Source organism: Adelges cooleyi, unplaced genomic scaffold (assembly GCF_023614345.1).
Source record: "Adelges cooleyi isolate 19-005CV unplaced genomic scaffold, UGA_ACOO_1.1 ACOO_flye_CR_arks_rails_tigmint_CR_PRNA_249, whole genome shotgun sequence".
NCBI lineage: Eukaryota > Metazoa > Arthropoda > Insecta > Hemiptera > Adelgidae > Adelges > Adelges cooleyi.
This window is the reverse complement of record NW_026095914.1, coordinates 182,606-310,679: the sequence shown is the minus strand read 5'-3', so window position 1 is coordinate 310,679 and position 128,074 is coordinate 182,606. Positions and strand designations below refer to the sequence as shown.

General features: G+C 37.3%; 1 protein-coding gene across 2 annotated transcripts; it reads left to right on the top strand.

Annotated features, from left to right (window-relative positions):
* The first annotated feature begins 19,694 nt into the window (after positions 1-19,694).
* LOC126837445 (homeobox protein Meis1) lies at positions 19,695-106,699 on the top strand. Of its 2 annotated transcripts, XM_050571347.1 has the most exons (13): positions 19,695-20,547; positions 25,465-25,736; positions 27,670-27,826; positions 32,276-32,326; positions 38,014-38,064; positions 39,352-39,591; positions 50,118-50,235; positions 62,744-62,800; positions 69,421-69,609; positions 76,146-76,309; positions 85,898-85,974; positions 100,868-100,926; positions 105,874-106,699. In XM_050571347.1, exons 1-13 carry the CDS (start codon positions 20,515-20,517, stop codon positions 106,032-106,034), a joined length of 1,629 nt encoding a protein of 542 aa, XP_050427304.1. In that variant the 5' UTR covers positions 19,695-20,514; the 3' UTR covers positions 106,035-106,699. The 2 variants fall into 2 exon arrangements, with proteins under 2 accessions (XP_050427304.1, XP_050427305.1); XM_050571348.1 differs by lacking the exon at positions 62,744-62,800.
* Positions 106,700-128,074: the final 21,375 nt, after the last annotated feature.

Genomic DNA, 128,074 nt, shown 5'->3' with positions numbered 1-128,074 from the left:
TAACTGGATAAAGGTAATATTGTAATTATTTTTTATACCTAGTTTCCAGTCCCACACACGTTGGAGGAATAACGGCGAGAATGCTATTCTTAATAACTGTCGCCATTTTATTATATTAGAATATTTGAATATTTTAATTGAGCCACTTAAATTACAACAGCTGCGAGTCGCCGGGGAAATCCCGAATTTCCTCAAAATTTCTATCATACATTCTTTACAGGTCCTTAATAACAAAAATATTTTTAAACAATTTTTTTTTTAATTTTTTTTTGCACCTAGGTGGATCAATTTTTTAAAAAAATTATCCAAAAAACACCTCATGTACCCGACTCTGTGTAATTTAACAGCCGATAGTGGTATAGACACGAAACCTGCACAATTAAAATTCTATTTAAGTGTACTTTGACCAAATTGTAAGAAAATATTTATTTTTTTTTTAACCCTAGAAATTTTTTATTTTGAATTATTGAATTTTTCAAAAACTTTTTTTGAGGTCAAAAAAAAAAAAATTAAAAACAAATATTTTGTTTATATCAAATTTAAGTTATGTTCTTACGATCCCTATATCATCCTTGAACCAATTAAGTTCTGTTTTGCTATTTATTTACGGTTTAAAACAAGGGTAGTTTTTGCTGAAAACTGCCTAATTTAATGACCCACAGCACAAATGTGACCGAACGAAAATTTTCCAAATTCATGCAATACTTACTTATAAGTGAGTAGAACATCTGGTAAAAGTTTGGCGATGGAGAAATTATTCAGTGGTGAGCGTTCAAATTTTACGATTTACACTTATTGGAAATATACACAATTTACATTTACATTTTGAACCTTTTGAAAAATATATTTTAAGTACACTTAATTAGAATTTTAACTGTGCAGGTGTCTACCACTATAGGCGGTTAAATTACAGAGTCGGGAACATGAGGTGTTTTTGGGTAATTTTTTTTAAAAATTGATCTACCTAGGTCCAAAAAAAAAATTTTTAATTTTTTTTAAAATATTTTTCTTATTAAGGACCTACGAAGAATGTATGATAGAAATTTGAAACATTTTTGAATCAATAGTCGCACACCCATGACTTACTGAATAAACATATAGCGAAGGTATATTAGCCGGCACTGAGAATAATAAAACAATTACCCGAGTGAGATTTCGACAGCGTAACCAAGTGGTGGAAGTGGGAAACCTGGGAAGAAGTGAATTGATGGGAATTGTGTACACACGTGGTGAGGTTGTGTCGAGTGAATAAAACATGATTTGGAAACGAAGGGAAATAAGAAATTGCCATTATTAATAACTGTTCGGGGCGGTATTGTATACTTTGTTTCCGTTGTATAAATCAATATCAAATGTACATTGTAATAAAGTTTATAGAAGAAATATCAGAAATTGCGATTGCTGTCTAGTGTGGTTTTTTTCATGAATTAGCATAGGTTTTAGCATAAGCAGCTTCGAGCTGTTAGGTCTGTTGGAAAATGTAAAACTTATACAAACATACAAACAAATTAAAACTAAAAATTGACGAAAATTCGAATTTTCAGAAATTTTAAACCGATATTTACTTTGGAGAACGCCGCGGGACTCGTTTTCTGATGACTCGTCATGAAGAATAATTAAAAATTGATTTTAATTGAAAAAGCCGTCGGAAAAGCTTTTCTCGGAAAACCTTTTTGTCTAAATATCAGAATAAATTATATTACTGTACAAAACCAAGTGTTACCCTCCATTATTTTTCAACCGACAAACGCGCTGTGTTCCGGCCGAATTAAAATTAAAACTACAACGTTTATAAAATAAAATAAAATCCCCTAACAACCTCCAAATGGCGCCTTGTCTACATTGAATTCGATTCCTCTACACTAGGGAATAGCCACAAGCCTTAAGTACACCATCAGTACCTAAGTAAATCTTAAGCTGGCAAATAATAATTCACTTGCGCCTTACAGTTCTGATAATCAGCAACATGTTAAGGTAAATTTGATTTTTTTTTATTTTCAAACCATATCGAGTGACCATACTTTGTGTAACATTTGAAAAACATTCGTTTAAATAGTAATGTGAAACAGCTGTTGTTTTCATTCGACAATGCCTTTAATGCATACTGTATCATAGGCGATACATATTAGTGTGTGCTTGTTGCATACCTACAGTATCACAGATGATACTTAAGAAAAATAGATAAAATGATGGATTAATTATTAAAAAAAAAAAAATTTCCTTCTGTTCTATTTATTACAAAATTGAATAATAAAGTTGTTGTTGGACAATATGTTTTTCCCATAATAATTTTACACTGATGTCATTATCGCTTCGATTATTTGATATTATATTTTAATAAAAAAATATTTGCTATATAAAAAAAACCGCCAAAAGGTTATTGTTGTATAAACGGCAGTCATTTACTTGATTTAGTATGGTGATACTTAAAAATACTTTAAAATACAAAATCTGTAATGATTCATTTTTTTTTTTTTTTCGTTATATAACATTTTTATACTTGGCCGTCTACATGTTATTGCATGTTAGTTTTTTTTATTCGTATGCTAAAAAATGAAAAGAAAAAACATGTTATATAGTGAAAAAAACCCAAAACTGGTTATCGACCTGTCAATATTTTGAGCATATTATTCCTTATAATCGTGAATAAAAAAAAAAGTGACAAAAAATTTGTTCAAAAAGTAATAAATTAATAGATGAATAAATAATAAAAAAATTTTTTTAAAAAACATGCTTTTCTAAAAAAAAAAAATAGTAAAAAAGTGAAAAGTCATCTAAAAAGTAAAAACTAATTTCACTACAAGAATAGTTTACCAATCAATTGTAGCACATTTTTTTTTTTTAATGTCAATTACTTTGAAAACAACCGGAAATTAACTTCAATTTTACATAATGTTAAGCATGTTTAATTTTTTACTATAAAGAAAAGCGCGGGCCCTAAATCAACAAAGTCCCTAATAAATTTATCTGATATTGTTTTATTTGTAAGTTTTTTTGTGATTTGGTTCAATTTGGTTCAATATATGTGTGTGACGCATATATTTCATAATACTTAACTCCAAGAATTCAGACTTAGTTGAATTGGGACCATGCATTTCTTTTTAGTCAAAAACTAAAGATATTGTTTAAAATTGTAGTTAATTTTCGGTTGCTTCCCAAGTAATTGGCATTAAAAAAAAAATGGGCTGCAATTGATTGGTAAACTGTGCTTGTAGTGAAAAATATTTTTTTTACTTTTCAGTAGAAACACCCTTTACACGGTTTAGTCTCATTGTCGTCAAGTAATATTGCACATTGTACATTATTATTCTACATTTCGCGTAATAAACTCTGGGTTGCCTTTTAGGAACATAAAGTAGTCGTTCAAATACTTCATTGGATAATTATTCACATCTGGCAGGGGACCGTAGAGAACCAGCAAATAGAAAAAAACAATTTCAACAGAAGCGGACAATGTATCTTAATTTCATACGCTAGGCAGAGGAAAGTTTACACACAAAGGCAAACTTACAAAGTTTACAATATACAGAAAACCTAGTCTGAGTGTATTATTATTATTATTATTATTATTCTAAGGTTTGGTTCCACTCGGAGCGATCAAGTGTTTAACCTCCAACAACGTTGTTTGGCGTGAATAGAGATTAATCCGATCAAAGCAATGTAACCCTCTTCATTCAGTGTTTGTAGATTTAAATTGTGTTCAATCAGCCGTGCACGCAACTGACAACCGTGTATTATACTGTGATATTACAATTATAATTATTACTATACTAAAACGGGGCCGGATAATTATTCATGTTCCTCTAAAAATCCTATGTACACAAACATTGTCGCCAAAGGCTCTCCCACCCGTTTCCCGGACAACGGAGAGTAGGTAGGTACAGAATTTTGTTAATTCGATTTTTTTTAAAAATCTGATCAAAAATTGTTTTGTTGATTTTAAAACGGAAGAGATCGCATTTTCGGTCCAAAAAATTACCACACGGGCGCGGTTTCTGAAATCGGTTCAATGGCTTAAAGACACTGACCCCCCCCCCCAAAAAAAAAAAATAAACGTAATTGTAAAAACAATACCATCTCGGCTACGCGTTTAAGATAAAATACGAAAAAAAAATACTAGTTTAATTAAGATTGTCCGATTATGTATAATTTGACTTTTATATTGTATTTAATTAAAACCAATGTATACATGATTATCATTGCGATTTGGTTGGTTTTAATTAGGCTATTCAACTTTAAACGAAAAATTAAATAACCAGAAATTTACTACTTTGTAGCCGCAATAGGTATCTGTATTTCATTGTGTTTCAAATTTGAATTTTGAATTTTTTAATGTGCAAAACGACTGGCATGATTGAGATTGTCCGATTACAATTTTGACTTTTATGTTGTATTATTTAATTAAAATGAATGTATACATGACTGTTATTGTAATTTGATTTATTTTAATTGGGCTATTCAATATGTTAGACAATTTTGACTATTTTTTAACGAAGTAAATAAAAATAAAAATAATTATGTACAAAATACTAGTTTTTGTTTTTTTTCAATTTGATATTATATTTGTAGCGCTAAAGGTAGATGTTTAAAATTTGAATTCCGAATTTCATAACGTGCCACTAATTATTAAATTATAATACCATAGACCGTGGTGGCAACGGGTGAACCAAACGGGTTCAGTGATATTTTTCGTTTTGAAATTTTAAAACTAGTTGTTATACATAATAATTCAGTATAGTAAAATAGTGTTGTAACAACAACAATACCTTCACAGAAAACAAAATGCATACAATGATCCAACTGAAAGTATGGTACACAATAAATTTCTAGTTGGAATGACTAAATAAATAGTTGGGGCCAACTCAACGATTAGTTAAAGTGCAACAACTCATTTTACTTCAAACTGAACTCACCTAAAAGTACTTTACATTAAATATAGATATATTATGTAATATATTGCGTTTAAGTAATTATTATTATACTAAAATGGGGCAGGATAATGTTTTTATTTTAAATCCTATGTACAAACATTGTCGCTATAGGCTCTTGCCCGTCCTGAACAATGGAAAGTGGGTACAGCATTTTGTTTATTCAAGTTTTTTTTTCAAATCTGGCGATAAATCTGATTTAATTAATTACCGTCCTATCAATTCTGCATTGTGTGTATTATCAAAGTTAATAATAGAAATACTTATACTGTCACCGATTGAGTGTCAAATTATATTCAAATGTTCTTATGAAATATTGTTTGTTATGTTTGCTGACGACCTTAAAGCCGTTTAGGCCTATTACGTCACACAATGGTTGGATTAAATTAAAATCCGATTAAAATAAATTGATCGAATGCCGAATGGTGTAATGTATTGGACGGTTTGGACATAAATGTTAACAAATATTTCCAAATTACTTACACACGCTCTAAGCACTTACCTACTCATCAATTTGTTATAAATCATGTGGGTACAGCTGTTTTTTTTATGTAAATCTGGGTGTTTGGTTATCCGGCGGTTTGACTTTCTCAGAACATAATACACCTAAGTCACTACTGCAAAATAGCTTCTCGCGTTCTTGACATTTTAAACAGTAAATGTAAAAATATTAACACTACAAAATGCATAGTCAAAATATTTTACTTAACCAAGGCTCTAACCTTTTTTTAAAGGGCCTCTACAGCAGCGCAATTTTTGTTCGAAAACAACTAATTTTACTTCAAACAGAACTTACCTAAAAATTCTCAGATTTAAGTTTTGAAAAAAATATTTGAATCAATAACATTGATAACATTTCATACACATTTTCAAGGCACCCCGATGGTGGCATAATTTAAAAATTATATTTTGTTAATTAATGATTTTAGTCTAAAAAATAGTAAAAATCGCAGTTTTTGACATTGAACTAATTAATTAACTAAAAAGATTTTTAAAATTGTGCCACTATCGATGCCTTGAGAATGTTACGAAGAATTTAAATTTATATTTCAAACCATAAATCAAATAACAATTAAATAGGTAAGTTCTGTTTGAAGTAGTGTTTGTACAAAAATAGATCCTATATGCGTTTTAAAATTAAAAAAAAGGAAGTATAAAAATAGATCCTTCTTTCCTATGGCAATATGGACGTTTAACAATTTTAACTTGATTAATTTTAAGTTTAAGGGGGAAATTGCCTATACAATGCGCCTTAATAAATACTAGTTTAGTGGCCCCTTAAAGAAACCGCTTATATTTAGCTCGGCCAACTAAATGCTTAGTTGGGTCAACAATTTTTTTTTTTAGTTAATCCAATTACACATTTATTGTGTTTCTATATTGACCATAATTTTAGTAGGACCAACTGTACTTTTGTCCGTGTTTTCAGTTCAAAAATGTTTTTTAATTATTATCTCATCGAGTTAAAAATAAAAATACTAGATCTTATTGCCTCATCTAGATTAATCAAACGGTTATCCGAGGCTATTTATCTGGATAGAAATTGATATTATAATATAATATTGTACGAATCGTTGATTATGAAAACTTACTACACCTGTGGATATATATTTCTATGTGACAAGTGTGGTTTTTACAATCACCGTCTCTACAAAAATAATTGTTGATTTAACACAAATTTTATATGTTGTCTATTATATATTTTGAGCTGTGTGAGAATTTTTATGTTTTCTATAAATGTTGTGTTATGTAAGAGTTACTATAAGTGATCAAGAAACATCTTCGTTTATTTATCAGAGGTACTAAATGTTTTAAATGTATTACAATTGTCATTTGGCGTTATTATATTATAATATTTTTTAGTTTTCCTTTTATGTTATTTGTTTACAGAGCTTTATGTCAATTTTATTAGTTGTTAGTATTTTTCAATTAGTACTTATAAAAAAACTTATATAAAAGGAATATATTTTTATATAATAATATATTTGATATAGGTAAAAATGTAGTTTATCTAGATCAATTTTTCAATGAAAATCTTATATCTTGTCTAGGTGATTTTGTATTGAGTTATCCGTTATCTCGTCTATACAATCGTTTATTCATATTTTCCCAACAGTGGTTCTCGCCTAGTTTAAGGGGGGAAATTGCCTATACAATGCGCCTTAATAAAATATACTAGTGTAAAGGTCCCCCAAAAGATACGGGTGCTTTGACTTATTAACTTAGTCAGGTCGGTAACGGATTTTTGCATTTTTTATTCCAAAAAAAAAAAATTGGTTTTTAATATTTTTATACATTTTAATTTATTCAATTACGAAAAAACCGAATTTTTTTTCAATGAAAATCGGTATGCTACATACCTAACCTAGTAAATTTGAGAAAGAACTCTAATCTCTTTACAGGTTTGAAATTGGACCGTCCTAAGTGGAAGAAATTTTGCCAAATCTTTTCGGTCGATTGACACTGATGAAGACGTTTGTGAAAACCGCTTTTTTTTCTTCTTAAATATTGCTCGTACATAAAACCTATGCTTCCGATCAGCCTCTTAACGAGTCACTCTATAGGCGTGCGCATGGACCTTCGGTTCTGTGTCGTGAACAACATGAAAAACATTTTTTTGAAATGACAACTATTTTTTTTCCTCCAAAAATATAATCTCACCATATAACCTAACCGTGCTGGCGGTAGCGCGTTTGCACGTCAAACTAGGAACTGGCAACACACAAAAAAAAATAAAAAATTAACAAAACAAACCTATACCTCATGAGCTCAGTCTCAGTCCACACGGACGTTATGTGTATAGATTATAATTAATAAGCAACACGATTTGTGTACCGTTCACCACGCGATTAATAGGCGTTTCTTTGAATTTCAAATGGCGTGTAATGGCGGTTGTAATTAGGTGTATGTATGTATGTATGTATGTATTATGCGGCATACACGGGTGGGTACAGGTGTATAATATTTAAAACCGGAAACGTGCCGGTTGAAAAATACAATTAATTTCAAAACGCTTCGTGCTTGGCCGCAATGATTTTTTTGATTTTTTTTTTTTTTCCCCACTAATTTTTGGCCATTGATATTCGCCGCCGCCGCCGCCGCCGCCACAAGTCGAGTCAAGTCGGTTTATGTATATTATATGTGTATAAAAAAAAAAAAATACAAGAATTAGTGTTTCAAATCGTCTTTGCATAACATCATCGAGATAAGAAGCATAAAAAAAAAAAAAAAACAATATTTCATTTGCTTCGAGTCTTGTACAAGTCTCTTCGACACGTCTTATGCGCTGCACCTGCCGCCTCTATTAGTTATGGCCGAACAAACGCACATCATATTCTCAATACGGTGGCAACGTTTACAATAATATCGCAGTGTAGTACAAGATGGATTAGTGTAAAAAATAAAAAAAATAAAAAAAACATTGAGGGGTAATAGCAGGGTCCAAGAGCCTATGGCAAATGGGGGGGGGGGGGGCGAAAAAAATAACGTATTGATAATTTTTAAACTCTTACAGATTCTGGGAATACAAGTGAGTGTAAATTTTATACCGAATAATATATATTAAAAAAACATTTGCCCGTGTGAATAATATGTACTACCAACGTTAATACCGACAATAATGATAATTTATCTTACATAAATTATAGCGTAGACGAACCGAGGAAAATTACATTTAAAGCCGTGTTTGGCCAACGAAAAACTGACATCTCTTTCAAATTTAAATATTGAAAAAATATTTCCCAGAAGTTTGCTTAGCCGAAATTATTTTGAGAGTTCTGAACTGAGATTGTACAATTTGTATCCAATCAATCGTGTCTTAAGATGAGTTAGGTAAATTGATATCAAACGTTCTGCACAACGAAGTTCCAACAAAAGTACTTATTCAATAGCGCTTTTCTGACCAAAGACAGTGTTAAACTTGATTGAATTCGAATTGGATAAATGTTTAGATCTAGCATTGTGTTCATGCTGTATGACCGTATGACGGTATCTAACGGTTGATGTCCATTTTCAAAATGTATTTTTTTAAATAAAGTGCATTTATATTGAGAACGCCAAAATCATTGGACAGCAGCGCAACGTCTATCTTTATTAAGTACAATAATCTTTCTTAAAGGGTTTGCCAAAATATACCATTTTCAGAGTATTGATATTGAAAACACATTTTAATGATTTTAGTTTGTGACGAAATGTTTATTCCGTTTAGGATGTTCATCAATAATTACACTTAAATATTTTGGACAAGATTTTGTATTTAACTACACACTACTGTTTTATGGTTATTTGCAGGGTCATAACATTCACTCAACGGGATCATGTTTGTCTTTTCAATATTTTTAATTTTATTTACACTTAAGAAAATAGGCCTAGACTTTGCAAGTTAAGCATTAAACCAGAGTTGGCTAATCATAGTTTAGCCTTTTAGTACTTATAATAATGAATTGTGTTGAAATCACTTTGTAACACTTTGTTTTCCAACAATTTAGTCTGATTTTTAAATGAATGAAGTTTTTCCAAAAAAAAATATTTTTGAACGGCTAATTCAGTTGAGATAAATTTATGAATGTTGACGTTCATTTATTTATAGATCAGTACACGAAGGCAAATCAACCAGTCGTCAGAAAATATGTAGGTACAGTTTTCTAAAGTAAGTATGGTTTTTAAATTATTGTTCAAACTTACTGTTTTCAACAACAGTTTCTAGTTTTAATTATTTGTATGTTATAAGTGGGTAAGGTAAGTGTTAAAGAAACATGTTTTCAAGTCCTTTTAAATGCTATTAAATTTCTACTAATAGCTCCCATAATAAAAACATCAAATACCACCGAACAAAGTAAAACCAATTTATCTTAACAATAATTGACCCGCAAGTATAACCGAGGAAGGTATAACGATAACTTAGCTGGTAAGTAAATAGTAATACCTACTTGAGTGAAATTATACAAATTTATACTTACTTAATTTTATATTTACCGCATCACTCTGTCAGTCTGACCTTTGTGAATACTACCTTTATTATGCTTACTGCATTGCTCATTGTAAGAGATTGCATAAATAAAAAAAATAAATCATTAAACGTTTTCTACTCAATATGGTATATTATGTTTACATAACAGTGTAAAGTCCAATATTTTATGAGTATACACATTTAACGCCTGATATTTATTGAAATAAAATATACCAACCGAGTTTTGTTAAAACAATTAAACACAATAACATATCATGCCCAATATCTCTAGACATTTGATGAGTGAGAACCTTTATTAGTGTATTATATTATTTCGAATAGGACATATTTTTTTTCCTGCAATAAAATATAATAAAGAGGAATATGTTTTTTTTTTTGGGTGGGGGGGTCTACAATTTCTAAATTTACTGTGTATGAATGTGTTTGATTTCGGTTGAGATTGGCAAGACGATCAAATTGTTCATACTTAAGATCTATAATTTTATATACCAATATTAAACAATTAGCACATGCAAATTTAGTCGGTGCACTTTTTTTGTATATTTATTAAACTTTAAGAAGTTAACAAATTAAAAAAAAAAAACAAAATCTGTTTCGGTAAACTTCATAAAACGTTATTTTTTCTGCAAACTTATCGACATAAATTCTGAATATTGATTTTTTCGAGGGTTTTTTTTTTTCCAACTTTTACCAAAATCATAGACTCGAGTTTTTGTCGAGTCACGTTGCCGCACATTTACCTATTGTGTTACTATAAAACATTTAATACTGCCACGTATCATGTTATTATTTATAAGGTCGGTACTACTTGCTGGAATTTTCGATACACTTCAAATTTTAAAAAATTTTCGGCCTTAGAATTCCATTCACATAAAGACCAGCCAGTACCTAAGCCGCACAGTGGTCTGAAACGCAATTTTAGGTGGAAAAAACTTATATTGATCAAATTTTCCTCAGATTTTGTCCAAAAAATTATAAAAAAGTGGTACTTAATGTTTTTGGGGTCAAAGAGTTCAAAATTTATATCAATTTTTAAATTCACGTATAATTGTAAGATGCAAATAAACATAATATTTTGTTTTTAAATTGAAATTTAACATTCGTAAACTTCTTCATATGTTTCATAACTTAAATTTAATAATGATTTTACGTCATTGTCCAATTCTTTTTTTTTTTTTTGGTATTTTGCAAATTGAGGAAATATATGGATCTGAAGTGACAAGTAATAAGTGTAGAACGTCTTCATTTTGAGCTACTCTACTAATTTTTCGCGAGTGATGTTCGCGATAATTTTTATAGTCTTTATTTCGAGCTTCCTGTGCTTCCTCGGAAAGTTGTCCTCAAAAATGTTCATATTACATTAGTTAATTATAATAAAGTTTATAATGGCTTTTACGCCAAAGTCTTTGTAAAACCAAAGTAAACTTTAAAATTGAATGGTTGACTAACTTAATGCGTATTGCGGTTCCCATTTTACATTTTCATACCGTGCCCTCAAAATTTTAAATAAATAGTTTCTCGATTTTAAAAAATGGGGATTTAGTGGACCTCTATTTTTTAATAGCTGATAAAAATCATTATAAGAATAATACCGAGAATCAGTGTTATTCCAATCCAAATTGTCGTCAATTTCAGAATCATTTATTCCAACACTGCCGCTAGAGCTACCTACAAAAAAAAATTATTAAAAATACAGATGCAAATGGATGCAAACCAAATTTTGGGATCTGGTACTGAAGAACAAGTACTATATTGTATATATATTGAATAACGATTATTATGGGTTATTTTTTAGTTATACGCTTTGAAATATCAATATTAACATTTTTTTACTACTTTTTTAACTTTGTTTTAATAGTAAAATAATAAATACTTATAATATTAATATGAAACACTTACCTAAGTTTTCGAATTCATTACTTATATGAAACTAATTAAAAAAAAAAGTTTACCTGTGTATAATATACTAAAAAAATGTAATGTACAATCGGTGAACGATTCGACGTTTGTGAGCGCGTTATTATGTTTTACTTATCGCTTGCGCCGCTTGATAATGTTAATACTATCTGAAATTCGATTTTTTTGTTATATAGAACTTATATATAATGGGTTAATAACATAAAATACCTATTTTTATGAATTTTAATAATTGACTTTATTCCACCTAAATTAGCTTTTAGACCACTGTGTGCCGTCCGGTCGACTAGGAAAATTTGAATTTTTCCAATAAATAAACAAACGTAGGCAAAAGCGAGTAAATCGCGTGCGGATAAAACGTGGACGTAATTCAATATTATATTTTTTTTTTTTTTTATTATTATGTTCGGCGGTGGAAGAAGAGCAAAACGATGACGATGATGATGTTATATAAATGACAGCTTTTGCCCGTCTGACGGCACTCTGAAGTCTGAACACGTACACGCCGAACACCACCACCGCCGTGTGTGTCAATCATAATCATTTGATAATAACAATTTTCGAACAGCGTCTCGCCGAGGGTGCAGTTTTCCCTGTAGGTTATTTAACGGGCATTATCGAGTTAAGCACACAAGTCGTTAGCCGTACAGTGGATAAGGGTGTCCAAATTTAATCTAACAACGCCGCCGTTCGGGTCCGAGCAACGCTAAAACGTGTCGTTGTCACACGAAAATAGTAATATAATGTATTGTGTAATGGGTTTTTGTAGCCACTGCGTTGGGAAAATATGAATACAAAATTATCCAGACGAGATATGAGATTATCGTTGAAAAAAATTGATCTAGATAAATTTTACATTTTTATCTAAGCATACAAAATTGATAAATTACATATTTTTTACCTTTATCAAATAGTTGTTACATACAAAAATTTAATTTTTTATTTTATAAATACTAACTGAAAAAAATACCCAAATTAAAAACAACTTATAGAACTGACATAAAGCTCTATAAAAAAAAAAAAAAATATCATAAAAGAAACACTTACAAACATTAAAATATAATAACGCCAAATGACAATTGTAATATATTTAGAACATTTATAAGTACCTCTGATAAATACCCGATAAATACTCTGACGAACCACTGTTGGGAAAATATGAATAAACGATTGTATAGACGAGATAACGGATAATTCAATACAAAATTATCTAGACAAGATATAAGATTTTCATTGAAAAATTGATCTAGATGAATTACATTTTTACCTATATCAAATATATTATTATATAAAAAAATACACTTTTTATATAAGTTTTTTTATAAGTACAAATTGAAAAATACTAACAACTAATAAAATTGACATAAACAAATAACATAAAAGGAAAACTAAAAAATATTATAATATAATAACGCCAAATGACAATTGTAATACATTTAAAACATTTATAAGTACCTCTGTTAAATAAACGAAGATGTTTCTTGATCACTTATAGTAACTCTTACATTACACAACATTTATAGAAAACATAAAAATTCTCACACAGCTCAAAATATATAATAGACAACATATAAAATTTGTGTTAAATCAACAATTATTTTTGTAGAGACGGTGATTGTAAAAACCACACTTGTCACATAGAAATATATATCCACAGGTGTAGTAAGTTTTCATAATCAACGATTCGTACAACATTATATTGTAATATCAATTTCCATCCAGATAAATAGCCTCGGATAACCGTTTGATTTATCTAGATGCGGCAATAAGATCTAGTATTTTTATATTTAACTCGATGAGATAATAATAAAAAAACATTTTTTAACTGAAAACTCGGACAAAAGTACAGTTGGTCCTACTAAAATTATGGTCAATATAGAAACCACAATAAATGTGTAATTGGATTAACTAAAAAAAAATTGTTGACCCAACTAAGCATTTAGTTGGCCGAGCTAAATATAAGCGGTTTCTTTAAGGGGCCACTAAACTAGTATTTATTAAGGCGCATTGTATAGGCAATTTCCCCCTTAAACTTAAAATTAATCAAGTTAAAATTATTAAACGTCCATATTGCCATAGGAAAGAAGGATCTATTTTTATACTTCCTTTTTTTTAATTTTAAAACGCATATAGGATCTATTTTTGTACAAACACTACTTCAAACGGAACTTACCTATTTAATTGTTATTTGATTTATGGTTTGAAATATAAATTTAAATTCTTCGTAACATTCTCAAGGCATCGATAGTGGCACAATTTTAAAAATCTTTTTAGTTAATTAATTAGTTCAATGTCAAAAACAGCGATTTTTAATATTTTTTAGACTAAAATCATTAATTAACAAAATATAATTTTTTAGTTATGTCACCATCGTGCTTGAAAATGATGTGCCTTGAAAATGTTATGAAATGTTATCAATGTTATTGATTCAAATATTTTTTCAAAACATAAATCTGAGTATTTTTAGGTAAGTTCTGTTTGAAGTAAAATTAGTTGTTTTCGAACAAAAATTGCGCTGGTGTAGAGGCCTTTAAAAAAAGTTAGAGCCTGATTAGGTTAAATATTTTGACTATGCATTTTTTAGTGTTAATATTTTTACATTTACTTTATAAAAGGCCAAGAATGCGATAAGCTATATTGCAGATGTGTGTTAGGTGTATTATGTTCTGAGAAAGTCAAGTCACCGGATAACCAAACATCCAGATTTACATAAAAAACAGCTGTAACCAACATTATTTATAACAAATTGATGAGTAAGTAAGTGCTTAGAGCGTGTATAGATAATTAGGAAACATTTGCTAGCATTTATATCTAAACCGTTCACACATTACACCGTTCGGCATTCAATAAAATATTTATTTTAATCAGAGTTTTATTTAATCCAACCATTGTGTGACGTAATAGGCCTAAACAGCTTAAGGTCGTCAGCAAACATAACAAACAATATTTCATAAGAACATTTGAATATAATTTGACACTCAATCGGTGACAATATAAGTATTTCTATTGCTAGCTTTGATAATACACTCAATGCAGAATTAATAGGACGATAATTAATTAAATCAGATTTATCGCCAGATTTAAATAACAAATTGAATAAACAAAATTTTGTACGGTCCACTTTCCAATGTTCAGGACGGGCAAGAGCCTATATCGACAATGTTTGTACATAGGATTTTTAGATGAACATTATCCGGCCAACATTTTTATTATACTGAATTATTAGGTATAATAACTAGTTTTGAAAATTGCAAAACGAAAATATAACTGAACCCGTTTGGTTTACCCGTTGCGACCACCGTCTATGATATTATAATTTAATATCTAATTAATGGCCCGTTATAAAATTGGAAATTCAAATTTCAAACACCTACCTATAGCGCTGTAAGTATAATATTTAATTGAAAAAACAAAAACTAGTATTTTATAGTTTTTTAATTTTTTTTTACTCGGTTGAAAATCAAAAAATTACCGATTGAATAACAAAATAGTCTAACATATTTTATAGCCTAATTAAAATTATCGAATTGCAATAATTGTCATGTATACATTCATTTAAATTCAAAATAACATAAAAATCAAATTATAATCGGACAATCTTAATCATACTAGTTTTTGTGCACATTAAAAAATTCCAAATTCAAATTTGAAACGCTTAGAAATAGGGATACGTAATATGTATAAATTATATACTGCTATAAAAATAATATTAAATTAAAACAAACAAAAACTAGAATTTTATAGTTATTTTATTTTTCGTCAAAAATTTAATAGCCTAATTAAAATTAATCAAATTGCAATACTAATCATGAACACATTCGTTTTAGTTTAATACAACATAAAAGTCAAATTATTATCGGACAAGCTTAATTATACTATTATTTTTTTTGTATTTTATCTTTAATGCGTAGCTAAGGTGATTTTACAATGATGTTTTTTTCAGAAATCAGAAATCGTACCTGTATGGTATTTTATTGAGCCGAAAATGTCATCCTTTCCGCTCCAAAATGGTGAACCCCCCCCCCCCCCAATAAAAAAAGTGTAGCCAACATATTTTTCAACTTACTCAAATTGCGGCTCACTCGTTTACATAATCCAAATTTGCAAAGAATATTGTACTTAAGACATAGTGCTACTGGTCAAACGTCGACAACCCAAACAAATAGGTATCAAAAACCCTTTTCCCCAAAAGGGGTGGTTACTTATTATTTATTTTGCTTGAAGGTCTGAAAATTAGACCGGTTACAATGTATAGTTTTTTGGAAAATGTAGCCAACCAAAAAGTAGAGAAAAAATACAGGTACCTAATGAAACTACCTTTATTATATTGTTAATTATGCGATATAAGGAAAGGTAACTATGGCAACATATTGTTGTAGACAAACGATCAACCGCAATCGTATCCGCCCTAAAACTGAAAATTAATTTTTAAGCTCATAATCTTCACTAGGTACAATGTTTTCTATGTTTGTACATATTTGTCTATAGTTTTAGCTACAACGGTTGCCCAAATTAATTTTTTTTTACACTTGTTAAGGTACACAGAAAATGAGAAATTTCAGTGTACCTAATCCTTATAACTTATAGTTTTTCCTTTACGTGTCAAAAGTGACCAAAAATAGTGTGTTGTTTGCGTGTGGCTTGTGGTTTTAATATACGGCCAATTTCCGTCTAGTGCGAAGGGCAGAAAGTAAAGAAACGATTAAGACGTTTATTAGAACAAATGCCCAATTAGACTTTTCTTGCAAAATGCGTTTTTTCTTATAAAGTATATTCGTTTTTTTTTTTTTTTACTTGATATTGTGGTAAAATATTGGCTTAGTATGCATACTAGGAACATGCTGTGATAAGAAAATATATAATTTTATTTTACTAGAAAATAAACTTATTAGAAAAAGAGCCTAACAAGACACAAGTGTTTTTTTTTATAAACCAAAGTACAACTGTGATTAAAAAAGTCTTCAAAGTAAACTATTGTGACAACTACTTTCAAATGTCGTACCTAATATTGTCAAAGTTAATATTGTTTTCTATGTGACGCTTTTATTTTTGTTTTATAAAAGCATTTTAATATAATAATATTGCGCATGATGTTACACAGAACAAGTGTTTTTTTTGTTTTTATTAAATAAGAAAAAAACCAAAATTCGAAATTGGGCACTTGTAGTATACTAATAGACCATAGTGTACTGTTAAGTGTATACATATTACATAATCATTTACTTTATGGACCTTAAAACCAATAATCTAAAAAATGTGCCCAAGGCGTTTTCTCTGTAGTCTGTGGAAACTAGAATTTTTTTTTACACATCTAAATACCGTTGTTAATTTCTGAAAATTAAATATCTAATTAAATAAACGACCGAAATAAAAAAAAAAAACTATCAGCCGAAATCGGTAATTATTTAGTAAAAATATTTAATATATTTACAATTTCTGCATAATTAATTATGTAGGTACCTACTTATTTTACTGAAATAAATTTGTGTAAAACTTTTTAAGGGAAACGGAAAGCGCCAATTTTTTTACAATTAGTGTCTACCGAACCGATTTCAACAATTTGTTTTATATAGTTTTACATATATAAGGGAGGGGAGGGGGTCAAAAGGCCGATTTTTTTATTTTTTTCAATCATTTATATTTTTACTTTTTTATAGTTTTTTCTCTAATTAATCATACAAAAATTACACTTCACATAAAAAAAAAATGAAACACTCGTAGTAAAATAACTTTAACAAACCGATTTCACCGACATTTTTTAAGGATTTATCTTATTGATAATTATATTAAAAAATTAGTTGGCGAAAATTGGGTTTCGTCGAGCTTTGTCAGACGAAATGAGCTTTTGAAAAAAATTGATTGACATGTTGAAATTACATATTATATCGAAATATACATTACTTACTAATCGAGTTTTGTTTTTGTACAATTTTTAACATTATCGCTTATCAGTTATCACATTTCGTGATAACCAACGAGAACGTTGGAATCGCGGTAACCGCTTTGTGGTAACCCGGGTGACATTTTGTTAACTTGACAAAATATAGAATTTAATAATAATAATGGTACGGTGAAACTTAACTTTCATTCAACCAGATGTTAAATTTAAATGAATTGTCAGCTAAAATTGTGTTAAGAGCGTGTTTAACAATAGTCGGTGTGAAAACCGGCTGTTAAAGTATTATAATAATTATTGGGAAAATATCGCCTATCCGTTGCCAAACAATGCTTTTAATACGTTTAATGTATAATTTTTTTAAATTGTATTTATATCTAAACCGTCCAATACATTACACCGTTCGGCATTCAATAGAATATTAATTTTAATCAGATTTTTATTTAATCCAACCATGGTGTGCCGTAATAGGCCTGAACAGCTTAAGGTCGTCAGCAAACATAACAAACAATATTACAAAAAAAAAAACATTTGAATATAATTTGACACTCAATCGGTGACAATAAAAGTATTTCTATTACTAGCTTTGATAATACACTCAATGCAGAATTAATAGGACGATAATTAATTATATCAGATTTATCGCCAGATTTAAAAAACAAATTGAATAAACAAAATTTTGTACCCACTTTCCAATGTTCAGGACGGGCAAGAGCCTATAGCGACAATGTTTGTACATAGGATTTGAAATAAAAACATTATCCTGCCCCATTTTAGTATAATAATAATTACTTAAACGCAATATATTACATAATATATCTATATTTAATGTAAAGTACTTTTAGGTAACTTATCGTTGAGTTGGTTCAACTATTTATTTAGTCATTCCAACTAGATATTTATTGTGTACCATACTTTCAGTTGGATCATTGTATGCATTTTGTTTTCTGTGAAGGTATTGTTGTTGTTACAAACACTTTTATTATACAGAATTATTATAGTTTTGAAAATTTCAAAAAGAAAATATAACCGAACCCGTTTGGTTTACCCGTTGCGACCACCGTCTGTGATATTAAAATATAGCCTAATTAAAATTAATCAAATTGCAATAATTGTCATGTATACGTTCATTTAAATTTAAAATAACATAAAAATCAAATTATAATCGGGCAATTTTAATCATACTAGTTTTTGTGCACATTAAAAAATGTCGAAATTGAAACGCTAAGAAATAGGGATACGTAATATATACTGCTACGAAAATAATGTTAAATTAAAACCAACAAAAACTAGAATTTTATAGTTTTTTTATTTTTTGTTACAATTTTAATAGCCTATTTAAAATTAATCAAATTGCAACAATAATCACGTGCACGTTGGTTTTAGTTTAATGTACCATAAAAAACAAATTTTAATCGGCCAATCTTAATCATACTAGCATTTTATCTTTAAGCTGAGGTGTTTTTACAATGACGTTTTAGTTTTTTGGGTCTGCGCATCTAACCAACTATGAATTTTTTCCGTGAAGGTATCGTTGTCACAACACTTTTTTTACTATACTGAATTGTACTGGTTTAAAGGATGTTTTTTAATACGTTTACCAATTGTACCCGCTAAAAAATTCGGTTTTAAACGGAAAAAAAACCGTTTGGCGGTCTCGGGCAACGGCGCGCGCTCTGGCCACGGCACGGCACGGCGGTCGGCGACACGACAGCGGCGGCCGGAGCGCGGCGCGCCGGGCGCAAGGGGCGTCGGCGCGTGGCGGCACGGCGGATTGCGCGCGTCCGCCCGGGGCGTGTCCGGGTCCCGGCGGTGCCGCCCGTCGCTCCGCGGCGGCCGCCGCCTAGGCGTCGCCCACGGCCCGAGCGGCCGCCCGTGCCCGACGCGCGGCGCGGCGGCGGCGGCCGACAGGTGGCGCCCCGGTCGCCGTGGGCGGCCTCGGCCATGGTCGCCCGGACTCGCCGCCAGTTTGTGAGCGCCGTTCGCCGTCCGCCGTAGCACACCGGGTGCGTCTCTTATCCGTGTGTGTGTGTGTGTGTCCGTACGTTGTTTTTTTTTTTTTTCCCACGTCTCCCGATCCGCCGACGAACATATCACATTTCGTACGATACTTTAAATAATAATATATCTAGTCGTCGTGTGTATATTTTTTTTTTTTTCGGTTCGAAAAAAATTCCCCGTCGCCGGCGGTATACGAAGAGAGCGGCGATTTTTTTTTTTATTTATAAAAAATCGTCGGCGTCACGAAACGCGCGCGCCAACGTGTAATATATTAATATATATATATACATATACATAATACGTTTATTGTATAAAATGTCGCACTATCGTGGGCCGCGCCTTTGCCTCACCGTGGACAATCGACGGACGGCCGTTATCGCCTAGGACACTGCGCACGCGAGCCGTCGACGTCCACTCGCCAAAAAAAAAAAAAAAAACCACACACATTCATACATACATATTGTTATATATACATATATATATATATATACACAGCCGACGACCGGCACGCGGTTTTCAATTTTTGTTTATTGGTATTAATTTTTTTTTTGTCATTTGGGTTTTATCTCGATCCGCGTTTGTTATCGTTTGTGTGGTACGTAATACACAAATTATTATTACCTATTGCCGCTAATTATATTAGTCCGCCGACGGATTCGACAACAATAATAATAATTGTAATTTTACATACACACATACCGTCTTGAATTGTTGAAAATTACATTGAGAAAATAATAATAATAATAACCAACACTCGAGACGCGACGCCGTTCGAAATACTCGAATACCGGAAACGTCCACAAATGGCTGCCCATCAGCCCGCCACTACGCAAAGGGTGAGTACACACGTTGAATTTATTGTCTATTATTATCTATTATAATTATACGCGAATCGTGCCGTGGCAGTAGTGCCGTCGTTTAACCTCGTCTAATCAAACCTAACTGAACCCGACCTAACCGAAATTAATCAAATCGAACGAAACCTAACAGAACCCAACCAAACCTAACCGAATCGCCCGCTAAACCTAACCTAATCGAACTCAACCAAACCAAATATAACCAAACCTAACCTAACCAAACCTAATCAAATCCAACCAAACCCAACAGAACCCATCAAACCTAACCTAACCTAACCGAATCGCTCGCTAAACCTAATCGAACCCAACCAAACCTAACTTAAGCGAACCCAATCAAGTCGAACCAAACCTAACAGAACCCATCAAACCTAACCTAACCTAACCGAATCGCCCGCTAAACCTAACCAAACCTAACCGAATCGAACCGAACTCCTCTCCCAAACGATTACAACTCGAATATGTAGAAACGAGACGCTTGGCAAAAATTCCCTCAAAATTACTCTGAAAACATTTTAATATTAAAAATACACTATGATAGGTATAGTGGGAAACCTCAACCCGGTAGGCAGGTAGGTACATCCGTCCGACGGTCACAATAATACATACCTATTTTATTAATATTAATACACCTACTTACCCACATAATTATATATTATTATCATCGTTTTTTTTTTATATTATTATTATCAAACGTTATCAGCCGTGACGAAACCAACCGACACACGGCCGGATTGGATTTTTGTCTTCATTATTATTATTATTATTAATAATCCGACTCGATACCGAGTACGTTTTACGGTTATACACACTGCATATATTGTAGAGCAATGATAATCGAAAGCACGATATTGCGGTGCAAATAATTTGTAAAATGGGTATTCGAGAAAATCAAAAAAATCAAAAAAATACATAATATATATTACCTATAAAGCGCCTTATAAACCTTTTACAGCGCCCCCTTACAAAAAAAAAAAAAATAGCCGTTCCTAGTGTTTTATATTGGTAAAAAAAAAACCGCTCTTGCACGTTATTTAGATAATAAGAATATCGAGTATTAATATACAATCGTATGAATTTTTAAACTGTTATATTATGTTATTTTATCTCCTCTCTCTTAACCTGCAGTCGCTTGTCGGGTGTTGGTTATCTATAAAATATGTTTTTAATACAAAGCCGGTCACGTTGATCATATACTAACACAGCTATCCATCCGTCTTATCTATTTAAGTTTCTCGATGATGATAATAATAATAATAATAATAATAGGACCACTCGCTGTCGTACAGCAGGTACACATAATATTATTGTGAAGTTATAAAATGTATAGCAATTGAATTTTCAAAAAAAAACGCGCACAAGTTTTTTTTTCACACTCTCTTCACAAAACCCCGCCGTGTGTGTGTATCGATTTCGGTTTGTCACTCTTTTTGACATATTATTATTTTTGTCTACTCGGTAAGTACACACAAACACTTTTCCGGTAGTTGAGTTTTTTAATTTTTTTTTTTTTTTTGTAAATAACGATATTGTACACCCGTGTCGTCGCGGTCAAACGGTTTTAAGATAGTTTTTTTTTTCCATTCAAGTTAAAAAAAAATCAATATGGTATAACATCATGTATGATTGACGGTTTTTGTGTACTTTCAAACTAACTGTAGTTTGGTTGGTTACTTGTTGCAATTATCCTGTTTTCTTCTTCAATTTCGATTTGCCAATGTTGCAGTGTGTCTGAAGTGGACTTTTTGTTTTAAAAATTATACTTGTGACACCAGCAGAGTGTGGTGCACGGACGTCTCAAGGGGACTTGTGCTTTGCGTATTCCAAGTAATGCGTTTAAATAAGAATAAAATAATATCTTCCGTGTACAGTACAAAATATGTGTCTATCGTTTAACATAGAGCGTTTAACGACCTCTTGGAATTTTTTTTTATTTTCACCCAAGGTAATAAATCTTTTCAAAACTAAGTACACACACACACACACACACACACTTTGTACTGTATGATGTGTTATAATTTATGCACATCATCAAAGCGTTTCCGGAAAACCGCACGCTGACTGGCCGCCGCCGTTTTGCTCTAAATCTAAAATATATAAAAAAAAAAAAATATATATATATGTTTTATAAGTATATATTTTTTCTTCCAATAACGTTATATTGTGTAATACGTTACGACAAACGTTTTCAAAATAATATAGTTGCACCTATTTTTTTTTTTTTTTTCAAATTTTTTTCTGACGTCCAACGTTTGTGTGTGTGTGTGTGTGTTTTTTTATGTTTAACAAAATTCGGTAAATTATTTTGCAAATCGTTATATCATAATAATATTTCACGCGGTTTTGTTTTTTTTGTGCTCTCATAACAGCCTTTTTTTTTTTTTTGTATTTCACATTTCACCAGTGCGGTTGTAGTATTGGCCGGGTTATAATAATAATAATAATAATTTATTATTATCTAAATCGACGGTGATGATGATAATAATAATAATAATAATACAAATATTAGGTAGATTGAGATTGTTGTGCGCTTTAAGATATCAGCTCTCTCGAGTGGTGGACTGATATGATTATTTGAGTTGTTCTTTTTAGAACACTAGCCGTCGTTTCTATAGGTTTGGTCTATAGAGATTTTTTTCTGCTAAAACGTTTGTCGTTTTTTCCAAACAAAAATCCTACCGATTAAATTCAAGTCTGTGTGTAGTGAGCACTTTATAAACGGGTGTATAATATCACATGTACCGGTATCCTTCTTAATGCGCTCGACCTACGCTTGACCCGTTACAGCCGTGTGCTATGAGTGCAAAACGGTTTTGGATCAATTAAAAACGAATAAATCTTTTCTAAAAAAAAAAAAAAAAAAACCTCTATAGTATATAACAGTAGCTGTCCATTACCACACCGCCACCGTAGGCTTTATCTCGGTTTTTGTTGAATAATAATTATATACATTATGAGTAATTTATATCCATCGTTTGTCTCTCGGAGCTGTTGTGTGTGTAAAATATGTGAATAGTTGTTGCTGTTGATTTTTTTTTTACTTTTAATTTAATTTTTTTTTTTTTTTAAGCCACTCCGGCACGCGCTGCTGTCCATAATATATCTGTTATGAAAATATCGCGTTATTTGTACAAGATGATTCATAATCGGATCCGTAGATTACCAAATGTATAAATTATCTGTTTTACATGTAATTAATTATTCGCACTCAATAATCGTTTATCGCGTTCGGCCAATCGTTTAAGATATTCATCAAAGTCGTTGGCGGTGGTAATAATAATAATAATAATGCACCTATTTCATTAGCAGCGGCAAACAGCTCAGCCGGTTTATTTTTTACCAAACACAATGGACGTGGGACGCTTAAAAAAAAAAAAAAAACCCCATTTTTGACCGAGTTCACGATATTATGCTATATTATTCTCACACAATGTGTCTAATCGAAGAAATAATAGGAATAATAATAAAAAAAAAACTGTTACCCGAAAACGCATAGCAAACTCAATATAATAATTATTGTTTTCGGTTTAGAAAATTCCAAAAAAAAAAACAACTTACACAAATAACAAAATACTAGCAAATTTTTTTGGGTTTTGACCGCACCCCCTCCCCTCCTGGCCGCCCTCTCGGGGTCGTTTAAATAATCATCCGGACGACACGTTATAATATCCGAGTAAAAAATTATTCGAATAATTGCAATTTTTGAGAAAAAAAACCTATTCCAATAATTTATTGTTCGAATAACTGCAAACATAATTTTATTAATTCGATGGACGTTTTATTCGAATCAATTGTGAAATAATTATATCCCACTAGGAATTTTCACAACTCTGCCTGTTGTATGCATTTTTCTAATTGCAATTGCAATTGGTTCATCATTGCTGATAGACAAGAAGATCAACAAAATTGTAATTATGCATCACGTTATGCCCAAATATCAAACATGATTGTTGTTTTGGTCAAAAGACTATTCGATTATTTTGCAAACTTGATACTTTTTGCAATAACTTTTCACAATTTAATTGATAGAATTTGCAAGTGCGGTTTTGTGCAAGTCATTTTTGTCGAAACCACAACGTCGCGCGTTCATATAATACTTTTGTAATACTTGTAAAATGAAAACGTATACATTGTTCTTGGAATAATTTGTGAAAACGTTTTTATTCGATAATAACTTTTCCAAAAAGACCAATCCAATAAGGCTTTTATTCGAATAATTCTGCGGCGTTTGGGCGGCAAAAGCGGATTAGTTTAAACTCCTTATTTGCGTGTAAACCTTTTTGTTTTTCATTTGTCGTTCACCGTTGCGATTTTCGGTAATAGAATAAAGCGCGGTTTATAGTCCTCTCATTGTTATCGTATTATAGACGGGAAAATAAACAAAAAAAGTATTTTTATAAAAAAAAATAAAAATGGCATTACAACGGCCGTGGTGTGTTGGATGGCGTTTTTTCAATTTAATAACAGATTTATATATATATATATTGTAACTATATTGCTAATCTTACACCGCCATCTTTTTGGGGCAATTACAACCCTATCACCTTATCACAATTATTACAAGTCGAGTTGATAACACAGAATCACAGATATTAAAAATGGCGGATTCTTGTTGCTTGTCGGCCATTGTTGTATGGTCATATATGTATATATATACATACATCTGTGGATTTAATGTATTTTTCCAAGCAAAATACTAATTTTTATCTATCAAATAAAAACATGTTGTTGTTGTTGTATTTCCGCCACGACGGGCGGTCAGGCCTAATCATAAAAACAACTTGACCGGATTTTTTTAAGGATGATGTTATATTATTTTTAATTAAATTTAATAAGCTGTGTGTGTGTGTGTGTGCGTGTGTGTCTAATCGTCGGCCGTTGTTGTTTATCTGATTGCAGTACGACGAGCAGCCGACCGGCTATCCCGGAATGGACGGCAGCAACGGCATCGGCGGCCTGCCGCCGCCCGGCCTGTACGCGCACAGCCAGGCGTCCCTGCACGGCATGCACCCCGGCATGTTCGGCGGCCACGCGTCCGTGCCCCAGGCCAACCACGGTCCGGCCACGCCGACGCCGGGCCTGCCGCAAAACCACCAGGCCCCGGCCTCGGCCATCCCGCCGTCGTCGGTGGGCGACGCGGCCAGCAAACGGGACAAGGACTCGATATACGGGTAAGTGCGGTTTTTTTTAAGTACAATTTTGAAAAATCAAGAGAAATGTCTCTCAAGCAAACCCCGAAAACTAGATAAACTAGAGCTTTTCAAAATACCACCTACTTGTATTGTTTATTTATTCATTCTTTGGTCGGAGATCTTTGTCGAAACGAAAACAAAACGTGTAGAGCTTATTTGGAGTTTTTAGGTTTTTTTTTTTTTTTTTGAGAAACCCAAGCCCTCCCTTTCCCTCCTAAAAGATAAGTAGTGTTTGAAAATTGTGTAAAGTATAATATTTTGAAAACTGTTCAGATCGAGTGAAATATATATTTCGATTTTCCTATCTTGTAAAATACTAAAATAATTAAACATTTCAGCGACGTCCTACTTTTTTTTTTTTTTATCTCATTTTCAATTTTTATAATATCATTTTTAACTTATATCAACGTTTTTGTGTTGAAAACATTTCTTACAGCATTGATTTTTAACTAGGCACGTTTGACAATTTAATGTATGATTTGTTTCAACATTTTTTTACTTTAAATTCCGGTTGCAATAATCGCACAATTTCTTAACTACAGTTTTATTTCATTTTTTGTCTCTTCTAAATTCCAAAACACTTTTTATGAATTTGGGCACTGTGTTTGTCCGTTATGAATTTTACTATTGAGAAAAAAATAATAATACTGCTATCTGATTGAGAGAGGCCAAATAGAGAGAACGTTAAAAAAAAATACAAAATTTCACAATAAGGTGAAATATAATATTTCAATTTTAACAATTAGTTCATTTTAAATTAGGACAATTCGCATGTATTTGTATCTTCTTAGTCGCCTTTTTTATCAGTACCGTATTTTTAGCTCAAATTAAAATTTAAAAAAATAAGTCCTAAGCACACTGTTTTTCCATGGTAACCGATGTAGCCAAATAACTGGAATATCTTTACACAATTGAACCGGGACCATCTTAATAATGATAAATCATTTTTATGCAAATATCTTCCAAACGGGGCAAACCAGAGCCGCCAACAATCCAATGGGAATAATGTAGTTGTCTTAAATCGCGGGCCCCTTGTGTTAGTAAATAATGAAATTAATTCTCCAGACCGAAAACTATATAATGTTATTATTATTGTTTGGTCTTTCTTCTCTCGCTGTTCAAACTCTTTAAAGTTATATTATATATTTGTCTCGTGCAAGATCCATTTTAGATTATTGTTCTGTTATTATTGCAACCTCATCTTCGGGGTCATAAAATTAACACTAGAAGGTATTCATAATACAAATGTTTACGACCCACTCTATGCTCTCCATAATATCTTCATTCCACATGTCCAGTCGTTGCACACCACCACAAGAAAGAAGCTCGATCCAAACGTTATGTATACATATATATATATATATATATATTAGTTCTAGATCCGCCATAACGTGACCAAACATTAGGCATTACCACTGTGAATACTTTATACATAAAAAACGAGCGCTCCGTTAATTGGTTTAACGCACATTCTATTATACTGACAAAGAATTTGGACACTGATTGGATTTTTTATACTTCTCAATGTTGTCAGAGTTTAAAACGTTCTATCTGGTAATAATAATCCAGATAACACATTATCCATGTATAAAAGTTATTCGAACAATTGCAATTTTGAAGAAAACATTTATTCCAATAATTTATCATTCGAATAATTCCAAACATAATTTATTATTCGATGGACGTTTTGTTGGAATAAATTGAAAACAAATCGACCGAATGGGTAATTTCTTAATCGAATATAATTATCCGAATTGAGATTTTTCACATTTTCGCATATTGTGTATAATATTATGACATATTTCACCATCACGCGCGACCGCCGCCGTTGTCATTGAGGCTTTGGCGGGAAACCTGATTTTTCAACTTGGTGTTTTTTTTTTTTTAAAAAAATTGTTTTCTATTCCCACAGGCACCCGTTGTTTCCCCTGTTGGCTTTGGTGTTCGAAAAGTGTGAACTCGCTACATGCACGCCCAGACAAACGGACGGGTCAATGGGACCCGGAGGCGATCACAGCATATGCTCTTCGGAGTCGTTCAACGAAGACATAGCCGTGTTTTCCAAACAGGTAAGAGCGCCGTTTTCACAATAAAACAAATTACAATATACCTATATATATATATATACATGTTTTCGAATTAAGCCATCGATAATGATACCGTCGACTACTAGGTTTTCCAACCGGAACCGATCGGCGGTACAGTTAACGAACCGGAACCCAAAGCAGAGAACCGTTTAGGTCTTGGTCTCTGACATTCGAAATTGGCAAAAAAAAAAAAAAAAAGATTACCCCGAACCTCGATTTTTGCACTGTTTTCTCGAACGGGGTTTCGAAGTTGCCGTCTTGTCTGCTGCAATATTTTCGCGTGTGCTCGTTTTTCAAGACCAAAGTATTGTAAAAAAAAAAAAAAAAAAACATCACACCCGCCACCACCTCTAAGTAGGAAGGAACGCCTCCGCCCTGTTATTATGTAATAACACAGCAAATGAAAATCAATTACTACCATATAACCGTGTGGCGTACACCACCCCCGCGCGCAAACTGTTATTATCTAAAAACAATTACTATCATTATTGTTTAATACTACCCTTCTTCTAAACGTATAGAAGCGTTTTTTTTTTTTTTTTTTTTTTTGTGTCGATAACCGGCGCTGCTACTTCCTTATCCGCCCACCGTTTACGGTATTAAATCTATCGGGGGTTTTTTTTTTCCTCTTAAATCATAATATGCGACATGAACGCCGCGCGCCGGCAGGAGAAAACTATTGATGTACATAAACACGACAATAACGCGTGCAAATATAATAATAATAATAATATTAAACGCTAAAAAATGATAATATATAAAAAAAATATATATATATATATATTACATTATTATAACCCGTACCAGGAATGCTGTCCAATGTCGTCTATACCGTGTGTGTATGTGTACATTGTGTATATTATGTACCTGTATGTGTCTGTCTTTATAATAAGCGGTGACATTTCTATACGGGACGAGTGTGTTGTATATAAACCTGTCCAGTTAGTCCGAGTCCAGTTCCATATTTTTTTATTACATTCCTTACGTCTGTATCTCTCATAATATTCTCGGTTTGCAATTTTTTTTTTTTTTTTTGCCATTACATTTATTATATTTATATATTATAACAGCGGCGCTGATGATGTCTATATAATATTATTATTATCTTCTTGCTCGTCGCAGGGGGGAAAAAAAAAAATCAAATACCGATATAATAGTTTTTCCATCACTCTTTTGTGTGTGTGTGTGTGTGAGATTTCTAAAACGATAATTATTATCATGTAGATATACATGTAAAAGTTATTCGAATAATTAAAACAAAAAAAGTTTCCGATAATTTGTATTATTCGAATAATTTCGTCTGGCGAACGTATAATTATTATTCGAATGGAAAATTATCCGAATAATATAATAAATATATTTTCTATACACGACAAACGAGGCGCGGTGTGCAGTTTCTTCTTAAGTGGAAACGGCGGTGTGTAGATGTGGCTACAATATGGCAACACCCGAGTGTATTATTTTTAGACTCGTCTCGCCACTAAACTAAACTAAACTAAACTAAAAAAAATCATATTGGAATATTCCTCCTCTCTGGCTGTGCGTGCCGACCATCTCCGATCATCCGACCGAATCTCGCCGCTTAAGTACTTAAACCCCCCCCCCTCCCCTCTCAAAACGTTGTCACCTTAGTAGGACGTGTCTCGTCCACGTTTGTTGTTTTAACAGCTTTCGAAAAGTCCACGTCAACACCGTTAATTGAAGATTTTCTCGAGAAACGGATAGATTCACTTTATTTTAGAACTGCTGCGTCTTGTCGCCTCAAAAGAAAAGTGGTCGGGTAGGTTGGATAGAAACAAGATTGTTGTGTTCGAATTCGATTTTCGGTCTCCGACTTAAGTTGTGTCAACGGCCGCTAGGTGTTGTTACCCTTTGCCGACACTCGCAAGCCCAAAATTGGGGTCTCCCCGCCCGGACGGAGGACAGACTAGGGAAGATTTCACTCCGGGGGAGACCCCGGCCGGTGGTGTGTGTGTGTTGTATACTATTATTATTATTATGTAGATATCATCGTGCATTGTGCACTACTGCGAGGAGGGTACACTGCACTCCATTGTGTGTGATATAATAATATTATAACGTGTGTGTGTGTGTGTTATTTCGGTGATCGCCCTGTATACACCTCGGCGGCGGCGGCGGCGGCAGACGGCGGAAAAGGGTTACCCTGTAGTAATAAATCACCGGCTAAACCATGGTGTGTACAAGGCGTATGACGACAACCGACGCGTTATATCTTCCCGACTAAATATAAATCTCCCTAAAATAATCGTGATGCGTTCCCCGCGACTCGTCCTCCTCTGGCCTGGCCCTTGCTCTATTTATATACATAATATAGAATAGTATCCACGTTGCCACGCTCTCTCTCTTCTCCCAGCCATTACCGCACACACAAGCTATACACTACACCGCCACCGCCACCGCCAGTTTCCAAAATAATAATAATAATACAATATATTCAACACTTACACGTGCAAAGCGTTACGCGGTGTGTGTGTGTATGAAACGTTTTCCGGTTTTCGGCGAGGGCGCAAAAAAAAAAAAGAAAGGCCCATCGAATGTGTTTTAATTTAAGACATATTTCGAGTGCAAAGGCGCGGGTGTCTTTGTACGGTGTACATCTGCTGCTGCTGTGTGCTGTGTGTAACGAGACACTCTTAACAAACTGACCGATATCCTGTGTAACACGGACAGAGCTGTTTAATATGTGTGCACGCACTCTCGGAGCTAATTTGGAACTTAAAAAATAACCGTAACCGAAATCTAGAATAATTACGTTGTATCTATTATGGGACAAACTCAAATTCGGGCAAAAAAATATAATTCCGTTTTTTTTTTTTAATTTAACACCAACACCGTCATAGTATGGCAAAGGCAAAGGCGCGAGGTACCCAATAAGGTATCTCGATATAAACGCAAAGATGATGTACACACAAGCCGGGAATAATGACACATCCGTACAATGTGCGCAATCTTTTGTTTTATTATTATATATAAAATAAATATTTTAGGACTTAAACCCGTCGTAAATGGAGTTAATTTCGCTGCGTTTTATAGAGGTTAGGTTAGGTGTAGGTAGGTATATATAATGTACACGGTGAAAATCCTATTTAGTTTTTGTTGCCCCATATATATATATATATATATGCAATTTGCGACGGCTCTTTCGAACAATGTACCATATATTGGCCGGTAAAGTTTTTTTTTATTTTTTTACGATCTCGTTCAAAGAGAGACGGGAGAGGTTCGGATAGTATAATTTTCCTCGGGTAACCTCTAAAAAAAAATATAAATATATATATATATATATATTATAATATACAATACTAGTATATTGCTATATTTTTTGGTCTTGGCTAGTGTGTGTGCTTGCTGGCTGTGCACACCGATGCTAACGGTACAATTAATTATTTTACACGTTTTTTTTTCTTTTTTTTTTTTCGCCTTCTTCCATTATACATACATTGTTTATGTGTATGTGTAAATATAATAATTTGTTGTGCATTGTCCCGACGTTCTCACCAGAACGTGTGTCGCAGACGTGCGTGTACAATGTTGTAAAAAAAAAAAATGTTTTTAAAAAAAATCAATTACCATTACTTGCAATATATTTTATTATATAAAGTTAAACGCGCCCGTAAGAAACGCCTATATATGTTTTATTGTTATAAGTAATAGGTGTATAGGCGTTTGTGTGTGGTGTAATGAATAAAAATAATATCATGATTTGCGTTTCGCCGTCCATATACGATTAGTATTTAATTTAAAAAAAAAAAAAGTAAAAAATAATAGAATAAAACGATGGCAAAACTTGTTAAAGTCCCATCTTTTTATAATTTGATACCAATAGATAGAAAATCCAACGCTCTTTAAGTCTCAAATTTATATATTTTGTTGCCATATTTACAATTAAAAATTGTTTGGCTTAGACCTAAAAGCCAGACAAAATGTCGTCGACTACTTAGGAATGGTCCCAGTTATTTGGCAACTTGACTGGGTCATGTAAGAATTGGATTTTTTCTCTTTTTATGTAAAAAAAAATTGCAAATTTAATTGATGTAATTGACAAGTAACTGAAACTTTTTAAAACTAAAATCGGCCACAACATAGTAAAGTAGACAAAAAACTAGGAATCTCTTTAGAGAATTGAAATTGGACTCCACTGTAAGTAGAAACGTTGTCTATTTTTTTTTAATCTAAAATTGGCCAAAATTACTTTTACCGGGAAAAAACGATATAAATATAAAAATAACACCTCGAAACTTGTACCGGCTAACCGGAAAATTTATGTTAAAACCACTTTTGACGTGCAACGTGCTCTCCTAATATTTTCAATGTTGTTACCTATTTGCGTATTGTTTACCTGTATGTGTATAATATGTTTATACCACTATGTGTATTTTTTATATAATTTTTTTTTTTTTTTGTACACAGATAAGACAAGAGCGGGGTCAGTACTGTGCGGATCCCGAAACCGATTCTTTGGTGAGTACGACAATTTTTTTACGTTACATTAGTATCGACGCTTTGCGTGTCCGATATCGACGGCGGCGGCGGCAGGAAGTAAACGATTTTCCCCAAAAAAAACCTATTTTTATCAGTTAACCATCATCTTAATTTAATGATTGCCCGGATATTCGGTGTGATCGACCGTGTGTCGATGGCGGTGGGGGCAGAGAGAGAGAGAGATAGACAGACAGACAAACAACAGAGAGACACACACACACACAGACCTGTGGCGTCAATGAGGCATGACCTAGGAGACGAGGTGCTGCACACACCGGACATTAAACATTAGCCCGGTATAAAAAAAAAAAGTGGAAACCCATTATCATTAATGTGTCACAGACGAACACCTACGTCTTACTAATAAATATAAGGTCAAACGAGACTGTTGTATATTATGTAAAAAAAAACAAAAAAAAAACCCCGGCCGAGTCCGATTGACCGCCGCAAACATATATAATGTAATATAATGTAATATAATACAATATCCGATATCGTTTTGATACACCTCGTTAAAAAAAAAAAAAAAAAAAAATATGCAACGGTGCGATCATCCATAAAAACCGACTACGACGACGACGACGACGACGCCTAGGACTATTTATACAATGCACATATATTAATAACAATATTATAGGCAGGCTTGTGTGTGTGTGTGTGTGTGCATGCGGTACATATGGGGCCCCGCGTGTATAATATATGCATTATCATAACGATGATGCGGTTACGTTATTATCATTACGATTATTATTACTCTTATATATATATCGTATACACCTGAGAGAGCGGCCAGAGAGTCGGCTCGGGGGCCTGAAAAAATATTATTTAGTATATACTTGCAGAGGAGAGACCTCTGATATTATAATATGTATTCGTAGGGAGAGTAGTAGTAGTATTAGTAGTTAGTAGAGAAGTAGAAGAAGAAGAAGAAGAAGCGGCAGCAGCAACGGCATGGCATGGCATGGCACGGCACGAGGAGATGATAAACACAACCACATGTGTTTTGTATATATTTTTTTATTTCTTAAAAAATATTCGACTCGACCGCGTGCGTATGACGTACAAAAAAATACATATATACACACAACACACACACACACACATTCCATTCGATATACGAATATTCCGAACACGTAGTCTGTGTTATTATTATAGATATATATATATCGTATTATACACATGTCGATAATGATAATGATAATAATATCATCATCATCAGCTATAGTCCCATATATATATTATAATAGACCTATCTCCTGTGAGTAGTTAGTCCTCTCCTGTGAAACGGGAGCGCCCATAAGACAGGACATACCATATTTTATAATAGGTGTGTGTGTGTGTGCAATTTTAAGGTCCTAACCCTCCCCGGTGGGAGGCGCCGGGTGTGTGCTGGGATCCTTCCCGGAAGGTTTTTGGTGTTTTTTTTTCGGTTCATCGTTGGGAAATACATATATATATATATGTGTATGTATAACACATTTTTCAGATTATTTCAAAATTAACGTTTAACAACACTTGTTAACAATCTCCGTACCGTGTGTATGATTAGTGAATTCGAGTTAAGACTGAAAGTGACGGGGCATCTAGTAAAACCACCTGTACGCATAAGTGTTTAACTTAAGTGACATTGAGTAGGTCTCTAGATTTCTGTAAAGGTTTTGGATATTTTGCGCTTAATTCTATGTAATAAAATAGTAATTTTGTTTATATATGAGATACACTCAAGAGAGGCTGTTTTGAAAGTTATCACTTAGGATTTAATTACCCAAAGAAAACACTGTGATCGACCGTTGTAATTAACATGTGATTCTTTAACTTAAAACATTATGTTGTGTTATTGTTAAAAATATCTTTGATATTTAGAGAAATTGTTTTCAACTATATTACAATTAAACATTTTTTATTAGTACCTATATTTTATGTTTCAGGAATAAAATGCTTTCCGATTTTAATTTATTATACATCTCTCAAAGAAATGATATGCAATTATTATAAAATATTTTCTTTGTCGAAATTGTGTATTATTTGTGTTTAATTCAAATTCGAACAGTGCGTTGAACGTTTGATATATATATATATATATATTTTTTTTTTGTTACATAAAGAGTTGAATAATATTTTGGTTTTCACAAATACATTGGCAGCTCTGCTTAGGTGAAAAATGTGGAAAACTATTGTTTTTTTTTTTATATAACAGACCACGGTCGAGAAATTGGAGATTATTTTCGCATATCGTATGATACTTTAAACCTTTTTTTTAAAATCTAAAAATCCGCTCTCTCTAAATTTTTAATAATCGTTAAATATTATCCTTATTATGTAGGTACCCAAATGTGTATAGACATATGTATGTATAGAGCAAATGGATAAAGTAAGTGTATGCGTGTGTGTATCTCTCTCTCTCTCTCTCTTTCTCTCTCTAATGCATAATAATGTGCGTGAGTGTGTGTGTGCTTATACGTTTAGAGTACTACGGCTATATAATGTATGTGTTATAATAATATTATATTATTATATATATATATGTATACATGCGGTAGATATGTATGTATATATATATAAATTTTTTCCATTCGCCGCAGAGAGCTCTCTGGAAGTGCTGAGGAGGAGGAGTAGTAGTAGGAATAATATTTTCTACGGTATGGTGTGCGGTGGAAACCGGTTTACAGACGGCCCCGACCGTCTGGCCCGACCAGTATTCAACACAACAGTATAATGTATATATTGTGTAGAGAACTATTATATGTATTATATTATACATACATATATTTTCTATATATATATATATTGTAATGTACAACGCGACGTTGAAAACGTCGCTGTATTATATTCTATCTCTCTATCTCTCTCTCTTCTCTCTCTCTCTCTCTCTCTCTGTGTATGTAATAGTGTGTGTGTGTGTGTGTAATCCCGTGGAATTTTCTGACTGCAACCGTCGCGTCGTCAATGGAGAGAAGAGATGGCAAAGACAAAAAAAAAAAAACGGTCAGAAAAGTTACCGGTTTAAAAAAAAAAAAAAAATGCATAATATACTTAAATCCCGTACGCGCCTTTTGCTTTGGCATTCGGTCACGGGTTTCCAAATGTGTGCCCACTATATCGGGTAATGTGATATGTTTTTGCCAAGACCGATTTGGTGAACTTTAGGTTACGCTTGTTGTTTTTAGATAGTAAGGTAAGGTCAAGATTAGGGTTCGTTTAGACAGAGGATAGGTCAAGGTTAGATTTGCGTCACATTAGTAGTAGTCGGGCTCTGAGTATCGATCAACAAGGCCCGTTTAATTGATTCTGGTCCTGGACTAAATAAAATCGCGGATAACACATAGTTGGGGCACAATACAGTTCTCTGTTTGAATAACTACATAAACAGTCCACCCGGGTAAATTGATCACAGCAAAAGCATATTTTTCCCGACCAACCTAACCGACCACAAAGGGCGGACTGGCAATTCGGTTACCTATACTATGAGATAGAGGAAACCTATGTTGTGACTGAAGACTGCTTCGGGGAAACCCACGACACCTTGCCCGCCCTCCTCTGCCCGCCTACTGGCGGTGCCCCCATCGAGTCGGGTTAGGTTAGGTTAGGTCTGTCTGTGTGCTGTGTATGATGTGTGTATGATGTGTATCTCTCTGTCTCAAACTGCACGTCGATCTTTGATAATAATAAATCAATTAATCGTTCATTAATTGATTTCCGTCACGTCTACACAATTACTCCACGTCCGTCCGCGGTGCGCGTGTTTGTTTTTTATTTTTTTTTTTACAAGCTATATAATTATAACGTAACAACATATCATTATTTGTACTGATTACCGCGTACAGGGTGACCGCTTTTTCCCAGACCTCTGTCGACTTTTCCGACTCTCAAAACGATATCGGGTACAGGTTTTTTTTTTTAAAAAAAGTCGTCCGCAGACCCCTCTACAATCGTGTAGGTATAATAGGTTAGGATATTACACGACACATTTGATTGACCTTACGGTGATTAAAAAAAATATATATATATATGTACGTGCAGTTGTATTTAAATGACGCAAGTCTACGGATAAAACCGACCGTTATGATAATTTATTTGTTCCATTATATTAATAAAAAAAAAAAATCCAGTCGGCAACCAAAAAAAAAAAACAAGACAAGAGGGTCCGAGTGACATTTTTTTTTTTTTTTTCGAAAACAAGTTTTTCGTCTTACAGATTTTTATCATCAAGAGAACCCTGCGTATACCACCAGCCGTATTTTATTTTATTTTTTTAATCAAAAATATTTAAGTAAAACTCGAAAAACACTTAAAAAAATTCCAATATTTCATTACGCTCTCTTGTAATTTTTGTTTTTTTTTTTTTAATTTGCTATTATCTTTTCGACGGGGTTTTTTTTTTGCTTCTCATAGTGTGGGTATTGATTATTAAAAAAAAAAAAAACAATCGAGTTTAATCGTGGACGAGTGGCTCAGTAGTTGAGTCGACGGATTGAATTTAAATACATTTTAATTACAAGATTTGATTGTATTACACAAACGTTTACGTTACAAGTTACCTACAAAATAAACCCACATTGCCTTACTATTTTTCTCTAATTATTTAGACGAAAAAAAAAAAACAATAATAATTACCTACTTAACTTGTTCTATTGGCGTGTGCACATAACTTTGAGTGTAAAACATTTTTGTCAATCCACCATTTCCGTGTACTATTATTATTATTATTATTATTATTGATATTTATATCATGTTTTTCAAAACCAGTACATCATGGTGAACGGCTGTAAGAAAAAATGAATTAAGGATACACAATAATATAACAACAACCGTCGATGATAATAATAATAATAATAATAATACTCAATAATGACGATAGTCAACGTCCAAGGTTATGTAATAATAATATTATATACATACATACTAAACCGGAAACTAGAGAGGGTGTATTTCTATTTTTGCGTTTGTAAAAAAAAAAAAAAATGTACAATGAAAAACAAATTTTTTTATTTTGGAATATTAAAAAATCAATGGTATTCCCACACGAAAATTGGTCAACCGTGTGCCTAACTGTGCGGTAAGGACACACTGTGTGAATAATTCAGTGCCATTTAAATATTCTTAAGTACTCTATTTACTTTGTTATTAATAAGCCCGCATCGTCTGCTGTCTTTGAAACTACTTGGATTCGAATTTTCGTTTACTCTAACCTGTCAAATTTAATAATATGTATTTAAAAAAAAAAAAAACTATATACAATGTAAGCTGTGTCCAATTGGCAACTCACTCGGCGAGCAGTCCAATTTATATTATTTTAATAAAGTTGTTTATAAAAATACATTTATCAACACATCAGGTGTCATCATTACAATGGTTTTATCACGGTGTAAAAATATAGTATATTATTTAGATGTGCGACATCATAATATTATATTGAATAAAAATAGATACCTACTTTTTTTTTTTTTTTTTTACAAGTCATCGTCAAACACTGCACGTTGACAATATTCTTAAATCGACTAAATTGGTTTTATTCAATCATTTTTCAGTTGGAAATACATTTCATATGATGTATTATTATAAACCGCTGTGACCTCCCTCGTTTTACTGGCTTTTTTTTTTCTCCATTATTTGTTTCATATTAACACACTATAATATTATAATATTTTTATTTCGTGTGTTAACAGATGGTCCAGGCGATACAAGTGCTACGATTTCATTTGCTCGAATTGGAAAAGGTAACGTTAATTGTTATATATATATATATATATTTTTTTTATAATTAATTTATAGCATTGTTATTGTTAAACGTTAAGTATAGTTAGTGTATACACATTTATATAGCGTTTTTTTTACACACGGTTTTCGGTCCGTGTAATGACGACGTTCGCACGTATGTGTAATTATATGGCATTTATGCGTTTGACACGACAATGTATACTTGTGTGTACATATAATAATAATATAATATAAAAAAAAAAAAAAATTATCATTATTATTATGATGTCCTAATTGCCGTGGGCGGTCGTTTCTGCGATAATATAATAATACGTTTAAAAAACGGGTTTACCCGTTTATATATATTTATGTATTTTTTTTTTTTTTTTGTTAATTAATTAAATATTAAATAACAATCCGCGTTGAAAATACATTTCAAGTATAATGACTTGTGCGTGTGTGTGTGTAACTCTCGTTTTCACCGATGCGTTCTTTTCTTCTTCATTTGCTCTCCACACACATAGTGTATGACTGGTCTTTTAACATTCTCACTGCACGCACATGTACCATTTTATATATAAATATATATATATTGTTATTATGTCGAGTGTAACGCAACACTCAGGAGGTGTCGCGTTACACCTCTGGCCATGTGTTTCCAGTCTTGGAGAAAAAAAAAATACACACATATATATAAATATTCTTTCTTTGGTTTTTCGCGGCCACGTGTACCCCCTGCACGATGCTCTACAAAAATACACACAACCGATGCAGCATCCCCATAACGGTCGGGGTTTATATTTTTAACCGTAACAGAGTCCGGAGGGGTGGGCTATATAGTGTGTACCCCCCAAAAATAAAATGCCAGAATTAGTGTAATTTTAACGAGACCCGCCGACCGATTGGGGGGGGGGGGTTAGAGGCCAGACCGATTCGGTCGGTTCGCAGATTAGATAAAACCCGATGACGGTGTGTGTGTGGGGCTCATCTCGGTTTTGGACTAGGATTTGGAAATATGACGGTTCTGTTTAAACAACACTGCTCGTGACTGGTGTACGGCGCGCAACAAGTGGTAGGCGGTGCCTCATAAATGGCTGGCCGCGAAGCACCTTCAAAGCGATTGTGTCGGGGATGGAAATCTTAATTGTATCGTCGGTTTTTTAAGACACAGTGACACGTGAGGTACATTGTCGTCGTTAACGGACAAACGCCTGCCCTTCAGAGTGCCCACCCCCCCGCCCCGTTCAGAGTCGTCCTGTTGGACCGCGATAATTTTTTTAATTGATTATTATTTTTCTATTTCGCAGGTTCACGAGCTGTGCGATAACTTTTGCGCACGCTACATATCGTGTTTGAAAGGCAAGATGCCGGTGGACTTGGTCATCGACGAACGCGCCGACGGCGGTTCCCTGTCCGGGGGCAAAGAACTGGGACTCGGCGGTCTGAACGGCAACGACGGCGGCAACAGAGACCGGCACAGTGCTCACACGCCTTCGACGACCGGCGGCGACCAAGACGGTTCGCAAAGCATCTCTCCAGACGCCATGGTAAGTCTCGTGAGAAACATAATGTATGTGATGACCCACGGTCAATAATGCAGAGGGTAAATGGCTATTGGCAAAATTTGCACCCCACACGCCGGAAATTCCTGAAGCCGGTCATCAGATACCTTTGGTTTCAGGATTTAAGTACAAAGTCTGCTCCGTACAAACGTTGGCCAATCAAAACCCTATTCTAGGGGGGGGGGGGGTTCTGGTCTTATTTTAACCCTCGGCCAGTCCCCGTACCCATAAGACCAGAGTGTACATGCGCATACATGTGTATAATGAATTTAGAGAAATTGTTTTTGACATTACATTTTTTTTTATTAGTACCAATAATTTATGATGTTTCCGGAATAAAATGTTTTCGAATTTATTACACCACCGCGCAAAGAAAATATAACATTTAATACCTCTCGAAGAAATGATATGCAATTATAAGATATTTTCTCTGTTAAAATTGTGTATTATTTGTTTAATTCAGTTGAATAATTTGATGTTGAACGTTGAATTATTTTCACATATTTATTAGTTCTATGCAGCTTGGTTGAAAAATTAAATTGTTTTTTTCGTTTGTAGAGCAAACATTTAACATTAAACATTTTTTATTGCTGGCTATATTTTATGTTTTAAAATTCATTCTAATTTGAATTTATTATACCACATCTCAAAGAAACTATAGTATGCAATTAATAAAATATTTTCTTTGTCGAAATTGTTCCTGTATTATTTGTGTTCGATTCGATTGAAGAATAACGTGTTGAACGTTTGATATATATATTTTTTGTTGTTACATAAAGAGTTGAATTTTTCGGTTTTAACAAAAATCTATCGGCAGCTGCTCTACGGGGGTGAAAACCTAAAAAATCGCCCTCTAATTAACGTGTATCGACGGCAAAGACAACTCGACACGGCCTCTGCTACTCGAAGACGGACGGGCATTTGTACATATTGTATTTTTATTTTTATTGTCACGTCGTGTATTAACACTACTTATCGTTTTTGGCGAGGGGTAGATATGGGGCAACGGTACGATTTTTACAACCGCTGCGGCGGCGGCGGCGGCGACGGCGCTATTCTACGCTACAATATTATATTGTATCTATCTGTGTGTGTGTGTGTGTATTCTGTTTATTTGTTACCCTGGCGAGGGGGGTAATGCCGTACAAACGTTAATGGTGAATAACAATAACGTGTAAACGGAATAATGGCAACGGTACAGATACACGGAATTTTCGAGGGGTGGTTTTCGACTATTGTTTGTTGTTGCGCGTTGCCTTGTGTGTGTGCCAGCCAGCGCGCGCGGGCGCGTTTCACGCGCACACACAACGTCGTCGACAATAGACACAGATAGGGAGTTGGGAGCAAAAAAAAAAAATACAAATAAAATAGAATGAATTAAGGGTATATACGACCAAAAATCGTACACACTATACGACGTTATGGTACGCGCTCCGTACCGAGTGAGAGAGCGAGCGGGCAGGGATCGGGGTGCCGGCCCGGCGGTACCGGGCGTTAATACATAATAACAATAACATAATAATAATATTCCCTCGGTGTACATGTATATATATATATAGGTAGAGGACAAAAAACGAGAATACACAGACACGGGGTGGTTTTCAGGCGTTAATTTAGGCGGGGGGGGGGGGCGAGTGCACGGTTATACGCAGAGGGTAGCGCGGAGGATAGAGGGCATCACATGTCCTTGGTGTGTGTGTGTGTGGTGGTGGCCGGGTATTTTTTTTTCAAAAAAAAAAATTTGGGGGGGGGGGATGGACGGGGTTGACTACCCCGCACCGGTAGCTATGCGTGAATGTGTTACGGGGGTTGTACGCGAGATCCCGCGGGGGTGACAATAACCGATTTGGTGGACGGCCAAAGACGACACGGTGATTTAAGTGGGTTGAAAAAAAAAAAGAAGAACAGAATGATTAAACACATGACTTGTGTAGCGCTGGGGTGTATGTATATAGGGATGGGACCCAAAAGAAAGAAAAGAAAAAAAACGTTATTTTAGCCTTATAAATATGATATTGCAGCGGTGTGGTGTCGGCCGTGAATACAATCGGTGGGAATAACAAGTCAATAGTAGGTAGAGTGATAAAATAGATGCACAAATTCAAAAAAAAAAAAAAATTCCAGTTGCTTATTGGGGGGTTTTTTTTTTTTTTTGAAAATCAATCCAGTGTGAGCAACAAGTGAAGTATGAAGTAATCATGAAATATGTACATTCATTTATGCGCTAAAAATAAAACCTACATGTTACGACTTCTTAAAGTGGTTTATTCAATGTACTTGTTATTTTATTCGCAAATTCTGCATAAAAATACAACATGTACAGATATAAAATTAAAATGCAATTTTCGCTCTTACATGGTATATCAATCTGATTGGTATAATATGCAAAATATGCCGGACGCATTTGGAAGATTTCCATGATTCTACCATTTTTCTCTGTCTACTCTCCGCATAAAAACCTACCCTAACCAATGCAGTCCAGGTAAGATACTAGGAGGAGGAGGAGGAGGTATTCGTGTTTTCTTCGTGGGCAATATAATTTAAACGCGCTGATAATGCACACAAAATGCCTAAACTGAAATCCGCGTTGTAACGTGTAATGCAATAAACGGCGGTCGTCCGTCCATTAAAAGAGAGATAGAGAGAGAGTGACGTTTAGTAACGGTTTGGAATATTATTATATAATTATTACACACTTTAAGTGTCAATCATGAAAAAAAAAAAACTCGGTCGGCTATGGCGTGTTTTCCCCCTTTTTTTTTTTTTTTAAAAAATATATATTTTTTCACTAATCCGATATTCTATCGTATCTCTTCTTCGATCGTCTCTCCCTTTTTTTCCACCACCACCACCACCTCCGCCGCCGCCGCTCGGCCGTGCTGGTAATAATGTTGATAATAATAACGTTATAAAATATCGAGTGGAATGTTTTCGAGTGTCGCCCGGCAACGACTACGGCGAATATAATATTATTATATTACGATGCGCGTTTGTTGTGTAATAAAAATATTCCTCTTGTATCTAATTATTGTACAGCCGCGACGTTGGCGTTTATACCGAATGGCGGTGGCGGTGCTGGTGGCGGTGGCGGTGGTGGTGGTTTACGTGCAATTACACTAAGTGTTGTACGACCAGGGTGGCCGGCCCGGAATACTACCACTGCGCAGTTTAGTTTGACGGGTGTCCATCACTCCGGGGGGGGGCGCGCGCAAAGTGGTAATCCGATTATAACTGTGTTCGGGGTGGTGGTTTCCGCTAAATTTGATCCACGGTGGCGGCGACAACGAGAGGTGGTAGCCCCCGGGTGGCGCAAGAGGAGAAGAAGGGTATAACGGCAAAAGAGGGTAGTAGTGACGCGCCGGTCGGACGAGACGGATTAGTCATTAGTTAATCACATTACATTATCTCTTATTAGTCGAGAGCGAGGGAGAGTGTGTGTGGATTTTTCCGTTTCAAAGTGTTATGAAAATAATATCACGCTCTCTAGTAAACTGTTGAAAATATTCGCCGAAATTTGCTCTCAAATAAAAAAAAAAAACAATTTAATTTTTCAACGAATTCTTCTCTCCCGTCGGCCAATAATAAATTTGTATAAAAAATCAAAAAATTCAACTGTTTGCTGCGTAACAAAACGATACCAATCGTTCAACACGGTTATTATTCGATTGAATCGAATAATACACACGAATAATACAATTTCAACAAAGAAAAAATATTTTAGAAAACATTTTATTCCCGAAAAATGTAGGTACTAAGAAATTTGTTGAAAACTAATTTCTCTAAATAGTAAAACATTTTATAAGCAGCCTTTCTTAATGTATATATATATATATATTATTTATAAAAACCACAACAAAATCCCTATTGTTTTTTTTTTACAGACAAATATTCTCTAAATTGTCCACCCTCGTCGACCTGCTGCTGCCAGGGTGCTTAGAGCCAATATATTATATATTATAATATGTAAAAAAAAAAAAAACCTAAAAATCCTCACACTCTCTCGTATCGTGCTCGTGTCGTATCCCCAATTTCGAGTGTACTATGTACCGTGTGTGTGTGTGTGTGTGTATTTTTATTTCTTTTAAATTGGTACCTACACAACAAGACGGGCATATGAGGAAGTAGGTACGCGTCGGGGTAATAAAGCGATAAAAAAAAAAAAAAAAAAATACAAATATAACTGACCGTTTTTATTAAATACACCACTCGTGTGTGTGTGTGTGTGTGTGTGTGTGTATAGGACAAAATACAAACTGAACCCTAAATAGGTAATAAATTGAATATAATGCGCGGGTCGTGATCCTGATGCGTTTTTAAGAGCGTTTCGAAAAAAAAAAAAAAAAAAAAAAAAAACCACAAGGTAAATTCGGTTTGTGTCGGCGGTTACTTGCGCTACAGTGTAATAACTAATAATTATTACGTTGTACTTTCTTAATATATTATAATTGTGTTATCGTTTTGCTCGGTGTAATTTTATATCGTTTAAACCGTGTACTACTACTCGTACAATTACCGGGATAGGCCGGTGTTTTTTTATTTTTCTTTAATTTTTTTTTAGTTCTTATAAACGCTGTGCCGTTCCGGTGATGATAACGACGACCACTCTCTTCTGTCTGTCCGCTTTGGGTGTGTAATTTTCGGGGCGTGTGCGGCGGCGGGGTATTAAAAAGATTTCCGGAAACTTTTCAATGGCTCCCCTGGGGGGTGGGGGGTGGGGAGGGTCAGAGGGGGATAGGTGTATAAATATTAAAATTCTATTATACGCCCCTACACCGCCATCGCCGGTAATATAGAATATATTTCATAACTTTGCGGGTAAATATTTGTTTGACGATTACACACAGTAAAGTTTGGAAAGTTTTTCAATTCACTCGGTACAAGTGTAGCGTGTTGAATATTTTACTAACCCGCGACACGGTACTCTCTCGGTGTGTGGTGTGTTAAATTATGCACCCTGTACACCGCGGCCGGGTAGGTACTTGATGCCGGGGTTGTTTTTATTGAAAACCATCGTTGTGTGCCCCTTTTGCTGCTATGCGTATGACCGGTGAATAATATACAATATACATGTGCAATGTACATACATACACACATACACACACCACCGTGGTGGTGTGCGTTAAAGAAACAAACATTTATTATTTATTTATACTATGTTTTCGCGTCCTCCGGTTAAATAACACGGTTCTTTTTTTTTATCAATATATCCGAGTCACCGAGTAAACAAAAGCGGAAAAAAAAATAATAACAAAATAAACCGGCGCGAGGAGTGCTAAAAAGTCTAGTGTTTAACCGAAAAGGATTACTTACTTCCGGTCAACGAGAAGCGCTTCGAAATTGTATAAATTGCCAGTTTCTTTCGATTAGTCTCGGTTCGAAAATTAGGTTAGATTTGCATTGGTATAATATGCTCTTTTGCCAAGACCGCTTTGTCAAAAAGCGTTGAGAAATTAAAAAAAAATTGGTGACTTTTACGGTTCGTTTTAGGTAAGGTTAAGATTAGGGTTACATTAGATTTGCATTGACTAGGCTCTGACCAATGTAAAGAAGGAGCTTTTTTTTTTTGTGGAATTGGTATTTGTAGAGTGCATTGCGTTTTACATTTTCAAGTGTGTGTTGTCGTGACCACACCAAGTCGATAAACGTTAAGCTTAAACGTGTAATTTAAGAGTATCGGTGGGATTGGAGGGAACGCGGGGGGGGGGTTGCGTTTAAGGGTCGACGGGGGGTAGTTATTTGGTATTGTGACGGTTTTCAAAGAAAAAAAAAGTACAAAAAATACAATTGTGTAATAATTTTTCCGGTCCAATTAAAACCGATGACCGGGCGCAACGCTGGAATATTACTATTTATTGTTAACAAGTCCCCGGGCTGTGCCTTGCCTTGCTGCCTGGCCGTCTTGTAAGGTTATACTTACCTGCGAGCCGAGTGTTACCGCTGGCGCGTTCCTCGCATACCTCGTGTGTGTGTGTATTGTATATATACATATATATATTTATATATATATCCTACACACCGGGGAGAGACGTGCGGTACACCATGATGGAATGTCGAGATCACAGATCCAGTAACCACAGTGTGTTTTTTATGCCCCTAAAAAAAAAAAAAGTAAAAAATTCTGGCGTGTCAATCAGAGCCGGACGCGCGCGAGTCGGCGGGTCTCGCACTAATTAATACGTCTGACCTTTTTTTTTTTTTCTCTCTTAAACGCGCTTAGGTTTGTTTTATTTTCTATTTTTTTTTTTGTTCATTTCGAATACCGCACCAATCAGTATTATTCCCCCCCCCCCCCTCCTCCCCTTACCCGAGCGCACCTAAACAAATACACTGGATACGGTTTTTGTCAAAAAAAAAAAAAAAAAAAATCGTTTCCCATAATATACGACCGAAAAACGTGGCATGATGATTTGTATGTGTGTGTGTGTAATAATAATTATTATTTATCGCGAGCAGACCCCAAAACGGTCGTCCGTTGACAAATTTTCCATAATTTACGAGGCCCCGAAAACAAACAGAGTAGAGTAGAGGTAGGTGTACCTCTATCTAAACATTGTAACCGGGAAGATTTTTTTTTTTTTTTATTTAATTTTTATTTTCTACACCTGAACAATTACGATATATATATATATAAATATAACTCTCACTCTGCTAAGTTAAGTGCCGGCGGTGTGTATCCTACCGGGTTAAATCCGTCCTGTCGCCAACAGCTATGGCGCAGGCGCGCACCTGGCCAAACAGGAACTGTGCGTACAGACAATGATGCGGCGGTGACAACAATAATAATAATATTACAAGGTATACTGTTGTGTAGCTGTTGTAATTATGATTATTACCGTTTTATTGGAGAGCGGGTTTTTAGGTTTGTACTCGACGGGGTTAAAAAACGTGTGCGATTTGACACGAGCCTGATGAGTTTTGGAGATTGGAAAACATTTTGTCTTTAAAAATCATATTTTTCGTTGATTTTGCGAAGAGAAGCCGATTTAAAACATACTCTACCTGCTTTACTTCTGACGAATTAATCACCACAACGAAGCAGTAGGTTAGGTTTACCAAAGTGAGCAATATCAATAGTAGTTAACATGATTGTTTAACATAGACGTTGGTTCGTTCGTTTTTTCTTAGAAAAATTTCTCGTTATTTAGAGAAATTGTTTTTAATGTTTTATTAGTACCTACCTATCTTTCAGGAATAAATTGAATCTAATACCTCTCAAAGAAATGATGTGCAATTATAAAATATATTCTTTGTTCAAATTGTGTATTTAATTCAATTGAATAATGTGATGTTGAACGTTTGACATTTTTTTTGTTTGTCACAAACACAGAGAGGTAGGGTTCGATAAATTTTATTTTGGCTTCATTACAGCCCTGTCTCTCGATTGATCAGTGCAGCGTACCTATTCGGGTGAACCTTTTTTTTTTTCAAACCTAAAAATCCGCCATTTAAATGTATTATTATTGTGCGTGCCGGGTCTGCTGTCGAGCAACACAAGGGTGTGTGTGTGTGTGTGTGTACCCGTTGACGATTTTTTTGATTTTCCCACACCATAATCCTTGTATACAATGCGGTGTAATTGGGGTGGGAAACACGTGGCCCGGTCGCATGTGTATTTATTTTGGCGAGAAATTAAGCCTGCGAATGACTCGGCCGTTGGCGCAAACGCTGGGGCGCGCGTGTCCGTCCGGCCGCGGTGGCGGTGGTGTCAAATTCAGGCTTGTAATATTATTCTTAGCGCACCAGAGCAGCAGCAGCAGCGACCCATCGCCCCTTTTTATTCATCATCAACATATTATTATTATTATTATTATTGTGCCCACGAATCGCCGCTGTCATACACACTCGGTTGTGCCGGTCCCGGGTTCCTTGGAGCATTTCGTACGCTGTTAATTGCAATTGGCTCGAGTTTGGCCAAGCCAAATTCGGTTAGAGAAAACTTTTTTAAAACGGCAAATCGAGTAGTCTAAGTTTATTGACACCGGGACAGCCGTAGTCAAACTTTTTTCAACCCTTACCACCAGAAAACGGGTTCTCTTTAAAAGGAAAATTCCCCGCTCGGTCTACCCGGGCTAAAGGGCTAATGTGGTAAGGGCTTTCTCGGTTTTCACTTTTACACAGTTGTGAGATAAAACGTCACGCGGTAGAAAACGATGCGGCCGTCGCACGTGATGAGACGGCGGTATACTGTCTGTGTATATCTATGATCTATGTATAAATGATTAAGGCTTAGTAGACACACACACACACACACACTCGGGTCGTACATAATTTAATAGACGTATGTGTACGTTGTTCGTTATCAATATTTCATAATACTACCGTACCGACACCACCCGAGTGTCTAGTAGAGAGAACATGATGATGTCTCTCGTTTGTCGTTGTTTAGAAAATGTCACCGCGGTTTTAAATAATATATCATATTGCGAATCTCCCGGGGGAGAGAAGAACGCCTACCCGGAGTGGTTTGTGGTTCGACTGCGCGCAAAAGTCTTTATAATATATAAAGTACATTATTGCAGGTACGAAGACACACACTGGCGGCCGAGTTGTGGTGCATCGTCGTTCGAATAAAACGTTATCTAAACAATCGTACATTGTTTGCGAGTAAAAGTTATTCGAATCGAAAATGTGTTTATTCGATTAATTCCAAACATAATTATCGTTCGAACAGTTCGTTGTGGTGTTTCATTCGAATAAGGATTTACACACGACTCTGTCGTTTGTAGTGTAATGTATATATATATATATATTTTTTTTTTTTATATTTCACATATTATAATATATTATTGTGGTTCGCGCGAGCTGCTGCGCCGCCGCCCCCCGAAGGGTTGAGTTTTTGTCGTCGGAAAGGATTTCCGCAGTCGTCAAAAGATAGAGATGAATAGACTTCCGGCAACGCGATTTACCGAAAACAAATATTTATCGTTTACCGCCGCCGTTTTGGATATATAATAATAATATACGATGACGTGTGTCTAGGCTGTGCTGCTGCATATACGACCGTGGTGCGTACAACAGAGCTATCAAAAAGAACAGCGCCAGGTGATTTTGGGTTTTAATCCTTGGAAATGATCACAAATTATTGTGACGGTAGCAGCCCCATAACCGTGTGTGTGTGTGTGTGTGTGATTCCCTCGTGAGTTCTGGTTATCTCCGTAGTGTATGATATCATGTACAATACAATATATATATATATATGTGTACACCGTGTAAATATGTGTACCGTTCGCAGTGCTACCTTTCGGGTGCAATAGTAAACAGATAATATATACAATCGTGTGTGTGTGTGTATATTTATGATTACACATGCGACACGACGAGAGCTGTGCCGGCGGCGTAAAAAAAAAACAAATATTTGTTAAGAGCTATTTTTTTTGTTGTTTTTCTGTCCACGATAAGATATAATAATATAATTTATCTGGCGACCGTGTAATTTTTTTTTTTTTTTTGAAAATATTTTTTTTAATGTTTTTCAATCCGGCCTGTGTTGGTTTTTTTTTTTTGACATGCCGATACAATAATATAACGGAGGTCACCGCGAAGATATTTGTCCGTACGGTGGTCTTGTCGGTAAAAGGGACGAGCCCGGTCGTGTCGCGTTCCCGGGGGACAACCGTGTGTATCCATAGGTATAGACAGACACGCCGGGAAGAGAGAAGCATTATTGCTTTCGGGGTGTGTGTGTGTGTGTGTTTCTTTACACTATTTACGGTAAGCGACTGCGGTAGGATGCGCTTTTCCCCTTAATCGGCGGAAGTGCCAGCGCGTGCATCCCCCGGGACCGTATCGTTTTGACGGGAACAAAATGTTTTTGTATACAAAGTCAATATATACATATACACATACACAGTAAGCGTGACGTGCGCTTTGTGCTTTTATTTTCTCCGTCTAATTTGTAACGTTCCAGAAATTGTTGACCCCTTCCCCCTTGGCTCCCACTTAAGCTACAGGGGAACACCACCACCGCGTGATGTACACAGTACCGTGTCTCGTCAAGAGCTTTCATTCGGCCCATAAACGACCATGTCGGTGGTTTTCGGTCGTTTGAATGTATTATTCTGTTGCCAATCTGGCTATCTGGACATCTGACCATCAGTGATGTGTGTGTGTGTGATTCGCATTATTTGTGCACATCACTCCCACCAGTAAATCGGCCGTTGATTATGTCTTGTAATTGTAATTAGGTACTTAAAATAAACAATAACTATTTAAATAATTATGTTTGGAACTGTTCGAATATTTATATTTGAAAAACTACTCGATTAATGTGTGCTATCTGGATTGTTATTATTTAGATAACGTTTCGTTCGAATATAAACTATATTATTCAATTGATTATGTTTGGAACTGTTCGAATATGTATACTTGAAAAACGATTCGAATAACTTTTACTCGATTAATGTGTGTTATCTGGATGATTATTATTTAGATAACTCTTGCTTGCTGCTCTCCTACGTTGCTAACTATTGTTTGCGTTATTTTTTAAATGTTTTTTTTTTTGTTTTACACAGAGGCCACCTAGCTCGTCGACGGCGTATTCCCATCATCCCGGCCAAGACGACAGCCGACACCGTACTCAGAGTCCGGGGACACCGTTGCAAGGAAGCATGGGGGATCCTCACGGCGAAGGTGTGTATATTAATAATAATAATAATTGAGACAATTTTTTTTTATTGTATATATTTTTCTATCACATTACCTTACCTTTGGGCTGTGTTAAGTTATATCAAGTCGGACGATACTATTGTCGTTCTCTCGCCGGCGTCGGCCTGCCCTCCTCGTCTCTGTCTCGGCGTGTAAATACCCCCAAGACCCCACGAAACACTGTTAAACCGTATATTATTATGTTTACCGACATGTGTAGTGTGTCACCAACAGCCTCTCGATCTCGAGTGGTCCGCAGCGCCCACTCGAGCAACCGTACATCGGATCCCATTGACAGATTTTCACAGAGCCACACTCGTCTCGAGTGTTTTTGGTTTTTAGTTGCCGTTTGTTGTGTGTGTACAGTGTACACATATTGTTATATATATATATATATTACCATGGGCGAGCACGACATCCCCCAACAGAGAGAGAGAGAGAGAGTGTGTAGAGCACAAGGAGACGCGAGTATGGAGATTTGATAATTTTTCAAAATTCCTTTTAGTTGGATGGACCGTCGCCAACGGGGTTGGTGGTTTCCCTTAACGCCGTTACGTGAAATAACGTTTACCGGATATATATATTTTATTTAAACGTGTAAAAAAAAAAAAAAAAAATCAAAATTGTTTATCCGAATTGGTAGTTAACGACACCGAGACCGCCGGGGTCGTCCGTCCTGAACTTTAGGACGTTATTACATGACTCGTCGCGAGACTGCCGCCAAAGTTTTATTTTAATTTATAATAATAATTATTATCATTCGTTTTTTTTTGAACCACCGTGCCAACACGTCACTCGGTCCGCGATGTGTTCTGACAGCTGAGAAGTGTAAAAGTACTTTGATTTTGCACGCTTCTTAGCACAGTTGCACATCTTACCCCGTTAAACGCGCGTTCAGCGCCATTTCTTCTCTCGTCCCGTGGTTTCGACGTCGCTTGTTTAAAGTTAATAATCGTATTAATAATAATAATAATTATCATCATTATTATTACTACACAAGTAGTAGCAGTGCGCCGCCAGGAGGGGGAAAACTTTCTTACGTCTCTCGGCGTATGCGCCCCCGGATTGTGCTTCAACGAGCAGTTTGCTGTCTTAAAAGGTTTTGCCGTCAACGCGATTTCACACAGACGTGTCACAGCCGGGGTACTGGGTAATTTGAAATTATTCATATTCATGTATACATGGCGGCGCACTGCTAGGCCAACGAAGGCGGTATAATATAACTATGGCGTGTCGAAAAAAAACATTGTAAATTTTATAAAATGAACTAAATAGTCATATTCCTCGACTCTTTTTGGAGAGCACTCCATTACTAACCACTTTTGTTATGGCCCTTCAGAGGCGGCGGTTAGGTGGTTAACGTACAACAGTGACGATCACATAAACTAAACGTTTAGTTGACCACCACAACGTTAGCGCACTGCGGTCGTTACTCATTACCATTTTGATTTGTGTGTATTTTTTTTTTTTTTAATCATTTTTAGCTCGCCCCTCAAAGACGACGGGGGTTTCATCGTTTTGTATTATCACAAAGTGTGGCCACCGTGTACCGCGCGCGGTTATCATAGCGAATATTTCTCTGACGAAAAATGTCATTTTTCCGCGTTACCTTCTCCGCTATTACCCGGGGCATAATATATATATATAGGTAAATAAAAATGTATGCGAACGACACAATCAAAAGAGGAGCTCTGCTCGGTTTAGGCGTGGAACGGAATGGAATAATAACGACGACGACGACGGTATTTATCAATTTTATTCGATCGCGTCCATTAAAGAAGAAGGCGGCGTTTTTCACCTTCACCCAAAACAGAAAAAAGAAGGCGATTACCACCACTCTGTACGCGTTTATTTTTTTTTCCCCTCGGCCGACTGTTTTTATTTTATTTACTGATAAGTGCCCCCACCCCCCACCCTCTCCACCCCCTCGGCCACGTCGACCGGTCGAAAGTCGGATCGCGCGGGGTGGCATTACCGATTAAAATCCTATCCTCGCGCGCGCACACACGGGGCGGCGGGGGTGTGTGTATAATGACGGGTTTTTTTTTCCCTACCCCCCTATCTCGTCGCCGGGCGGTAAAACGACTCCGGGGGAATCCCTTCGCGAGATCTAATTACTTTCGTGCGAGGGGTGGGGTGGGGGGGGGGTCGGAAAGACCAGATAGGGGTCGTCGCGCGACAGTGAAAAATGTGTCGCTTTAAGGTCTCCGCCGCTCTCCTCCGCTCCCACTCTTTCCCGGCGCGCGTGATAAGTCCTTCTTATTCTTCCTTATCGCGCCACAAGTCTTTATTTTTTTTTTGTTTCCGTCTGCCCTTTTTCGTTTTGAATTTTTTTTTTCATTCATTCATTTTTTTTTTTATATTTTGCGCCTCTCATTTAGCCAATTATTATCTCTCGTCCGATTCCCCCCCACCCCCCCAGTTCCTCTCCTCTGATATAAAGTTCATATTTTTTCCACTTTACCGATTGATGTGACCCCCGGGAATTTCCAAAACGACAGACGGGGGGTGGGGGTGGTTTTTTTCTACTCGCTCTTCGCTCGCAGACGGCGCAAGCCAAAACGCCGACGGAATAATAACGATAACGCTAGACGCATATATGGGAAGAGGAGGTATTTATTTATTTATTTTTTTTTTTGAAAAGAAAATTTTCAAAATTATTTTAGCCCGGTACACGTTTATTTTTACCTGCCGAGAAATAGGCGCTCTATTATTGTTATTATTATTATGCGTTTTCGTCCTGACAATACTCTTGATCCCCGTTTTGCCGTTCTATTGTTGTTGCACGGTGTTCTCTATCTGTCTACTCTCTCTCTCTCTCTCGCACACACTATCTCTGTTACCTGCCTGCGGTTCTTATCCTTTTTACCTTTTACACACAATATATATAGTTTCCATTGTCGTCGTCGTCGTCGTTCCTTTCACGAGGAAGAGAAGAACCTCCTTTCATAGGTGGTGCATAGAGGTGCCTAGACACATGATGTACACCCATGTTATATATAGGGTCTCTTCCCGGGTCTATTATATTGTATATTATACCTATGCGTACAGAATGTTTCCAAAACATCATAGGATTGTCTCTCTCTCTCTCTCTCTCTTCGGGGCCCCTCCACTTTATTTTTTCATTATATCTCATTATCGATATTGTACTACTACCGCATTTTTGTAGTCAAACATAATAATAATAATACCGTGTGTAAAACAGTAGTGGTGAATAAAAGCGACGACGACGACGATTCTTCAACCCTTTCTTCTTGAGCTATTTTCTTTTCACCCTTTTGTATTTTGTATTTTTTTTTTTTTTTTAATGCGCTCGATTCGCCGTTTGTTCACGAGACAATAGAGAGACACGGTTTACTACTCTTTGATTTTATTATCGTCGTCGTGTCCCTACTTTTGTACACATTGTTCTTGCGGCTGTTTTTACTTTTATTGTAATTTCATTTTTTTTTTTTTTATCTGTTTTCGCTTTTAATTTCCTTTTTTATGCGAAAATAAAACGTACCTACAGCAGTCCCCTCGCACCAATTAATACAACAACAAGCAAGGAAGACCATTATCATATTTTCCATGTGGAGTATATTATTTTCTAGCTTGTAGTCGTGTGCGCAAATTATTATTCGAATAATTGTTTTTCAATTTATTCGAATAATCCAATTTAAAGTCATTCGAATAGTAATCATGTTTGGAATTATTTGATTGAAAAATTATTCGAATAACTTTTAATTGTTCAGGTGACGTTTTTATTCGAACGGTGCACAACTCTGCTTGTAGTGCATTAATTGTAATTATTAGTCGTCTAAACACAATATCAAAAATTTGCCTGGCTTCTTCTGTTTGTATTATCTATTTTTTTTTGATGTCGTTCTTATGCGATTAAGTTTTGGATACTATTTACTACGTTGAACGCTGAAAACTGTGTTTATAAAAAAATCATCCAATCAAGTGGAAGGCAACCGCCGCCCCTATTTGCCCCCCCCCCCTTTGGGACGCCCTCGATAATGGTGATTTTTTTTTTCTCATTGTGATAATTGTAACCGTTACTGTAGTAATCGTGCCCACATGTCGGTGTTGTAATAAACTGACACTGTGTATGTGTACAATATAAATTATTCTCATTTCTCGAGTGCATCATAGGTAATGGCTGAGCCGCCTCGGGGCGCCCCGGCCATGATGTTCGATACATTTATACACATTATTATTATTATTATAATGATGACCACGGCGCACAACACACGGCCGTGTTGTGTTAACCACTATTGTTTTTTACTTATTATATTTTTTTCATTAGCCACTCCCCCCTTACCCGTGGCCAGCGGCCTTGCAACAATACCGTACGGGGCTTTGTCTTTGTGCGTTTGTTGGCGGACGGCGAGGACGGCGGGGGGGGGTGGGTTTACACACGTGAAGAAGATTTGTCTTTTATATGAATTTTTTTTTTTTTTTCGGTTAAAAACCCCAAAAAAAGACCTTTTTCGTCGTCCGTTCGGCATCGTCGGACTGCGCGTTTTGTGTGCATGTAGGCCACACACACAATATGTGCGCATTGTGTCCCCTTCAGAGAGAGAGGAGATCTGTTATTCTTTTTCTCCGGGTGACTCCGAATTACATTACATTATATTATTATATTTTCCTGGAATTTCTACAATATATATGTATATATATATACAACAACGAGAAGAAGAAACCCCCGTGCTCGGTGACGGAGAAAAAAAAAAAAAAAAAAAATACCAATATTAAAATGCCTCTGGTCCTCCTTTCACGTGTACGTATATCCTCTCCCGTTGGCAGGATGGTTCTTCCACGGGCTCTGTCTCCTGCTGGGAGCTCTCTGTGTGTATGTATATATATATATACTAATACTAGCAGAACCTGCCTGTGAAATGCGAAGGCAAAAACCTCACTCTATCCTATCCGTCTTGGCTATCTCTCTCTCTCTCTCTCTCTCGATGTCTCAGCGGGCGGCCGCCGCCCGCCAGCAACGTGTACACAAGTTAAATATATTTAACTTGTGTGTGTGTGTTGTGTGAGCCCGTTTAATATTATATACGCACAGTTTAATCGTGTGTAGATAATCCTATATAATATATATAATAATGTGTGCGCGCGCGTTTATTTAAGCCCAGCCAGCAGCAGCCCGGAGGGGGGGCCCGGCACATCGTATTTAATCCTACACACACACACACATATATAGAAATATTACTGGAAAAAAATGTTATTTCTCTTGCGCACAAGTGGAGAGTAAAAAAAAAAATTAAAAATAAATAAATATCCATATACGTACGTAGATATTATAAAAAAAAATAACATATTACAAGTCCACCGACAACGCCGGTGTGTGTGTAAAGACTTGACCAGCGGGTGGTTGGTGCCCGGCAGTCATCGTGGCCGTGTCCGGTATTCGTCTTGTTGTTTTTGTACCTATATTATTTATTATTTTTTTCCATATATATATATATAATTAATATCCAACGCGTCCAATAGTAGTGGAAAACCGTTTGTGTGTTTGTCCGAGTGAAAAATTATTAATTATTTAATGACATTCAAATGTATAGTCACATGTTTACATATTTTTAAACCGTATGTTTTACACATACACAGTGTACACGATAATATTATCATTTTTTTTTTTTTTCCAACATTATATAAATCGTTCGATGGTGTTTGGTGGTATCGACAAAACCGTGGTGTAGTTAGTGTGTGTGTCAAAAAAAAAAAACATATATTGGTATTATTAAAAATAGTCGGTTTAGTGTTTACTTTCTTTCGGTAATATGTATGTACATCTGCACTGGAAACACAAGACGTGTATATTGCTACACTAGTCGTGTAGTGTGTTTAAACGGTAAAATGTCGGTTAAGCCGCCAACTGTATGTAATATTATATGTAGTAGTTCACTTGACGTCGGCGGCTCTGTGAATGCTCATTTATTATAATATATACAGTGGGCCAAAAATGAATAATTAAACCATCGACAGTTGACCCCCCCCCCCCCCCAAATTTAGCAGCGTAAATTGTCTGTTAATATTTTGGCAACCTCCCCTCGTATGGTGGTACTGATTGATTGATTGATTGTTGTGTTAATGTCGAGGGAGCCTGAATTCGTTGTAGTCGAGAAGTCTTGGGAGCCAAATCGACACCACTTGGGTGGGTGGTGGTGGTCATAAGTAAAAATATCCTTTTTCGGGAACCGATTCAATTGGCACCGGGTCGACACACTTACTACTCGACTTTGTGGGCCGCGTTTAATATTCTTATTACCGGCCTATATAATCTGTAAGGGGTTGCCGCCCGCTCGGGATTCACACCACGTAGGCGCACCGTGTATAAAGCGCCTTGGAAAGTTTTCCCGGGGAGCAGAAACGGGTAATGGTTATTTTGCGGATCCTTCCCCGGATAATAATAATTTTATACGCGTTAATAAAATATCAAATCCCGTGGGATTTCCTCCTATACACATATAAAGCGCGCGGGGCTTGTAGTCGTTTTTATCGCCCCCTCGCCACACGGACACAGACACAGACGACAACATACTTAACCCAATTGAAATAACATCACACATATTGTTGTTGTTAATTTTTACACCCCGCACCGGCCGTCGTTGGTGGTGGACGGACGCGATTGGGAATTGTGTGCAATTTAATATATATAACGGTATGAAAGGACTGAGAATAATTATTTTACAAACCGGTAATAAAATTGATTTGTGGCGACCCCGATGATAATAAAACGTATTTAGTAGTACAATACAAGTCGCGATCGGTACACATAAAAAAGTACCAAACTAATCAAAATAGGACTTGACGTTTCTGGCCATCGTTTAGTGTATTCAAGTATAAGCTTTGCAACGCTCCTTTGTCAAAATTTCAATACATTTTTGCATCATTGGTTGCCAAATAATATGTGTGTGCAGACCAAATATGGGTTGATATAGGTTTTGTTTATTACTCCCCAAAAGCATTTGTAGTAATTATTATCATAAATCCGTTATTAGGTTATTCCGAAAGCCTGTAAAATACATATAACATTTTTTTCCAAACGAATAATATTCACACTACCTACATGTCATTTTGGTTTTTGTGTGATAATAATAATAATAATATTTTATATTATATTAATAATAACGTATTAGATAACACGTGTGAGTGTGTCTATATATAAGTGTAGAGTGATTTTTTTTTTCTGGTCACGTGGAAAAATCTGACTATGCGAGCACGATGTACGGTTTTTTTCTCTCTCTCTCTATATATATATATATATATATAAATTATGTAGGTATATATGTTCGGCATACTTATGTATGTATACTGGCGTGACAAATTCGGAGTTTCACACATGGATCGCGCGATCACATGTGAGCGAAGAGAAGAGAAGAGAAAAAAAAAAAAACAATAAGAAAAACCTATTTTCTATAGAGAATAAAATATATATGATATTATACATTTTCCGTACTATGAAAAATAATATAAATTTTCACACATTCTCATTATACGCGAGCGTTTCCTTAGAAAAAAAAAAATAAAAAAATACTTATATATAAAATCTAGATAATAGGAAAATACCTACATGAGGTGTTGTGTACGACGACGACGACGACGTACACCTCGCATACTTTTTTACTCTTTTTTTTTTTTTCTTTTTTGGTGGTATTCTTTACAATTTTTTTTTTCTTAGTATTTCTTAAATATATATATATATATATATATATACGTCCATAAAACGCGCACAATGTACCGCACACATGTGTGACGAATCCGTCGCACTAGGCACACCGAATATCGGCCGGCTGTCCCCTGGGAATCTTCTACACGCAGACACATGAACACACATTAGTTAATGCAAAAAAAAAAAATCTCACTCACAATGTGATTAAAAATTACACATGTATACATATATAAGTTGTCCAGAGAGAGAGAGAGAGAGAGAGAGCCAAAAGTGTAATTTTTTACACGATTTTTAACAAATAGCTGTGTGCCCAACTCTATAGCCAGATCTCGACTAGACGGTCTTCTGACCGTCCTCCACACTTTGCGTTGTCTATAATAGTGATAATAATGATATCGAATATAGCATTTGTGTAATATTTGATCGTCTTTTCGATAACGTTGAACGGCATTCAGGTTTTTTTCGGTTGCTTACATTACCAGCAATAATTACACACATACATACATTGCTTCCTCGTGAGAGAGTGGTGAGTGCACCGTCTGGTTTTTTATAGTCCAGTCTAGTATTGGGAAAAAAAAAAGAAACACCGAAAACAAATTAGGCGCAATTAAGTAAAATATTATTTAAACAACTATAAAAACAAGCCGAATATGATTAAAAAAAAAGTATGTAGTTTTTTTTTTCAAACAAAATACAATATTATACGAAACACGGAATGCTCGGTAGTTGGCCGTGACAGCTCTTGGAGGAGGGTTAGAGTAGTACCTACTTATCAGGTATGTTTTGTCTTGGACCTTTAGGGGTGGTGGTCAACGTAGAGAAGATGCTCATAAAACAAAGTCCACCAATCACAGCACCGTCAGACCGTTGCGGTATAGTTGTATCTTACATAGGTATATATATATATACATTTTGTTTTTCCCCAACCGTTTTGCAGATTTTTTTACATATTTTTACCTTCGCCTTAGCAGGTCTCTGCTTTTTGCACATTCTTTCAGTTTCGAGACTCAAGTTCTTTCCTTGAAAGTAATTAACAAAAAAAAAAACGCCCCTCGAAAACCTATATATATATATATATATATATGTTTGTGTGGTAGGACCCAGATGGGAATCCGATATCCGGTCAGTGCGGTGTTAACTCAGTTTTCCATTACAATAAATATTAGCTGTGTATAATTTTACACATAGGCTGCGGCAGATATATTATATTATATATGATATGTTGGTTTAACGTTATTAGGCGCGCAGATATTAATATAATAGGAGGAGGTATATTATAGTAGTAGTAGTAGTTGAAGAAGAAGAAGAGAAGAGATCCACATTACATTTTATATATATATATATATTATAAGAAGCCTATATCGGCTTACACACACACACACAACTCGGTCGGTCGTTTATTCGAGTATATCGTTTTTCCTAGGACGGTGTTCAATTACACAATATCGCCTATTATTATTTTTAATAATTATTATTGACCGTCGTCGTGTCTAGAGTACTTAGTGGTGGTCGTAGTCGGTTTTCACTTAATATAATATACTAAACCCTTTTTTAGCAGCAGCAGCAGCAGCGGAGATGCCTTTTTTATTTTTCTTCTGTTCTACTTCTGAGGGGGCGAACGATTTAGTTTATTATTATTTTATTTTTTTTTTTTTGCGAATTACCCGAGTACACTGTGTGTGCGTTTGCGTTTGCTTTAAATACAATGTAGCCAGTTTAACGTCCATATAATATTATATTGTAACGTGTGTGTGTGTGTGTAGAATGGTTTTTATTTTTACGACCGGGTGACGGCCGCTCATAAAAATAAATGGTCTGACCTCGGTGGCAATAAAAATTTAGCGGCCGTCTGATTTGTGTTGTACTATAAAGAGGAGAAAAAAAAAAAACAAAACTAGGGCACACGAGCAATGCCTCGTCGTTTTTAAATAAAAAAAAACACACCGATTATTGTCATAATATATAAAATTTATAATATATCACTATAATATAGTATAAAATAGTTTACATATATTATTATATATATATTGATATAAAGTAAATCGATAATCACAGGCGACAATAATAATAGTAAACATATTATTCAAATAATAAACAACAATAATAACGTGTGTTGTTCCCAAATCCAATCGGCTTTAGGATTTATCGATTATTATTAACAGTCATTTGTTTCTATTTTTTTTTTTTTTTTTTTTACAGTATTATTTATTATATTATTATATACCGACGTGTGATTGTGGCAATATAAATATTTTTTTTTTTTTTAAATTTCATTTTATTTTACTTGTCTCGTGTTCACCGACAGCTGTTGTGTACAACATTTAAAGGAATGTTAATATTATTATAATAAACGAATTTGCGCCCATACCGATGTACGTTTTATATTATTAAGTAAAACGATAGATACAAATAGATAACGCGTTATCACGGATAAAACCAGTTCCTAGACCGGGACTGATAAGCGTCCGACATTTTCTTTTTGCGCGTTGCGTACAATTTCCACGGATTGTCTATATAGAGTCTGTTTATTGTACAATTATATTCTCGACTCCCAACGATAAATTCAGCGACTGTCAGTTCTATACAAAGACGTCTATATAAACTAGATTGTTAAGTGTACACGCCGCCGATAATTGCGACAATAGAATTTGCCATTTTCGAGAATCTCATCAGATGTTTACAACTGTTATCACTGATTAAAAGTCGATAACACAGAAACACGGATGTGTATTATTTTATACACACATAAAAATCACCAAGAAAATGGCCGACGCGTAAATAAAAAAAAAAAAGAATAACGTTTTAAATTTTGCGCGGTATTTTATTAAAATTTTTTCGATAGGTATTAATTTTTTAAACGCCCTCGACGAAAGGGCCGACGAAACGTTTATGGAAAATATTATGCAAAATCCGTTTTTTACATACAATCTATTACCGTATTGTATATATGTGTGTATACTCGTGCGTAGATATAAATTCATTACATTATTTGTGTGCTGTGCTCTGGTGTGTGTGTGTGTATATATATATATATATATTATATATACATATATAATATGAATAACGAGGAGGAGAACGGCGGGAACCGCGGCCTCGGCTTTAAACCGCACATATGTTAAAGACGTCTGTGCCACAGAGACTTAGAGGGAACAGCAGGTGGTACGAAATACGTTTAAAAGAATACTCAAACGTGTACGCGTTGCTCTTTTCGAATAACACACATGCGGTATAAAATATGTTAAAAAGAGACGGAATTACACCATATTCCCGTCTCTATTTAATATAATAATAATAATAATAATATAATGTTTAAAAACGCAGAGAAGAAGACGGAACGAAAAAAACCGAACGTTTTTTTTTTTTCCCCTGTCTTTTTGTACCACAAAAAAATAAATTATATAAATGTTATATGTGTGTGTGTGTGTGTGTAAGTATGTGTTATTCTTATACACGGTTTTTTTTTTTTTTTTTGTTAAAAAACCCATATATGTAGGTATATTATGTGTGTGTGTGTGTAGAGCTCTGTTACTGTGAGGATTGTACACACACACACACACACACACGTTTTACTTTCCTAGTGAGCGAGAGAGAGAGAAAAATAAGAATTTATATATATTATATTATTATTATTATTATTTTTTTTTTAAAAAAAATATACGGCCGAGAGGGAATTTATATTGTAAACCGCGAAACCGGTTTCGTGTGTGTACCGACAGCGGAATATACATACATTAGGCGGCGCACACGGAATAATACTGTGTATAAGAGAGCCGACCATCGCAGCATTATATTAAAATACGATTTAAAAAAAAAAAATACCACATAGCTAGACTTTTTTATTTTTTTTTTTATTTAAAGCGTACACATACATTAAAAAAATATATACATACCTCTATATAATATATATAAATCCGACCGAAGTAAGACCCCGAGAACCGTCTTCGTCGTCGTTTCTTGTATACTGTTGGTACAAAATGATAGTTTGCCAACATGATATATGCAAAAATTGTGGGGTTTTCCAACAAGCGTACATCAATTTGTACAAATACTATATACACACGTCGTCCGTCTAAGTATAGTAATATCACGTATAATTTAATTATTATTTTTCCAACGTTGACAGTAATATCTATTGTACTTGTAAACGGTCTGCTATTTATTTGAAATTATTATAGCAGATCACGACCTTATCACACGTTTATAACTGTTATCACTGATATATGTATGTATTAGTGATAACAGTGATTATAACAATCATAAGTTAAGCTGATAACACAGAACCACAGATGTATATGTACTATTTTTTATACACACAAAAATGGCCGACGTCGACTCGTGCTGCATTCTTATCACTAGGTAGCAATCTATAACTGCGTTTACCCTCCTCGACTTAGGTGTGGCCGCACTTTAGATAATATTAAATTATATTGAGAGCGTGTTAAAACTTTCACAGGTTAAACGGAATGTAATTGTAGTATTGTATAAAACATATTTTACTGTAATAATAATAACAATATCGCATGTTATCGCATATTTTTGTGTGATAACAAATATATCGGTGATAACAATCTTATAAACAAAAACTCGGCTACGCTCAGAGTTCTGAAACGAGAGTAATTGTTTTTTTTCTCCGACTCGAGAAGGGTTTTGGTTTGTTTTTACAATATTCAATTTTTTTTAGCAATTACATTGCTGCTTCGATTGGGAGTGTCTGTCGCCGCTATGTTGTGCAATTTTATCTGTAATCCGTGTTATCATTATCATTATCATCAATACTATTCGATTATTAATGTTTTTACAATGTTTTGTTTTTTTTGTCTGTTACAGAACTGGGTAAGCACAATAACGCATCGGTCGATATCTCGTTTGTACCTATCCCGACCAGTAAGTCTCACCTTATAAAATCATACAAAATATTATACTTGTGTATTCAACAAGACGACGTCTCTCGACCGACGGGATAAGAATCTGACACGGGTTAACGTCCCGGGGATTGTAATATTATTTTCTATACCTATACGTTTAATATAGGTAAAAAAAAAAAAAAACAATTTCGCTAATGGACTACTCCACTCACCGGACTGAGGCCGTCGTGTAGGTAATAATAATAGTAATAATAATAACAAAAAGAATAATCAATTTATATTGTTTAATATATTATTTGTTATTTTTACCACAGAAGGGCTGGTGGGCGGCTTATGGACATTGTAGTACTATGTGTGTATTATTTTAATCCATTAGACCGATATTGTCTACAATACGGATAAGCATTTTTTTGTGTTATTATTATTATTATTATTATTGTTATAAATGATATTATTATGTGGAGAAACAACGAGAGCAAGGATAAACATTGTAGGGGATAGCTGGTATTGTGTTGTACAAATCGAATAGCCACCCGAAGGAGAGGACTTGTGTATAATAATAATAATAATAATAGTATAGGTATATATTATTGTGTGTACATATTGATATAGCGTGACCGCACGGCACCGATAAACGTATATCAACATGTAATATTATAAATTAGGTATCAAAAAATAATATGGGAAAAAAACAAAAATAGCTATTGAAATGTGTATAAAAAGGATTTTTTTTACATTTTTTTTTTTTTGGATAGCATTTTTTCCCCTTGGGTTTTGGTTTTTGTTTTTTTACTTACTTATTGAAAACCTAAAATGTCTTTGATGACCTTCATTGTCGCGCGTTGTTACATTGTGTGTGTGTGTAATTTCTTTGATGATTTTTTTGATAATATTAATAAATTTTAATTACCTTAGGTGCCCTCCAGTGTCACGCCCAATGTGTGTGTGTGTGTGTGTACTACCTATACTAACCTACTGTTATTATTAATATGTATATTGTATTTCCTTGTGAACGGTTAGTGGTTGTGCTGCTGCTTGCCTATCCATCAGCAGCTGCCGCCGATCATCGTGCCAGTATATTTTCATTAAAATGTTAATTGATTCGTGGCTACAGACAATAATAATGTGTTTATATTTTTAATTACTCGAAATTCTCTCCCGTGTGTCTTATCCACACCTTAATATTTTAATATATATACTATATTATTCTCGTGTAAGTCGGCGGCGACGGCGGCTACCTATCAATTAAAAAAACAATGTACACAGAATGTATAATTATTACCGAAACATATTATATTTCGACCTGTCCGTGTCCAATTAGTAATTTTTTTTTTTTCTTCGAGAAATTCATTCCACAATCGATGTGTCGGCCTCGGCCGATGATAATAACAATAATTATTATGTATGCATGTCCAGTGGCCGCCCAACTAGCCAGAGCTGCATATGATAATATGTTCCAGTGCCCTAGTGCGGTGTATAACTCTAAATAATAATGATATTATCATTCACTCGGTCCTTGTCGTTTGGAATTTACATAACACGGATGAATCGCTTTTACACAAGATATATATTATTTCTCTAGTGTTTACTCATACTACATACTAGATAGGTACATAAAAAATATTACGAGTGATTGACTTTATATGCATTTTTTTTTATCAATATCATTCTTGGACATTGATATTAGCAAAGAGCTTGTATGATGTTGCAAACACTTCAAAAATTTGAAATTCTGTTATTAAACACTATAATTTCAACTTAACGCCACAACATTTAACTTTTTTTCCCTTCTTTTTTTATCAATCCAAAGATTGGTTAATAAATGATTGATGTCACTTGCTTCAAAAACGGGTTTCTAGGTCTCTTCCCCTTCCCCGAGGATTCCTTCTATTATTGTGGTCATCCAAGTTTATATTCCTTGCCGAGTGTCTTCATAAACCACAGTATTCCTTAATTTTTCTCAACGCTCTTCTCCAAAATCATACTCTGAAGGCTTCTATTTGGGCTTTGCCGGCCTTTTTACTGCTGTTTTCTTAGTGTTCATACTTGCAGTGTTTTCGGTGTAAAACGATTCCTCTTTTTATTAGATGAAAATGATAAGATAAAACGGTAGCACCTCCTTCGATGCGCCCATCAAGACGGTTTGTGGGCGGTGAAATATTATTCGGATGGACCGCATAATATCGAAACGATATCGAACGGTTGCTAATGGAAATATAACGAAGTAGCGGATTCAAGTGTCTCGTTGTAATAATAATAACATTTCATCTTTGAGCATGTAATTTCACGGAAAACCTAACCGGTCTACTAAACGCCTCTTCTCGCGTCATCAGTCGAGGGTAACGTTAAAATTATACCTGTACTCCGGTAATTGTATACAATCACACCGCACTTTAACCGACAATGCCATTATCTGCCGCCGCTATAATCTAATTGTCAACCAGTTAATAAAAGGGCAATCGCGTTAAACTGTTGAACAATAACAATAATAATATAATACAAGAGACCTTCGTTTCGTTTCTCCACCCACAATATAAAAACACACGGTCTTCGGCCAATATTATGTATCCCACGGCTAGCGCGTTGCCTTTATACCGATTAACCGACGGTGACCATGACAGTTTGAGTACTTAAAATACATTTGTGATTCAAGATAATAGAGTGCATGCGTTAAAAGGACTCATCATTGTCGTAGAAGCTCTGTGGTATTACTACATTCACTACTAAATTCACCAAACATTCTTGGAAAAATAAATGAGAATTTTTAACTATAGACAATAATGCATTTGGAACGGCTTGAAGCTCTTTTTGTAGTTGGGTTTTCTGTCAATAAGGCTCAGAATTGATGAACAACTAATGCTTGCCGGATTTAAATCTCAAAGATACAATAATGAAGCTAGTGGAGAGAGTGGATAGGTCATTAAGGTGTGGTGGCTTATGGGAATTCCTTTTAGCATAGAATATTATGCTTTTGCGATGACCGATTTGCCACGAATAGCGTCAAAAATTAAAAAATGAGTAATTTTTAGGTTCGTTTAAGGAATGCAAGGTTAGGTTCGATTTAGATTAGATGGGATGAGTTGAGGTTGGATTCGGATTGAATGGGTTCTGACTATTGGCTGCCATCGACAACAGCTATGAATGTCGAGGAAAGTGAATAGTTTTGAGGAATGAATTCACTAGATTAGAGAATCTTCAATTATAGACTACTTGCTGTTGGAAATCACTTAGGAGGCTTTGATGGAAGAATATTCTACGTTTTAGCTACTATACTCAGCTCGATGTGCAAAGATGGCTGTCCCTCTTTCAGGGCTCCACCAAGGCCTAGCCATGTTGCTCTAACCTTCTCCACCGACGACGATGGTGGTTAGCGTGGCTCGGTCAACTGTGGTGTACACTTGGGTTGCGTGTCTATGAACGGGCAGCCGTGTAACTGAACAACGTTATGGCGACAGTTTTATTACCGAATAATTACAGGACGTGCTTCTCTCGTGTGTTCGTATAGAAATGATTTTGTTGCCTTTCCGCTGAGAAATTATTGCACGGTTATACTGGCCGATAATAATAATGATTGCGTTTTGACTGGTTTATAATTCGGTTATACGACTTGTGTCCTGGGTCTGTCTGTCTCTCTCGCACACTCTCACTTTATTGCTTTACCTCGGATACGGTTATGATTTAGTACAAAAAGAGCACGGCGTACGGAAAAACGGCGTCGCCATTGAATTTAATATTTTTTTTTTTTTTTCATCACAATAATATAATCGTATATACAGAATACACATATATATATATATATATATACCGTGTTCGGAAAACGTTCGGTCGCTGGGGCCGGATGACACCGATTCCTCCTGTGACCGTCCGTGCTTCCGGCATTTAAATAATGGTAATCGCGTTTAGTTATAATAATAATAATAATAATAATAATATTCCCGACTGAGCATTACCCGCCGCGTGTTACACGTGTAGCAGAGTATTATGTACCGGTTTCGTGAGAGTTATCACGGTCGGTAAATTAGTCGGTGCACATTATCCTTATTATATATTGTTGTTGTGTACAAAGCGCGGTGACGGCAGAGTGATAGGGGAAAAAAATAGCACTTTTTGTCACTAGTTTTATTTTCTGCCTCTATAATCCAATTCTAACGTCAACCTTGCCTATCCGCTCCAAATCTAACCTAAATCCGACCTAACACTAACCTGACTTTTAAATCTCTCGACCATTCAAACGGTCTGTGCACTGTAATTGTCCTCCCTAACGGAAGGTCGAGGTGAAGAAGCTCAGAGCTCTCTGCTTTTGGGACATTCTTTATCATCTTGGTGTGATGGAATATCCTTAGAGTATGCAGAAACGTAGAATATGCTTTTGCTTATGTATGTGCCTATCATCCAGCCATAAGTTTGATTCCTGGCAGCAAGTAATTGCAGTGATTGAATCGTTAAATGCTAAGCAAAGACAAATCTTAGTGCGTAGGATTCTCCAATCTAGTGAATGCATTCCTCCAAAAGGATTCATTTCCTCGACATTGATAGTTGTTGAACCTAATCAATCCAACCTCAACCTATCCCGTCTAACCTAAGCTGCCTGTTACCCGTCAACTACCATCTTACCACACCGAACCTAAAACCAATCTTACACTAACCTAATTTTTGAATGTCTTGACGCTTTTTGGCAAATTGGTCATACCGCGCAATAGTACAGTGTTCTACGCTAATGGCGCGTTTTATTTGTGATTTTTTCACCGGACTCTATTGTGTGCGAGTCGCGGGATCTATTATTAATATTGTTATTTATCTATTATTATATTTTATACCCGGCTCTGATGATCGACAACACGCGGCCGAGGGTTTATGAGAACCACGTGAGTTATGCGCGGGTCGTGACTGTGTGGCACTTCGTAGAAATGGCGTATCGCCGTTGTTGTGTACTATTATCGTATTATACTATATTAAATTTATTATACACCACTACTCTAGGTACTATGCTAATGTGTCCCACCACAGCACACCGCGTCTTTCTCTCTCACACACCATCTCGAGACACGGCAGGAGTCAGAGGTCATCCAGCGTTTGATGGACAGCCGCCTTATATCTAAATGTGTGTGAGCCCAGAAAAAGAGAGGTGTACCACGGATAGATTTATATATTATTATTATCATTATTATTTTATGTATGTATATACATAGTCCGAGATGGACGTTGTGTGACGTTGATTGACGCGGTGGCGGCAAGCCCGTCATCGTTGTTGCTTGTGCTTGGGATGTCTTTCACCCGGAATCGTGCATCGAGAGGAGAGAGAGAGAGAGAGAGAGGAGAGATGGATATGGATGGATATACGGACCGCTATTGCTCGGTGTGGCCGCGGCGCAGACATTATAATGACGATTATCATTATAATCGTCGTTATTATAATAGTTTTACGTTTTTTAATGCCCGGAGCATTAGAAAAAAAAATAACAAAACAAAAAGAAATATATAATAATAATTTAATATTACTATTTATTGTGTATCTACCATGTATTCTTACTGGGAAACCCGCGCGCGCATTCGGTAACAAGAAGAAGACGGCACGAGAAAAGAGGATACCAGCGAAGAACGTATATTAAAAATTATTATTTCCATCGTTTATTTTAAATCGGCCCGCTCGAGATTTATGGGAATTTTTCAACGTGTGGTACGCTGAGAATCCCAAACTCCTCGCCATATACATAATATATTATATTGTCTTATCTCATGAAAGTCGATCGGCGTTCGTGTAGGAGACGTGCGCGATCCGACTGGTCCGCGGTCGCAATCAATTACTGTCTGCCGTTCCGGCGGGGTTTAAGTTATTATTACTTATTAGTATTGACATGTTCTTGTTTTACGCGATGTCTTAACAAAAAAAAAAAAACCCCAGAAAAATAAGAAGTCACGCTTCAAAAACTATGCTCAGTCTATTGGTTTTTCTAATCTAGTGTAGGCATTCCACAAGCTCAGGCTTTTGGAACACAAACTTTTTCTGTTATAAATCTTAAATTATGTATAAATTCTGATTGAAATAATAATAATAATAAATCATCGTCATCATTGTTCCTGAAATCGGATTCAGAAGGTTGATCGATTCGCTGATCGGTATTGAGAATAGCTGTTTTTTAGTCGATAGTTGAAAATTCACCTAACTAAACCAAATCCTCAACCCAACCTTCTTCTGAAGATCTTCGCCTGACACTTCCAACTACAAGGGGTCGGTCACCCTAGTCCTACACCTCCAAAGAGCTCGAACTCCTACATCTACTTTATAACAACTCTCACTGCATCTGCCTCATCTCTCTTTGTAGCATGACCGAATCATCTCGACTTATTCTCTCACATTTTGCTCACAATTGATGCAATCCTCAACCTAACCTATCCAATCTAAATATAACTGCCTAACTGAAATCTAGTCTAACATGACCTAATCCTGACCAAACCCTAACCTAAACGAAGTAAAAACGAACCCAAAGCTAGCCTGAATGTTTGATTTCTCGTCGCTTTCCGGCCAATTGGTCGTCGCCGGAAAAGCGTATTCTAAGCCGACATGTTTATCATAATCGTATAAGGTATTTTGTGTTTCTCTCCGATTATTTACATGGTATGTGTTTTTGTGTGTTCCAGGCAAATGGGGTCGACGTGCAGGAGGACCTGGACCCGGTGACTGGTCAGGGATGGGCGGCGGATCTGCAGGAGAAGCGGCCAAAAGAGCGCAATTGGCAGCCGCGGCTGCTGCCGGCGGTCTGTTCTACCAGTCAGTATTCCTCGGAGGCGGAGGGTCTGCGGGAAGTCCCGGACCAGACTATAATTCCTGTAAGTACACTAAACTAGTCGTAAACTATTTGCCTCTATCACTTTAGTTTTTATTAAGGACCCCTCCCCTACAAAAAATGGCCGTAGTAAATGTGTAGGTCGCCGTGTGAGAGTGAATCACAACGAGCAACAGGTATTTTTGAAAGTGACTTCGAATCATATTTCTCGGTTATAATAATTTCCGTAGAACGCCCGTCCCAGAGCCTATTGTACTGGCTTTTTAATATCAAAAACGCCAAGTATATAAATATACACAGTATAAGCGTTCAATTGCGCTGCATCGACAACTGTAATCTTCTTTGTACAAAGCAGCGTCTTGTCGGCGGTCAGAGAGGATTGCAAAAATTGTAAGGCGGTGCGGTCGTCGACCGTCGTCGGATAGGGATGTGGTGTGAAGGTGTGAGGGGCGTAGGGATAAGGTATTTTTTTTTTTTCTTTCCCGAAAAAATTGCCCGTTTCATTTTGACGGGTTGGTGCCGGAGATACCTTTTTTTCATTAAAAATGAAATATAAAAAAAAAAAAAGAAAGAAAAACGCAATAGCCGCCCCGGGAAAAGCGGGTAACCGTACAGTTGCCCGGCCGCCGCCGGGAAATACGACCTGTCAGGGAACACACGAGGGGGGGTGGGGTGGGGGGCGGCGAGTAGGACCTGTCAAGTCGTGCGGCGCCGGCGAGTGGGGGGGGGGGGATGGTAAATTTGTGAGGGTGTTTTGCCGGGGAAAACCAGCCAACCCGTGTGGGGGGGGGAAGAGAGGGGCGGTTTTCCCGGTTGTGCGCTCGTGCTCGGGCCGGCCGTGTGCACTACTGTGCCGTACCGCCGCCGGGTCACGGTGTGTTACCCGTGGCAACGCAATAGCTGCTGCCACGCATATAGCAGCCGGCTGAGTGGAAAAACCCCACGGCGGCGCGTTCCGTCACTACGGTTTTCCCCTACTGCGCTGCTGCGCTGTGTGTGTGTGTGTGTGTGTGTACTTACTTTCCACCCTGGCGGCGCCTAACGGTCCGGGCGGGCTGTCGGGGGCGCGCGCACACGCTCTGATTGATGGGTTGCGGATTGGATGCGACATGTCTAAAAGGCGAGAGGGGAGGTTCGGCCGACAAGGCCTGCCCATCAATCAACCCCCTCCCCGCGCCGCTCACCCCTTTGGGTTACATCCCTTTCGCTTTTTCACATTTCCGGGTGCGCTCTCGCCCCCGCGCGTTGTTGTTGTTGTTTTACCTCGCCGGGTTTTTCCGAAAGTCCCTCAAAGTGTGTGTGTGTTTTTTTTTTCGCCTCCAACAAACCCCGTGTACTCCCGAATAGAGTACACGTCGTATATTAATCGACCGGGGAAACCCCCGTTGACTACTTGGCCGAATCCGACCCAAACCTATTCCGGCCAACTACGACTTAGGCGTGGGGGGTGACTCTAGGAATGAAAAATGGGGGGGGGGGCTAGAAAAAAATCCACAGGATTAGGAAAAGGGCAAAATACACTTTTAACGCGTACAATTTAAGTAGCTAAGGGGGGGGGGGGTGGAATTCGTTCGTCTCCATTAGTCGTGATGGAAACCTAATTCTGTATAATTGATACAAGTATTAATTTTGAATCCGACGTATCAATTGAGTTTAATCATAAATTACAGTTAAAGGAATAAATACCTACTCAAAGGTTTTAAAAATGTGAGATGCCTTGAAACGTTGTTCTGTGCCCTGGTAAGATTGTCATTGTCACAAACACACCAGCTGTATCGAGTGAATCTTATAAACGCATTCAGGAATCCATTGGATTACACTCGCTTCAGCTTAAAGAGGTATTTTGTTGAACGGTAACATCGGTTGTCAACAATTACCGACTCTAATAGGTTTGAAGAGTTTCACTTTTTTTCCTTCTCCCAGAAGTAAAGATTTAGTTATTATTTTTTTATATTATAAGAATAAACCCATGCGGTAGTAAGGATCTGATACGCGATAGAGGTACATTTGGCAAATATTTTGTAATTTATAAATTTGGTTTTAAGCTTTTTTTTTTTCAAACAAAACGTGGGGGGTTGCTAAGCCGGGGAGGGGGGGATGTCTTAGCTCGCATCCCACTTGGGTGTACCATTACCAGCGACGTTCGCATTTTTTAATGATACCTAATTAAAAAATAAAGATTTCGTATTAGCAGAGCGTTGTCGAGGCGCGGAGGGGCGAAACCGGATAATAGCGCTGGATGACAGTAATATGTCCCGCCGGGAGTAATTCGGGACCCCGGGATAAATCACCGGGGCTGGTCATGCAGGAAACAGGAATTCTTCTGGTACTCGTCATGCGTCTTGGTCCCGTGGGAGCCAATTACTCCCACGGTGTTGGCGTACGCTGCTCTCGAACACACATTATCGTACACACCGTGATTAACAAACATCACACACGGGTCATGTGTACATATTATATTATATCTAATCTAATACATATATGTATTGAATGTATATTATAATATGGGTCGTTTATTGTAAAAGTGGTGTGACCCAAAATTCTTCTTTCATTATTAAAGATAGGCAATGACCAATAAATGCAAACTAAAATAAGAAAACACCGAATGAAGACTCTTGTATTTTTGTTAACATCATACACATTAATATACAAAAAAAGCTCGTTTTTCAAAATTCAATTACAAGGAGACAATTCACTTTTAAAATGAACGACACATATGTGGATAAGATACCGTTTTAGACCTCCGGTGTCTTTGGAACAATTATTTAGCAATGTTTACATCGTTGTGATATAACAATAGTAATACGCCTTACGCTAATTATTTATAGTTCGCCTTAATAATTAATATAATGTGTAATATCTACAAAGGTCGAACCCAAAAGAGCATATTAATATAATTCAACGAAACACACAACACTAGGAATTAACCCGTTGAATTTCGTTTTTGACTTCAATTGAGCTAGGAAAAGCGTTGGAAGTATTTGAAATGTATACAAGAGGTAGTTATATTTGAGTATTCGGCGCTGATATATATCTGTTATTGTATTAATGTTAACACGACGATTAAAATATATACATTACAAGGAATTGAAAATATTTCCAACGCTCAGTTGAAGTCTAAAACGAAAAAATTCAACGGGTGTTAATTCCTGGCATTGTTCTACTTTTTATGTAATAATCATACTTTTTCGGGTTCGACCTTTGTCTCTGCGCGCCTTTATGTCTGTGCCCAAGTGTAAAATACTGTGTACACAAAATACTACTTTGATATTGACCAGACCGCAGGATATAATATTATTTCCGCCAGCGTCTGCCGATGACAACCGGCTGCTGCTGGTGGTGCTGTTGCCTGCCCCTGCACACTCGATATCAGCAATGCAAACTCGGGGTGGCCCTTTTTTTCTCTCTCTCTCTCTGAAGGGGGGGGGGGTGGTTTTCGAAAATGTCAAGAGCACGCACGCCGGCGGTCGGAAAGGAAATGAAAACCTCTGGATTTCATTTCCTCGCCTGCAGAGCAGCAACCTGTCAATGACATCCGACCGGCAGCCGTCGTCGTCGTCGTCGTCCCTCTTTATGTAAAACGAAGTGAACACGGCACGGTCGCTTAACTTCGATTACCGTCGGCCACCACTAAGGGGATAAGATAAAAATAATAATTAACGATAATTATTATTATTATTTTTTTTTTATTTAAAAAAAAAAAAAAAAAATACCTTAATTTCGTTTTATAATAATATAACAAACGACATAATAGATATATAAAAAAATAATGATAAATATTATACATCACATACGGACAGCAGACGTCCGTAACGTTTTGGTTTAATTAGTTTCTAATGTTTTTTTTTTTTTTTATTTCACATTAATTCGTCGAAACGATGATTTGTTTTTTTGTTATTCCTCGCATTACCTCAAGACGGTGATTACCTGTCCGGTGCATCAATGGCCGCCTTGATGAGCACCTCGCAAACGAGTTCCACAGAAACTCGTTTGCGGCTTGGGACTATATATATATACATATATGTTAATGGTGCCGCCCATTATCATATTTATATTCTTCTCTGGCCCCGGTACGCGCCGTCGTACGGGGTCGCCGCTAGTTGCCTCGGCGGCCATTATTATCATAATAATTTCCATAAACAGTGTAATTGTAATAATATGTACTAGCAGCAGCAGCAGCAGCAGCAGCAGCAGCAGCAGTAGTAGTAGTATTATAAATAAAAATAATAATAACGAAAAAGAGACAGAGGAGAGACAATGGAAAATTCAAAATAATATATCTATTTTCCCGGTACACACAATGTGATAATTATAAATCAATATACGTCCCGATTTGAAAAAATATCGTTGTAAGCATTGAGCATCGACCCCCGGATAAATCTTACAATTTATTTTTATCTCTTCCGAATCTAGATCTTTTATCGCCTAGCTATTTCGTATGTATTTTATCTTAACATATATTATAAAATATTTTAACCGTCTCCGGCGGCATCCGAGACGACAATACTGTTGGTAGATACCTGTTATTTTTTTTTTTCTTTATTTACAGTGACCGTTTATAATTTTTACGCGTGTCTCTAACCGCTGATTTTAGATTAGAACTAATTAGTCGCGATTAATTAGACTTATCCGCCTATTAATTGTAATCGTGGTAGTAAAATCTAATATTCTAATACGTCGAGTGTTTTTTTTTTTTTTAAACGTTCTTTTTCGCTTCTGGTGTCGTCTACTGTATTTTTTTTTTTTATAATGTCTACCCCGTTTAATTCCTACGGTATTACGATAACGCCCGGCGGGAGTTTAGCATAACATTTATTTAAAAAGTTAATGCGAGGGTGTGATGGACCCTTTTGGTCTATCACCCGCGGATTACCCTTCCGGTCATGTTTGTAATGTGTGCGCGTTCGGGTCATCCCTCGTGTAATCCAATCAAAGCGGCCAAACTATATTATATATATATATATATGTATATATACACAAGCACACGGGCCTTTTACCCTCGGCGTGTTGCGTATGATTATATTTAAATGAAATTTTTCTACCCTTCCGCATATACATATACACGTATATATATATACAATAATTACTAGATAAACGACACAAGAGTTTGTATGTATTATATTATATCATAATATAATATATTATCGCCACCCTCGTGCCCGCTTGTGCCGAATAATTATTCCCGGATAAATGCGCGCTGTTTTTCGACTCCGTATAATATGCACACAATAATATATACGATATAATAATATTATCTTGTCCGGCCGGTGCAGTGATTTTTATCGATAATAATTACACAGTAACACACCGCCGCCGCCGCCGACCGAAGAGGGTCTAATCTAAATAAATATTATTCAAAACTCAACGGGGTGATTGATGACTGTGTTTATCTAATAAACGTCACCCTATGACGCATATTATTGCATTTGGACGCGTGCACATCTTTACCGGTCTTCTTCTATCTGGTAAATTACAAGCGAAAAATTATCGCATTTTTAAATATAATTGTTGTATAATTATGTACATTTTGTCGCGGTAAAATAAAGATATTTTAATGTAATAACAACGATATAGTAATAATTTAATAAAAATATAGTAATGATTTAATAATAATAATACAGTAATAATAAATATAACTAGTATAGCGGTTGTTAAATTATTACTATATTGTTATTATTACTATTTTATTACATTAAATATATTTATTATTATTATTATTATGATGTACGATTTGTTCAAACGCGTGTAATGTTTTACCGCGACAAAATGTCGCATATTAATATAGTAATAATTTAATAATAATATAGTAATAATACACAATAACGATACATACCTACCTGGTATGATTTCGTTAGTCAAATCGGTTTACCGCGATTTGGTAAACAATCGAGATCAGAAAAGATTTCAGAAATATGTGTAATATGTTATACTTTTTTTTTTGTTGTTGTTGGTTGGTTGAACAGCTGGCGCGATACGCGCGAATCGTCGGTTTGATTTTTTCAATATTAGTTGTAAAATAATAATAAGTGCGAAATCTGAAAACTGAACGAACGCGGTTTGAATAGAATCCAGTTGTGAATACAACGTAAAATATTTAAAAAACGGTTTTGTGTGGTGTGGTTATCAACGTCTGTACCGGTTCGGACAACTGCATAGGTACTTGTAAACGAAAACGGCCTTTAGTTAGTAAAGAAATAAACATAACCCTTAAACAAATTAACATATTATAATGGTATCTCCTAAGGTCGTGTCGACCCTTGGCCCCCCCCCCCCTTGGTCACTGTTATTTATTAGCCGTTTCCGGACGGTGTCTCGGAATTAGTGAAATTCCTGAAAAGTCAGTATACCTTATCACGCCGGTTTCTGAAGTGTCGGCCTGAGGCCAAGACGTTTTTGGACTCGGCCGACAGATGCCTTTGAAGTGTTCAAAGAGAGATAGATCAATCGAGAGCGTGTGGCGTACGTTTGTTTATTAAATCGGTTCGCAATCCTTTTTAATAAACGTCACGTTTTTATGGTTGTTTTTTTTTTTTTAATTTTAAATTTAATATCTTCATTTTTTTTATCCACGATTTCCAGGCGATGCCAGTCAAACGGGCGACTCCATCGGTAGCGGCGACGGCGACGACATGGACGACGGCGACGGAAGCGGGAAGAAGTCCGGGTCGTCTCAAAAAAAGCGTGGGATTTTCCCGAAAGTGGCCACCAACATTTTGCGCGCGTGGCTGTTCCAACACCTGACCGTGAGTGTCTTATTATTATTATTATTAGTTTTTGCCTTTTAACCAATCCGAAAAACGGTAAAAAAAAAAATGAACAGAGGACATATATCTGCGACCGGCAATTCAACTATGCGGCGTGTCGAGTTTAAATTTGTCTAGCCTCCCCCCCCGCCCCGCCCCGGATATTGGACGGGTTCCAGCCCCTGCGACTGTGTGTGTGTTTAAAGCGAAGTGTTTTGTTTCCTAGCCCACAACCCTTTACGACGAAGGGCTCTAGTGTGCCTTAAACGCTATACATTTGAAATCATCTCCTCCCCCGCGCAAGTGCCCCGCCGCCGAGGGTTTATACCGCGTTATCGCGCTCCCCCTCACCCGGTTGTCACAGTGTCGTCGTCGTCGTCGTGGTGCTCTCTCGCCGGTCGGAATGTTCAATTTCTCGGTGGCATTCCGTAAATTACACAAGTTTTTAATTACCGAACCCCGCGTTTTGTCGTCCCCTCCGTCGCTCGCCCCACCATCGACGGTGGCAATTAAAATTACACACACACACACGCCGGGGGACTGGTGTGCGGATATTATTAAAAATTCCTACGCGCCACCTGATATCCATCCGCGACTGGGGCTCAGGCGGGTTCGGCGGAGAGAGAGGGTCGGTAGTCGAGGGGGGTGGTCGGGGGCGGGGCCCGACGACAACAACACCCGTGTTCCGTTTTGGTGCATTCGCAGCGGCGGCGGCGGTAATCCGTTCCCCTTTTGTTGTTGTTGTTGTTGTTGTATTTCAACTTTAATGTAAATTCCGCTAAACCCGACCCGGCGGTATATTGTACGAGAAATACTTTTTACCAAAAGGGCTAAACGGGTATACGGTCGTGCGAGGGGCGGAGTGGTGGTGGTGGTGGGGGGGGGGGGGCGAGCGGCCGGTCGAAAATGGGTGGATCTGGCGCGCGCGGTCTCCCTTTCGGTTGCCGGTGGCAACACTGTCGTCAGCGCCGGGGCGACACGCAGACCGCCGGGGTAGCCTGGGCGCGGTCGTCCCGGCAACCGGGGCACCAGTGTTTTTAATTACAACCGGCCGATTAGTGTCCGGGGGGTTGATATTCCAAAAAGGGGAGGCGACGACGGGGTAAGGGCGTGCGGCAGCGGCAGAGCGGTGGTGGTGGTGGTGTACCGTGCGACGCGCGCGGGGTAGGAGGTTGTGACGTCTGGCCCGGAACTCGGTAACCGAACTTGGCGGCGGCGGCGGCGGCCATCAATAACTCTCTAATGCGTTTCCACGATAATTGTGTCGGAAACCCATAATCGGGGGCCGATGATCTAAAAATAGAGATCTCTAAAGGATTTTCGGGGCCCAAAACCCACGTGCACCGCTTGCCCGCGTCCGATGCGCCCCACTCGACGCCTATTCAAACGTTTGCTTTTGATCTGCAATCCTTACCCCGAGGGGGGCAGCAAGAGAAGTCACTCGCAGTTTGCTGGTCTGTCGTGAATCGACTAATTCGCGTGTGTTTGCCCGCTTTGGGTTTGCTGTGTTTCAATGACGCTTTTGTACTCGGTGACCCTGGGGGGTCCCGGGGAGACCCCCGGACCGCCGTCGGCCAATTCAATTCCACCGATACACGGCTCCGTAACGATAGCGGCAATAATTAGACCACACTCTGTCGTGCAACGACAACAATACTTAATATAAACATTGTGTAAACATTGGCGCTTACACGCAGCGTGGTGTGCTATTCGGGTGGTCGGTTCTCGTCCGGGCAATTAATAATTACAACGGTATCGTGGCGGTACACAAATCGGCTTGTATTCACCACGGAATGTGCTTTTTGGCACGACCAACTGACTTCGGTCTGGTGCGGAAACCGTCGAGAAATTCAAATATCAGGTTCGTTTTTAGGAGTCGGATCAGGCAGGCATTAGGGCGGCAAGGTTAGGTTAGAAGATACGGATAGGTCGAGGTTGGATTCGGATAGGGGTTGGGTGTTTGCTATTACACAGAGCTACCCCGATGTGGAAGATATGAATCCTTTTGGGCAGGAATGGATTCACTGGATTAGAGACTAATCATCGTAGACTATTCTTGTGCGGCCGGCAATTACTTTTGTTCAATTTTTTCGGTCTAATCAATTTCGCAAGAGACACGGAGACAACACATCATCGTCTAACAGCTATTACATTGGCGAAACGCTATCCGAGTGCCTGTCTCTCTCCTCCGCCCTGCTACTACTACTACATACACCCTTTGCGCGCCCGTCGTCGTCGTCGTACCCTTCCTCTACTACTGTTTTCTGGTCTCTTACCACCCCGGCAAATAATTTATATCTGGTAGTGACTGCGAGCAACTGTAATACGGGGTGTACGGCGGGGTCTGGTGGTGTATAGTAGTCTGTAGTAGTAGTAGTGTAGTGTACGGGGCTTTAAGGGTAGCGGCAGAGTAATTTATTGCTTGCTGCGCAACTGTAGCGAGCGATACGACAGCAGACAGGCTTCTACACCCGCCACCGTCAAGGAAGATTAATGGCTACACAGACTATATAGTGTACATATATATATATATATATATTTTTTTTTTTTTTTTTCGGCTACACTATTTCGCTCCGTCTAAAAGTTTTTCTCTTTTCTTTTTTTTTTTTTTTTTTTTTCTCTCCTAACGCTTTTAGATTGAAAAAATTCCTCGCCGGCTCCCTTTCCCTCCCTCCACCCCCAACCCCCTCGCCACTACTATTCTAATACATTACCACTATTTTACACTCGTTCCCGGTCTACAGATAGATCTCCTCGTGACCGTCGGCTTTTTGTGCAAAAAGTTTGTGCGACTTAATAGCCATTGGAAACGGTAGAAATCGTTTTCCGCGGCGCCGTGAAACCAGCTAAAAGACACTTTGACAACTCGTTTCGTTTTTCTCAAGCGGTCACACTGTACTGATAAGGATAACTAGCGATAAAAGAATGCAAGTCAGCAGAACGTCGACCAGTTTTGTGGGATTCGACCATATTATTTGCACGTGAAAGGTTCTAACTCCCGCAAAGATGGCGGATCTAGTTGATTACGTTTATATCGGTGCAACCAACTCCATTTGTGTTGGTAAAATCTTAAGTTAGACGCCTCATTTATATGGAATCATTGCTTACAAAAAAAAAAAAACAAACTATTTAAACGCTTTTTGTTCGATAGAATTATTCGAATAATTTGATTGGATGTTATTATTCGGATAAAATTATTATTTAGACGATAATTATGTTTTTGAAATCATTCGAATAACTTTTAATCGAATTTCCCGTGTTATCTAGATAATGATTGTTGTTGTTGTTGTTCGGATAACGTGTTTTATTCGAACGATGCACAACTCCGATGCGATTCGATCGGTGGTTTTATTTGTTTTTAATTTAAATAACTTTCGCTCCGGTGTACGTTTCCCTTAATCGGCATTTTTATGGCAGGATTTCCCCTCGGTGCTGCTGCTGCTGCTGCTGGTTTTCTGTACCCAATTCTCTCGGTGTAGTGTAATATAACTACCGTCTTGTACTACCCCATTACACTCACCTTCTTCGGCGGCGTGTGTGCGCGCGGAAGGTGTATAACTGCCGCCGTATACGACTGTTGTGTTATTTTCCTTGCTTTTACTCTTCAATGGGATTTTTATGACTCTAATAGTAAGTGTACGTACCTATGTATATATATATATATATATACACTTATACAACCCGTTAGAGTAATGGCCCGTGTTAGTGGCGGCAAAACGCGCGTAGCACATTAAATGTGATTCGAATTGTTTTTTTCTTTCCCCGTGTGTTATTTGATTTATACTGTTATTATCACACGGATTTTCCTATATATTTAATTCGTTATTTTTTTTTTTTTCGCCTTTAATTCTACGTGTCGCGCATAATTATTAAAAGCTCTCTCTCTCTCGACGGTTTTTTTTTTTTGTATCACTTTGTTTTATTATCCGTTTTGTTTTACTGGTTAATCGCCCGCAATTAATTGTAGGTTTTTTTTTACGGTAAATATCGATTATATTAAATTAAACGGGCAATAAAAAATGATAAACCCCACCGTGTGTTGTTTGTAGCCCGCAAACGCGACATCGGAGATTTAACGACCACCGTGTACACGTGTAAAAATTAATTTCTATTGTTTATGAAAAAATCGTAAGCTGTACAAACAGTGGTTTTAGGACACCGTCACTTGATTTCGGTTGAAAATGTTAGTCACATCATGCGTGATATGAAAATACTAGAGAAACGTTTGGACATTTTTCTCTGGGATGCTCTGAAAGCTATATAAATCATCCTTTTGCCATCACGAACAAATATAGAGCCTAAATAGAGTTGATTCTAGTTAATCGTCATGGCTTTATTTAATTGATACGTGTATATTTTGTCGTTGCCAAATTATTGTCGTTGTCAAAATTATATGCTTGATACCAAATTAAAGGTAATCTCTCTATTATCTCGAATCGCACACTTTGTACCCCGGGTACTGTGTTTGTGATTTTAGACAAATTTAGAGCAGGATTAATACAAGTTAGAAAAAAAACGTGTAAAATGTACACGATGATGGCTCGTTTTACAGTATAATGTTGCGCTCGGATGCACTCGAGTCGCTGAACAAATATTAGACCGTGTACAAACAATATAGAAATTAAAATATGATATATATATATATATATATACATATGCTGTACACATATTGTATGCAAAACGATAATAATTAAATCTCCATCGCCGCCACGTGTACCTACCGGTTAGGTGTGTGTGTTTTTTCTATGTTTGTTCACCGGCCGTATTATAATATCGTATTTCACTCTTTTTTTTTTTTTATTTTTTATAACGCTGTGTAATAACTTGTGTGTGAAATTAAACTAAATAATTGATATTCAAATTATTAATTACTGTTTAACACGTGTTGTGCGTGCCCACCGCGCTATATTATATAGTATTTCGCGTTGCTTATAATAATATATATACGGACATAGTAACCTTAATTATGTGTTCGCTATTACTATTTTATATTATAATAATATATATATATATTGTAGTATGTTATTATAATTTACATTAATTACAAACGTCTCGTGACCGCGTAGCGGCGCGGTCGAGAATAGTTGTTAAGGTGGTAATATATTTCAAACGGTATAGGTAATATTATCATCTACTAGCATGATATTGTATTCGAAAGCAATTCATCATTTTTTTTTCTTCTTCTTCTTCTCCCATTTAGAAAGTAGTCGAACTTAACCCTTTGCTAGTAGAGGCATGATACAGTAGATAAAACCGCAGAAAAACCAGACGGGAAACCTCCTAGGCCGGGACCATTGGCTGGCGGTCGGTCACTTGTAATTTTTTTCTTTCAAAGTTTCCCTTCTGGTTATTAATAATCAATCAATAAATGCAGCTATGCTCATTTGTGAAACAATAATTTCTCTATCGGGTTTTGGCGGGTTTTAAATTTGCATCGATTACATTGCTTTCGTGGGGAGTGTTTTGATCCGTAATCCGTGGTAGCTGTAACTGATGGCGGCAAGTTGCTACGAGTTGAAAAAAAATATATATATATATATATTGTACACACATATTTTTTAAAAACAAAATATAAAAATCTCGAGTCTATTTATTTTGTTGATTTAATTATTAGTATTCACACAATGAACAACAACAACAACAACTGGGCTGGCTGGTTCCCGCCGAGGCATTCGCGTGCGGGGGGTCTGTTATAAGATCAATGCCTTCCTGGTTCCGCATCTCGGCCAAAAACTTGCGCAGCACGTTTCTACGTACATTAATTTTAATTAGGTAGTCGAAAAAATTACACGCCTTAATGCGTCTTAACTGTGCGCCAATATTAACTGGCGAGACGACTATACCGATGAATTATTGTTGTTGGCCAATTGTCATGCCGTACGATTGACCGCTGCGATGCCGGTTGTCGGTTAAACGAATTAAACATTTTAAAGCTCGAAATAAACAAAAGAGGATCGAAGTAGATGCAACGAGAATATCCAGGTGGAGCAACCAGATAGATAGGTCAGACTGAGACATTACAGAGACGTGTGTAGAGCATAGCGGGTGAAACATATCAGTGTAGAGGAACGTTAAGGTCACAAGGAAATGGAGTGAACAAGGAAATCGACGAGGATTTGTAGAGCGAAGAGGATATTGTATGGGAGATTACTGGTCGACAGGAATTGTTGGAACTGAAAGTGATGTTATACTTTGATACTCGGCGCCTATGAATATTGAACTGTTGACTTTTACTTGGTGTTATTGTCTCTAATTTCTGCACGACCCCCGAACACCGTTGACCGCCCAGGCCTCTCTGCCGTCCGTCCCCGCGTTTGTGCGGGTCCTGCCGGCAATAATAATATTACACATTATCGCGGGAAACGTTTTGTGCGTTTTAGACGACAGTGGAGAAAAGGCCGGACGTTTTTGTCGAGTATATAGTACCGTGTCCCGTGTCGGGAGAGTGGAGGAAGCCTTCTATTATGACCGTAGGAATGGCTTGCAAATAACAGATAGCTTCCTCTATGGGCCATTTCGGTCACCCTCTTCGTGGGGGTTATCCATATCTAAGATGACGACGCACCGCAAAAATGGAAAGTGGCTTTTTTTCTTCGCAAAGTGTATGCAATACTCTCTATTATTATTATTATCATGGCCGTATTCACATGGCGGCCGTGTGTGTCCCCTTTATAATAACGTAAAAACGAAAACTACCCTCGCGGCCAGAGAGAGGATGTAGATAGTGAAATTGCACACCAATAGGAGACCTTTTTTTTTTTTATTATCCTATCCCGTCATAAACCGCGACCGGAATTGAACTCTAGTCTCGGTTTTCGTACCTACTTGCCAATTGCTCCAATTGCCAATTGAGCAAAAGGGGAACGCGATGAACGGATTTTGTTTGTCGGTGTCACCTTTATTATTATTCATTTATTTACCAATTTTTTCCACGTTCCGCCTCTTAGGCGCGCATCGTCGGTGGTTTTTCGGGTGGTCGATTAGAGTGTATAGGTATATATTATTATTACTATTATCATTATCAAAGGTACGTGCCGTTGCCCCAGGGTTTATAGAAGTCCCAAAGGGACTGCGCTCCGACTGTGGTGCCGGGCCGCATTAAACATTCATCGGGCGGTATTTTCCGGCCGGGAGAAGAGAAGATTCAGCGTTTTGTGCTATTTATGTATTCCGTTGGCGTTTTAATCTTTATCGGGGCCGATAGTCACTTTGGTCTCGAGCCCGGGGCGAATTAAATTTATAAACGCCGTGTGGTTTCTTTTTTTTTTTTTGTTATTCTTTGCCTAATTTTCCGATCGATTTCCGCAGGGGAGGGAATTCGCAGAGGTTTCTAATCCGATGCCGCGGCTCTTTTAAATCGTGCACACAAGAAACGTGTGTAAAACGAACAACTAGGTCTGCGTTGGATAAATCGATTAATATAAAAAAAAAAGAAACTCAAAAGCATACCTATTCTTTAATAGAGAGAAAAAAAAAGAATAAAACATCAGACAGCTGTTTAAACTTGATTGAATTTAATTAAATGTGCGATAGATTTTAAAATTAGCAGCATTGTGTGATACGTGCGTTTTTAATATTTGCAAAATAAAGTCCATTTTTCTAGTATTTTCGTAGCACCAAAATCTTTATAAGACTTGGAACAGTAAATTTAATATTGAAATTCCCATCTGAGAACACACACACACACACGCATACTGATAGACAACCGGCCAATGTATTTCTCGGATCGGTGTGGCGTTGGATACACTGCGGCGCCCCCCCGGTATGCACTGGGTATATGGGTTTTTCCAATTATTTTAACGTCCGTCCCGGGAGGTGGAAAAGGGGTTTTTCATGTGCCAAAATCGCGTGATGCCGAGCAGTACGTTACAACGGGGTCGCGTAGGTCGTCGAAAGCAATGTTGTATAAATTCAAAATCAACGCTATAGGGTGGAAGAAAATAATACATAGGCGCGTGTGTAGACCACCAATATGTAAAAAAAAAAAAAAAAAATAATAACTAGGGAAATACCGAACGTCGTGGGGCGAAAACCGATAATGTTATTATGAGATGCCACTCGAGAAGAAGAAGAAGAAGAAGACATAGGTAGAGAGACAACAGAGGGGCTCCGAGGGGTAACCGATATAACCGATTTGGTTTTCCTATTTTGTGTACATCGGACGGGGCAAATACTTTTTTTTATTGTATTATTATTTTTCCTTACGCGTACCCCCCCCCCCCCCGGCCTACATAAAAAGTACATATATATATATATATATATATATATTATATTGCCCACCACGCTACACCTTATTGTGTATACAGTAATAATATGTATGTAGGTATATATATTGATATTGATATTCCGTATTTTTATGCCCCCCTCCGGAAAAGCGTTTTTTTATTTTATTTTATCGACATATATGGGTCCTTATATTATATCTATTTTTTTTTCGGGGGGTTTTTTTATTCTCTTCCATACATATATTAGATACAATGTATAGGATTTACCGGGCCGGTGTGTGTAAAGTGGATGATATCGTTTTACGACCGGTGTGTGTGTGTAAATCGAGTAGTGATTTTTTTTTTTTTGTTTATCGTTACCTACTTTTGTTTTTCTTCTTTTTTTTTTTAACACGCACGCGTTTCTACAATATATATATATATATTTTTTTATCAAACGTGCATGCCTGTTATTTTCGCGCTCTTCTCTAGTTTGATTCCGACCCTCCCCCGGGGGTGTGTACGCCTTCTCCCGAAACTAGACAGGTCATTATCGCGTGCCCCGGACACACCCTTTGTCGCACACATCACACGGCAGACAGTACAATTACGGTATAAAATATAATATTATATAATATATATTGTATATATATATATATATATATGATGTGTCAACACGGTTTACAAGGCGGAAGAATTCCTACGGGGTCCGTGACGATTTTACACTTACCGTCATATATATCAGAAGATTCCCGTTTGATTTCTGCTGACTGTGTGATGTATGTTGTTTTTTTTTTCTCTTATCGGCTGCTTTATGAAAATTTCGTGTGTAATTGAGGCGTGTATTGTGTGCTCGTCGTATGGCACATCGTGTACATAATATAATATAATTGACATGTTTCCGACACGCGACCACATAGACAGAGAGAGAGAGAGGAGAGAGAGTGCATCGTCTTGGTAGGATCATGATATCAGATGATATATAATATATATATATATATATGAAATACGTGACGATGCACGTGATCTGCTGGGGGAGGTGACGTCGCACACGCCTACTAACCGGGATTAAAAATAAAAAAAAAACGCCTCGAACACTCCAATTACTGTTATTTATTATTATTTCGTTGTTTGAGATTAAATTTGCCGTGATCAAATTTTTTTTTTCCACCAAATATATTGTACAATAATTGTACTGATAACAAGTAGTGTCGATAACGATGGCCGCTGATAACAGCTGATAACAGCAGATAACATCTGATAACCTTACAGATGTTTGATAACATTCGACAACAAGGATTGTTTATAATTTTAGAGATTAATAATAATTGAAGTTTGTTAGCCGTTAAATAATGTGTTTATTTTTTTTTTGTTTTCTTTTCAGCACCCGTACCCGTCTGAAGATCAGAAAAAGCAATTGGCCCAAGACACCGGGTTGACGATACTGCAGGTCAACAACTGGTGAGTACCACAACAGCACCGTAGACTAGTAGTTGTAGCTTACATAATTATGAATATTATAAAATACTAATATATTAAATTGGTTATTAACATTCGGTTCGTAACATCATAACAACTCGCGTACACCAAAAAAAAAAAAAATACTGTTATTTTTTTTTAAAAATTAATTTCGTTTATTTACTTTGTGTGTGTGTGTGTGTGTGCGTGAGAGAGAGAGAGAGTTCAAAACTAGAATAATAATTATTGCCCTCACATCGTCGTCGTCGTCGTTGTCCATTTATAAATAATAATAATATTAGCCATTGGCGTTTTTTTTTTTTTCCTTCAAGTTACACACGTGCCGACGGGTTAGGTCTTTAAAAACCATCTCCATCTCTACCCCACAATTATTATTGCACGGTCAATGTATAACATATATATATATATATATATAATTATAAACTTAGCCTCGGGCAACGGGTATTGCCTTCGTGTCTACCTGCCACGGGGGGGGGGGGGATCCATCTCGCATATGTTAGTACTTGGTGGTTTTTTTTTTTTTGAATTTTTTTCTTATATTATTCTCTTAACGCCATACACCGACGAAGACAGACGGGGCGGAATATATGTACATGTGGGTAAAGACCGTCCCGGTCTTCTCTCATAATAATAATAATAATAATACAATATAACATGGCAATGACTCGGCACTGCTGTCCGCGACCATTCGGGACAAACAATTCCAGCGTCTCTCCCCATATAATAATACATATTATACAATTATACGTGCCTTTTAATAGAATTATATAAGGTTTTTTTTTTTTTTTTTTAAGACACATTTTAACCGTCGCCGCCGCCGCCGTAATGGAATTATATTATAAAATAATATTATCGAGTCGGTGTTGGCGCGCTCTTTACGTATATTAAATAGTCTATACACGAGTGTTCTTGCTGTCAGGTTCAGAGAGAGAGAGAGAGAGAGCTATACACGTCTGATGTGTATTATTTTACTTTAAAAAAGTGGGCGGACTCGGTGCGCGCGCCCGCTGTTGTATAATTATTATCATTTTAAGCGGACCGAGATAATTTCTAAATAATTTCCCTTTTTTTTTTTTCTTCACCTTAACGATCGCGTTCAAGTTGTGTTTCGAGTGCTCAGCTTAGGTGCACTTAGTCCTAGCCACAGACTATAGTCCAGAGTCCTGGATAATTGTGTTTGTATCGGGGTCGAAACTTGACCTACTACGGAGACGAGAGATATGCGATGACAGCGATAAGAGATAGCGGTGAAAAATAACCGGCGCTGTTAATAATTATTTTCCGAAAAAAAAAAAAAACCGTAGGTATCCCTCGGGAACACCACCTCGGTGCTGCCGTGCATGTACGTCTTCTTCTCCCGCTGTACACTATTACTAGAGAATAATAACCAATTTTTCGGTACCTACCCTCGGCGTTGTCATTTTTTACGCTTACTCGTTTTTTTTTTTTTTTCATTTCATTCTCTCTCTCCATACGAGTATAGAGTAGGGCGATAATAATAATAATAATAATTTCGCCCTCACATATTTTCTCATCGTTTTTTTTCCCTCCTTCTGGTGTCTGTCTTCCCCTTACTCGCTGCCTCGTCGTTCCCGGAATCCCGGAGTCCCGCGAGAGCCAGCCAGCCAGCCAGCCAGCTATATATATATATATATATATACAGAGAGAGGTGTCGGCGGTATAGTGCAAATGATGATGACAGTATCGAGTTTTTTTTTTTTTGTATTTTTTATTCGAAACGCCCGAACCCTTAGACCTAACCCCGCCGTCGCCACCCGACACGATTCCCAAGGCGTGTTGGAACTTTACCCTAAAAAAAAAAAAAATTATATATATATACACACACACACACACACACGAGGCATGATAAAATATGATGCGGCAACTTTATTCTGGCACATCATCATCCGGAAAAGTATGACACGGCGGAAAAATGTCTCGCTAGACATTTATACATATATATATATATATATATATAGGTATATAGTAGAAGTACTTAAACGACGTTTTAACTATCTCACGAGCTACATATAATAGCAGTATATAGTGTAAGGGTCGCACGAGGAACATCAGAGTAGTGGTGCGTCGTTCGAATAAAACGTTATCCGAATAATCTCATCTGGACAACGCACATTGTTGTTGGAGAGTCAAATTCACTGGAATTAGCTGTTATTCGTTGGAATAATTTGTTTTTTTTTTTTTCTATTAAAATCATCACAATTTACATAATACAAAATACTAAAAAATAACTTGAACGACTGACTATCACTTTTAAGCAAAGTTTATGTTTGAGATGGATTAGAAGATAACATACATAATACAACCGTAGAATACATTACTTTAAAGCGTGATGTCTATTTAACACTTAAACGAATTGTGAAAACGACCAATTATATATAACAAAAAAAAAAAATGTATAGAATTACTATTTTAAAAAGGTGGAAATTCTTTTTCATATTGACACAGCATACAGTCAAAGTACATTGTGGCCCTAAATGGTTAACAAATGATTGACCTTTTTGGTTTACTAGTATATTTTCACTTTTCCAATATTAATCACCATTATCGAATAAATTGAAAAATAATTATTATCCGAACAATAATTTCGTTCGAATAATGTGTTTTGTTCGAATAATTTCAAAAACGATTCTCCGAATAAATTATTGTATATTTTTATTCGAATAAGAATTTGCATAACTCTGACAAGGAATGGTTTTTTTTCCTCGTCTGTTGGTTGGTTTTTTTTTTTGTTTCGAATTTTATTTCCATCTTAACCGCGTCGACGCCTCGTTTATTTATTTATTTTTTTTTGCTTTTGCTTTTGCTTCATTGTTTCAATATTAAAACCTTTTTTCTTTCGGCCATTTTCATTTCGAGCCAGCGGCTCGCACCACTATATTTATCCTGAAATCTCTGTAAATAACAATCCTATATATATATATATATGTGTATATCGTTGGCTTATCGTTGGGGTTTAATTACAGCGTATTTTTCCGGTCGAGGCAAAGGTAGAGGTGGTTTCGTCGTAGAGGGAAAATGTACTTTTCCACAGAGAGAGAGAGAGAGAGCGAGAGACATTCTCTCTCTCTCTGCCCAGAGATGTATATCTGCAGAAATGTCACCCGGATAGCTTTGCCGGGTGGTGCTTGCTATTGCGCCGTGTAATTTATTGTCTACCAGGGCGGCTCGCAATTTCGAGACTCGAACCGGGGAAAATGGAAGGAAAAACTTTTCGGTTTCTTCTCCCTCTCTCCCGGAACCGGCCCGGATGGCTTTCATTTTCTGCCATCACTTATTCGGGGCAAATAAATTGTAAGATGGAAAAATGTTATTAAAAAAAAAAAAAAAAATGAAAAAAAGAAGGTAAAATAAAAATGGAAAATACGGGAGAGATGTATAATAATAACGGCGGGGCCCGGCGCCGGAGAATAACGGCGAGATGATGTTATTATATTATTATTACTATATATATATATATATATGTCGAGAGGAGAGATAGAGAGACAAACGGGAATAATAAGAAAAAGGTATTCGGGTATAAATATTTAATCGAAGAAACGCCGGGGAAACGATGGAAATGACTTTTTTTGCTTCATTCGCGAAGAATGAAAATTTATGAATAATGAGCAATGACTTTTTTTCCCAGAGTATTCAAAGATTTATGTCGAGGGGGTATCTCCGAACAAACAAAAGCAATTTATGCGTGTGTTTGTTTTGAGTACGAAAAAAAAAAGCGCTAAAATATAACTGTTAGTTGTTGCGCGAGCCAGAAAAAAAAAAAATTAACAGTTCCGGCGGTCGCGTCACCTGTTGCCCGCCGCCGCCGTGTGACAGTAATAATGTGGAAAGTTAACTACCTATATAATAAAAAAAAAAAAAAAAAAACTTTGCTACATTGCAAACGAGAGAAGACGACGGAGGAAAACGATGTCGTTTCTTTTTATCACCTGGGGTGGTCGTGACAAGAAGACGATCGAAAATTACCTTATCCCGGGGAGACGACAAATGTCTGTATAGTATATATATATATATATGAGTAGTAGAATGTGTTACATCGCGTTTAGTCGAAGAAATAACTAAAGAAAGAAAGAAGCAAAAAAAAAAAAAAAACGACACCCACCAACGCCGAGAAAACGCGTTGGTAAAATATATATTTATAGCGGTGTTGTTTTTTTTTTTTTTTACAAGTATACAATTTTTTTTCCCCTTTATTCGAACCGGCAATCATCTTGTACCTATTGGGGGCATCAGTACACGCAAAAATGATGTGTTCGAACAAACCCGTTTACGACGGCCAAACTTGACGTTTGCCATTTTTTTTTTTTTTTGGGGGGGGGGAGGCATGCGTATACTTGGCCGGGCAATATGGAACGCGCGATTCGTTTGGATTACCGCGAGTGCAAGCGCGATGAGATGTGTTATTATTTTTTTATGTGCATAATATTATATTTATGACGTTTTTTTTTTTATTTTTCTGCCCTATCTCCGGGGGAGGTTATTCCGTGGCACCACCCTCGCATCTTTTTACGCGCAATGTACCGGAAAATCTAAGACAAATGCGTCGTCACCGTGGCGTACGCTGTTGTATACGAGAATATGCATAATAAAACGACGGGGCCGTGTCTCTTCTTGGGCCGCTGCCAAGTCTATATTAATATATATATATATATATATGTATATATAGATATTATAATTCTGATTCGGCATGCGTGTGTACGAACCATGTCGGAATCGTAACGTTACCGCGGTCGTACCGTGTTTGTCTCTCTGGTTCAGTATGTTGATATATGTTGGAGATGGCAGGGAAATTCGCGGCACGCGGGAAAATTTCTAGTTAAAATCTATAAAAGTCGAAATAACGTTAGTGTTGTTACCTACGCCGCGGTTGAGAAAATTTAGGACCTTTAGTCGGAGGAAATTCCAAACAATTTCGACTTGTACCCGACTGAATAATGGTTATCACGATTTTGGAAACGGCGGAACTGTTGCTCTATCCGCTAAGGATTTCCTACATTTATACTATTGTGTAATTACTGTATGCGGTATTTGATATTTTACCCTCCTGTTGTGACTCGTTGTTGCCAACGCAGCTAATCGACTATTGCCAGATTTCCGTTGGATATTGTTATATAATACGACGACGATGATGATGATGATGACGTTAAGGAAAATTGACCGTCTCGCGCCACCACCGTCGTTTCCTCAACAACGATAACCACCCAACCGGCGGCAATTAGAGCAATTCGGGCAATATATAACAATATAACGTTATATTATTGCGACAACTATAATACAAAATTACTACTTGGGGTGTTTTTACTTTTTATTCTAGTGTGGCCATTTTCGGGACGACAACTGCAGCAGCAATCGTCGTCGTCTCGTCCATTGTAGTAATGGCCGAAAATGATTTATATTATATGTGTGGTGCGACAGGGATTTGTAGGGAACGCCAAAGGGGGGAAGAAAACCAAAAAAAAAAAAGTACAAATAATACCCCCGTATATGAGAGTTCTTCGCCGCCGCCGCCGTATTTATTTGTTCTCCGGGATTTGGAGAGGAAATTGTTTATACGTCGTGTGTGTGTGCATTCCTGGACAAACCCGAAGCAAAAGGAGGGCTATACAGAGAGAGAGAGAGAGAGAGAGCGATGGAGAGAATATACATCCGGATTTGGCATCCGGGCGCAGTGGCTACTTATACACTGCGAGAGGGAAACGCGCACATATATAAAGGAATCGACAATGGGCCATGAACGGACGAGAATAGCCAATTGCGGGCTATTGGCAATTGGCAATATTATATTATTATTCCTAGCAACCCTCTTTTTTTTTTTTTTTTTTTTATTCTTTTGAATGTAAATGCGGTCTATTGCTGCCGCCGGTCAGCTTTATCGACACGTTTTCTTCGCGATTCTTGTGGGCAGCAGGGGGGTTCGCTTTTGCTTCCCACTGTCTGGCACACATTATCTCCGATACACATGTACGACGGGCGCGTGCAATATCATTAATTGCAGCCCGGACCTGTGCGGTGAGGAGGCGGCAACAAAGGTAAAATCGTATAGATATCTAAACGGCTCCTCGGGGACCTGCCACCACCACCACCACCACCACCACCACCGCCGGGCTCTCTAATAGTCTCTACAGCTCCCTAATGAACGTCAAGAATCCCTTTCTGTGACACGGCCGTAAATCTCTTTTTCTTGCCGGCGTTGCTTGGAGAGTAAATCCTCTCTCTCCCCTACACGGTCGTCTCGGCCGTCGATCCTCCGAACACCGGCGTTAGTATTATATATTGCCCTCGCGCCCTTCATTAATGGCCAACGCGCACGGATTACGCGGTGATTTGCTGCCATGCCATCGCCGTCGTCTCGGGTCTTACTGCACATTGTGTATTGTTTTTCCGGCCGACCCGTTATTATTATTATTGCACAGTGTTGTCGGTGTGAACCCCCTCCCCCCTACGCCTTTGCTTGTGTCCACCTGTCTCCTGTGAAAGCCTTAAGTTTCGATTTCTGGCAGCGAGTATGCTGTAAGTGATCGAATCTCAGCAGAGACACCTTCTCTAGGATCCCGGCATTGAGTATGTGATATGCTTTTGCTGATGTCTGGCAGCGAGGCCAACTTTGTTTGTGCTTTTCCGAAGTCTGCACGCACGTTAAATATTAGCAACGACAAATCTTGTGGACCGGCTCGCTGCGAAAACTCTCCCTGAATTCGTCGCTAACGGTGCTCAGTCTATGATTTTCTAATCTAATGAATTCGTTCGTATCGATATTCCTCCATTAATCCGTGTAGATATTTTAACCTAGCCCTTACCTAAACGACGTTCTTCGGCATTTTTTGGTCATCGCAAAAGCATACCATATTCTATGCTAAAACAATAACGAAACCCAAGTCGATTGGCGAGCAGAGCTTCATCGTCCCGGAACACCGTTCGTGTTCCCAGAGGACCGCGACAGTGACGATAGGAAAATGAGAGGCAAAAAAAAAAAAGGGAAAACACCGTGAAAATAGAAGAAAACGAAGCGGACGAGGAGTGCGAGAAAATGGAAATCGACCGCGATATATCACTCGGCACGGAGAGGGGATTGCTCGGTGCTGATAAGCGAAATTGCTACTGTCTGGAGTGATATATGCTCGGCGGCGAAATACGGTGTCTTTTCTTACCCCCGCCTGCCCGCCTGCACCTCCCACCACCCTTGGCGCCTTTGGTCCTTTCGCGCAATCTTTTCCCTCTCCAGTCGTCGTCGTTGTCGCTTATATATACATTTGCTTAACCGATTTCCGAGCCGCGCAAACGTTTTCTCCTTTTGAAAATTTTTCTCCGTTTTATTTTTTTTTCTCCTCAAAACTTCACCGCCAAAGCTTTCGCCCAGAACAACATCCGAACTCTCTACTCTCGTGTGACCATATACACCCAGATCCGGTCGGTCACGGGCCATTAGTTACCCTTTATTTCCTCCTCCTCCTCCTCCTCTGCACGGTCTCATCTGGACGGCGACGCTTATCTGTCCAACGGCAGCCCTCTCTATGTATTTTATATCTGTATATTTTTCCTCGTCCGACCGGCCCTTCCGTCCCACACACACACACACAAGCTTGCATATATCTAACGTGTACATCTCTGGTTCGTTTAATGGCCCGGAATCCGTATCCCTCCGTACATAAATTATTGCTCTGCGCCCGACCAAACTACCCCGGGGTGGTGGTGTTGTTATCATCTCGCGTACGGAGAGAGAGAAACGCCAACGTCATCCGAGTTGACCGCACGACGTCGTGTGGTGTTCGCTGCTGTTGTTTAGAGATGCCTTTTTTGGTTTTATCCGGTTATCCGCTCTTCGTAAGAAACAGCTATACTGTACACCTCGACGATTTCCGTCGTCTCCTCGAGATCATCTTGGCCTACACGCGCGGTTTTCCATTACGTTCTGCCGCCGCCGCCGTCGCCATTTCACGCTCCCGTGAACCCGGCTACATCCCCGGGATTTAATGACGATTCCCCCAAGGTCTTACAACATAGTTTTAGCAACAGCGTACACGGGGATTCGTGGAAAAGCTCCCAGGCCCGGCTTAAGCACGTCTTGCCGCACACATATTGCGCGACGAAAGAACAACCACCACCACCACCACCACCACCATCACTCTTCTTCTTCTTCTTCTCCTATACAAGTATATATATGTGTACACGGCAAGATAAGAAGGAGGAGAGCACACACGCATAGTGTGTGTACTCGACGATGAATAACGCGAGAGACGGTCCCCCGGGAGACCCTTCCCTATCCCGCCGTTCCCGTCTATCCCGGTCTAGCGTTATTTATGTGCTGGATCTCATGTGACGTATATTCACGGTCCGCCCGGTCTACGGGATTTTCCCTCTGCGTTATTATTTTTTCCCCTTTGGGCTTCCCACCTATATATATATATATTATTATATACAACAATAATGATAATATTCGTTCACCTCAAGACAATTGAATTCCACGTAGACACCGTCAAGTGGTTTCGGAAATTAAGATTTCATGTAAAAACAATTATCTCGAATACCTCCAGCGCACATTTTTCGAAAACAGGAGATGGCATAGAGGAGGGGGTGCCCTTAATGTGCGCAGAGTTTTGAAAACGCACAAAAGTGCCTGCCTGTGTAATGGTATACTCGAGGCGAAAATAACAATATTAAGTCACGTGTAGTGTAGAGCGGAGGTATGTATGGGGTTTTTTGAAATTAGCAATTCCCCGCGGGGCCGGCTGTGTGTAATTGGTTAGCAGTGCGAACCGCACGTTATTATTGCATTGAAACGGCTATACAAGTACACACAAATTTACAAGCCGTGTGTATATCAATTGTTGCTGTTAATGCGCCGCCGACGAGCCCCTTTCGCATTATTATGCAAAGCTAATAGCAGCAGCAGCAGCAGCAAGCAAGCAATCCGATACCACCATCCATCCATCCATCCACCTACTGCATGCTAATTCAATGGAGAACGAACGCGTCTCCGGGTCTCGCGTTTCTTCTGCGTAATATTTTTTATTTCCTTCTCGTCCAAACGCGATTAACGACGACGACAATAATAATAATAATATGCACTTTTGTGTGTGCGCTTTTACGGCGTGAGTAAATAACAGTGAGATTGGCGGCGGCCCCTCCGAAGCCAAACTGAGGAGGAGACCAAACGCTGTGTGTGTGTGTGTGTGTATATATTGTATTTTACGTATAAAATAAGAGAATTAGCAATTATCGCCAGATAAAGTACACGGTAATTGCTGCCGCCTCCTCCTCCTCCTCGGCAATGGCGTATTGTATCCGATTGTCTGTCGGCGTATGCAAATCAGTCGTGGGTCTCGTTTGCGCCCAACCATTGTGTGTGTGGTGCTGTTCGGTCGAGTGTATGTGTGTGTATGTCTTATTATATAGTGCTCTTCCCCTCACTTCCCCTCCAGCCACCCGTTTGTCGTCCATTAGAATGCGGCGGCGACCCGTCTACACGTGTGTTCACGTGTGTCTATCTATATATATATATATTATGTAGAATGTAGAGAGAGAGAGAGGTATACGTGTACATATTTTATTATTATTATTATTATATTATAAGTATGTGAGTGTGCACCGCCGCGACCAAGATGACTATCTTCTCTCTCTCCGTCCGCGTTCCGTTGGCATCTCGCGTCTCCGGTAAATAAGAATATTGTATATATATATATATATATATATATATATGTACATGTATAGTATTCCGCCTCTCCGGTTTGTGTTCAACCGCTTTATCTGCTGCAGCTCGTGTGTGTGTGTGTAATGGCCGTCCGAGAGGCCACTCTCACTGCTCGGTATTGTGTGTATAATCTTTTTTTTTTTCAAACAAACCGGTTGTATTTTTTTAATAAAAAATGGCCACATTACCATATACAACAATAATATTACGCGTTTTAATCTGTTCGGAATAAAAAAAAAAAAAAAATAATCGTTTTAGATGCGTTTATATTATTGTGTATAAAAATATGTATATTTATGGGGAATGGCTTTTTTTTTTTTTTTTTTTTGTAAGTATATAGGTAATCACGGTCGAGATAAGACGTTTCCCCCCCCCCAAAAGCGCGTCTATCTCGTCGTTAATTTTTGTCAATATACATCACGCTAAGTGTCACGCTTGCTGCTTCTCCCTCGGCATGATATTATATATATATATTATACATTATGTCGACCAGCAGAACGAGACGCACACACGCATATACAGTGCAAGCCAACACATGGCCCCTCGATAATGCATTAGCATAATGCGCCATTGTCGTCACCCAGACGACCTCGCCCGTCGCCCTTGTCGTTTGTCCATTATGTATAATTAAACCGCCGCTTTTAAAAATGGTTTTTTTTTTTTTTTTAACGTCGTTACACATTTACTTATTACTCTGTTGTGTGTGTGTGTGTGTCTTTTAACAACGTCTCGAAAATTGACCTTTCCGCGCTTTCTTCGAGCCAAAGTATAGTATAGCAGCCGGACTCGGTGATTGCCACACGAGTGCTGCGGCTGCTGCTGCTGCTGCTGCTGCTGCTGCTGCTGCTGCTTAGGGGTTTAATAATAATAATAATAATAATTCGGAAGACGTCTAATTTTCCACATTTTCTTCGCCTCGGCGCAATATATATATATTATATACTTATACCATAATGAAGGCCGTTTCCATTCGACGCGTGCCCGGCCTCGTCGGCAAAGGGGGCGTGATATTTATGGCGTACGGGAGAGAAAATTGGATACCGTAAAGTAATAATAATACACACACACGCGCGCGCATATGGCGGACAGGGCTGGCGGGCTGGGCAGGGTTAAAAATCCCGAGGATTTAACCTTTATTTTTCCGACCAATTTCGGTATTTTTTTTTCTTCCCCGGCCCGAGTACGTGTCCGGACGCGCATACGACCTGATTATAATACCACGCGGGATTGTTGTCGGCTGCGGCGCGTTCAAAAGGCCTGAGAAAAGCCCGGGCGGAGAGGGAAGTCACTGTGGGGGTAACTATGGTTTGGCTGTTGTAATTCTCCGAAAGCCCCGCAAAGGTGCTGCACAAAGGTCCGTTATCGTGGCCCGTATGTGCACCGCCAATAGGCCGGCCAGAGTTTTACACGAACGTATTCTTTGTTCGAATAAGAACGTAATACGAAAAATATTTTCATAGCTCGTTTGCTGTCGTTGGTCGAATTGAACCTTAAGAGAGACGTCTTATCGATGATTTTCAAAGTGGTTTTAGTGGTATAAAACACTTGACAAGATGTCCGAGGGAACTACATTACTCAGGGAAAAAGTTGTTTCAAAGAAAGATGTATTTTCGCATTCATCTTATTGACCTATGCTATCGTGTCCTCTGGTCTTTACTTCATGGCGGTTTTCGCAAACACTTTCGCCTTGATTAAAGGGGCGACGTCCTCTTTTTCACAATTTATATTCGGATAAAAATTGTGTTTCTCGTCACTTGGGGATTATGTTGTACGTTTGAAAGTTATTCGACTAAGCGAGTTTGAAATTATTGTAATTACATATTTTATAATCGAATAATTGAGTTTGGAGAATCAATCGAATAATGTGTGTAGATGATTATTCGGATAGCCTTCCTTCGCTCCGTTCGAATTTTTAATGTTCTGCCCGCAGCTCGGCACTCGACAGTCTTCTATAATAATATTTTATTAATATTATATTACACGGTCGATACTTTTACCGTTCGACGTTTTCCTCTCTCTCTCTCTCTCTCTCTCTCCGACAACGACCGGAGTTTTCTTCTTAATGTAATTAACGTTTCGTGTATATTTTCGATTAAGGATCGCCACCCCTCGCCCGCATCTGCAGCCGTGCATATATATATATACATATATAAGGACTGTATACAACACACATTTTGTACCCCACACCCGCCGAATGTTGTTGTTGTTGTCGTTGCTGTTGTGTATCATTAATCACCCGGTCACGCACCGAGGCACTAATCGCCGAATCGGCGTACCGTGAATTGTATATGTATTGTGGGCATTGCTTAGCAGAGAGAGAGAGAAGGGCTAAAGAGAGTGTAAGTATACAAAGGGTTACAATTGTGTGTGTGTGTGTGCGCGCGCCCGCCCGTTGCAATAACATTTTTGGGGGTTAGAAGTTGATTATCGGCGAACGCGCGCGCAAACACACGCTAATGACGCCAGTGATGGCCGAAGACTTCTTAGAGCTTAGGAGAAATGTGTAAAATTACCGTTGGAAAAAAACAACCCTTCCGAGAGCGCAAGGGTCGAACCGAGTCAGGGGCCCCTGGTCGGCCAATAATGATTTCCACATCGTCCGGTTTCGGTTTTCTTTCCAATAACGTTGCTTTTTCCTCGTGTCGCTGTGTAATCCCGGGAAAACACACCGAGAGGGCAGTGTGGTGGTGGGAATGTAATTGCCGTTGATTAACTTTCCCCTCCGTCCACACCCACCCCTATTTGGTGGCGTCTTACACGCGTCAGGACGGTGATGTGTGCGCTGCCTGCCACTTGACTGAAAACACAAAACAACAGCAGCAGCCCTGCACTTGTTGTGTCGGTGGAGAATTCCCACCGGGCGTTAAGTGTGTGTGTGTGTGTGTGGTAAAGAGAGAGCTGTTGTAGCCCTCGAGCGATTTTAGACCCGTGTCGCTTTTGTGTGTTGTTTGTCAGAAAACAATATACTAATAGCTGTACAAGTCCCCGGCAATACGAATGCAATTATTGTTATCGCGGTCGAAGCTGCTGATATTGGCACGAAAGGTGTGTACACGCTTTTAAGCAGAGAATATTTGCAACTTCGGCTGCTGTTTTCTGTATTATCGTGTCAGCGTTGTAACAAGTCGGGACAGTGCAGCGCGTCGTGTCTGTTTTTTTTTTTTTTTGACCATATTAATAAAAAAAAAAAAAAAATGGAAGGAAAACCCTCGATGGAAAATTTGTCCGCAATATAGAGGAGATTTGGAAACGTCCGAGGTATGGCGAGACGACGGTGGTGCCGGGGGTGGGGGGCAGATTTAAAGTAATGCGTTTTAGGGGTGGTTTCTTTCTATGTATATATACATAAATATATATATATGTGTGTGTATATACGGGAGATTACTCCGGGCCCGGTATATATTGTTGTTTATGTGGCGGTGGGATTTCTATCTCTGGCTTAAATCCTCGGCGGTTACAGGAGATTGTTATACGGACCGCCGTTATTTCCGTATACGTCGTTCTCTTATAACCTCTATACCGTACATTATTACACACACACACACACACACACGTATATATAACATTTTTATGTCCTCTCTCTTGAACCTCCACCGCCCAGACCCCCCTAGGTTGTATATTATTATTATTATATACGAGACTTGTAAGTTCTCGGGTTCGTTGCCGCGGGGTAGATGGCGAAATTCAAACGAGACTCTGTGTTTGGTAATTACTGCGGATAGCTCGCCCAAACGCAATTATTCCAAAAGCGTTGTTTCGTGGTGTAGTATGTCTTCGACGGCCGAAAGAGTGGTGTAATTGTAAATTAATTATAGAAGAAAAAAAACGGTCCCTTCTGTTCGGTTTTTGTTTTTTTTTTTTTTTTTTAAACGACATTATCGATTCGGCGGGGTTCATCGGCCACCGGCGAACCGTCTAAATAATATTTAAAAAAAACTCCCTTATAATACCTACACAGCGGCGTAAATAACACTTGCACTTCACTAATGGCGCTGTCGTTAAGAGGAGGAGCGCGCGTACACGACCAAAGCCGGGAGGATTAAGATTATAAAAATAAATTCACTCTCTTGCTCCGGATTAGTTTTACTGCTGGGCGCACAACGGAGAATTTACTTTTAAGGGTTTTTATATTTTCCAAGCGAACCGCAAGCTTTTGAACACTATAATATTTGGTGGTTAATTGATAGGGTAGCAAAAAAAAAAAAATAAGACCTGAATATATGTTTTCCTCAAGTATTATACTACTCGCGCCTATATTATATTCCTGCATTCCATCTCACAAATTCTGATGGCTCTTCATTTCTTCAAACGCTGTGCCAAAGCTAGCCAAGTGGTCTTCCCTTGCCATCGGCTTGTTGTCATTCCTAGTCCCCTCGGTTATCCGCGGTTCCGCCAATTATTATTTCCTCCTTTTTACGACTCGAGAGGCGGTCATAACCTTTTGCCTGCCTTTTGGTGCTTTTAAATTGGCTCTTGACTCTCTGTCCCTTTCTGCCATTTACATGTAGACCAAGCTGTCGGCAATTGCCCACACGTTTTACTTTACCGCCCTCTTCCCTCGCTTCTAACAGCAGGATCCTTGTGTTAGCCTCATCTCTAGCTCAGCGCTAGTCGCACCATTGTGCTCACTCTGTTAATTACATTACTATTTTAAAAATATGGAAGACGTTTGCCCGGTCGCATTTATATTGTGATCCCGGATTTATGTACCCGGGCCAGTTGTATAATGTTTTACTCGTTATTCGGCCCCCGTATCCCTTTTGATAGCGGGGTCACAGACGGGGCCGTTAAGAGAGTAGAGCGTGTGGCAACAGCTGGTTCGCACGATATTGTTATATTATTATTATTATTATCATCATCACTCGGGTGGTGTTGATTGGGGACTACATGTGCGACGATGTCGCCGACCTACCGGCAACGGGGTCGAAGCTCAGAATGCTTAAAGTCACACACCGGGTGCACTTAACGACGAGGACCGCCGCCATCGTTTATTACATAATATACGATACTATATTTGTGTTTTAATAATTTGCCAACACCGTGTGTGTGTGCCCGGTCCCCGTTTCCCCACAACCCCCGTTCGATTAATGCGTTTTAATTATTTCATTCCAACAACACCTAAATTGATTTTGTAATTTATGTTTAATTTTTTTTTTTTTATGTTCACAGGTTCATAAACGCTCGTCGGCGCATCGTTCAGCCGATGATCGACCAGTCAAACCGAGCCGGTAAGATAATTATCATCATTATTGTTATTACTATTAGTTTTACACGGATATTAGGAGATTAGCAAGGTACGGTGTTGTCTGAAGCTCCCTCGATGAGCGTTCTCGCTACTATAATTCAGCAGCAGTTGAGCAGTTAGGTTAGGTTAGGTTATAATACAAATCCCCAGCACAACCAGTAGCCTAGCTGTAAATCAGTCAGTCCATTATTATCATTACCTTCTGTCGTGGACGGCCTGTCGTCCGGGGGTGTATTTTATGTTTGTAATTTGTGTTTAACCGTATTGAGCCGTTTTCGTTGGAATCTCGGCGGCGCGGGGCAGTTTGAGGTAATAGAACTTTTCATGGGCTTTCCGTGTGCTTTACGGGCAAACGACCGGTAAAACGAGAGTTTTACGGCCGTGCGCCTCACCCCCTTCCCCGTCCCCCGAAGGTCGTAAAAACGGCAGCGGGCAATTTGTGTGCTTTCGCTAAACGGGGTAGCGCCCCACAGAAGAAGGGGATATGAAGAGCCAGCCAGCCGACGGGGCAATTTGCCGGTGGTAATTGGGGGCTACGGACAATTTGCCCGCCCTGCCCCGGCCGGGGAGGGTCGGCAGGGGGGCTGTAAAAGAGTACCCGGGGCGGGGGTTGGCCCGGGATCGTTATGGGGAGAACCACCGGCGGCAACGGTTACTGTTGTGACGCCGTAAAAACAGGCAGTCAAAAACCGCCGTTACCGGAGCAGAGGAGGCAGCCCGGTGGAAAATAATTGTATAGGAAGAGACGGGTGCGGGGTCGGTGTGTGTTGTGTATATGCCTCGGAAAATCAAGTAACGAGTTTATCGCCGCCATAAACCCTCGGCGTCAACTACCATCGCGGCCGTTTTCCAGCCACTTGCTGCCCGTTTTTACAGTAATTTTATTCCGCCATCTACCTCTGGGGCGCGCCGTATCGCCGTTTTATATGCGCCCGTAATGGAAATTTTATTTGCGCCGTCCAAACTAATTCGTCCATCGCCAAAAGTCGTTGGAGAGATTTGCTGTTAATTTTATTACGTCAATTCCACGTTTTATTACACATCCCCTCATTTCACCCACTATCTATCTCCGCTTACTTTTCCCTCGCGTTTCCCTGGCGTTTGTTGCCGAAATAAGAAATAACACACCGTGCTTTATCGTCTCGGAGCGTTATTTCGAGTGGACTATGTGATGATATGGTTTTGCCGATATCTCTTTCGCCCATCATCCGCCAAAGCCATAAATTTCCATTTCCGGCAGCTAATCCAACTTTGTCCGCGCTTTTCCGAACACTGCACGTTAAATGTTAGCAAAGACAAATCTCGCGGACCGGCTCTCTCCTAGTAGTATTCGTCGCTAACGGTGCGTGGCCTACGACTTTCAATAAATCAAAAGATAGAGTTCATTCATTTCCTCAATATCGACATTTGTCGATGGTTCTCAATAGTTAGAACCTAATTAAACCAAAATATGGAACATCAACCTAATCCAAATCTCGTCAGTAGATAACAATTCCGGGAAATCAATCGTGTGCCGTTTAAAAGCTTGCAAAGTTGGAATAACTAAGTAAGAGTTGGGCCAACTAAAATATGTTTAGTTAAAGCGACTATTTACTTAGTCGAACCGACTAAATCTGAATTTGGGTATTTTCTAAATCCGAATCCCCCTTCGAAAAAAGTGGTAGAGATTGTCGACGATCTAAATCGAATATCTCCGGTCGGAATCCCACTTTTAATGCCGTTCTCTCATGTCCAACCGAGGTTTGGATTTTGCGACCGTTATTTTGTCGGTCGGGCTTTCCGCCTACGCCGACTACATGCACAGCCCTATTCTCCTCGGACGCATATAATATACATTATAATACCGCAGACGCACACCTTCTACAGCTAGGGGATAGCTTTTGAATTGGATAGCCGGATAGCCGATATATTTTACATTGGCGGTGTCCGCCTCCCCTGGCCTTTTTCCGGTCCAAGTCGAACAGACATATAGAGGAAAAAAAGCATTAACTTCGCTTTGGGACACGGTATATATTTATGTATTTTTTTTTACCCACTAGTTGTGAATATAAGTATTTTCCCGCGTCCGCAGCGATTTCCGGAAACCGTAAAAAAAAAAAGACCAAGGGAGTAGTTTTGTCGTCGGGTATATAGAAAACTTTTTTGCGGTCGCATGTTATTTCCGGGTTCCGCATCATCTACTTCCGGTAAATTTATCTCCTACAAAACTCCTCTCGTTATTATTATCATAGACGGCGATGATTCCACCAGAACAAATCGATTGCCGCCGTCGTCCCCCTCTTGGGGGAAAAAAACAAAAAGGTGCAAATTGACGTTATTGATCATCCGAATAAAACTAGAAACCACAATGTAGAGGACCTTAAAGTATGATATATAACGGAAATTACAAATCTCGGATGAAGTACCAATTTTCCTCGTTTGAATCAAACAAATTAACACATTGTAATGAAGAACTAATACAACGAATTCGGACCTAACCAGTTGGGGAAATCTGTTGTTAAGACTTTTTTTAGCAGCTTCGATGAGGAGCTCTAGAGGCTATTGGTTTGTCCATTTACAATGTACCCATTTTGACGTCATACATCATATATTCGGAGCACTTCAACAACAACAACAACGGTATCTACAACTGCACACATTTTCGTGTCCTATCCGATTACACCTCTCCTCCCGTCTATCCGAATTTCCGAAATCCTCTTCCATTGCAATCTCTCTCCTGACCGCGTTTTGCTAAATCTCCAATTTTCCGTGCTATTTACGCCCAAAATTCGACCAATCCAATCATCTCACTGGACACATTGTCGTTTCAATCTCTTTCATTCGATTATCTCGGTTTTTGCATTTGCATATTTTCATTAGCTTTTCCCATGGGCGTGACACGTTGGACAAACATATTCCACACAAATGCGATGGCAAAACGCTTTTAACGGCGTTGCATTTCGATCAGATTTCTAGTGTCGAGGCGAGGGGAGCTAAATCCATTTGCGATCACGGCGGAGTTGAAGTAATTACGGGCAATGTCAATTAGAAAAGTTCGGGTTGCGGTGTTACAAGCATATCGCATTAATAAACGCGTAGAGTACAGTTGGCCATCGTCAACATAATATTATGTGTGGCTCAAAGTTATACTGACACACCCATAGAAAATCATTCAACGTGTGTCTGGGGGGGGGGGGGTGGGGGATGATCAATTAAACGACAATACCGGAGAATCCGCTGGGGAGTACACGGCATCGCACTCTCGGTGATTTTCTCTCGACGGTGCGTTTCCCGGACACTGGCAGCAGCAGACTTATATCCCTCGGGATCCGGTGTTGCGCGTCTCGCAGTCGATCCGGATATCTGGGAAACCGACTTGTATACAACATACATACATATACACACTTGTACAAACACAAACGCATATCTGTCGTCCGAGAAAAATCGACGTAGCCGCCCACACCGGCCAAGGAATAGCTCCGGGAAATAAATCTTACCGCCGGCGGAAACGGTCACCGCTAAGATAATATACGATATTATTATATATATATTTTTTTTCTTCTTCTGTCGATTTATCGTCTCGCACATAAATCCCCCGCGTGTCGTGTCCTATATATCTGTCTCTCCGTCTGATTATCATTCATAGTTTTCTCGACTAATGTGTAAAATCCGTGTCTATTATCAGCTGACTTCACTCCTGATGATCGATAAACCCCCCTCGAAGTTTCGTGTCGGTTTTGTGTTGTTCAAGTGTCGAATTACTTAAAAGAAGCTGTCGGTGGCCAACAAGAACTTTTTACGACCTGTGCAGTTAATCTCGGGCCGCCCCTCGGCTGTCACTTAAAAAGTTTCGCGTCTGGTTTCTTGCTGCTGCAAGTTCATTGAAAACATTTTATTCAGTAGGGGGTTAGACGTTTTCTTTTATGACACTACTCGCCACCGTGTATCATTGCCGGGCGCTATTACTTAAACAACAAATAGATTCTCAACTGCTGCCTGAGCTATTCGCTGAAAAATATCGTGTTTAGTAGGATGATGGAGGAGTGCAAGTAGAATTGGACATTAGTTTTAGAATTCGTAGATGGGACAGCAGGAAGACCAGGAGAGGATTAGAAGCAGGACCTAACCAACGCTGAATCCTGCCTTCGTGGTTCTGGCTACTAACGGGGGGAGGCAATAGTTTTTAAGTTTAAGATTAGGTAAATTGGATGACTGGCGGGGATGGTCAGACGGGAAGCAAAGTGTATAACGATTGTCGGTCTGGTTTTTCCGTAACTACACTAGATAAAAAAGAAGGTTAGGTTAGGTGAGGGAGGGACAGAGTTGTGCAACATTCGAATAGAACGTTATCTAATTATTACTAATTTAGATAATACATTATTCGTATAATATTTTATTCCAATAATTTCAAATTAAAATCATATTTTATTCGAATAAATTTCAGAATAATGTTTTGATTTGAATAAATTTCAGAACAATGTATTTATTCGAACCAATTTCAAAATAATTATCAAAATAATGTTTTCGTCGAACAAATTTCAGAATAATGTTTTTATTCGAATAATTATGAAAATAATGTTTTTGTTCGAACAAATTTCAGAACAATGTTTTTATTCGAATAATTATCAGAATAATGTTTTTATTCGAATAAATTTCAGAATAATTATCAGAATATTGTTTTTATTCGAATAAATTTCAGAATAATTATCAAAAATAATTTGATTATTCGAATAAATTGAAAACAAATTGTTGGAATAACTATTAATTCGAATAAATTGTCTTCAAATATTTATTCGAATATAAATTTGCACAACTCTGGGGGACGAGGGGGTTTGACATTTTCACAAGAGACGGACAACCCACCTTGTTGTATAATCGTATATTTTTTTCCAAATTCATTACCGCAACGAGACTTATGTATGTGTTTTTTTTTTGTTTGTTTTTCTTACAGTGTTCTCTCCGCACGCCGGCGGTCCTAGCCCGGCCGGATACGGCGGTCCGGATCCTTCGGCCTATGCCGCCGAAATGTTGCCCAGACCGGATGCCGCTTACGCAGCGGCCGACGCTTACTACGGCCATCATCCGCACCCACAATACTACGGTCACCTATGAGACCCGGGCCGGCTGAACTCGGCGCAAGTTTGGACCGTGCAAGACTAAAAAAAAAAAAAATTAAAATAATAATAATTTTAATACATAAGATGATTAAATTAAATTTGACAAAAAAAAAAAAAAAACTTAAACTAAATACAAATATTAAATAAATTCGAAACAAACGACGACTCGACTCGAATCGGAGCGAACGACGACGACGACGACGACGAAGAGGACCGACAAAGGCCGACGACAACCGACAAAGGCCGACGAGGACCGACAAAAAGGCCGACGACCTCGCGTATACGTACCCTCTAATCGTGTAATAATTATTATTACTATTATTATTAACTTCAATCGTGTACATTATTATCTATTATTATTAATTATTAATTATTATTACCTATATTATTATTTTTTAATTTTAATTTCATTCATTTTTCAAAAAAAAAAAAAAAAAAACGTCGACTACTGTATTTATATTGCATATATATTTATATATGTATATAATTTTTTTTTTTTTGTAAACGTCGCCGTTTTTTTTTTATATGTAACATTGTACAACACTGTATATGTTATATTTTATATTGATTAATATAATATAATATTATATTGAATAGCGATGATGACGGATCGGTCGGTGTAAAAAACACAATTTTTTTTTTTTTTATTAAAAAACAAAACCAAACGAACGACACACTGTTCGCCCTCGACTAAATACAAGTAAAATATACTATATTTTCGCCTTAGTGTAGTTGATACATATTTTAAATAAAACTCCTCCCACCTCCACCCAGTTCCACCCTTTGCCTTATGTAATTTTTTTAAACTTCCCCCTCTCGATTTTTTTTTTTGTTAACATTACCTATTTCTTGTAATTTTTTTTTTGTTATTGTATCCATCCACCTTTTAATGAATATATATATTTTTTTTTCGTTTAGCGATAATATTATGTTAAATCGATTTTGTTTTTTTTTTTTTTTTAGTTACCACAATTGAACGTTCAATTTCTATTATTATTATTATTATTATTATTATTATTACTACTATTACTATTATTATTATACGAAAATTGTATTGAACGGCTAAAGCGCAGTGTATTCGCTTTAGTATAATATATATTTGTAAAAAAAAAAAAAAAAATAAAATAATAATAACTGAATACTTGACATTAACAACAAAAGAAAAAAAAAACCAAAACAAATTGTTTGTTATAATTTTGCCCCGTGCCAGTATAATATATATATAGGTATATTATAATATAGATGACTTGTAAATAAAAAAAAAACATTTTTTTTTTTAATCCTTGTAAAATTATTGTGTTAATATTAAACGCCATGTAAAATAATATTGTGACTGTGTGTGTATATATATACGACACCACTATGTATATATATAATATTATATATATACATATATATAAACATTCATGTACATAAGTATGCAGACTGTATACGATTTTTAATTCTATGTGTATTGTGATATAATATAAATTATGTAATAAAAAGAAATAAAAAATAAGTGTAATCGATACTCTCCGGGTTGTTTATTTTGCAGTTGACCGTTTGTATTAGTAGTGTATTCACTTCCTCGAGTCTTTTTTTTTTTTCATCCTCCTGTATTATAGCTAATAAATACTATCTCGGCAAAGGCGACAAGAAAATTGATCCAGATATAAATATCTACCTAAGTATATATAAGTATCGCAGATTGGATGATACCCACAAATCGCGCCACTTTACTGATAACCGAAACTGTGCTCATCGGTTAGGTTTGGTTAGGTTAGGTGAGGTTTGGTTAGGTTTGGTTAGGTTTGGTTAGGTTAGGTTAGGTTTGGTGAGGTTTGGTTAGGTTTGTGGTTAGATTAGGTTAGATTTCAGCGGTGTTCAGTTCTGAAACGATAATTTGTCATAAAGAATTGTTTTTTTTTCCACCAGTGATATTATCTATCAGTAACCAGTTTCTCTGTAAGTCGAGAATGGTTTTGGTTTGTTATTGTTGAATTACATAGGTTTCATATAGGTAGTGCGCCATCTGGTTTCATCTGGTCCGGTGGTTGTACCTATATTGAAACATTATCAACAATTTTCGGCTATTGATAACCGATAAATGCTACCATGCACTTTTAATGTAATTATTAATTAAATGAATAACATTTTACGTTGCGCATTTCGAAGAATTGGGCGAGAAATTTTTATAGTGAAGAGAATCGCTTGATAGACAAATGACTGAGGATTAGCAGGAACAAAACGGAGACAATCGTTGGGTGATGTTGGAGAGTGTGAGGTTGATAGGCGCAAGTACTTAGGATCGGTAGGACAAACGAATGGATGGACGAAGAGTGGATGCCTATAAGATTGAAAGGTAGATTTTGTAAGTCGGTAGCGAGGCCAGCAATGCTATATGGGTCGGAATGTTTGGCAGTAGACATGAAAAAACTGAACAGAGAAAGAGTGTAGCGCAGATGAGAATGATAAGATGGATGAGTGGAGTGACTAGGTTGGTTAGAATAAGAAAACAAATACATAAGGAGGAGTCTAGGTCTTAGGAGTTGCATCAATTGTGGAAAGAGTGAGAGAGAATAGGTCTGAGATGGTTATTCGTCTGTGTCTGTAAGTAGGTATTTTATCAGGCTATGGTGAAAAATAAAAAAAGGTAGGTATATAATAAAAAAAAAAAAAAAACGTTAAGAAAATAAAATATTAACCGCACGTGTCGCGTTAAGTACACACAAAAAAAAAAAATACTTGTATAAAAAATTTTAGCTGTTCGGTGTTGTGTACCTAAGTGGTGTGACATATTTTGTGTGATTGTTAATTGTGGGTTTTCCAATAGCGGAAAATTGGTGAAAAATCATTCGACTTGGTATTGATCTGAAATTGGTTTCAATCATGAAATGAAAAGGAGGACACACAATCTTAATATTATGAATCTAACAGAGGACAGACAAATTGTGTAAGTGTTGAACATTTTTTAATTAAAATAATATTATGTACCTACGACAAGAGTATTGGGACGAGAAAATAATTTTCATAACGCGTGTCGAATGGATCACCCTGTATATATATATATATATATTATTATTATTATTATTATTATTATTATTATTATCATCATCGGACAACGTGTCCCGCCGCGCGCTCGTTAATACCGTTGTACCGCCGCCGCCGCCGCGTCGTGTCGCAATGGCGTTGTACCGCGCGCGCCGTCTACGCGCAAACAAAACGTGTACCGTCGTCGCAAGTTTCGATGGCGTTACGCCGCCGCCACTGCCGCCACTGCCCTCCCGAACCGGACGGCGTCTGCGCGTTACTCCTACTCCTCATCCTCCTACCTCCTCCACTCTCTCTTCTTACTTCCCCTGACGCGAGCACGCACACACACACACACACACACGGACGGACGGACGGACGGCGCGTGGTGACGGACAGGCGGAATCGACTCGCCGCCGCCGCCTTCGCCGCCGTTGCTCGTGGCAACCGTGCTGGGCGGCCCCGTGACCGAGCACCGGTGTAAGCCAGGCGGGACCCGTGACGTTGACAAACGATTGGCGGCCGGCGTCTGCACGCCCTCCCTCCCTCCCGCCGCCGCCGCCGCCGTACTCATTCCGCTCGACTTCCATTCCGCGCACAAAAGTTCGCCCACGCGTGTGCTAACAATGTGTATGTATGTATGTATGTATGTATATATATATATACACACACTCACTCCATATAATGTATACGCGCACTTTTCAAAAACGAACGGAGCACACCACGCATTCTGCTGTCTCTCTGTGTGTGTGTGTGTGTTATATATACTCTGCGAGACTTACATTATACGTGTATTGTGTGTGTGTGTACGTATGTATATATATATATATATATATAAGACGTGTGTAATCGCGATGCATGGAAAAGCACAGATTCGGAATTGTAAGTGGACGGACGGCGGCGGGAGGCACGGAGTTGAGGGAGGCGGAGGAGCGGTCGAGAAAAACGGAGGAGGAGGAGGAGGAGGAGGAGGAGACCGTTTTGCTAGTCATTAGTTACAACCGTTCCGTCGACCCGGGCGTGTACTCGCCTCCCGGTCGCCCCCTCCCCCCCCAACACCCACACGCCCCCAACTCCCTACGTTTACCCCCTACTTTCTGCCGCGCGCCCTTAACGCGCGCGAGGGCGGAAAGAAAGTTAAAAAAAAAAAAATGGCATTTTTTGGGTAACTTTTTCTAAATAAAATATGCTTTTGTAATGAATAATTGTCGAAATTAAAAACTTACATTAGGTCCGGGTTAGGTTCGGAGTAGGTTAAGGTTTATCTAATTCCGGCTTAGGTTGAGAATTTAGATTAGATATAGTTAGACGGCTAGATTCTAACTGTCTGTAATAGTTTTTGATAGAGAAGGTAGATAGGTTAGGCATTTAAGCGAAAGCATACTATCATATTATGTCTTACGTACACCGCTTAAAGTGAAAATATGATAAAATTGGCGGGGGTGAGAGGGGGGAGATACAGGGGTAGCCAGTTTTTTTGTCAATCAAATTTTAGTATGTTACATGATCATTAAAGCTCGGATGTTTGTGATTTTGCATTAGTGAAATCAGAATTATACCAAATACGATAGAAATTCGATTCACAAAGACTAGATTTCGAATCGGCAAAGTTATTTTGCACATATTTGACTATAGTGATAATTTCTAGATTTAGTAGCGCATATTTTATTAGTATAATTATCTAAAACGTTCCATTTTATTTACTATCTTTAATCGTGTTAACGGGTATGGGTTAAAGAAAATTATACACAACATATGAGAAACGTTGCCCAAAATTTCTAAAATAATAGTCATTGGTCTTTGAAATTTTGAAACATCACCAAAACAATTGTAGGTAATTCAATGTTATCCTGATATGTATAATACCATTTTGAATAATTGACCTAAGTAAAATGTTTTATATATATATATTATGTCAAGTCGGCTAAAATAGCCTATACTATTCCCATATTTTCGTTATATATGTGTTTTGGCAAAAGGGGATAAGCCTAGACTTGCTACTTTTGGGAAAATTTAAATAAAACGTTGAAAATGTATCGAGAAAATTTGGTTTTGGTCTAAGTATATTATACGGGAACAAAACAAGCAAATTTTAAAAAAACTTGTTGGGAAATATTTATACAACTTTGTCCCTTTTTTGTACATAATTGACATAATTTACAACTCGGCTCGTTTTGCACAGACTTATATTAAAATGTATTATTATTATTATTTTATTATTATTTATGAGTAGGCTGACGTCAAAACGAGCGGGCAAATGATTTGGAAACACCATTGTCTGCTAGACGGATTTTGATCAATTATTTTCAAAGCCGAGTTTTACGGCATTTTACTTGTATATTTTTTTTTTTAATTACACCTCGTGTCTTTACACTCCGACTTAATGTCAGTGCCGACGTTAATTATTACCAAGTTCGCGGCCACCGAGGATATAACAGTATGCGACCCGCGCTCTACCGAACCGAGAAACACAAACTTGTTGATTATTTAACGGGCGATAAATTATTTAAACTTGGCCGGCCCAAACTAGACACTGTGATGTTCAACTCGAGAGCTTTGCACTTTCCACTGTCGGATGTCCTCGTTAGGTACTGCCGACGTGCTGTGTGCTCGGTGAACACTATCCATTTACGCGCACTCGGCCTTAGAAAATCTAATTTCGCGCTCACCGGTCGACCTTAACAACAGCAACAACAACAATCATAATCGTTATGACGATGATGTACGCCGTCAGTCGTAGTTGGGCGTTATGCAATAGCGAACCGATTAAGTCGTCGGTTGTCTGCCTGTTATTCATCACCTGTTACCCGCCAGCCGCACGTTGGTTCTATTGGAAATTAAAACCAATTATCCGGTTCGAAGGACCATTTTTGTAATGTTCCTTGCGAAACGCCGCCGTTGGCGTAGTGGATCCAACACGATAGGGTTTTTAAGGTTACCGGGTCGAATAGTGTATTAAAAAACTTCTGCACAAACAAGTAAACCCAGATAAGAAACGCTCGGTGGAAACGTTTTGTTAAATTTAATATTTTCCAAAAGTCTGAACCGTCTGCTACGGGCGCGATTATTAAAAGTTAAACACTGTTTTTTTTCTTTCGTTATATTACTCTATGTATGGCTGTGTATTGTGTGCACACTGATTGAATTTATATTCGGTGCACTAGGTATGTAAAATGTTCGCTGAAAACCGAATGAAATGTGTACACACCTTTAAGAAAAGAGATTAAATCCGGAAAAAAAAACACTTAAATGAAGGTATTATGGTTGCACGATCGAGCTTTTTTCAACGGCTGGCTGAACCGTTTTCCTCTCCCCGTTTATTTATGGCCCAGTAAACGTCCGCAGAAGGCGCTTTACTCATACAAGTCCAAAACGGTTCCACCAATCGCAAAAAAAACTTCAAAATTTACATATTTATAATTGAAAAATACGACACGATATTTTGCTTCTTTTATGCTTTCTTTCGGCTGTTTTAAATTCAAAGCGATTTCTCGGCAAGTTTTCTTTTTTTTCGTTAAAAATAAATCTTAACTTGACAGTAAATGTATTGGTTTTTTTTTTTTTTTTACCCTCAAGTTCAATGGCGTATTTCAGACCATTTTCCGTGGCCTATTCAAAGTAATGTAATAATATCACGGCGAAAAAGCTTCTGAATAGTCCAAGTGCCCGTACAACTTTGTTTTCTTATTCAAATTTTCAACGTTACCTTTGTTGGACGAACTAGCGTTTTGCTTAATACAATCAATTATTTATATTAATCAATTTATTAATATAAAGTTAGGGTGAGGTTAGGTAAGGTTACGTATAAATATTGTTTATATAATAATTATAACAGGCTATAATGTTTAATGGTGTTACATGTACCCGTGTATTTGGGGATAAGTCTAAGCTTGCTACTTATGGGAAAATATGAGAGTAATTTGCTTTTGGTCTAATTTATTTGGGAACAAAACATGCTAATTACAACATGCTTACAAAAAAAAAACATATTTAACTTGTCTTCGTACTATGTTGAAGAGAAATTTAAAAATATTATTCACCTTAAAAAAATTACATGGAAAAAATAAAAAAACAGAATTGTCCCTATTTGCACACAATTGGATAAGTCAACTTGACTCGTTTTGCACACACTTATTATTTTGTATTATTTTTACGAGTAGGCTGAAATCGACGCTGAAACAAATGGGCAATTTTTTTTAGATTGGACTTGGACTAGAAGAAAGCGTTAAGGTTAGGTTAGATAGGTTTTGACTGTCGATAAGGCACAAGCAAAAGCATATTACATGCTTTACTCGAAGTGCCCCAACGTTAAGGAAGAGGTCAACGGGAGTGGCAGGTTTTTTCTCCCTTTTATTATTATTTTTTTTTAAACCTTTGACACCCCTTTTGGATTTTGACGTTTCCAAACAAACTATCGACGCCCCGAGGGCTTTATTAAAAATATTATTACTATCAATATATATTATATTATGTTCCTTTAACAGGTTAGTCGGCGACGCCGTCCATTTACACACTGTACAGAGACTGTGCATGCACACGAGAGCTGTCAATAATCATTGTCAGCACCACTTAATACTTACACATACTTACCTATAGGTATACAATATAATATTAAAATGCGGTCTAACGGGCGCGTCCGTGTGTAACAATAAACGTGCCTACGACCCGGGACTACCTCGTGGTGTATAGAAATATTAAATATATTTTGGACACCCTAGCTTAAGTACAAAACAAATAAAAACAAAATAAAATAAAATAGCACGCGCCGGAAGAGTTCAGACATATTATTATTATTGTATTTTAGTTATATAAAAAACATCTTATCTGAATAGTGTCGGTTACTGTAGTGTTGGGAATTGTCTAGATAAATATTATCTGAATAAAAATGTTTTAATTACTATCTTATCTAGTTGGGGAAAAAAATGCTGAATCTTATTGTCTTATCCAGATTACTTATACATGGTTATCTGAGGCTATTTATCTGGATAGAATACAAGAACAATTTACCAATCAATTGTGGTAAATTTGTTTTTTAATGTCAATTACTTTGAAAACAACCGTAAATTACCTACAATTTTAAGTAATGTTTAACATCTATAAGTTTTGATTAAAAATATAAGCGTGGGCCTTATCCAACAAAGTCCAAATTAATCGCGTCAAGTATAACGAAACGTATGTGTTACAAACATTAAAATTGAACCAAATTTAAATTACAAAAAAGCTTACAATATAAAACACTATCTTACACTATCACAACATTATCTTAAATTTTATCTGATAAATTTGTTAGGGACTTTGTTGAATAGGGTTCACGCTTTTCTCTTTAGTAAAAAATTAAAGATTTAAATCGAAGTTAACTTTCGGTTGTTTTCAAAGTAATTGTCATTAAAAAAAAAAAAAGTGCTACAATTGATTGGTGAATTGTTCTTGTAGTAAAATTAATTTTTAGAAAAGCATGATTTTAAAGAAGTTTGTTTTAATTCACTTATTTTTTTATTTATTGTGTTGTCTGAATAATCTGTGTCTTGTGAGTAGTTTTATGTTTTCTATGAGTGTTGTGTTATGTAAGAGTTGCTATAAGTGATAACAGCATTTTCGTTAATTTAACAAAAATACCTTAATTGTTGTCTAAATTTAATACTAAATTTTTATTTTTTTAATTGTCATTTAGCGTTAAAGAATTATAATATTTGTGTTCTTTTATGATATTTTTTTGTACAGATTTTTATGTCAATTCTGTTGGTTTATACGGTTAATTGGGGTATTTGCACAATTTGTATTTATAAAATAAAAAGTATATTTTTTTTAAATAATATGTTTTATATAATATGTAAGAATGTAGTTTATCAATTTTGTGTTTAGATAAAAATGTGTTTATCTATAGATATATTTATCTTGATAAATGTTTTGATTAATAATCTTATATATTATCTAGATAATTTGTTGATAAAATTGTCCGTTATCTTATCTGGACAATTGTTTAATTTTATCTTTTCCCAACACTTTCGGTTAGGTTGGGTGGTTCTAAATGTGGGTGGAAATGAGAGTTTCCAAGTCCAAAATCGACTCGAGTTATTGAAAATCAGCATCTAAAGCAATCACTTTTACACGACAATGGCGGAAAGTTTTTTACCAAGACTAGATACTTACTAAGTATTAATTATACATTGACTATAGATTCTACGTGGCCCTCCTATACCATTTCAATTTCATTAAGTGTTTTTTTTTATTATTTTTTTTATGCATACATTAAAACAACGTGCGAAACGCCGTGTTGATGTAATGTATTTTTTATGAGACATTTATCGAACGCTCGTGACAAGGCCATTTACGTTTTCCGGAAATACATTTAGGAAAATATGTGTATTAAACCAATTTCTCGGAAATGAAATAAAACGGCTTTGATCGTTTCCAAGGAAGTACTTGAGAAACCTTTTTTTTTTTGGATATTTTAAACGACAACAAAATATCCGTTGTAGACTTTCTTTTTTTCATAAGCTCATTTTCAATGTCGTAAGCAGAGAGTGGATTTTCAGATTTTATACATAATATATTTATTGGCTTTACTGCGCTGCTCGAACGGGGATAAAAAAAAATGTAAACGGTTTGTCACGGTCACAGAATTCATACTTTTTGTTGTTTCCGTTAAATACGTACCGATTTTAGGAGAGACTATTTTTAAAAGTTACAAACTAATTAATTACTAGAAAAAAATATGGCCAATACCAAATAGTAATGTCAATGCTGTTATTTTTTAAATTGACACAACAGCTGTTGTAGTTTTTATTAAAACTGTTTTGGCTTAATAGAAATTGTTTTCAATGTTGACAATTGAACCTTTTTTTTTATTAGTATATATAATATGTTTGAATTCATTACCCCTCAAAGAAATAATAACATGCAACTATAAATGTTTTCTTTATAAAATGTATTGGCTTTGCTCAGCTCTACGCTAGAGGGGGCTCTATTGTTATTTTTTGTACTACAACATATTTTAGAGATTATTTTCGGGTTTGAGAATCTTTCAAGTATAGTATTTCACCAGATTTGAACGGACCATTGAGTGAATATTCCACAGGGCTTACCACACGGCGAGTTAAGTGGATATTCCATAGCCGTTCTCGAGGCGATTGAAGGCGGACGGGTTTTAAGGAGTTTTATATAGGCAATATATTAAGATTTAAAGGGGTTTCGATAAATTTCGACCGCGTCGATTTATCGAAAGATCAATTCACGTTGGCTTCAAAGTATTATTTTTTGCTTATAAAATGTGTTCAACGAGTAAACACCGCCATTTTGATGCTATTTCACACCTAAAAGCCTGACAAAATTATGCCTGCTTAAGATATAGATAGTGTAAATTCTATTAATTAAGAAAAAAATTGTCTAGGACTATTCTTGAAAATAAAAAAAGTTTAAAATGCACCTGCATTAAAAAAAAAATAGGTATTTTATTTGCTGTAATAAAATAATAAATACATATTAGAACAAAACAATTAAAATATTTATAAAATGTTAAGTATTTCACTAGCAGGGCAATGTATCTTTTTGGATACAAACAATACAGTCCATATATCTTTTATATCTTCACTGGAATATTTAATTCAATTTTGTGTATCTTTAAAGCTACACCGCCAAGTTAAGAATTGTGGAATTTCGAGCATCTTATTTTTAATTTTTTTAAACCCAAAAATCCGCTATCCTCACTTTTTTAAAATTTTAATTCTTTAATTCTCAGATTGGTTCAATGACTCGTCCCAATCCATCAAGGCTACTCTCTGCTCTTTATAAGTGGTTTTCGCTAGATCTTCTATGATCTGTCTAGTCCTTGGTCTACCTCTTCCATCTTTCCCCTCAGTAATCTTTCCTTCAGTAATTCTTTAATCCGTTTTCCCTCCATTCTCTGATTGTTCATTGTTCATTAACTTTACCTGTCCAAGGAATGTTCTTCTCCCGCACAAATGCAGATATTAATATTATAACTGCTACAAATATGATAATATGTAAAGTGATTTATTCATTTATACCGTTGAGGCATTTTGGCAAACAGTTAGTCGACCATCCCCACAGGTTGAGAGTCACTGATCCGCAGGACCCAACCGGGTTGTTGGCGTTTGGCTGTTACACACACACACACACGCAATTCGTCGCCCTCCGATTGTACAATATAGTGTTATTATTGTTCGAATTTTTATCAACAGGAAAACGCCGTATCTCATACTGTCGATTCCCTCGTCAAAAAAATAATAGCACGGTGACTTGCACAAACGTGTATACTAATTAATATCCGGTTTTAACGGTACGGCAAGACTTTGGCGGTGCAGGGCGCACACACACACACACACACACGCGCGCGGGGTGGAGATAATAATATAATATATAGGGGTTAGTAGACCTATCCCTCCCCCATTACGACCTCTCTCTCTGGGTTTTACGGCAATCGATTTGTTGCCATCGGTGCTTAATACGCGACACCACCGACGACACGGTTGTAATCGCTGACTTTTTACAATAAAATATCGCTGTGCACGTTTGTGTCGAGTTTAACGTGTGTTTTCGTAGGCGGAGCCCCTCCCCTTTGCCGCCCCTCACTCGCTGTCCCCCGTGGCACGATTAGATGTGTTCTGCACACGGAGATCATGATGAGGTGCTACACTTATCAAGTGGTTTTAGACGGTACAGGCCTTTTTGCAAAATCCAAAGTACGGATAACAATCGCATTTAATGTGTTCTATCGCTTTGAAAATGTAAGCTTCTTATTATGTACTGTTTTGTTTGAGAAAAAAAATGATGTATTTATACAAAAAAATACAACGCGTAGGCATAGCTGTTATCCTCAGAAACTAAATTTATAGCCGAAACTTTATTCTATATCTATTGAAAAACAGTATTTTGGACTCTCTCTATCGGTCGTTTGTTTTTTACGCGACCATTATTTTAAACCTACGCTGTTTACGGTTTTGAAAATACATTATTATCAACTATGTAATCGATTCATAACGAGTTCATCGAAGTGTCATCAAATCACGTGAATGCACATAACTCACTTTAAATGCGAAGTCCTAAAACAACGGTATCATAAAAACAAAACTCTCCAAGTTCATCGTCCAAACTAAAAAAAAAAAACTTATCGAGAAACACACAAGTTCGCGACATTTTATGTATAATAATATACTCTTCCAATACAAACGAGCTCGGCCAGCCAAATCCGTTCTCTCAGCAAATCTCTGCCCATTGCCATTTCTTCATCCGCGAGATCTATACCGAGATCTATCAGACTTTTTTCAGCATATAATATAATATGCTTTTGCGATGACCGAAATCTACCGAAAAGAGCAAGGAAATTCAAAAATTAGATCAGCGTTAGATTAGGTAGGGTTAAATTAGATTATGTTGGATTCAGGTTGGACTTAAGTCAGATTTGGATTCGATAGGTTAGATTAGGATTAGTTAGGTCGTACCTGTTGGACTATCGACACCTATTACCATCGAGGAATGCTTCAACATTCGGTTGGCTTTTAAACGGTGTTACCGATTTGCCGGAGTTGCTATGAGTTGCTACTGTTAGCTGTGAGAATTATATTTTTCTTAGACAGGTAAGGTTAGGTCGGATTTGGATTAGTTAGGTTCTGACTGTGGAGCTATGGAACTATCAGTGTCAATTTCGGGGCAATCGATAAATCTTAAGGTGAAACAGAATCGTTTGACACGAGGAATGAATCCGCTATATTAGAAATTCAGGGAGCCCTTACGGCGAGCCGGTCCACAAGATTTGCTTTTGCTTTTGCTAACGTGCAGAGATTGAAAAAGCACAAAAAGACTCGATGGCGGTTTACTTGCTGCCAAAAAAAGCGCACTTTGGCTTGGACGCAGGACGAGTGAGAGACATATGCAACAGAGCATAACGATATTCTTTACACAGAAGGCGGGGAACGACCACCTTCCCCTTCGCGTGGCACAAAAGGCCTAGTTTAACTTTGCTCTCTCTCTCTCTGCACTCTGCTGACCCTTTCTCCCTCGTCCCCAACCAGGTCTGTCCGTCTCGACCAGCTGGACCTTTGTCTTGGGTGGGGAAGTAAGGGGAGGGGCAAGGTCCTAACCGGACAAATGCGTTTTGTACGTACCGTCGAATTTACATTAGGCATAAATCAACGACTCCGGCGAAATCCCTAACGATCCGGATCTTTTTTAAATTGCGCCACAGACCCTGCTGTTTGATGAGATTAAACAAATACCACCGCCCTCGCCGCCGCGGTGTTTACCCACATGTGGCCGCCGTCCGCGTATAGCCGCTGTTGTGTTGTGTTCACAATCACATCACATATATTATACTGTAATATAAAAATCTTGCGAAGCTCTCTCCGGTATCTCTCCGGCACAGCACACAGCACACGCGTTTGAATTTGTTACCCGTGTGTGTGTGTGTACTTTACAAAACGTGTACACCTTATCCGTGTGTTTGAATTTTAGTATTATATCATGTGCAAACGTATGACCATTGCCGTGATGTCGCATAATCACACGACCTTGTTTGTGCGCGTTATCGGCCGGCAAACAGGCACCCGAAACCTCAACAGTATATATATTTTATGACACCGATAAAACTGTTTGACTTGCTGCACGATTTCGCCGCTCTGTGCTCTCACGTCCGCGGGGATCACGCCGTTTATATTTATTATTATGTGGCCTGACCTAAACGATTCATTGGAATCGGTTCAATGTTCCAATGGCGAGACAATACTCGACCAACATACCGACCAGGATGACATCCAATAGTGTCCTCCCGACTTTTTTAAAACCCCATTTTTCAGGTGCAGTTTTAGGGCTTGAGGTCTGACGATTAGACCAAAGGTAGATCTAGAATGAGATTTTAGCACGTATCGTTTTCTTGAGAAAAACCAAAGATAAAAAGGAAAAATTTACCGTTGCCAAGTTTCAATTCTATTTGATTGAGTTCAGTGATTGCAACCCTAATCGAATCCACCCTAATAGTGAAAATACATTTTTAAGCACATTACTGTCGTTGGGTACAATGATTTTATTCACATCATACACCTGTGACCTTCGCCGTCCCTACTGTATTGGCTTTCTGTTTGTTCAGAGCCAGTCATTCCGGACCAAATGTGATCTTTCATCGAGAAAAATAATAACTCTTATCCAGGTGTTTTTTTGGATGTAGCACAAGCCTTCGACCAGTGTCGTTGCTAGAAATAGATGGGGTTCAAAGCACATCTAATCTGAATGGCAATTCTGTATTAATATTTTATCTAAACATACCGACCATAAAAAAAAGCAAAGCAAAATTGTTCATTATGTTATGTTGCCAAGTCTGTCTCGATACGTGGATTTTCATTTTCTTAAGAAGTTCAACGAACACGGGCACACTAAAATACCATCGAGTACGTGGAACTCGGAGAGGTGAGCCGGGGGGTAGGGGAGGAAAACTGTTGTCGATAATCCACAAAAGGGCTTAAGTTGTAAACATGTCTCGAAGAGTTCATGGTATTCTAACATAGGTTCATACACAATACACGTGTAGCCTTGGAGCGATGAACTCTCGGGGGGGGGGGGGGGGGGGGTGAGCGGGCTGAGGGGTGGCAATAATTTCTTATTAACCTATTTTGGTTAAATTGCCAACGTGCGGAGGGGTGGACTCGGCCTGTTTGTGCAAATTATTATATTCTCCGCGCGGTAAATATAATACGAGTTAATTGAAAAGCTAATCTTAACGATCCCTGTTTAATAGTCCAGAGGGGAAATTGCCACCCCTACGGCCATATGGCCCGTCCGGGGTAGGTACAATGTTGGGTTACACAAACGTTTGTATTAAAGTCCTTGAACGTTCAGTCCATGAACGTCTTATGCAACTCAGCGTCAGACAACGGCTGTGGTTTTCTGAAGTCTTATTGCCGGGCTATGGTAGTCAGAACAGGAACAAGTGTTTTTGGGCGGGGGGTGATAAGTTATCAACGGTAAGAGACATCCTGGCAATGGCTCCTGATAACAAAACATTTAGGTATAGCGAGATTTGGATCAAATAGGTATAAGCTTAAAGGTTGGATCTAGGCCGGGTGGAAAGAAAAGACTGTCGAATAGACTAGAGAGGGGAAAAAATAGGGGATTGGGAGAACCGTGGGAAAGGTCAGGGAGGGTCAGAATATTGCTTTGCTAATGACACCTCTGTATTTGTAGATGGTATGAATACCGACATAGCATCTACTAACACTTGGAATGTTATCCAATCATGCGGTTTGATAATAATCGTTTAGAACTCAATTTAAATAAAACTTGTTCCATCAATTCTTAAGGTCCATAGTGATGATTGTGTTGAACACTATAAAGATACGGATTGTACTTAAACTATTAAACTTAGCACAACTGCAAAGACTACTTAAGTGTGAGGTCAATGAAACCATGGGCTATAGCTTTAGACCCGCTTCCCTTCTCTCTCTCTCTCTCTCTCTCACACACACAATATTATTATACCAAATAATTGTAGACACCTTGGAAGCCGCTAAAGACAGGTCCCCGCGGTCTTGGGCTGTTCTCGAGACGTGTGTGTCGGTCGTCTCGCCAATCACCGACGGATGTGCATCTAAATAACGTTCACACACACACACACACACACACAGAGGAGGAAACTATATTATTATTATGGTAGCTTGTTGTGTGTGTGTGTAATTACATTTTTTTTTTTTTTTTATAGTTTATGACGTTTATGTAGTGGCCGGCGCACAGGACACGTTATTATCGAGTGTGTGCATTAATTGCTCAGACGAGGCACACCTAAAAAATGGCCGGCCGCCTATTATAATAGGTAGCTTGCACCGTGGATATTATTACCTGTATAATTATCAGGGAGGGGCACTGTTACATTCTGATCCGGTAAACAGATGCGCCGCACACCACACGGTGTTGCTACGGGCGGCCGCCATTTCCAGGGGAGGGATATCCACCGAAAAACCGGAGATCAAAAAACCCAGATCAAACCTCTGGACGATTAGATAACGTATATATTTTTTATTTATAATATACCTACCTAAACGCTATTGGCGCCGGGCAGGGTAGCTCGGGTGTGCTTGGCGTAGGAGATTTTCAAAAAAAAAAAATATTCCCAGTGCTTAGTTTTAGCAAAAATTTCCAGCCCGCCACTGTATTGTACACGGTATATAATATGAGAGTTTGATGAGGAAAATACTGTCCGGCTGCCTTAAAAAAAACCTACGTACCCATTTTACTAAAAAAAACACCCCATCAAAAACTACCCAAAAAAATGCTTAAATAAATAATATACTTAAGTGAAACACTGGCATGATGTGGGATGGTCTTTGCTTAGCGATTAGCATATTAAAAATGGCTACTAGATCAATTTTTTAACAAACATTGCCTATCCTTTGCCCCCTTAATAAATAGGGTTATCCGGGTATTTTTTTTCTCGAATTAATATCCATCTTTTTATTTTTAAAAAGCGTCGATAAAAAACAAAACCGTCCAAAGACCGAATTGTGCGCCTTTATAACCGCAGTTAAGTAGATTAAGACACCGGCCCCGGCGGTGGTTGCCTCACGAGGATGAGATATATATTTCATCATAAGCCTGGGCGTCGTTTCGTTAACTCGACGTTAATTGTAAAAGTTTTCATTGTGTTATATAACAAAAAAAAGTAGGTAGGTATAAATAAAACAAAAAAAAAAAAGCGACGAAAGTTTTGGAAAATTCGATCGGTTTGTTAAACTTATGAGCAATGTTCTAAAATATTTAACGATGAGATATTACCTGGCGGGAGGTATTATCAAGTTAAAACGCTAATTGGGCTTAATTATAAATTTAAACCCCTACCGACCGACCCCCGGGGAACAACTGAAACATGGTTTTTTTTTTTGGGTAGGAGGAGAAGGCTGGGGTGGGTGGACGTCTGTATTAGATCAACTCAGCTGATGTTTTGCAGTGTCGGATAAAACTCACTGCCAGCGCTAAAGTGAGTGTTGAAAATTAAAAAAAAACATATTAAAAAAGACATATTTTAGAGTTGGGTAAGAAAGCCGGTAACGTGTGATATTATATTATAGCTGCGACGCGGCGGATGAAGTTATCTCGTTTGAGTCGTGCACAGCTGTAGGTGATTACTTGTCATAAACTTGACCAGTAAGTGTACTGGAAAATGCGGTTAAGTCGAAATGCGGTTTTTGAGCGACCGGCTCGAGTGACATTTTGCCGCATGCTGTGGCGCTTTCTTAATACCGCAGTATTTAACAACGTTCAACCCGTCGACGATGGACACATAATAAATTAATATCTCGTACACCGGGTCAGAATAAATAATTACAACATGTGTTCATCGTACGAGTAGGCATTTTTTTTTTGTATAATTACAATGTAAGCACGAGTTTGTTCGGTAATAACTATATATATTTGGGTAGTTGACTAACGACTGTGTTTTTTTAAGCAAAATACATCCAAACGGTTGACTGCTAGTAAACAAACCTATTATTAATAACATGATCCGAGTCATCAATTGGCAATTATATTCGTTTAAAAAATAAAATAAATAGTTTTTCCAAGCCAATCAGGAAAAGGTACCATTCAAAAAGAAGAAGAAGAACCGATAAAAGCATTTTCGACGTGGTGCTACGGACGCATGCATGCAAGAGATTAACTTTGCATGGATAGATTATCAAACGATCAAGTAATTGAACCGAGGAGACAATGATAGATGCCATTTAAAGCAGAAAATTACAATGGCTAGGCCACACTCTAAATGTCTTGTAGAGGTAGTACTCGGGAAGGAATTATACAAACATGCGGGGAACTTGGCCTAACGTATGTATCTATTAAAAGGACAGAGAGGCAACGGAGAGATAACGGAGATGAGTCGCGGGAAGGCTGACAGACCTAAAGAAGAAGATATTGGAATATTGTTTTGCCCAGATCAATCGCCGAGCAAGACACACAGTTAAACATGTACGATACCGTGATCGCTTTGGTTTGTCTAGTATTAAAAATGATTTTCTATTCTTATATTGTGAAATAACACTCTCGTATTTTTTGTTATTATTAAATGTACATTATTCTGACCGGGTAATTGTGCGACGACCGTGAATTGCGGTCGCAGTTATTATCATTATCATTACTGTTATTGCGAGTACGACATTTCCTGTGCACAATAATACACACGACACTATTGTGGACTTGTGTGCGGGGGTGGAATACCACCGTCGAGCAAGCACACGCAACGTCGACAATAGCGTTGGAAAATAATAGTAATAATAACCGTACTCTTTCTCTCTCCGTGTGTATTGTCGTGTGCGGTTTTTTTTTGAAAATTCAATACGGACTTTGCGGGGTTAGCGGTTTTTTTTTATTTTTTTTTTTTTTGGGTGGAGGGGTGGGCGAGGGATTGCGCTACGTGTGTGTATAATAAGTATGACTGCTGTCGGGCCCGGCAACCACCCCCTTGACTGTACGTACATTTCCTGCGCACCCTCGTCGTGTGTACAGGACGTGTAATTGAAAACAACAACAACAACAGTAAAATAAAATAAAAGACAATGCGCATAATATATCCATCATCACGCAGAGCGACCTGAGCCCGGTGCCGGTATTTCGCCGCCCCGGCCAACACCCCACGGTTGCGGTGGGAAATGGGGAAGATAAGATGGCAAAAGATGTTTCGTCCGGAATCCAAAGGAAATTTGGAAATCTACGAAGTACAGGTAAGTTTGCATGTAAAGCTATACTCAAAACAGGCAGGTAAACTCGGACCTTGACAGGGAGAGGGGTCTCCTTTCTCGTGTCCACCACACTTCGAGCACGCATCATAGTATTGGCTTTTGCATATTAGACTCACCTGTCTTCCCTGTCAAAACCTTTAGTTTGACTCCTGTTGGCCAGTAATCTGTGATCGAATTTTTTTTTGTGTGCGTTTTCCAACTCTGTACGTTCATTGAAGGCGAAGACAAATCTTGTGGACAAGCTCGTCGTACAAACTACCTGCATTCATTGCCTCTAGTCTAGGATTTGAGATTTTCTAAAATCTAGTAAACACATTCCTCGAATCAGATGGGTTTCATCGATATTGATGATTGTCCTTAGTTCAATAGTTTTGAACATATCTACTCAAAAACTGACCTCAACCTTACTTATCATCTAATCTAAAACGAGACTATCACTAACCAAATTTTTTAATTTCGTGACGCTTTTTGGCCAATTGGTCATAGTAAAAGCATAGTCCGTGCTAGTCTCAGGATTTTGAGATTTTATTATTTTAAGCGACACGCTGCATTAATATATCATATACTGTGAAGTCAGCCACCGTCTTCGACTTATCTTATAGTTTATCAAGTTCTAGAGCTGTTTATACAAAATTCTTGTTATTTCTATGTCTGTCAGTTTTATATATAACATATTGAATACTTTAAAGAGACAAAGCATTTGTGTTGACAGAATTTCCCTAGCGTGCCTCTCGGGTTCCCTACTAGAGTCCAACTCTTCCGGTTCGATTTCAAAAAGTCTAGTTCATCGGTCTTGGCTGTTTGACATCTCTGTTACCTTTCTTCGCCAAGTAAATCGATTGGCCGTTACATCACATTCCTTTGAATAGCTAAAGATGTAATTTTCCTTGTGCCCCCTAGGCATGGATTTAGTTGCAGCTGTTTTTCATAACTTCACAAACACTTAAAAAGTGCACACTCCCCCCCCCCTTTCCGCTTTGATACTTTTCACTTGGAGAGCAAGTGCTAAACGGATGCGAAACAATTAGTATCCCGGTAGAGGTTACTGGGATCTCAATCAGAGTTGTGCAAATTCTTATTCTTATTAGATATTTAGAACGATGCGCAATACCCGGGTCTCCAATCTCAAAAACACATTACAACAGCTATTCAATTACTTTACTCTAAATCTCTGCGGGGTTTTCCCAAGTCGTGTGCCGGTTAAAATGTAACGTTCTGCCGTCGCCGGTTAAGTGCAAAAGTATGCGTGCCAAATTGGCAATGCCACTCCGACAGTAATATAATTTCCGGTCTCCGGGCGTTCATCTTTCACTCGAATGTTGTGTAGGGTACGGACTTTGCTAAATCCATATTATACACACACTGGGCGTGTGTGCGTTGTATATGGAACGCAATGGAAAGCGTCAATTTCGTGTAAGGCATTTGGACGGTGCCATTAGACGGGGAGATTCGGAGAGGCTTATCCCAAACGTGTCTGGAGCGCCCCTTTTCCAACGACATACAATATTTTACAGGTATTTGTGTACAGGTAAAAATCGGGTGACGTCGTACACGGTATTGTTATGTTAATTATTTGGAAGCGAAATCAGCATTCTCCCCACTTCTCCTCCCCTCCCACTCGATTTTACCTCGGTCGCCGAGCCAGCAGGTGTTAATAATGTCCCAAAAAATAGTGTCATGTACGCACATTTGAAATATTATTATTATTTAAAGTATTAAAAGAAAATAATAATAATAATAATATTCACTTGACATATTTTACGGTTGAACTAAGCCCTACTGAGGTATAGTCTCTCGGGTTAAAGATTTAGGTATAATTCTATTTGCTGATCCTTTTATCACATACACAGTAAGGCTTGTGTAACAGCAGTGTTGGGACTTTGAGGATATTCGACGTCTTTAAAAACAAAAATGTGTTCAAGATATTATTATGCAATCAGCAAATTGTTTCTCGTTAAGTTATCCATGTACAATAAAATATGTTTCTTTGTACAATCTGTTACCCTATAAATGGGTTCGGTTAGAGATACTCGTATTGAACCGTAGTAATGCAATTAGGAAAACATTTCACCGGCTTAGCTGAAGTCTTGTACCCACAGTTATTATATTACATTAAATTTATTTGTGTTTTTTTAATTTAAAAAATTGTACTTTATATGTACCCGTGGATAGGAATAATATAATTTATTGTTTCAGTTGAATTTGTCTGAATTTTGTTGTCATAAAAAAAATATCAAGTACTCACTGTTGACTGTTGTGCATCCCAAAAGTACCATGTTATCTCATAATATAATTAAAAGAGCTCATTTAGTAAAAATTAAAATTGTTTATTGCTTAATATAATAATTTAATTGAATAAAAAGACATATTTATGTACATTATATTTCAAATAAATCTCCTTGACAACTGGCGAGAGTCGAAAGAGTAATAGATAATATTGTTTTACTAAAAAGAAAACCATCAACCACAAAATCGTTTAGGACCATAACTTAAGACTTGAAATAAAGTTCTTGAAAAAGTTTTTAACTGACAAAACGATTGACCTGTTTATTAAGTCAATGGCTTATTATTCAAATATAGCATAACCAGACTAACTCTCAAATAAGTTACAAATGATAACCAGTAACTTGAACGTGTATAAGATGAAGGGCAGAAAATGTGTTTAGAACTAAAACTACAATAAACAAATAAACAGTGGTGTGTTGTGACTCTTGAGTGTTGATTTCTCCAAATTTGTTTATTACCGCCCATTTTTAAGAAGTAAAGTATAGGCAATTTTTTACAAAATCTTAATTTGAAGGTTAAACTGTGATGTGTAATTATTAGTTTAATAACTAGGACTATATTTTGGTAGTTAATTTATTTTTTGGACTATCACAGCATGCTTGAAAGCGATTTAAAAATGTTTTTCATCTCAGCTTGTTTAAGCAGACTGAAAATAACTCGCTTAATTTTGGATTTAGAGTAAAAGCACTCATTATAAAATTAAAAGAGAACAATATTTCGGATGGCGAGACGGTGCGTTTTTTTCATTATTCTAAGTATAACGCTCAATACATAGTTTAGAAATAACGACTATTTTTACATTTTTAAATGACTGTAACTTTCCAAAAAATTAATTTTTTAAAAAAACGCACCGTCTTGCACTCCGGAATATTATTTCCTTTTAATTTTATAATGGGTGCTTTTACTCTAAAACCAAAATTAAGCGAGTTATTTTCAGTCTGCTTAAACATGTTTTTACCACTGAAAATCACCGGTGCGACGCCTTCTTAAATACCTATGTCAATCCCTT

What these genes read in the sequence shown, in the direction of transcription:
- LOC126837445 (XM_050571347.1), top strand. Translation starts at nt 20,515, where the DNA reads ATGGCTGCCCATCAGCCCGCCACTACGCAAAGG. An exon ending in ATTTGCTCGAATTGGAAAAG is followed by an intron (nt 38,065 to 39,351) that starts GTAACGTTAATT and finishes TCTATTTCGCAG; the next exon opens with GTTCACGAGCTGTGCGATAA. An exon ending in GGCTGTTCCAACACCTGACC is followed by an intron (nt 76,310 to 85,897) that starts GTGAGTGTCTTA and finishes TTTTCTTTTCAG; the next exon opens with CACCCGTACCCGTCTGAAGA.